The 115,831-nt window shown below is 31.8% G+C and overlaps 9 protein-coding genes and 1 pseudogene across 21 annotated transcripts; 7 read left to right on the forward strand and 3 right to left on the reverse strand.

Moving 5' to 3' along the window:
- Positions 1-3,381: 3,381 nt before the first annotated feature.
- LOC109798722 (P-loop containing nucleoside triphosphate hydrolases superfamily protein) lies at positions 3,382-7,932 on the reverse strand. Of its 3 annotated transcripts, none has more exons than XM_020359094.2 (6): positions 7,746-7,932; positions 6,923-7,169; positions 6,543-6,820; positions 5,532-5,696; positions 5,311-5,451; positions 3,382-3,812 (listed from the first exon to the last, which is right to left on the reverse strand). In XM_020359094.2, exons 2-6 carry the CDS (start codon positions 7,155-7,157, stop codon positions 3,612-3,614), a joined length of 1,020 nt encoding a protein of 339 aa, XP_020214683.1. In that variant the 5' UTR covers positions 7,158-7,169; positions 7,746-7,932; the 3' UTR covers positions 3,382-3,611. The 3 variants fall into 3 exon arrangements, with proteins under 3 accessions (XP_020214683.1, XP_020214684.1, XP_082918305.1); XM_020359095.3 differs by having other exon boundaries at positions 7,836-7,859; XM_083062179.1 differs by lacking the exon at positions 7,746-7,932 and adding an exon at positions 7,415-7,500.
- Positions 7,933-14,970: 7,038 nt separating this feature from the next.
- Positions 14,971-37,047, forward strand: FANCM (DEAD/DEAH box RNA helicase family protein). 3 transcript variants are annotated; one of them, XM_020358594.3, is made up of 23 exons: positions 14,971-15,184; positions 15,264-15,498; positions 15,570-15,713; positions 15,858-15,940; positions 16,015-16,129; positions 16,263-16,354; positions 16,480-16,534; positions 16,621-16,742; positions 16,821-16,934; positions 18,392-18,585; positions 19,513-19,643; positions 28,131-28,191; positions 28,292-28,362; positions 28,649-28,698; positions 28,763-28,928; positions 33,331-33,458; positions 33,543-33,878; positions 33,983-34,046; positions 34,326-34,721; positions 34,819-35,274; positions 35,443-35,494; positions 35,686-35,826; positions 36,050-37,047. In XM_020358594.3, the coding sequence occupies exons 1-23, from the start codon at positions 15,134-15,136 to the stop codon at positions 36,651-36,653; spliced, it is 3,861 nt and encodes a 1,286-aa protein (XP_020214183.1). In that variant the 5' UTR covers positions 14,971-15,133; the 3' UTR covers positions 36,654-37,047. The 3 variants fall into 3 exon arrangements, with proteins under 3 accessions (XP_020214183.1, XP_020214185.1, XP_020214184.1); XM_020358596.3 differs by having other exon boundaries at positions 14,972-15,184; positions 34,326-34,706; XM_020358595.3 differs by having other exon boundaries at positions 14,972-15,172.
- Positions 37,048-38,436: 1,389 nt separating this feature from the next.
- On the forward strand, positions 38,437-52,861 carry LOC145950908 (DEAD-box ATP-dependent RNA helicase FANCM). Of its 7 annotated transcripts, none has more exons than XM_083062811.1 (14): positions 38,437-39,650; positions 39,758-40,053; positions 43,945-44,005; positions 44,106-44,176; positions 44,463-44,512; positions 44,577-44,742; positions 49,145-49,272; positions 49,357-49,692; positions 49,797-49,860; positions 50,140-50,535; positions 50,633-51,088; positions 51,257-51,308; positions 51,500-51,640; positions 51,864-52,861. In XM_083062811.1, exons 2-14 carry the CDS (start codon positions 39,981-39,983, stop codon positions 52,465-52,467), a joined length of 2,598 nt encoding a protein of 865 aa, XP_082918937.1. In that variant the 5' UTR covers positions 38,437-39,650; positions 39,758-39,980; the 3' UTR covers positions 52,468-52,861. The 7 variants fall into 7 exon arrangements, with proteins under 7 accessions (XP_082918937.1, XP_082918938.1, XP_082918943.1 ...); XM_083062812.1 differs by having other exon boundaries at positions 39,817-40,053; XM_083062817.1 differs by lacking the exons at positions 38,437-39,650; positions 39,758-40,053 and adding an exon at positions 43,136-43,258.
- A 1,393-nt stretch (positions 52,862-54,254) lies between these two features.
- On the forward strand, positions 54,255-64,833 carry RANBPM (SPla/RYanodine receptor (SPRY) domain-containing protein). Its single transcript, XM_020358704.3, has 10 exons — positions 54,255-54,829; positions 54,898-55,044; positions 55,130-55,216; positions 55,350-55,395; positions 57,393-57,469; positions 60,561-60,723; positions 62,919-62,987; positions 63,186-63,245; positions 63,477-63,563; positions 64,250-64,833. Exons 1-10 carry the CDS (start codon positions 54,459-54,461, stop codon positions 64,523-64,525), a joined length of 1,383 nt encoding a protein of 460 aa, XP_020214293.1. The 5' UTR covers positions 54,255-54,458; the 3' UTR covers positions 64,526-64,833.
- A 2,788-nt stretch (positions 64,834-67,621) lies between these two features.
- Positions 67,622-68,014, forward strand: LOC145950731 (uncharacterized). Its single transcript, XM_083062418.1, has one exon. It carries the CDS (start codon positions 67,622-67,624, stop codon positions 68,012-68,014), a length of 393 nt encoding a protein of 130 aa, XP_082918544.1.
- A 2,429-nt stretch (positions 68,015-70,443) lies between these two features.
- On the reverse strand, positions 70,444-70,998 carry LOC145950732 (pentatricopeptide repeat-containing protein At3g09040, mitochondrial pseudogene; annotated as a pseudogene).
- A 2,052-nt stretch (positions 70,999-73,050) lies between these two features.
- On the reverse strand, positions 73,051-88,827 carry ATSAC1 (Phosphoinositide phosphatase family protein). 3 transcript variants are annotated; one of them, XM_020358705.3, is made up of 17 exons: positions 88,607-88,825; positions 88,328-88,532; positions 88,059-88,224; positions 87,752-87,977; positions 86,150-86,226; positions 83,589-83,621; positions 82,089-82,276; positions 81,880-81,977; positions 80,338-80,471; positions 80,092-80,223; positions 77,819-78,200; positions 77,576-77,697; positions 77,276-77,386; positions 76,862-77,074; positions 75,529-75,708; positions 74,772-74,883; positions 73,051-73,538 (listed from the first exon to the last, which is right to left on the reverse strand). In XM_020358705.3, exons 1-17 carry the CDS (start codon positions 88,745-88,747, stop codon positions 73,290-73,292), a joined length of 2,769 nt encoding a protein of 922 aa, XP_020214294.1. In that variant the 5' UTR covers positions 88,748-88,825; the 3' UTR covers positions 73,051-73,289. The 3 variants fall into 3 exon arrangements, with proteins under 3 accessions (XP_020214294.1, XP_020214296.1, XP_020214295.1); XM_020358707.3 differs by lacking the exon at positions 77,276-77,386 and having other exon boundaries at positions 88,607-88,827; XM_020358706.2 differs by lacking the exon at positions 83,589-83,621.
- Positions 88,828-88,959: 132 nt separating this feature from the next.
- Positions 88,960-90,876, forward strand: LOC109798432 (Tetratricopeptide repeat (TPR)-like superfamily protein). The gene is given in 2 exon segments (XM_020358708.3): positions 88,960-90,499; positions 90,502-90,876. Coding segments are annotated over 2 exon segments (1,413 nt in total). The 5' UTR covers positions 88,960-89,124; the 3' UTR covers positions 90,540-90,876.
- A 10,295-nt stretch (positions 90,877-101,171) lies between these two features.
- LOC109816920 (uncharacterized) lies at positions 101,172-102,300 on the forward strand. Its single transcript, XM_020382077.3, has 4 exons — positions 101,172-101,420; positions 101,521-101,580; positions 101,905-101,951; positions 102,064-102,300. The coding sequence occupies exons 1-4, from the start codon at positions 101,298-101,300 to the stop codon at positions 102,149-102,151; spliced, it is 318 nt and encodes a 105-aa protein (XP_020237666.2). The 5' UTR covers positions 101,172-101,297; the 3' UTR covers positions 102,152-102,300.
- A 4,482-nt stretch (positions 102,301-106,782) lies between these two features.
- On the forward strand, positions 106,783-110,646 carry LOC109798933 (E3 ubiquitin-protein ligase ORTHRUS 2). The gene is made up of 9 exons (XM_083062218.1): positions 106,783-107,347; positions 107,576-108,114; positions 108,180-108,305; positions 108,813-108,912; positions 109,005-109,066; positions 109,152-109,254; positions 109,423-109,573; positions 109,688-109,902; positions 110,047-110,646. The coding sequence occupies exons 1-9, from the start codon at positions 106,916-106,918 to the stop codon at positions 110,419-110,421; spliced, it is 2,103 nt and encodes a 700-aa protein (XP_082918344.1). The 5' UTR covers positions 106,783-106,915; the 3' UTR covers positions 110,422-110,646.
- The last annotated feature ends 5,185 nt before the right edge of the window (positions 110,647-115,831 follow it).

The following is a 115,831-nucleotide window of genomic DNA, read 5'->3' on the forward strand; positions in this document are numbered from 1 at the left end:
AAATTGGTTGGTTTTTCACTTCTATTTGATTTTCTTATTTTAAGTCTTTTTTTTTTTAATTTCTTCTTGACAGCATCCTTGTACTGTGATTAGGATAAAGACTGGAAGGCTAACAATGGAGCTTCAAAAAATAGCAATAAGGTAAAATAGCATCTGTTTAATAAAATTTGTGTTACCTTCATTCTCTCTCTGTCCTCTATGTCATACTCTTCTGATTCTTAGCATGTATGGGGCACTTGGATAAACAACATAGTTAAGCACTTATGCAATAAGATCTTATTTAACGAGAGATTATTCCTAAGTTTGATCATGAAGCTTGCTGAAATAAGCTATAAAAGAGCTTGCTCCGGGACAACAACTTGAAGATTCAGCAGGCCAGGAAGAAGACCAATTTCATTATAGGAAGTTACCTACTTCCTAGATTGCTTTCGGTACACAACAGATACTGTAAACACTTGAGAAATTGCAGTATTGTAAGTCTTTTATCTGTAAAACGAATAGATAATTAAAAGTAGATCTGTGCTAAGAGTTTTATTGTGGTTTTGCACAGTAGAGGTTGATATTATGCAAAAAAAAAAAAAAACAAAAAAAAAGGATGTGTAGCTTTCCAGGGTGAATACTACTATTGTACCGGAAACTTTTATCACAATAGTAGATTATTTCAACAACAACAATACTATTTTTTTATTTATATTCCTTTTAGGTTGACTAATTGTGACTAATTTTTGCCATTTCTAAGTTTGACACTTTTAAATATCGAATAATGCAGATTTTGATCATATATATCGAACAATGTCCTTCAGCCGGCCAACAAACCTCTCAAATATTGAATTTCTTTGAAAGAAAACATATTAACAATTTATTTAAAATAAGTTTATTTCTTAAAACCAATTTAAAACTAGTTTATTTCTTAAAACCGGTTCAAAAACTAGTTTAGTTATGAAACTGATTTTAAACCAATTATAAACTTGTTTATTAAGATAATTCAATCTTAAAATCATTTATTAAAGTGGTTCACATAATTTATAAATCAGTTCATTTTATTAAAATGGTATAATGCAATTCGGTGCGATTTTGTTAAAAAAACCAAACTATGCACACCCCTAAATGCCTCAGGTCACATCCATGTTTTGTCCTAATCCAATAAATAGTAGGGTTAATTCAACAAAAACATTTTATCTCTTGTAACCACATTTTTGGAGAAGTCAATTCAATTGCGAATGCTCCAGCCAAAAGTAGGTTGCCTTTTGAGAGAAGATTTGAAAATTTAGAATGTTCCTCCTGCTTTAATTCAAATCTTTTACTTGCAAACATGTTTGCTATTTCTTTCTTTAGAGGAATGTCATATGGGCCTTTAGCCTCTTTGATAAAATAAAAAGAAATAAAAAAATAAAAAAAATACCGTTAAATTTTATTAGTTCATGCTGACCGAATATTATGGCATGGCAATTATTTTTTTAATATGATAATTAATTACTTTTTGTTTTCATTTATTTTAAATATTTTTAATTAAATCCATGATTTTATTATGTTAATTACACCACAACTTAAAATTCATTTTATGTTTAGATTTAAATTAGTTCATAACTTCCTTGATATTTTATCAATTTATAAAGACTCTAAGAAAAAAAATGAAAAACATAAATTTTTATCAAGGTAATTTTAAATTTTAGTTTATGTAATAAATAACAAATGAATGTCTATTTTTATGCACTTAAATTTTAATAAATAAATATTTTAAACATACTAAATATACATAAATAGCTATTTAAAAATAATTTCATTTAAAATAACTATTCTAATTTATATAAAGAGAGGATATAATATTAAAAATCAGCTAATGTACATGATAAATATTTATTTTGTATAACTATGATTTATAATGAATAAATATTTTAAAATGTTAAAATTATACAATAATTAATACTTATAATAAATAAATATTTTTAAATATATGTTATATTTTAAATTTACAATAAATAATTTATACAGTAATATAGATTTATTTTTAATTATTAATAATATTTTAGAAAATATTAAAATTAACTTTTTTTAAAAAAAGATAGGCTAAATTATATTTTTAGTTCTCATTATTTATTTTTAAGATTTAATTTAGTTTCATTATTTTTAAAATGTTCAATTTAATCCTTAAATTTTTGAAAAATATTTAATATTATTGTTCCGTTCAAATTGACATTAATAATATTAATAAAATTAGATGAAAAGATAATATTGAACATATTTTAAAAATTAAATGACCAAATTAAACATTTTAAAAATAGTAAAATCAAATCCAACATTTTAAGACTAATATAACCAAATTGAATACAGATTTATATAATACATTTTCAGTCTAGATAAATTTAAATTTTATTTTATTTACTTAAACAAGATGGTAAAAGAGTTTATCCAATCTAATGTAAGTAAATAGGTAAAAGAAAATTCAAAATACAAAAATTTGTTACATAATTTTAATTCAATTTGTCTTTTTTATTGTTTGAATATTTAATTTGATCTCATTATTGTTAAATGATTTAATTTGGAAAAATAATTGATGCCCTTCTGATAATATTGAAAATTTAAAAAAAAAATAAAGAACTAAATTGAACTATTTAAAAATAACATAATCAAATTGATCTTGAAAATAAATAAATGGACCAAAGTATAATAACCAAAAAGATAAATTAAAACATATGATGTTGAGATAAATACGAAAAAGTAAAAGCGCTCTTATCAAAGAAAATCAACCAAGAACATAATCTGAATTGACTTTTAAAATTATGCTTAAAATTTAAATTAGTATTTTGCTTATGAACTTTTACTGATTAAATGTTTATTATATATAATTAAATTTTATAATAAATTATATATGCAAATAAATATTATATTTAAATATATAAATTATATTAAAAATTTGTATAAATAAATATTTTTAACACATTATATTTTCAATTTAAGACAAATGATTTATATTGTGGTATAAAAAAATTTAATTATTAATAATTTATTTTAAAGATATTAAATTTTAATTTATAAATACATAAGATAAATAAATAAAAATGAATTATATAAGAACTTAAAAGAATCCTTCCTCCTACCCTAATTAGTGGTGAGAAGTTGAAGTAATTTAAAGAAGGTTCTAGGTTCATTGTATAATAAAAAAAATAGTAAGTTTCCTAGTTTATAGCAGTTAAGAAATTAACCGAAATAACAATAAAATAAAAACAAAATAAAAAAATACAGCGTTTTATCCGATACTAGGAGTAAATATACTTATTGATGGCACACTACAATTTAACAGAAACCACTGAAATTTGCATTGAAATTATTATAATATGAAAACCAGATTAAAAATGATCTCCAATCTCATAATGCATGACGTGAACATAGAATAATAATAATTGCATAATAGTCATGTCACTTATAAAGGTATTAACCCGGCGTAGGCAACAGCTAGTTGATGTCAAGAACTCACGATCCAGGAGAAAAATAACATAAATAAACTTTTAAAGTTTGAAGTAGCTACTGCCAAAGAGTGGCACAGCTGGTTGATGTCACGATCCAAGAGAAAATTAACATAAATAAACTTCTAAAGTTTGAAGTAGCTACTCTCAAAGAATGGCACAACGAACCTCACCACGCTTGCGAAGTTCTTCATGCGCCTTCTCAAGATGTTCTCTGAGTTTTCGTATTTCATCATCTGATCTCATTTGAGCTAACATTGCATTCTCCTCGGCCTTAAGTCTTGCAGCTTGCTCTTCTGCCAATTGTTGCTCAAGCCTCGTAGTTGCCTCCCTCAACTTTGATTCAACCTAGAAAAACATATTATTCAAACAAAAATATTAGGGGTACTTGGTAATGCTCCACTTATTTATGTCAGTACTGTATCCAGTACTTCACCACATGTACTGGTGGGAGTCAGGACCTCAAGATTCTATAATCACTTATAGAAATAAATACACATTATTCATCAACAAGGTTTTCACATCGACAAGAATCGAACCCACATCCTCTTATGATATGAGTCTGTTCCTTACTAATTGGACCAACCTTTATCAACAAAACATAAGAATAATGACAATGGCAGGCAAAAAATCAAAAGAATCCTAGACCAATCAGTGTAACAGGACTTACCATACAAACATTCTAGGCCTCTCATATTTGTAAAATCTAATAAAAATCATTAACCATATCAGATTGACGTTGTCACTTTTTCTTGCTATACAAGATAGCAACAGCTTCCCCCTTCTACTCGAGTAGAAGTTGGAGATAAGCTACCATACTTTTAAAATTTGGTTGTTCAAATACATCTTTCCTTAGCACCTCCGGCCCTCTTTCCCCCTCCCAATCCAACAGAAAAGAAAAAGAGACACAACTTCAGCCCCTTTTTTTCTACTTGTCTTGCAGATGAGACTCATCACATTAAACCCGTAGAATACCAAAATTTTACCAACTAGAAATTCAAGCATCCCGATCCCTGAAAATACATCTATGCAGACCTTCTAAATTATTTCACATTATAGCATGTGTGTCCTTTTACCATCTCAAACCCAGGTCAATTTGTATATTGATATTTGATAGGCATTTGGAATAGGCATGACAAAAATTTAAAAAGAATAAAAAGATAAAGAAATGGTAGAAAGAATGGTGTTTGTGTTCAGAAGTGGAGTCCGAGTGGAAGAATTCTCCTACATGGGGTGTCCCCTTCTCCCAACTAAGAATGTCACAGCTTCAGTTATTTTCCCAAAAGATGTCTTCCTACTACAATTTCCCCTATTTAAAACCTCCTAATTACCACAGAAACCGCTTATAAATAATCCGTATTTTTATTCCTTCTGGGATACACCCTCCAAACTCATTATTGAGAGCTCACTCGTACCTAACATATATACATGTGGATCAAAACATCACATGAATAAAATACATGTCCCGTTCTATTCCTGTCACTGATAAGTACTCTGTCTTACGAAACAGAAAAATAAGATTGCCCCCCATTACTTAATTTATGATATCACACGAGATTTAAGCAATATTATCCTTAAGATTACGTCTTCATGTTAAAACACCAACAATTGTTTACCTGGATGAATGCAACCATTCAGTGAGTTTAAATACTAAATAAATGCTGATTTTAATTAACCCAAATTGCTTAATATGCACTACGCAGCAAAACATATGAAAAGCTGCCATGGAAAATTCAATTAAAATGAAAGAAAGAGCCACCATGTTTAACTACAAAAAAAAATCAAGTTAAATGACTTCAAGTTAGATAAAATGGTTACTATCAGAAAATATGGCCATAAAAAGTACCATCTCAGTAATTCGCTTCAATTGGTCATCATATGTTTGCTGCATTTGCTTTTTAAACTCCATTAATTCTCCTTCTGAATGTCCTTTTAATTTTAAAGAATCAACCTCTCTTTGTCGGTTATGCAGCTCCATTGCTCCCTTCTGCAGTCAAATGATTGAAATGATGAATTCACTGATATCATGTAATGTTTTCCAAGATTTGAAGTTTGCAAAACCTCCACCTTCAGTTCTGTAAATAACTCATCTGTATAAGGTCGTCCAACATTCCGTGATAGAACCATGTTTACAAAAGAGAGAAGTTCTTGAACTTGTCCAACACGCTTCCTTTCATCCTTAGTCTTGTTATCAAAAAGTACATAACGATTCTCACACAGAAAAAGAATTTCCTACAGTACAGTTAAGTTTAATATTTTAGTTGAAGATTAACAAAACTATGAATTTACCAAAAGAAGCATCAAATGATAGCCAAATGATTCAAATTAACAGTTAAAACCAGGGGAAATGCTGCATTAAGAGTTATTCCAAGTTCCAACATGTAAACAAGGCAAGTGAAGCATTCTAAAGAATTCTGCAACTCAGCTATCCTTATCTTTTTGTATAAGATGTACCAATTAGAAAGTTCAAAACAAATACAATAATAAGATATTTTCCCACAAAAGATAGTAAAAAAATATATGAGCTAGATGACACAGAAAAGTCAATTAACTAAGAAGATTGTGCCAATCTTTCTGCATATATAAGTTTTATACGTCCATATGAGGTCAGATGGGGATTTAGGCCTCTTTGTGATTTTCTAAGAAAAAAATTGTTCTAGTTAAAAAATATATTTAACTTTTTTATGATTAGATAGGTTTTAGGGAAAGAAAAAAAAAAGGTAAAAGCCTAAAATAAAACCAGTTCTATTAGTTTACTCAGAAGTTAAAAAAAAGAAGCTTGTGGAAAAAAAGAAAAAAAAAACTCTAAAAAAAGCTATGTCATAAAAGTGCATTTTATAAAGCTTATCCAAACAATGATTTGTGACACTAGAAAAAGAAGTTCCAAACTAACAATTTGTATATTTAAAATTTCCACAAACAGATAAATGACCAAATGAATTTACCACAGCTTTTGTGAACCCATCCTTCAACTAAACCAGAAAACTAACCCAGCAGCCTTACAGAAGGTTAAAAATGAAATGCATAGAAGAAAAGAAAAGAATAGTAGTTAATCTAGAATATAATGCTCATGGAAACCTTTAAAGGCTTTGGACATCCACGGCCTAAATAATCCTCAAGTGTCTCGTCATTGTCCTCCAATTCGTCTCCTCCAGTGAAGACCACAATCATGTAATCAACAATTTTGCTTCCAAATAATTTCTGCAAACTCCGTAGAGCACTTTCTTCCTCCTCAGTAAAGCGTGTTCTAACAGACAACACAACAAGGACAGCATGGATCCCATCCTTGGCCAAATCAATGCATTTGACAATTTCCTTTCCAACAAACTCAGATCCAGCAGAAAAATCAAATAATCCTGTAAAACTTTGTAGATTAAATGAATGTTACAAAAGAATTCCAAGAAACTATAAAATAGTTAAACAATCTCACAGTTCTTAATATGTTACCATGTCTTTACCTGGGGTGTCAATAACATTAATAATTTGTCCCTCATATAGTTCTGTTGTCTGCATTTCACATGAAGTGGTTACAGCATGGGAGCTAGCCTTTGACTTGAAGACCTTCCTTCCAAGAATAGTATTGCCTGTAGCACTCTTACCATTGCCAGTACGTCCAACTAAGACCACAGTCCGAACCTCATTAGACGAGGAAGTTAAATCCCAATCATCATCAATAGAACTTCCTCCCATCATAAATTCAGGTAACTGAAACAAACCAAGAACAGTGTTTGGCTCAAAAAGAACAGGGTGGAGGGGACTATAAGAATTTTAATGGGGTGTTGGGAAAGGGAAGGTCCTCCTGCTTGGTGTAAGAGAAGGCGAAGGAAGATCCCTTCGTTTAGTTGATAAAGGGAGGAGGGGAACTGTCTTATCCTAATAAATGTTAGAAAGGGATGAGAATTAAGATTTTAGAGAATTTATTCAGTACAGTCCAGAAAATTAGAAATTACCTTCTCTTCTCTTCAAGTCTTCCCATATAAAAAGAGGGACAAAAAATGGGAGGAAAAATTTAAAGTATTCTCCCCTCTTCCTTTCAATCAAACACATAAGAAAAATATGATGTTGGGTTTATATAGTTAGAAAGAACAAACACAAACAAACCCTTTCATTCCACCAAGTAGAACGACTAAGGGATACCAATTAAGATGCTTATAGTCTAGGTAAATTATGAAATATTGAATGTTAAAACAAAATTGAATTATAAAAACCATGCTCCACCACCAAAGAAAAAGAAAGATAACAAAATATCCAGAACACACAAGTAGAATTGGGTTTTCTAACCTGTAAGGAAAGCCTTTTCCGAGCAACGCAAACACAAGAAATAAAACCCCAAAAAGCACGAAAAAGATTAATCAAGCTCGAATACTTAACTACTATATACTATTGAACGATCTTATCTTAGCCGTCCGTCTTCTCAGCCGCACTCAATTCTTTTAGGAGTTTCTCTTTCCGTTAGTCATACTGATCTTTACACTGAGTCAAGTGTTCATTAACAGTGAGGTGAGTTTAATTTCTCTAATTACCAATACATGCCCGAAAGATTAATGTTTTTAAAATTACATGAATCATTTAATTAATAAATTATTAATTTATAATTTATTAATCAAATTGTAATTAAACCAAATTCTTATTAGTAATAATTTTTAAAAATTTTACATATAATAAAATAAAGGTTAAATTATATTTTTATCTTTTATCTTATTTATTAGATTTATTTTAGTTATTTATCTATTAAAATATTTATTTTGATCTTTTATCTTTTTTATTTGAAATAATTTAATCTTTTTCAAAATAATAATAATTTTTAATTTTGTAACTCAATTTTGAATCAGTTTTTAATTGATTTAAAACATGAAACTTGTAATAATATATTCAATTATATAAAACTATAAAATTTAATCGATTTCTGAATTTATAAGAGTTAATAACATAATAAAAATCATGTAAAAATATGTTTAATAAAAAATCAAAAAAAATAGTATGAAATTATACTTTTAAAAATTTGAATTGTCTTTTTGAATTGTTTTTATGCAATTTTCATCATCCTGTAATACTTTTTTATTTGAACCTCAGTTGCATTTAATATATTTCGTATAAGTGAATATAATGAGATGAATTTCAAGTTTTAAATCAATAAAAAAAATCTAAAATCATGTTTCAAAATTGAAAATAACCATCATTTCAAAAATATCAAATTAATCTAAATTTAAGAGACAAAATATCATAATAAACATTTTAAAAAATAAAAGATTAAAATAAATTTAACAAATAAGATAAATGATAAAAATATAATTTAACCTAAAATAAATTAATCATAAGTATGTACAAAATATTATAATATTTAAATATAATTTTTAAGTTAATAAAACTAATCTAATTTACTTGTCGATTTTTTTTTTAAGATAGAAAAAATTATAAAGATCATCAGGATTGAATATAAGTACCAATATTTCTAATTACCTCAATCATGTTAATTTACTTGTCGATTAATATTATAAAAACATATATTTTAAATCAACAAAAATATTGTTAATTTTTACTTAAGAAGTTGATGGAAAGTTATTAATTAGTCTAGAGGCAATATTATTATGAGTAAACTGACGTAAATCACTCATGCCTTACAAGGTGTTGAATTGATATGTTTTTTATATTATTATAATTTTAATTAATTTAAATTTTATATAGGTATATATTAGTGAATATATATATATATATATATATAATAAATTAAATGAAACAATAACAAATATTCATATAAATTTAACTATTTTTATATTCTTGTATGTTTTATATAATTAAAATATATATCTGGTATAAAATTGTTCATTTTCAAATTGTAAAATCATACAAATCATAATTTCTTTAATTATGTATTAGCATAATATATATATATATATATATATATATATATAAAAGTATTATTGATTAATTTGCATTATAATATGTATTAATATTTTAGTTTGTATAATCTATATATATTATAAAGATAATATATTTTGGTAACCATTATCTTATTCTCACTTTTTAGTGGATCATTATACCTTTTCAATATTAAAAAAAATTATATAATCTTTAAATAATTATCCGTAACTTGTAATATTTGTCTATATGTAACTATTAAAGGCACTTAGATATATGTAACTATTAAAGGCACTTAGACATAAAGTGATTCGATCCCTCTAATATATATACATGTTTATTAATATAATATAATTAAAATTTATAATAAATTATATAAAAAATAATATAGTTTAATATATAAATTATATTTAAAATAAGTATGTATAAATATTTTTAAATATGTAAACTATATTTTAAATTTATGATAAATATTTTATATTATTAAAAATATTTTTATTTATAGCTAATGTATTTTAAGCACTAATATTAAATTAATAAATAATTATGATAAATACAAATTGAATTACATAAGGTTAAAAAAACATTCTCGTGCAAGATAAAGGATCATATACTAGTATTTTAACTTGTGCAATGCACAAATTAAATATTTATTATATGTACAAAATTTTATAATAAATGAAATATACAAATAAATACTATATTTGAATATATAAATGATATTTAAAATTTGTATAAATAGATAATTTTAAATATATAAATTACATTAAAATTTATGATAAATAAAGTATATTGTAACATGATATTATTTTATTTATTAATAATATATTTTAAAATATTAAAATTTAATCATAAATAATTAGGATAAATAGAAAATGAATTAGATAAGAAATTAAAATAATTTATAAAAATTCTCTCATTGAAAAAAAATCCTTAAAAATGTTCAAAGGGTTTTTATTTAATATATAAGAGTTAATTAAAATTTATAATAAATTATATATATATATATATTGTTTGAATATTTAAAATTAGTACACGTAAGTATTGAATTTAATTATTGATAATTTATTTTAAATTATTAATGTTTAATTCATAAATGATTGTGATAAATAAAAATTGAATTAGATAAAAAGTTTAAAAAAAATTACAAATTCTTTCATCGAATAAAAACTCCTAAAAATACTCTTGTACAAAATAGAGATTTGTATTTAAGATATACGAGTTGATGGATTGATTCAGTTAGAATTTTTAAATCATGAAAATCACATTGATCATAATATTTTTAATATTTTTAGTTGCTATAATTAAGTATTTATATAAATTAAAAAAATAATAAAAATTTTAACCTTATTATTAATTGAATTATTTTCATCTCATATATATTAATCCAGTATTCATCTTGGACCATGTTGTTAAGATAGCAATATAGAACATCTTTTCAAACAAAGCATAAAAAAATGGAAACAATTTAGATAACATTTGATAAAAAAAGTTATACCAATCATTATTAAATAAAAAAATTGCATTATAGAGAAGAAAAAAAAGTATTGATAATGGCAGCAACAACGACGACAAATATGACAATGATGACAATAATAATGATGATGGGGATTACGATTCCAATGATGATAGAAATAATGATAATGATAGAGACAACTATATTAGTACTATAATAGTGTTAGTACGTGACAACTTTATTTATAATCTTTTAATTTAAATCATTTATTTCAATTTAGGAGTTGAAATTGAACGTTATCATTTTTGCATAAAAATGACATTATCATAATCACAATTAGAATATACTATTTCTTTAACTCATGCAATGCACAAGAATATGAATAATGATTTAAAAATTGGTAGTTTGGAATAAAATTTTAATATGTTTCTACAAAAAATTCAAAATTATAAAATTAATTCAAACAAATTTCTAACCGGAGAAAATATTATCAAAGATCCTTACAAAAATAATGCCCTACTATAAAATTGTGTGCTTTAATGCTTTATTGAGTGACTATATGATGTGTTGTTATCCATTATCTTATGTGGTTATTTTAGAACTTTGGGGGTTAAGAGATCCTTAAGAATCAAGTTGTTTAAGTTGAGGTCAAAGTTTATCAAGCTTAGAAAAATGTATATAAGGTTTTTAGAGAATTTGAACTACATAAATTCATTTATTTGAATTACAGAGAGAAGTTTTAGAGAGGTTAATTTTGGAGTCAAGGAAGAAAGTTTCTTCTTCTGACTTCGCCTAATGCGTCTAGAATCTTCTTTGAGGTGGAGATCGAGTAGTTGAGTTGGAGATTCAAGCTTAAGAGTTGTGAATCTTGGTGAGAAGTCGTCTACAACAGGATTTGAGATCTTCCCCGTCTTCTCTTCTTCTTTCTTTGTGAAGCAATTGAGGTAAGAAAAATTTATTGTTTAAGTCTTTGAGATGTTTTAAAGTTTTATTTGGAGTTGTTAAGTCCATTGGTGTCTCAGTTGTTAAGATTTGGAGTTGTTTTTAAGTCATGAAGTTGGGGTTTTTCAAGTGTAGGGAAACTTGTGATCCAAGGAAGTTGATATTGATGAGCTTTGTTGCTAGACATGACAATTAATGTTGAATACATGATATGTGGTTGTGTGTTGTTTAAATGTCTCTTAATGGTTTGCACGTTATGAATTATGCTTGTGGTTGTTGGATTTGATGAGAGAAGATTAATATCTCTAACGAGAATTTATGTTTTCGCTTAGCAATGATGAATGCTTGCTTAGTGTTCATCCATTGTTGGGGATCCTTTACCTATAATGGCATTCTCGCTTAGTGACGTGGTTGTCACCCAACAAGAAATGACTATGTGGTAGCCTGTTTTAAAGGTCGCCCAACGAGATATAACATGACCAACAAGAGGATCCACATGGGGTTCTTGTCACTTAGCAAGTTATGGTTACCCAATGGAAGAACCCACAAATTGTTTTGCTTGCTCAACGAGTTTTTGTCGCCCAACAATGAGCTCAAAAAGAGTTGGATCACCCAATTTGGAAAGTCATAGAGTTTTCTTGCTAAACGAGTGTAACTCACTCAACGATGAACTCTAAAGAGTTTTGGTCACTCAATAAGACTACTTGCCACCCAATAAGAGCTTTATTTTTGGATAAGTGTATACTTTGTTTATTTTGTTGATGTAAGTTGATAATGATTGAACCGAGTTCATAGTATTTTGATATATGATGATAAGTTATGTTGTTCAAGTTGAAAGTAACTTCTTGTATGATGTTGATGAAGTAGGATGTATGTTTTAAGTTGTGATAAACATATGATGTTTTTTTTTAAGTTTAAAGTTGCATGGAAACTATACAGAGAAAAATTATTTTTAAAAATTAAAATATCTCATTGTGTGAATTTAAATTTTGATGCTATACGAGTCCAAAAAATGAAAATCCTTTAGTGAGTAAGTGACATCTTGATTAGGAAGTTGATTTTTAATGTTATCTCCTCAAAGTTTTCATTTTAAACAATATAGTGAAGGGGGAACCGTTCTTTTCATAAGTGGCCAACGATTAAGGTATGAAGTTGAGGGCCAAAATCTCTAATTGAGTACTTAAAATGTGTAGGGTATTTGAAGCATAGTCAATGATTTTATTTCATATAGACGTAGTTATGCATGCTGATAGAGTCATATCCAAGTTGTTTAATTCCTAACAATAGTATTGGACTTTCATAGTATAAATAGCAAAAATTGATAAACTAATTTTGGTCACCATGTCAGTTGTTGTTTCTAGTTATTATATCAACCACTGTAGTTTGATATAGTTAAGTCACTTAGAATGCTCACTAAGTTGTAAGAGATCTTCATAAGTTGTTATGCGTGACGACAAATCAATTGTTCAATAGCTTAGTTGTTTTAAGTTGTTTCAGTTGTTGTTATGCTTTAAAGTTGCAAAGCTAATACGTTGTTAAGTTATATATGTTGCTTGAAGTTGTTACTTCTTATATTTGATGATATGATGTTTTCTTTTACAAGTCTACCCTTACTTTTCCATGTTATTGAACTACTATGATCATACTTATTATAAGAGCAAACATTATTAGGTTAGAGACCATGCTTTGTGGATGATCATACTAGAGATAACTTATATGTTTTGTTGAACTATTTTGATACATGTGTATAGAGATGCTTGACCAACAACACTAGGATTTTGTTTTCATTACTTTTTTATTATATGTAAATGTACAAAGTTTGTAGTAATCCCAAATGGATTTATGTTTTCAAGTCAAATTAGTAGTATTTGTTTTACGTGTTCTACACTTTATACACATATTTGTTACTTAGATATCCGTGTTCTACACTTTATACACATATTTGTTACTTAGATATCCATGTATTATTGTATAAGAAGATCATGGCTTCTTTATATTTTATGATAATAATATATTTTAATAAACATGAAAAAAATTCACCCTTATTTTTATAACAACAAATAGTTAGTAAGGATTTGTGTTTGATGTAATAGGGTGTTACAGTTATCAATTTACTTGAAAGATATAGTTAGTCACTTACATGAAATTGTTAGAATGAAATCAATAATTTTTTTTTATTATCTTAGAGGATATTTTTTTTGTCAATTCATCACAAGGTAAGATCATAAACAAGGTGTTTGTTTACATGTGGTGATATAGTCATACACAAGAGATTGTTACATATATTACTTAGTTGAAAGAATAATTGATTAAAGGAGATTAAACAAAACATATTTTCTCTAAGTTCTTTTTAACTTATGACATTCGAAAGAGTGCTAATATAATTATTGAAAAAGTTCACTTATGTGAGAACCTAATAGATATGTTAATAAAAGTCACTCACAAATACAATTTTTGAATAACTGGTGCACAAGATTGGTCTACACGAGAGATAAATATTCTACACTCTTTTTCCCTTCATCATGGTCATCTCACACTGAATTTTCTTGTCAATGTTTTTAATGAGGTAGTATATGATATTATATTAAAGAATGATGTACTAATTTTTTTTGCTGAATTTTTGTCCCACAAAATATTTGTTAATAAAATTTTAACGAGGCACATCTTCAAACAATAAACATCAAGAGAAGTGTTATGAATATTTAATGATGATTAACTATTATTACTATTTATATTTCAAATCAATATTATTAAATCATTTATAATCATTTATACTTATAAATAGACTATTTCATTATTTCTATATTACAATTTATAACTATGTTATTTTCATAACAAAATTGTTTTTTTTATTATCTAAAGTTATACTTTACTTATATGAACAAAAAAGTATATGACAATTTTTACAATTTGAGTATTTTATATAAATTTATTATTTAATTACATTATCAAATATTCGATTATTTATAATATTAATAGATGAGTTAATTATCTATATATTGTCTCTGTAAATTTTTTTTATACTGTCAATAAATTATATCTTTTAATTGTCTCATGTCACTGTTAAAAATAAATATATTTATAATGATATAACACAATTAAAAAATATAATTAGTTACCGGTATAAAATAATTTACACGGATATTTAGGTGATTGACATAGACTCCCTTTGAAAACTTTATCATCATTCGGCTAGCCCACGGCTTGGAACTTGGAAGCACATTTTCAATTAACATTTTGGCGGGAAATTTATTTATTTCTGTTTGGTGTGAGTGTGACTTCTCGAGAGGGATTTTCAAATAAATTAAATAATTTTATGTGCTCATGCAGTTATGCGCAGCGGCAGCGCACAATTATCTTCCTCTAGCATTTGCAGGTGAATCGGAATCGAAATCGCAATCTGAATTATCGGATGACATCAAAAAATCCTCATGAGATAATGGACGATGAGGTACGGAAGTGGGTAAATAGCTTCCTTGCAAACTCAAATTTAACTCCAACCGAGTCCTATTCTGTCGGCTGTTAATGTATGTACTTTTTAGGGATTTGATTGGGAAGCAGCTGCTAGAGAAATCGACGTCGTTTGCCAACTGACCAGTGTTACAAAGGAAAAAGGAAAGGGAAAAGTATATGAGAAAAGAAAGCAATCCACTCTCGATGAGTTCGTGTCTATTGGCAAGAAGGAAACCCCAATACCGCAGTTCGAAGACGATGACGGCGGCCCTACTTTCGTCCACCAGATTGATGCGGAGGCGGCCAAAACTTGGACATATCCCGGTACAGTTAATGTTCCTCCGCTTTGATATATCTCGTTCGTTCATTCTTACCAATCATTCGTTGCATTGCAGTTAATGTTCCTCTCCGTGACTATCAATTTGGTATTACCCAGTCCGCACTCTTTTCAAACACATTGGTGGCCCTGCCAACAGGACTTGGCAAAACACTCATCGCCGCGGTTGTTATGTATAACTACTTCAGATGGTTTCCTCAGGGTAATTTGTTGTGTTGTGTATCCACAAGTTTCACAGCTATACCTACGTTCCCTCCCAGTCTCACATCACTATCTCTCACTCTCACCTTCAATGCCGCGGACATTCTTAACTGAGAAAATCATCTGATGCTTTTTTTCACAACAGGCAAAATAGTCTTTGCTGCTCCTTCTCGGCCACTTGTCATGCAGCAGATTGAAGCATGCCACAATATTGTGGGAATACCTCAAGTAACAACTTTTCTTATTTCTTATTCACCTTTACCTTTTCTTTGACGAAAATATTGAGGTGAATTTAATTGCAGGAATGGACAGTTGATATGACTGGTCAGATAAGTCCTCCCAAAAGAGCCCAGTTTTGGAAAACAAAGCGAGTTTTCTTTGTCACTCCACAAGTGTTGGAGAAGGATATTCATTCTGGTGATTTTTTAATATCATTTTCATTCCATAATATTTCTCTGGATATTGATTTTAATGTGTCTTACCATGCCTAGCTTCATCTGATATTGCTCTCTTTATATTTTTTTTCTGTGCATGATTTAATTTATTTCAGGTACATGTTTAGTGAAGTACTTGGTATGTTTGGTGATTGATGAAGCTCACAGAGCAATGGGGAATTATGCATATTGTGAAGCAGTTCGTGAGGTTTGAATTTTTAGAGTTTTTTTTTATTTTTCTACTGGACTTTATTGTATGCTAATATTTCATCATTATTACGTATACAACATGTAACTCATTTATCCCTTTGAATTTTCCCCACTGGTTTCTAGTTAATGGCTGTACCAGTACAGCTGAGAATATTAGCATTAACTGCAACGCCGGGATGTATGTTTTCAATAATCCTTGTGTTCTTTTCAGTTTCTCTTCCCCCTTAAAAAATATTGTGTTCTAATTCCAAGTGTGATATTCAGCAAAGCAGCAGACAATCCAGGCTGTCATTGATAATCTGCATATCTCCAGACTTGAATATCGCAGCGAAACTGACCATGACGTTATCACATATGTTCACAACAGGAAGATAGAGTTGATACAGGTTGTTTATACATGCCTATTTGAAATCTATTGTTATATTTTCTACATTCTCCAGAGATCATTGTTGCAATATTACCAGGTTGCAATGGGCCCAGATGCTGTAGAAATAAACAATAAGTTTATGGAAGTAATACGCCCTATAGTAGCCAGGCTTACAAATGTTGGGGTCATTCAGAACAGAGATTACCGCACTGTAATGCTCTTAAACTTTTTTTTTTTTTTTAATTTTTTATTTCATCTTTTTCCAGTGTCAGAAAGCTCTACCTATTGTCCGCAAATATATGCATGACTTGTGAGTGATTTCTATTGATGTACATCAAAATATATATTTGAGCATGGATCTCGCTCTCCTTTTTCCTTCTTCATTTTACTTTCATCACCTATTGAGGGATCATATAAATTTGGCTTGTTATGTTCATCACTTCTTTCAAAATTGTATAGTATAGCTATAAATATAATCAGGTAATTGTTTGAAGCCTGAAACAATTTACAAGAGAAATTAATTCCTGAGATTCATTCAGTAAAAGAGTAACAATATTTTGCGATCATGGCTTATACTTCTGTGTGTTCTATTTTGTTCTTAAGATGCATTCAATTTGTAACACCCACTGTCTAATTAAGAAAGCCTTGTGTGTTACACCCTAGATGTTGTATAGTGGTATATACATAGAGTTGGTAAGTAAAAAAGAAAATGAGATCAATTGTGATGGTGATACAGATAAATTAAATTGACCGGTAGTATTGCTTCATAAATTCATAATTCTCTTGTAGGAATGCTCATAAGATGAGTCTAGAAAGAAATATAGGAAAAAGGAGGATGTGTCAGGATATTACATTTGCATGAATATGGATTCACATTATATAAGCAATAATAATTCTGTTGTAAGTTACTCACACCACCATCCCCAGGCATAGATAAACAATTGTTAATTTTATTAAATATAAGTGCTTTAGAAGAGAACCCAAAGAGGTCATTCTAAGTTAGGAAGTGCTTATGGAGTTTCAGACTGACTGAAGTATATCTTTGAGACTCAGCCGAGTTTTTTTCTTCTTCCCAGTCCAGGCCCCTCTTACTTTAGGCAGCAACTACAGATTGTAAACTAAATAGAAGTAGCTTCCATTGAAGAAAAAATGTGATAGAAGATAATCTATAAAGTGTAAACTGCTTTGCGGTTGTACACAATTACACATTAAGTATGTGAATGACATGGTGCATTTGGGTTTGAACATCATCATGTTATCTAATTGTTACAGATTCAAGAACATAATATGTTTCAAGGAGCTAGAGTAGTGATTAGAGGTCAATGAAATCCAAGATAGCCCGCTTTAAGTCAAGCAGAGTACTTTAGATTTATTAAATCTATATAAATGTTTAGATAGTAGTAGGCAGGCATTTTCCCCGCCTCTTTTTATAGTTGCATTGATAAGATTCTAGGGTCTTCTGTTAGTTGTTACCTATCTGTTTTGCATGAACTGCATTTTGAAACATGATGAATTTTTTTAGTTTTATTAGCTATTTATTTTTAAGATTTATTAATTTTTTCATTATTAACTGTCTTATCTTTTGGTCTATCCTACAATTTGCTTAAATTATTTTGGCTTGTTGACATAGATGAGTCATTAATTATCTCAATTATGAATGCTTGGCAGTTGAGCCCTTGTCAATTACTTGAAATAAGGGAAAAGTTTCGTCAGCGGCCTAAGCAAGATCTTTCTCATGTCAACTATGAAGATGTTGAAGGGTATTTTGGAGTTCTCATTACTCTTTATTACATCCATAAGCTACTCTCAAGTCACGGAATAAGGCCAGCATATGAGATGCTTGAGAGAAAATTGAAGCAAGGGTATACTTCCTATTTACAGTTTATATTAATGCGTAGTTAGTTAACAAATTAAAAAATATGTTTAGTTTTTCTGCATACATGTATATATTTTTTAGACCGTATCGGCAATATAAGAACATAAAGATAAAGACTAGTACACAGGTGGTAATGTCAGATACAATATAAGGAAGAGTATCTAAATTCTAAAATATCTTAAGCAAAGAGCAGAATATCTAAGGGCATTGTTTAATGATTGAGACTTTTTGGGAGTGTTGATTTGATCATTAAACATCTCTACTTCCTTGAACATGCATTACTGATTCCTCTCGCTATATGGTTCCCTTGTGGCTACGAATTTATGGTATTATAAAGTTAAACAAAATTAACAGTATTTGTGTGTTCACATTTAAAAGAATTCTATATCAACATCTTTGAAAAGTTAATCAACTAAACAAAAACATGCTAGTCAGTTGCCATTGCCAATAGTTGTGTCATAAAAGCTATTACTGGGTTAATTAATATTTAGGTGAAATTGAGATGATCCATGTTATGCATTTTTATGGTAAATTCTTTATATTTAGATCGCTAGTTTGTAATATTTCTAAGTATACATTGTTGAAGTAGATTTGGAAGACAGTGATCACTGGTAAACTGATACTTGTTTTCCTTTAGTTGAATTAAGGGCCAAAGTTTTATTGCTTGGAAAAGTCATCTAGCTTCATGATCTAGTTGATATGTAGGGAGGTCAGAGGTGGACTAAAAGGACTTTTAACAATTATATTTTTAGAGTTTAAAGAAACTTTTTTAACCATGTTATGCTTGTCTTTTGATTTATAATTTATTTTAGGACCTTGTAGGGATATTTTATTATGTTATGCACTGCTTTTTCTATGAATATATATATTTACAGTTTCAATAAAATGATTCTATAAGGATACCATCTTTCAGATATTTTGCAAAATTTATGAGTAAAAATGAAGTTATTCTGAAAGCAAGGCAGCTAATGCAGCAAAGTTTGTCTCACGGAGCATCAAGTCCAAAATTGACCAAAATGCTAGAAGTATTACTGGGGCATTTCAGTTAAGTATCATTCTGTTTGTCAAAGGTGTTAGTATTTGCTTCTAGATTCTAAAAGTAACGTAACGTAAATAATATTTTGAATTCTTGTGAGATATAATTGGTAAACGACTTTGGTCTTAGTTCTCAACATATTATACGCAAGAAAATCAAGTTGCAACTGAATACTAATTGTGCTCACAAGTTAATTTAAGTAGGGACTTTCTTGCTAATTTATCACCAATTTCATTTATGACTTTTTCATGCTTAATTTTCCAATAAGGGGCTAGTTTTTATGCGTTTGCAGGAGTTTAAACAGTTAGTTTAACAGCTCCAGTTTTATTGAAAAGATGCTTGTTAGACTTCTTTTAGATTGGTCTAGGGGGTGTTTGGAAGAGCTTCTACGGAGCTTATGATCTTTCTATTATCTCTTTTTAGCTTATTTCAATAAACTTCATGGAGAAGCTTATAAAAATAAGCTATTTTTAATTAACTTATTTCAGTAAGGTTCATAATCAAGTTTATGAATAAGTTCTCATGCAATAAGCTTATACTAAATAAATGCTTGATTAAGCTGTTTATTCAAATGTGTCCCTAGCATATTAGGGGGGCTTGGAATCTTTTGAAGTTCGTGAATTTTAAGTTGGAGTCTGGAATGATGATCAAGTTTTGCTTCTAGTGTGTTTTCAGTCTATTTGTTTCTCTAGGTGACCTTTTTCCTCAATTTTCCAATTTGTCACTGAAAGGGATTGGTCTATGAGAGGTTTGCATATTCACGTTGCCGTTCTTGTGTTGTTGAATGATTGTTAGTTGCATCATGTAAAAGTTTGTTTGAGTAAATTTCTTTATAAATACTTTTAGGGGAAGAAAATAAAAAAAAAGAATGAAATATATTTTTTAAAAAGTTAAAATTAGTTCATATATAAGTTAATTTGTAGAAGTTTGCTCATATTAATTTTTCTAAATAATATGTTTTAACTTATGTATAAGTTAATTTTATGTATAAACACTTCTAGGCAATGACATGTTCTCTGTTGGTGTGTTTTAGGAACACGGGGAGAGAATAGAGAGGAGAGATTTTGAATAACATTCACTTGTTTATTGTGTTGTATTATAATAATATAATGCGATGAAAAAGCCTAAAGTACTCACTCTCATTTATGCTTACAATTCTAACTGAATAAGGAAATAAATCATAAAATATTAGAAATTATGGGAACTAATCTTGAGAGATAATTTCAAAGTTCCACCAAAAAAAAAAAGAAGAGATATTGGCTAAGCTTGCAACTAACCAACCCTTTCAAAATATAATATGGGCTTCACAAAACGTGTTTCAGATGATGGGTATTCGGTAGTTAGATTCCTGTGACATATTGGCTAAGCGTACTGTATCTCTCTGTCACATGCTTGACCGATTATTTTCCGCAATGAAGGCTGGAAAATCGATAATAAGGCCTGCTATGATGGCTAGACTTTCATATGTTAACAATGAAGGATTATAGTGTTAACAAATATGCCCGCAATGAAGGTTGGGCACTCAAAGGGATGGTTGATCGGAAACTTCTGAACAAGACTGAGGTGTCTGTACAAACATTTAAAGATGAAACACGAATTTATCAATTTCAAGTAGGGATTGCAATGGTTAAGATTTGGGTAGGGTACTATAGTATTTATCCCCGATGTTTGAAAAAAAATACACGTACCTATCCCATACCTGTGCAAGCCCGTTCCCATGCATGTGCGGGTAATACATTAATTCTCGTCTCTATACCCGCTGAGTACTTATGTGTAAAAACTTGTTACAACTAAATTGAAAATTCACTCTTAAATTATTCAAAAATAACTTTAAATCATTCAAACATAATTCATAACATATAATCAAACAACATTAAAAACATAAAGTTCTAAAAATAAATTCTATTCATTTAAATATTATCATTAGTAGGAGTGGAAACAGGTTAGCTAGGCTAGATTTTGGCAGACTTGAGTCTAATATGTTTTATTTATTTGTTAAAGATCTTTTCAAGGTCAATTGACTTGTTTAAAAATTTGCTTAGCCTGAAAGTCTGTTTACATAACTTGTTTTACATAAGACCTATAAATAGACTATAGACCTAAATAGATCAACAAGTCTTGTTCATCAACTAAATTATTCATACTTATATATATATATATGTGTATATATATATATATATATAATGGCTGTTATGAGATTCAAACCTAGGACCTCTAGTATACTACTCCAACTACCCCCACTAGGTTAACTCAGTGGTTCTTTACTCATTCTTTGTATAGACTAATAATAATAATATTAAAAAATTAATAAGCTATTTTATTAAAAAAAAATGAGGTCTTCTATATAATTTTGAGTTTCCAAATTTACTAATGGAGACCATAGGTATCAAATATATATAGAGAGAAATTTTAGATATTTTCAATCACTAGTTAAAATGACCATTGCCCTATAACTAAAAAATATAAAATGCAAGACAATACAAATCTATAAATGTGAAAAGGTTAGTAAATGCTTGCAACATTAGCCTTACAAGTTACAATCGTATAATAGTGAGACTTGAAATTCTAAATTAATTTTTTTTATTAAAAACTTATTATTACTAAGTATATATATTAAATATAAATACTATAATTGCAGAAATATGGATTATATTTCTCTACAAAATACTTGATACGATAGGGGGAATAAATAAGAAAAGGAAAATAAATATGTATATTAACCTAGCCTAAAAATCAGGAGAATAATTATCCCTATAAATGCTATGGCTAAATAATAATAGAAACTAGGAATCATACAGGTTCTAATCACAATTAATTCTAGTAAGTTGTACATAATCAGAACCAGTCTCTGATTGATTTGTTCTATTTTCAACACTCCCCCCTGGGTGGTAGATGTCTATCGTATCCAAATTGGATCTGATGCTTTCATATGTGCTCTTTGGCAGATTCTTAGTTAGAACGTCTGCTATTTGTCTACATGATGGTACATGATCCACATTTATCATTTTGGGATCAATTTTTTTCTTAATGAAGTGCCGATCAATCTCCATATGTTTTGTCCTTCCATGGTGGATTAGGTTCTTTTCAATACTTATGGTAGCTTTGTTGTCACACAAAATCCTCATTGTATAATTTATAGCAACTCTAATTTCTTTCAGTATCTGTTTAGGCCAAATCCCTTCACAAATGCCTTGTGCCATGGCTCTGAATTGAGCTTCTGCACTACTTCTTGACACTTCGGGTTGTTTCTTGCTTCTCCAAGTTACCAAATTTTCCCAAACAGAGGAACAATAGCCTGCAATAGATTTTTTGTTTGAGGTACATCTTGCCCAATTTGAATCTGTGTACACTTCAATACCTCTATTTGCATTTTTCTTGAAGTAGAGTCCCCTACCTGGTGTATCCTTAAGGTATTGAAGGATTCGATTCACAATTTTCATATGGGCTTTAGCAGGATTAGACATGTAGCGTCTGGCCAAACTTACAGCAAATCCAATGTCAGGCCTAGTGTGAGTTAAGTAGATTAACCTTCCAACTAGGCTTTGGTATCTATCTTTGTTAGCTGATGGACTTTTTTCCTCGGAATTGCTTCTTTTCATTGGTTCAATGGTTGTATTAGTCACCTTGCATCCAAGCATCCCAGTTTCTTGAAGGAGGTCCAAAGTATACTTCCTTTGAGACATATAAATGCCATTCTTTGTCCAAGCAACTTCCATCCCTATAAAATACTTGAGTTATCCCAAGTTTTTCACTTCAAATTCCTTAGCCAAGAGCTTCTTTAGGTGTATGATTTGATCATAATCATCTTCTGTGATAACAATATCATCAACTTAGACAATGAATAAAGCTATCTTCCCTTTCATGGAGTGTTCGACAAAGATAGTGTGATCTGATTGGCATTAACTGAAACCATCTTCGTTGACAACTCGAGTTAGTCGATCAAACCATGCTTTCAGAGATTTCTTGAGGCCATAGAGAGATTTTTGGAGCTTGCACACGTGTTTGTGGTATTGGATGATTCAAGTCTTGAAGGAATTTGCATGGAGACTTCCTCTTCTAACTCACAATTTAGAAAAGCATTCTTTATGTCTAATTGGTGCAGTGGTCAATCTAAGTTCGTAGCCAATGATACAATGACACAAATTGAATTTAGTTTGGTCGTTGGTGCAAATGTTTCTTTGTAGTCCACTCCAAATGATTAGGTAAATCCCTTGGCCACCAATTGAGCTTTGTACCGATTTATGCTACCATCAACATTTTGTTTTATGGAGAATATCCATTTACATTCAATGGGCCTCTTTCTTTCTAGGAGGGTAATGATCTCCCATGCACCATTTTTAACCGAGGCTTGAACCTTTTATATTATAGCTTTAGCCTACTCGGGTTGATGGAGGACCTCTTGAACATTCTTTGAAATGTGGATTCTGTCAAGGGATGCTACAAAAGTTTGGTGCTCTTGTGACAATTTCCCATAGGACACATACTTCTCAATAGGGTGTTCAGTGCAAGTTCTCACCCCTTTCCTTAAGGCAATGGGTATATCAATGTTATTAGCATGTTCAAGGTTAGGAGCAACATTACCTAGAGGAACTTCATTTTCTAGAGGTAAAATATTTGTGTTTACACCATGTTATAAAATGTTTCAAATATTTTTCCAACTTCTGACTTTTCTTTCGCTAGGAATACCCATGTAACACGGGTGTGATCATCAATGAATGTGACAAACCATCTATGTTGTGACTTGAGATGGACTCCATTTGTTGTTGTGTAATAAGAAAATGGTTTGGAGGGCTTGTAAGATTAAATTGGATAAAAGTTGCAGGTATGTTTGGATAGTAGGCAAATTACACATTGAAAATGCTTTGAGTTTTAATTGAATAATGAATGGAACACTTTTTCCTAGTACATAAAATTGGGGTGGCCTGATTAGTAGTGCCACAAAATTACAAAATTTTCACTACTTGGGCCAACTATTGCTCACGAATTTGCCTCCGGTCCTTTCTTTGACTCTTCAACTTAAACGAGGTAGAGTCCAACACACTCTCCAACATTGCTAATCGTCTTCTCGATTCCAAAATTCACATAGATTAGGAAAAATCTTAGTGACTCATTTCAAATCTCTTGTCAGTTTGCTAATGGATAACAAGTTACAATCAAATTTAGGTGCAAAAAGGATTGAATCCAATTTGATATTTTGTGAGATGATGTGTTTCTTAATTTCCATACTTTCTAGTATTTGATTACGTGTTTCTTTATTTAGTTAGGATTATAATTAGAAATAGGGATGAGTGCTTAGGTTTTATCATCACATTATCTTATTCTTATTATACAACAGAATACACAAGTAAATATTATTCAAAATCCCTCTTTTCTCCATTCCCACCTTGTATTGCTAAAATACCAAAATATCAGCATGGTATCAAAGTGGCACCATTCTCCATGACCTTCTATCACTATTCTACTATTGACTTCCCTAAAATGCAGATCTATTTTGGTTTACCCGATCTTTTTAGCCACACTTGAGGTTAGAGATGACAAAATATATTTGGATCTTATGGGTACCTGCTAAAGATACCTCCAATGGAGAGGATAAAATCCCACAAAAAAGGCGATGGAGATTGGGCAGGGATTTAGCCACAAAATTCAATGGGCACGGGTACAAAGTACCCATCCCGCTGCCCACACATTTATTTATTAATTAAATAAAATATCTTAGGGGGTGTATTGGTTTAGGATTTCAAAAGATTTTAAAAGATTTTTTTAAAGTAAAAAAGTCCGTTAGTATTTAATCAGGATTTTATGTCACTTAAAAACAATCTATTAATATTCAAAAATATAAGAATTTTAAAGGATTGTTATATTAGAGGGATTTTGAAGGACTTTTTAGTGATATCTATAAATACCAAATTCATAAAACAATCTCATCCAAATTCATCAGATTTTGGAGGATTGTTTGAAGTGACTTTTCAAGTGTTTTAAGAATTTTCAAGTGGGTTTTTCATTTTTTTTTTCTATGCTCATGTCTTCATTTTTTTCTCCCCTAATAATACTTAACTATTGCTCATATATAATATTGTACTACTGTTCCCATTCCATTTTCCTATTTGGTGAAACTCCAGTATGTAAATAATAGTGTCATTGATTTGCTCTATTTTCTCTCTGTTTTTTTTAATTGACTTGTTCTATTTTGTTCTATTTAGTTGAGTTTGTTCCTCAGATATATAACACAGAAAATTCTTGAAATTTCAATTTTTAAATATTAATTTTTTTTAACACGCGTCAAGAAAAAGGAAAGGTGAAAGTTGAAATTGATATCATGATCTCTACAATCAACTGTAGATCTTTAAGATGTTGTAATCAATTTAGATTTATTAAAACAAAAGAATATATATATATATATATATATATATAAAAGATGAATTTGAATTAGGTTTCTGTGAGTAGAATGAGTTGGGGGAAGAACCCTCTCAACACAAAAATTGTGATCTCTCTCCCTTCCTTGAATTTGTTACTGTTATCTCTCCTCCTTTTATGACTCGACAATTATTTTATTTCTTTTTTTACTATGAATTTTATTTTATTATTAATTTTTATATTGTGAATTTAGTATTTTTTATATTTAAAAAAAAAAATTAACATAAGACATTGCAGTATTTTAGAATTTAATACTAAAAATATTTCTTCGGGAGTGAATAATTGAAAGCAATTAAAATATTAAAAAAATTGTTTTGTACCTGTAACAAATCTCAGATATATTTTTTCTTCTCCTAGTTGATGTTTTTAAGTTTTTAAGATATTTTAAATGAATAAAAGTGCAGGAAAGACAAACTTTCACTCAAATACCAATATAAAATGTAGAGACATATTTAGCTATAAAAGAGTAGGATGGTTGCCCCACTATTTTTTTAATCATTTATAAATTTATAAATAAAATATTTTAAAACAAATTATAAACAATTTAAAATGTTGTTTAGAATAATTTTTAGCATGTACAACATTACATAACTTTTTTTATTTTATTTAAAGAATGTCGTTCTGATGAATTTCCAATTAGAGCGGTAGACAAACCTTGATCTTCAACATTACCGGTTAATGAAAATGATTGAAAGACTAGTATAGCTATGAATATGTGGGTGAATGTTATTTAGGAGGACATAATATTACGAAGAATTATTATTATTATTATTTTATCTAGACATTGTTGTTTTTTTTATTATTTTTGTCTTTGACTTTTTTTAAATTTGAATGTATGAAAAAAATCTTGAACTCTTATTGTATGTCAAAAATCCACGAAATCTTGGAAAGTTCACAAAATCTCGCAGAATCCATTAAAATCTTGACTTAAAAGTCTTGCAGAATCCATTAAAATCCTGATTTAAAGTTTTGCAAAATCTTGCAAAATTTTAAAAGTCAAGAAGATTCTGCAAAGTCTTTTAAAATCCGCAAGACTTTTTTCAACTAAAAAAATCCTTTAAAATCCTAATCCAACACACCCCCCTTATTTTATTAAAATAATAAAATAAGATTTTAAGTTAAGATTTATTTATTTCTGTTTCTTTTACATGGATGTTATATTGTTATGTGTCAACTGTCAAGTATTCTTGAAGTTCTAAACACGCACCACAGCATTATGTTCAACTACGATATTTTAACATTTTTATTCTACAATTCTCCTTCAGAGAAAAAAAAAAGTGAGAAGAATTCTTGTCGTCTTTCTTTTCTTTTTTCTCCCATTAAAGGAAGGTGTAAAATACATGTAAAAAAGGAAGTATATGAGTAATATGATTGCACATATGCTTTAGGTTCGAGGTAAACATTTGCCAGTGTTATTTGTTATGTATGAACTTTGGCTGTTTCTTGATGGTGTTTTAAATCCCGGAGGCAGTGAATGAAAGAAACTAATCTATTACCAAGGTACACTATCTACAGGGGCTTGGTAAGTTGGAGCAGGCTGCAAAAACTAGACGAGAAATGTTAGATCCATCAAAAATATTTTGACAGACTAAATAAAAATTTCCTCCCATCGGATAGTACCTGTCTTTGAGAGTTCTGAGAGATAGAATTCTTTTAACCAATTGTATCTAAACAAGCAAAGGCTTTTGTTAAAGGGGGTTGCATGTATGGAAATTCAAAAAGATCATAGGAGTAGGACTTCATTATTTTGACATATTTTGGTGCATATATTTAAACCATTATTTTTTAGTTTCTTCTTTTGCAGGGAAGATATGTTTTTTTGCTTTTGGATTTTCTTATTTTCCTTTTCTATAATGATTCTTCTTGAATTCTTGTATTATAAAATTTAATTTGATTTTGAATTCTGCTTTTGACCGAAAGGATTATTCCAAAACAGTTTGAAAGACTGAAATATTTTGGCACAAATCTTGTTGCTGAATCTGAGTTTGATTTTTTGCTTTTCTAATAAACTCCCATTACACTCTTTTATGGATGTGTTTTGTATACTGATCAGCGAATGACATCTTTGGATGTGGTTGCAGAAACCAATGATCCGCAAAACTCCAGGGTAATTATCTTCTCCAATTACAGAGAAAGTGTCAGGTAAAATTAATTTGAGTCATTTCATTATCTTGTTCTGCACAGTAATTGAGAACTTTTGGCCAAATTTGAAAATTTTCTTGTGTTAATTCAACACATTCAGGGATATAATGGATGCACTTGGAGATATTGGGGAATTAGTCAGAGCTACTGAGTTTATTGGTCAAAGTTCAGGTATTCATGATGATACTTTGTTTAGAATTGTTTGTGTGCTGAACGTAACATGTCTCGGTTATTCCCAAAAATACATCTTATTTGGTACAGCATGACCAATGGAATTGACATTTACGTAACCAGAATCACATATTTTGTTTCATTTAAAATATTGTTTAAGTCTTATCCTCCAACATGTATATTTTCTTCTTTTATTTCTTCCTTTTTTTCCTTTCTTTTTTTTTGGCATTCATCATTATTACTTATTCTGTTTGTAAAAGAAAATCTTCATTTAAATGATCTACAGGGAAAGCAATGAAAGGTCAGTCCCAAAAAGTTCAACAGGCTGTGCTGAAGGTATGTATTCTGTTTGGTATAAAGATTCATACTCCTTCCATATACTTACATGGTTCACCAACAGAAATTTCGGTCTGGCACCTATAATGTCATTGTTGCTACGTCAATTGGTGAAGAAGGTCTTGATATCATGGAAGTTGATCTTGTCATATCTTTTGATGCTAATATTTCACCACTTAGAATGATTCAGCGAATGGGGAGAACAGGGAGAAAGCATGATGGACGAGTTGATATCCTTTGATTATCAGTTTTATTTATTTCTTGGCTAGTGTTACTGTTGAGAAAGAAATGAACATTCCTGGTGTTCTCTATTACCAGTTTTGATGAAAAACGTCTTGGGAGTGTCTAAGTTATAGTTTTCTAGAAAGTTGTTAGTGCTTGTTTTAATATTCAGTGTTGAAAGAGAGAATTCTATTAATTTGTTTCTTACTAATTACATTTTTCTCTTACCCTGTCAAACAAAAATAAAGGAAATAAAGGAAATAAGGGAAGATTGTAAAATAATATCAAATCTCCTAAGATACTCCTATTTACAACACTCCCCCTCTAGTTGGTAAATGAATATCAATATTCCCAATTTTCCTATTAGTCTGAAATCGACTAGTAGGAAGTCCCTTTGTAAGTACATCTGCCACTTGGAGTCTTGTAGGGACATGAGTTGTAACAATAAGGTCAGTGTCTAACTTCTCTTTAATGAAGTGTTTGTCTATCTCAATATGCTTGGTCTTGTCATGTTGAACAATGCTAATGGCTGATTTGTTGTCACAAAACAACTTCATAGGTAACTCTATTTTAATACTAAGGTCATGAAGAATAATCTTCATCCATAGCCCTTAACATATGCCTTGTGCCAAGGCTTTGAATTCAGCTTTTGTACTAGATCAAGCAAGTATGTTCTATTTCTTACTCCTCCAAGTCCCCAAATTTCCCCCAAGAACATGCAGTATCTAGAGTTAGATCTCCTATTTGTGACTGACCTGCATAATCTGCATTAGTATAAATCTCCAAAGACATGATGTCTCCTCTTTTTGACGGTAATCCTTTCCTTGGACTTGACTTCAAGCACTAAAGGATCTTTCCAACTACCTACATATGCCTTTCACGGGGTTCATGCATGAACTGACTAACTCCACTCATAGTATCAACAATGTCTGGTCTGGTGTGTGATAGGTAAATTAGTTTTCATACCAATTTCTGATATTGATACTTATCCACTGTTAGACTTTCTTCACTTCCAATTTTGTGATTTTGTTCAATTGGAACTCCTAAGATCTTGGATCCCGAGTTTTCTGTTTCGTTAAGAAGATCAAGGACATTTTCTTTGAGAGATAAATATGACCTTCTTGGAATAAGCAACTTCAATTCCCAAGAAATTATTCATCTTCCCCAAGCTTTCCTCAAATTGTGTTGTCAACTTCTTCTTTAGGGTTAATTTTTCTTCTTCATCATCACCTGCAATGATCATGTCGTTTACTTAGACTAAAAGTATTGTGAGATTGCCATTAGCCACTAGGGAGTGTTTTATAAACTTCTTTTAAATCCCCATATAGGAAGATGTTTTATACATTAAACTATTGTAAGTCCTAGTAAAAATGAGTTGCAAGAGAAAGTATAACCCGTACTCTATTCATCTTTGCCATCAGCGCAAAGGTTTTCTCATGGTTTAACCCATAAGTTTGTGTGTACCCCTTTGCTATTGATCTTGCTTTATATCTGTTTACTGTCCCATTAGCTCTGTGCTTCACTATGAATATCCATCTGCATCCAACAACTTTCTTGTCTTTGGGTCTGTCTACTATCTCCTACGTTGAGTTCTTTTCCAATGCCTTCATTTCTTCTTTTATGGCTAGAATCCAATGCTCTTCTCTTATGGCTTTCTGGATTGAAGTTGGGATATCTATTGAATCAATGGCAACAATTAAACTCTGATGCTGAGCAAACAAATGGTCAATACAAATATATTGTGAAATAGGATATTTAACACAAGATACTTTTCCTTTCCTCAAAACAATAGGAATATCATCATTAACACTTTCTTCCTCCAAATTACCTTCAGGATCACTCTCCTCCGGGTCAAACGATTCCTCTTGATGTGGAACTAAGGTGCAAGGTTTTCAATCTTGAGAGTCTACATAATCTCATTTAGGTCCCATAAATTCAAATCGTAAACTCTTAAGAGTTTACTTAATATAAAAAATATGTTATAATGCTTATAAATAACATAATAACTCAATATTTCAACTCCATATTAGAGTAAAATAACAAATTATAATATTAAAATAGCAATGTTTAGTAGTAAATCATGCAAAATTTCAAACAAGACATAAGTTCTTAAAATAACAAATAAAAAACTAAGAAAAGACTAATTTTTGCTTTTAGCAACAGAGGGGGCGAGATTGCTCGAGATTGGGCAAGATTGCATGAGATTGTTTATAAACGAGTTTACATCCGAGTTGTACAGGTGGGACTGACTAGTCTCGTAAACTCGGTAGTCATTACGAGTTATCACTCGAGATTGACAACTATGCTAAGGTGGGTTTTTTCTTTCTTTATATTTTATGCCAAAGAAATTATCTTCCTCTTCTTCTTCTTCTTCTTCATTTTGGACATCTTGTAGAGAGAAAAATGGTAATAACTCTAAGCAAGACTCATCTTCATTTCTCCCCCAGAAGTCGAAGGCAAACAAAGGACTTATTTTCATGGAATGTGACATCCAAGGAGACAAAGAATTTACGACTTTGAGGATGATAACATTTGTACCCCTTTTTATTTGATGGGTAACTAACAAAGACACATTTGATTGCCATCAAATCCAATTTACCTTGATGAGGACAATGCGAATGGAAAAAAGCAACATAGCCAAAAACATGAAGGGATAAACTTGACATCAAAGGAGAAGAAGGAACTAATGATTGTAACAATTCAATAAGGCTTATACCATTAAGGACTTGAGTGGGTATTTTGTTTATAAGATAGGTGGAAGTTCAAATAGTTTCTCTCTAGAAAGTGTTAGGAACAAACATTTGAAAGAGTAAGGCTCTAGCAACTTCTAGGAAATGACGATTTTTTCTTTCTGCAATCCTATTTTGTTGAGGAGTATTAACATAGGTAAGTTCATGTACAATACCATTATCAGTGATAAATTTAGGCAAATCATGATTCAAATATTTAGTACCATTATCAAATCTTAATCTTTTTATGGACTTAACAAATGGATTTTTAACAAGATGGAAGAAATTGACAATTATTTAACCAATACCAGATTTATTTGTCATAAGATATGTCCATGTTACCCGTGTACAGTCATCAATATATGTCACAAACCATTTAGCACTAGAGATTGATTCCACAACGGGCCCCACACATCAGAGTGTATTAAATCAAAAGGGATAAAACTTTTATTACCACTAATTGGAAAAGAGGAACGATGGTGTTTAGACATCTGACAAACATCACAATTATATGAATCAACATAAACTTTTGTAAACAACTGCAAAAACAAAGATTTAATAAGACTAAAAGGAGGATGTCCAAGCCTCTTATGTTGAAGCCATATTTGAGAGGTGGCTCAAGTATCAATCTTCGCATGGTGGCTTGAGGTTGACTCCATGTTCTTGTCACCATTCCATTTTTGCTCTAGGAAGTATAATCCACCTTGTTCTTTATCAATTAAAATCGTCTTCCTCATGACCAGGTCCTAAAAGGAACAATGAGAATGAAAAAATGTTACTGAACAATTCAAGTTTGTGGTGAGCTTTTGTATATTAGCCAATTTCGAGACATGTAAGACATTATGTAAGGAAATAGAGGGCTCAAGTTGAATGCTGTTAGAACCAATAATGGGCATGGTATTTCCATTAGCAATTGTAATAAATTGTTTGACGTTTATTTTGGAATATGATGCAAAGAGTGAAGGAAAGAGGGCCATGTGATTTGTTGCTCTAGAATCAAGATTCCAAACTCCCTGAGAAACGAAGCCAAAAGTATTGAAAATACTCTTACCCTTCATGGACAGTGTGCATGAGTTGAAGGGCTTACTTAGATTCAATCATCATTCTTAGACGATCAATCTCTGCCTTACGTCCTGTAATATCCCGTTCCAATTGAAACGAATGGAAATTTGCATCACCCATGGATGAACTAAAAAAATAAACAATAGGAGAGAGACAAAGAACTCAAATCTGCATTAAGCAGGAAGGATCTAGGCCCTCTTTTCTGGCTCACTGTTGACTCCAACAGCAGTGGCACCAACGCTGGTGGTGGAGAGGGAGCAACAACTTTGATTTTTCTGATTTTAGGGCAGCAGAAGTGGGGCTCCCAAGATCAGGAACTCTGATACCAAGTTGAAAGAAATAATTCTATTAATTTGTTTCTTGCTAATTACATTTTTCTTTTACCCTATTATAGATATACATTTGTCCTTATAACAGGTAACTATGAAAATCAAACAAAAATAAAGGAAATAAGGAAAGATAATAAAATGTTATCAAATCTCTTAAGATGCTCCTATTTACAACACATTTCTGGCATTCTTCATTATGATTTTGATGAAAAATGTCTTGGGAGTGTCTAAGTGATAGTTTTCAAGAAAGTTGTTAGTGATTGTTTTAATGGCTCCTTAATAATCATTACTAGTTTTAGCTTGTGAAGGGGCAGAGTTGAAGGGCTACTTGCGAAAACAGGCAAAGAGCAAAACTATAAGTAAACACATGCGAAATGGAGGCGTAAATAGCTTCACCTTTCATCCTAGTCCGAGGATGGTCAGAAATCATCAGATAACTTCTTTTGTTTTTTATTTATGCTTTCTATCCTAATCCTCTAAATCTTATTAATTACTTTTGTAGATTCCCCATGTCCTTAAACCAGAAGTTCAATATGTAGAGTTGTCCATTGAAAAATTTATTCCTCGTCAACAGAATTTGAAAGACGATGAATTCCACACTTCTCCATCAAAGGACAAACTCACTGTTGCTGAAATTGATTTTCTTGAAACATATTTTGTCCCTACTGGGGAAAACAATTGCAGAATGTCTCTTATTGCCTTTCCCCATTTTCAGACCTTTCCTTCTAGAGTGCATAAAGTGAAGCATTCCCCTGGAACATTGATGCTTATAGACATCATGCAGCGTTTGCAAGGACTAGTATCATTTCCGGAAGATGACAAAACTTCTTCACTCCAGGTTCTACTTCCTCTCTTAGATTAGTACTACACTATGAAAATGATCATATAATATGATTCACCTTCTCCTTTTTGGTAAAATGATATATCCGTTGAGTGATTCAGGAAGCTCTGTGTTTGGGACCAAGTAAGCCAGTCGCCACTACCAAACTTGATGAAGATAAAAAAGGTAATATCTTCTGTTTAATTTTCTCCCCTGAATTTTAATGCCAAACAACAAGCACTCCCATTGTCAACATTGCCACAGAAAAGAGTTGTTGCTTCATTATAGTTTTTCCCCTTTCAAAATTATTTACTTCTTGATGCGTATTCATAATTAACATCCTTTCTATGAAGCTACACATTTTCAACTTCTGTTGTGAAGCTAAAAAAGGTAATATCTAATAACATATAAATATTGTGAATACACTAGCTAACGGCGAGTCCTTTTTGTTCCTGTCCTCTTCAGACAATGAATCATGCTCTAGGCATACAATGAGAAGTAATGTAATCTCTGTTAATTGTCTGGAGCTGGATTGCTGTCATTCTGGGATTCAAAGCAAAGACTTCATCGATATAACTCCACAAGATGGTACTTTCAGTGACTTGAGTAAGGATCAAGAGGAAACATGTGAGGGCGATGAGACAATTCCTGAGACTCCAATTGCTAAGAGAAGCGTGTCCAATAAAGGAGATAATGCTGGTCAAATGGTAAATCTTGTGGAGATTGAGATTTCTTCGTTGGTTGCAGATGCTTGCATTAATGGCATGAAAGATGAAGAACTCAGTCCACGTTTAACTAATTTTATTAGAAGTGGTGTTGTTCCAGAGTCTCCCGTTGATGAAAGAGGTCGGTGTCTTCAAGGTGATAAAGTGACTGTGTACAATATTTTGAGTGATCACTTTTTTAATTGTGTGAATACAGTTACATAATTTGTTCGGAAATAAATTTAATTTTTCAGGGAAATCAAGATTCAATTCTGTCATACACGAGTGTATGTTACCTGTTCATCTCCACCAAGAACAGGATGTTAGTTCTTTAAGCCCTTGGGAAACTGAAAAGGTCCTCATTGATAGAGGCACCAATAAGAATGCCTGTACTTCTCCTGTTGTTAATGAAACTCAAACCTCTTTACTTGAGCTCAAGAATCGTGCAATTAGAAGAGGTCTAGTCTTCCTTTCTCAAACTGAGGAAGGCCATGTACATAACACTGACCCAAGCTTCAGTGATGAAGCACTTCCAGATTGTGGTGAAATGTCTGAAAGCATTAAACCTGCACGCAAATTTAAAAGGTTGCGGAAAGCTGAAGATACTGAAAGTAATATAAATCATAAAAACAATAAAATTTTTGCTTCAACAGCAAACTTTCTCAAATCATCTTCTGCCTCAAATCCTGCACGATATAAGCATGGCCAAGGTGATTTTAGTTTGTTTACTGCTTCTTTTGTTCCTTGCTCTATTGAAGCATTTTAGATCATATTTTGTTTCTTTAAAACAACTTAGAAATATATTTAACAAAATTCTATTCTATAATGATTTATTTGAGAAAACTTAAGGCTGTGGTGCTTCATTTTTCACTTTTTAGGTGAAAGGAAATCAACACACAATGTGAGAGACTTCATTGAGGAGGAAGCTGAGTAAGCTTTTTCTAAAGACTTGCTGAATGTTGCATTCTCTTCCTTTGTTTTAGCATTTTTTGACATGCAATATTTAGTATCATAGCATATCTTTCATTGCTGATTAAAAAGATATAATGATATAAATAATCCATATATCACGGAACATTTTGTGAAAATATCCAATCTCATGAGCTGTTCAATATTGTCAGGGTATCTTTAGATTCCTTTGTATCTAATGATGAAGATGACGAGGATGGCAATTCATTTGACAGTTTCATAGATGACAGGACCAACCCTACGGCAGCTAGTCAGCTTGAAGCTAGCAGATTGGACATGATGGCAATTTACAGGTGTTATATATATATATATATATATATATATGTTAGTTGTAACGTGTAGAGCTGCATTCTTGTCATTAGTTACATATTTAACTAAATGTGAGAACATCAGTGTCGTTAACTTGTTATCGAGTCTTTTGCAATTATATGCGCATTTACAAAATCACATTGAATTAACTCTAAACTATAAAGTGTTATTAACTTCTTGTTATAATTAGAATTAGCTCTGCTGCAGGCGTTCTTTGCTCAGTCAAACACCGAGTAATGGAGGGCTTGGTTTTTCTGCCACCTTCACTCCTGACTCTGTGACTATGGCAGCCAGTATTAGTGAAAGTGAGGATTCTTCTGGGAAGACAGTGAATCATCTCCATACAGAGCCAACCAAACAGTCAGTTAATCCGACATCAGAATCTGTTAGTATCGAGCAGATAACCTCAGAAGCAGTGCCTTCAACTTGTTCTCCTACGGGAACTGGGACAGAGATAAGAAGTCGCAAACGAAGACTGTCATTTTACCATTCTGGACACTTCCCAAATATGAACCTTGACCGAGAATTTGCACTTCAATCAAAAAAAGAAACAGTGGATGCCGATGTAATTGTAACTACAGATGTTCTATATGATGATCAATTTTATAATGACCTTGATCTTGATGAGTTGGAGGCTCAAGCAACTTCACTTCTAAAACGGAAATTAGATTTGTCAATTCAGAAGCAAGATACTGTCCCTCAATCTCACACACCCAACCTTGATATTTTTCGGTCTCCGTCATTTGACCTTGGGATAGAAAGGCATGACATAAGCACTGATGCTGCACGGCACTTGCATTCTGGAAATTGATTAATCAATGTTGCATAAGCAGGATACCAGAAATCTTAGACTCCATATTTATACAGTGGTATTTTATTGTATAGTTAAACTAGTAGCTTGGTGGACCTTGCAGCCAAACTAGTTTGGTTCAGCAGATGACTCTGTTCGGAAGTGGTATTTTATTGAATACTGGCTGCTGCCTCTTCCTCGCCAGCGCCACATGGAAGGCAGCAGGAGCAAAATATCTTTTTTTTTTTGGAATGGAAGACTGGCATACCGTCTCCTATTTTTTTTGGGTTGATGCTTTCGGCCTGTATCTTCAAGTTGACGATGTAGCCCATTGCATCTAATTTTTTTAATAGTTTTTAAGTTTGGTACTATGACACCTCCAATCCTATATAAATAAATGCAACAATTCAATCTAGATCTTGTTAAATTATCTAGAGAAAATTTTTTTTAAAAAATTAATAGACACAAAAAGTAATAAATACAAAATATTAAATAAATACTTTATTAGATATCCCTTATTAAATATGTAAATGTGCGTGCAATGATCGATGGCAGGAATTGTAGAAGGGACTTTTATGGGAACAAAAACACAGTATGGAACAGCGTCAAGTAATAATAATATGGGATGGGTGAGTGCTAACATGGAAGACGTCATGACTCAGCTTTAAGCTAATATATTTTTTTAAAGAAAATAAAAATATAATGTTATCCATTACAAAAGATTTATTTCTTTAAAGTGAAGGTAATAAACAATTGCTCAATTATAATTTTATATTATATTGTATATTTATTTTAATTTATGTTAAAATTAAAAAATAATTAAAATATTTATATTTTAATATATTTTAAAATGTATATATTATGTTAGTTTTGATCTATTAGAATGAAACATCAAATTATTTTGAAGTAGTATAAAATTTTACATATATGATTTAAGAATAAAGAATTTTCAATAAGTTTAAAAAAAATTACATATAGTATTATGGATGTAAATGAGTATGAATAACTCCACAAATTCAAATTGATTCAATGAATTAAGTCAAATTTTTTTAGTGATTGAGTTAATTCAATCCAATCTCATCAAAATTAGGTATTGTATAGATTGAATAACAAATTTTGTGTTTTTTGATTGTTATCCAACTTGATTTGATCATATAATATAATAATAATAATAATAATAATAATAATAAATTAGTGTGATTATTTATTTATGATAATACTCTCTATCCCTCTTGTTTAATAATAATTATTGTATTTTTAGACGGATAATACTTTAACAACACAAACATTTATTTTAAATTTTATTTTGTATTAACATTGTTTGAGGTGGATAACAATGTAATATATTAATAAATTTATTTTTAAATTTAATTTATATCATTATTTACTTTATCAATTGATAATATTATATTTATAAGATATTAAATGATTTATATCTATTATAAATTATTTAAATTTTTATAAAAAAATATTAATTATATTAACACAATTGATCTAACTTAATCTAACTTGTTTGTAGTCAAGTTGAGCTGAGTTCAATTTTGAAAGAAATACACAATTCTGTCCCAATTCAGTTGAATTTTGATTGGATTCAGATTCATCTAAACCTGACCCAACCTAATTTAATCTAAGGATTATATTTTAACCATCTCATCTCTCATAATAAATTCCCTCTCAGTTGATATGCTTTCTATATATATTTATATATATATATATATATATATATATATATATATATATATATATATATATATATATATATATATTATAAAAGTATATATAAAAGTCGGTGGGTGAGTGCGAAGAAATGGTTTTAGTGCCGGTGCTAGACCTTACCTTAATTAATTAATTAGAATTTAGAAAGAAATAAATAGGAGAGGGTGATGGTTTTGATCTGAAATTCTGAATAGATAGCGATTACGGTGGTGTGCGATTGAAGAAAAGAAAAGTATATTGTGAGGGTGTTGGAAATTGAAAGAAAAAGAAGGTGGTAGGGTTTGTATTGTGAATTGTAATATAGCGATGAGTGAGAGTAACGGGAACAGCAAGAGGAGAAATGTGGAAGATCAAGATCTGGGACTGTACTTCTTGGAGGCGTGTAGGGATAGGGAAATGAAAGAGGGAGTGATGGAGGAAGAGGAAGAGGCACCGAGGGAGCTGAACACGATTAACAGCTCTGGTGGTTTCGTGGTGGTGTCAACTGACAAGCTGTCAGTCAAGTATACGAGCGTGAACCTTCACGGCCATGACGTGGGTGTGATTCAGGCCAACAAGCCTGCTCCTACGAAGCGCCTCATTTACTATTTCGAGATTCACGTCAAGGATGCGGGCGTTAAGGGCCAGATTGCCATTGGCTTCACCTCTGAGACCTTTGTTAGCTGATGGACTTTTTTCCTCGGAATTGCTTCTTTTCATTGGTTCAATGGTTGTATTAGTCACCTTGCATCCAAGCATCCCAGTTTCTTGAAGGAGGTCCAAAGTATACTTCCTTTGAGACATATAAATGCCATTCTTTGTCCAAGCAACTTCCATCCCTATAAAATACTTGAGTTATCCCAAGTTTTTCACTTCAAATTCCTTAGCCAAGAGCTTCTTTAGGTGTATGATTTGATCATAATCATCTTCTGTGATAACAATATCATCAACTTAGACAATGAATAAAGCTATCTTCCCTTTCATGGAGTGTTCGACAAAGATAGTGTGATCTGATTGGCATTAACTGAAACCATCTTCGTTGACAACTCGAGTTAGTCGATCAAACCATGCTTTCAGAGATTTCTTGAGGCCATAGAGAGATTTTTGGAGCTTGCACACGTGTTTGTGGTATTGGATGATTCAAGTCTTGAAGGAATTTGCATGGAGACTTCCTCTTCTAACTCACAATTTAGAAAAGCATTCTTTATGTCTAATTGGTGCAGTGGTCAATCTAAGTTCGTAGCCAATGATACAATGACACAAATTGAATTTAGTTTGGTCGTTGGTGCAAATGTTTCTTTGTAGTCCACTCCAAATGATTAGGTAAATCCCTTGGCCACCAATTGAGCTTTGTACCGATTTATGCTACCATCAACATTTTGTTTTATGGAGAATATCCATTTACATTCAATGGGCCTCTTTCTTTCTAGGAGGGTAATGATCTCCCATGCACCATTTTTAACCGAGGCTTGAACCTTTTATATTATAGCTTTAGCCTACTCGGGTTGATGGAGGACCTCTTGAACATTCTTTGAAATGTGGATTCTGTCAAGGGATGCTACAAAAGTTTGGTGCTCTTGTGACAATTTCCCATAGGACACATACTTCTCAATAGGGTGTTCAGTGCAAGTTCTCACCCCTTTCCTTAAGGCAATGGGTATATCAATGTTATTAGCATGTTCAAGGTTAGGAGCAACATTACCTAGAGGAACTTCATTTTCTAGAGGTAAAATATTTGTGTTTACACCATGTTATAAAATGTTTCAAATATTTTTCCAACTTCTGACTTTTCTTTCGCTAGGAATACCCATGTAACACGGGTGTGATCATCAATGAATGTGACAAACCATCTATGTTGTGACTTGAGATGGACTCCATTTGTTGTTGTGTAATAAGAAAATGGTTTGGAGGGCTTGTAAGATTAAATTGGATAAAAGTTGCAGGTATGTTTGGATAGTAGGCAAATTACACATTGAAAATGCTTTGAGTTTTAATTGAATAATGAATGGAACACTTTTTCCTAGTACATAAAATTGGGGTGGCCTGATTAGTAGTGCCACAAAATTACAAAATTTTCACTACTTGGGCCAACTATTGCTCACGAATTTGCCTCCGGTCCTTTCTTTGACTCTTCAACTTAAACGAGGTAGAGTCCAACACACTCTCCAACATTGCTAATCGTCTTCTCGATTCCAAAATTCACATAGATTAGGAAAAATCTTAGTGACTCATTTCAAATCTCTTGTCAGTTTGCTAATGGATAACAAGTTACAATCAAATTTAGGTGCAAAAAGGATTGAATCCAATTTGATATTTTGTGAGATGATGTGTTTCTTAATTTCCATACTTTCTAGTATTTGATTACGTGTTTCTTTATTTAGTTAGGATTATAATTAGAAATAGGGATGAGTGCTTAGGTTTTATCATCACATTATCTTATTCTTATTATACAACAGAATACACAAGTAAATATTATTCAAAATCCCTCTTTTCTCCATTCCCACCTTGTATTGCTAAAATACCAAAATATCAGCATGGTATCAAAGTGGCACCATTCTCCATGACCTTCTATCACTATTCTACTATTGACTTCCCTAAAATGCAGATCTATTTTGGTTTACCCGATCTTTTTAGCCACACTTGAGGTTAGAGATGACAAAATATATTTGGATCTTATGGGTACCTGCTAAAGATACCTCCAATGGAGAGGATAAAATCCCACAAAAAAGGCGATGGAGATTGGGCAGGGATTTAGCCACAAAATTCAATGGGCACGGGTACAATAGTACCCATCCCGCTGCCCACACATTTATTTATTAATTAAATAAAATATCTTAGGGGGTGTATTGGTTTAGGATTTCAAAAGATTTTAAAAGATTTTTTTAAAGTAAAAAAGTCCGTTAGTATTTAATCAGGATTTTATGTCACTTAAAAACAATCTATTAATATTCAAAAATATAAGAATTTTAAAGGATTGTTATATTAGAGGGATTTTGAAGGACTTTTTAGTGATATCTATAAATACCAAATTCATAAAACAATCTCATCCAAATTCATCAGATTTTGGAGGATTGTTTGAAGTGACTTTTCAAGTGTTTTAAGAATTTTCAAGTGGGTTTTTCATTTTTTTTTTCTATGCTCATGTCTTCATTTTTTTCTCCCCTAATAATACTTAACTATTGCTCATATATAATATTGTACTACTGTTCCCATTCCATTTTCCTATTTGGTGAAACTCCAGTATGTAAATAATAGTGTCATTGATTTGCTCTATTTTCTCTCTGTTTTTTTTAATTGACTTGTTCTATTTTGTTCTATTTAGTTGAGTTTGTTCCTCAGATATATAACACAGAAAATTCTTGAAATTTCAATTTTTAAATATTAATTTTTTTTAACACGCGTCAAGAAAAAGGAAAGGTGAAAGTTGAAATTGATATCATGATCTCTACAATCAACTGTAGATCTTTAAGATGTTGTAATCAATTTAGATTTATTAAAACAAAAGAATATATATATATATATATATATATATAAAAGATGAATTTGAATTAGGTTTCTGTGAGTAGAATGAGTTGGGGGAAGAACCCTCTCAACACAAAAATTGTGATCTCTCTCCCTTCCTTGAATTTGTTACTGTTATCTCTCCTCCTTTTATGACTCGACAATTATTTTATTTCTTTTTTTACTATGAATTTTATTTTATTATTAATTTTTATATTGTGAATTTAGTATTTTTTATATTTAAAAAAAAAAATTAACATAAGACATTGCAGTATTTTAGAATTTAATACTAAAAATATTTCTTCGGGAGTGAATAATTGAAAGCAATTAAAATATTAAAAAAATTGTTTTGTACCTGTAACAAATCTCAGATATATTTTTTCTTCTCCTAGTTGATGTTTTTAAGTTTTTAAGATATTTTAAATGAATAAAAGTGCAGGAAAGACAAACTTTCACTCAAATACCAATATAAAATGTAGAGACATATTTAGCTATAAAAGAGTAGGATGGTTGCCCCACTATTTTTTTAATCATTTATAAATTTATAAATAAAATATTTTAAAACAAATTATAAACAATTTAAAATGTTGTTTAGAATAATTTTTAGCATGTACAACATTACATAACTTTTTTTATTTTATTTAAAGAATGTCGTTCTGATGAATTTCCAATTAGAGCGGTAGACAAACCTTGATCTTCAACATTACCGGTTAATGAAAATGATTGAAAGACTAGTATAGCTATGAATATGTGGGTGAATGTTATTTAGGAGGACATAATATTACGAAGAATTATTATTATTATTATTTTATCTAGACATTGTTGTTTTTTTTATTATTTTTGTCTTTGACTTTTTTTAAATTTGAATGTATGAAAAAAATCTTGAACTCTTATTGTATGTCAAAAATCCACGAAATCTTGGAAAGTTCACAAAATCTCGCAGAATCCATTAAAATCTTGACTTAAAAGTCTTGCAGAATCCATTAAAATCCTGATTTAAAGTTTTGCAAAATCTTGCAAAATTTTAAAAGTCAAGAAGATTCTGCAAAGTCTTTTAAAATCCGCAAGACTTTTTTCAACTAAAAAAATCCTTTAAAATCCTAATCCAACACACCCCCCTTATTTTATTAAAATAATAAAATAAGATTTTAAGTTAAGATTTATTTATTTCTGTTTCTTTTACATGGATGTTATATTGTTATGTGTCAACTGTCAAGTATTCTTGAAGTTCTAAACACGCACCACAGCATTATGTTCAACTACGATATTTTAACATTTTTATTCTACAATTCTCCTTCAGAGAAAAAAAAAAGTGAGAAGAATTCTTGTCGTCTTTCTTTTCTTTTTTCTCCCATTAAAGGAAGGTGTAAAATACATGTAAAAAAGGAAGTATATGAGTAATATGATTGCACATATGCTTTAGGTTCGAGGTAAACATTTGCCAGTGTTATTTGTTATGTATGAACTTTGGCTGTTTCTTGATGGTGTTTTAAATCCCGGAGGCAGTGAATGAAAGAAACTAATCTATTACCAAGGTACACTATCTACAGGGGCTTGGTAAGTTGGAGCAGGCTGCAAAAACTAGACGAGAAATGTTAGATCCATCAAAAATATTTTGACAGACTAAATAAAAATTTCCTCCCATCGGATAGTACCTGTCTTTGAGAGTTCTGAGAGATAGAATTCTTTTAACCAATTGTATCTAAACAAGCAAAGGCTTTTGTTAAAGGGGGTTGCATGTATGGAAATTCAAAAAGATCATAGGAGTAGGACTTCATTATTTTGACATATTTTGGTGCATATATTTAAACCATTATTTTTTAGTTTCTTCTTTTGCAGGGAAGATATGTTTTTTTGCTTTTGGATTTTCTTATTTTCCTTTTCTATAATGATTCTTCTTGAATTCTTGTATTATAAAATTTAATTTGATTTTGAATTCTGCTTTTGACCGAAAGGATTATTCCAAAACAGTTTGAAAGACTGAAATATTTTGGCACAAATCTTGTTGCTGAATCTGAGTTTGATTTTTTGCTTTTCTAATAAACTCCCATTACACTCTTTTATGGATGTGTTTTGTATACTGATCAGCGAATGACATCTTTGGATGTGGTTGCAGAAACCAATGATCCGCAAAACTCCAGGGTAATTATCTTCTCCAATTACAGAGAAAGTGTCAGGTAAAATTAATTTGAGTCATTTCATTATCTTGTTCTGCACAGTAATTGAGAACTTTTGGCCAAATTTGAAAATTTTCTTGTGTTAATTCAACACATTCAGGGATATAATGGATGCACTTGGAGATATTGGGGAATTAGTCAGAGCTACTGAGTTTATTGGTCAAAGTTCAGGTATTCATGATGATACTTTGTTTAGAATTGTTTGTGTGCTGAACGTAACATGTCTCGGTTATTCCCAAAAATACATCTTATTTGGTACAGCATGACCAATGGAATTGACATTTACGTAACCAGAATCACATATTTTGTTTCATTTAAAATATTGTTTAAGTCTTATCCTCCAACATGTATATTTTCTTCTTTTATTTCTTCCTTTTTTTCCTTTCTTTTTTTTTGGCATTCATCATTATTACTTATTCTGTTTGTAAAAGAAAATCTTCATTTAAATGATCTACAGGGAAAGCAATGAAAGGTCAGTCCCAAAAAGTTCAACAGGCTGTGCTGAAGGTATGTATTCTGTTTGGTATAAAGATTCATACTCCTTCCATATACTTACATGGTTCACCAACAGAAATTTCGGTCTGGCACCTATAATGTCATTGTTGCTACGTCAATTGGTGAAGAAGGTCTTGATATCATGGAAGTTGATCTTGTCATATCTTTTGATGCTAATATTTCACCACTTAGAATGATTCAGCGAATGGGGAGAACAGGGAGAAAGCATGATGGACGAGTTGATATCCTTTGATTATCAGTTTTATTTATTTCTTGGCTAGTGTTACTGTTGAGAAAGAAATGAACATTCCTGGTGTTCTCTATTACCAGTTTTGATGAAAAACGTCTTGGGAGTGTCTAAGTTATAGTTTTCTAGAAAGTTGTTAGTGCTTGTTTTAATATTCAGTGTTGAAAGAGAGAATTCTATTAATTTGTTTCTTACTAATTACATTTTTCTCTTACCCTGTCAAACAAAAATAAAGGAAATAAAGGAAATAAGGGAAGATTGTAAAATAATATCAAATCTCCTAAGATACTCCTATTTACAACACTCCCCCTCTAGTTGGTAAATGAATATCAATATTCCCAATTTTCCTATTAGTCTGAAATCGACTAGTAGGAAGTCCCTTTGTAAGTACATCTGCCACTTGGAGTCTTGTAGGGACATGAGTTGTAACAATAAGGTCAGTGTCTAACTTCTCTTTAATGAAGTGTTTGTCTATCTCAATATGCTTGGTCTTGTCATGTTGAACAATGCTAATGGCTGATTTGTTGTCACAAAACAACTTCATAGGTAACTCTATTTTAATACTAAGGTCATGAAGAATAATCTTCATCCATAGCCCTTAACATATGCCTTGTGCCAAGGCTTTGAATTCAGCTTTTGTACTAGATCAAGCAAGTATGTTCTATTTCTTACTCCTCCAAGTCCCCAAATTTCCCCCAAGAACATGCAGTATCTAGAGTTAGATCTCCTATTTGTGACTGACCTGCATAATCTGCATTAGTATAAATCTCCAAAGACATGATGTCTCCTCTTTTTGACGGTAATCCTTTCCTTGGACTTGACTTCAAGCACTAAAGGATCTTTCCAACTACCTACATATGCCTTTCACGGGGTTCATGCATGAACTGACTAACTCCACTCATAGTATCAACAATGTCTGGTCTGGTGTGTGATAGGTAAATTAGTTTTCATACCAATTTCTGATATTGATACTTATCCACTGTTAGACTTTCTTCACTTCCAATTTTGTGATTTTGTTCAATTGGAACTCCTAAGATCTTGGATCCCGAGTTTTCTGTTTCGTTAAGAAGATCAAGGACATTTTCTTTGAGAGATAAATATGACCTTCTTGGAATAAGCAACTTCAATTCCCAAGAAATTATTCATCTTCCCCAAGCTTTCCTCAAATTGTGTTGTCAACTTCTTCTTTAGGGTTAATTTTTCTTCTTCATCATCACCTGCAATGATCATGTCGTTTACTTAGACTAAAAGTATTGTGAGATTGCCATTAGCCACTAGGGAGTGTTTTATAAACTTCTTTTAAATCCCCATATAGGAAGATGTTTTATACATTAAACTATTGTAAGTCCTAGTAAAAATGAGTTGCAAGAGAAAGTATAACCCGTACTCTATTCATCTTTGCCATCAGCGCAAAGGTTTTCTCATGGTTTAACCCATAAGTTTGTGTGTACCCCTTTGCTATTGATCTTGCTTTATATCTGTTTACTGTCCCATTAGCTCTGTGCTTCACTATGAATATCCATCTGCATCCAACAACTTTCTTGTCTTTGGGTCTGTCTACTATCTCCTACGTTGAGTTCTTTTCCAATGCCTTCATTTCTTCTTTTATGGCTAGAATCCAATGCTCTTCTCTTATGGCTTTCTGGATTGAAGTTGGGATATCTATTGAATCAATGGCAACAATTAAACTCTGATGCTGAGCAAACAAATGGTCAATACAAATATATTGTGAAATAGGATATTTAACACAAGATACTTTTCCTTTCCTCAAAACAATAGGAATATCATCATTAACACTTTCTTCCTCCAAATTACCTTCAGGATCACTCTCCTCCGGGTCAAACGATTCCTCTTGATGTGGAACTAAGGTGCAAGGTTTTCAATCTTGAGAGTCTACATAATCTCATTTAGGTCCCATAAATTCAAATCGTAAACTCTTAAGAGTTTACTTAATATAAAAAATATGTTATAATGCTTATAAATAACATAATAACTCAATATTTCAACTCCATATTAGAGTAAAATAACAAATTATAATATTAAAATAGCAATGTTTAGTAGTAAATCATGCAAAATTTCAAACAAGACATAAGTTCTTAAAATAACAAATAAAAAACTAAGAAAAGACTAATTTTTGCTTTTAGCAACAGAGGGGGCGAGATTGCTCGAGATTGGGCAAGATTGCATGAGATTGTTTATAAACGAGTTTACATCCGAGTTGTACAGGTGGGACTGACTAGTCTCGTAAACTCGGTAGTCATTACGAGTTATCACTCGAGATTGACAACTATGCTAAGGTGGGTTTTTTCTTTCTTTATATTTTATGCCAAAGAAATTATCTTCCTCTTCTTCTTCTTCTTCTTCATTTTGGACATCTTGTAGAGAGAAAAATGGTAATAACTCTAAGCAAGACTCATCTTCATTTCTCCCCCAGAAGTCGAAGGCAAACAAAGGACTTATTTTCATGGAATGTGACATCCAAGGAGACAAAGAATTTACGACTTTGAGGATGATAACATTTGTACCCCTTTTTATTTGATGGGTAACTAACAAAGACACATTTGATTGCCATCAAATCCAATTTACCTTGATGAGGACAATGCGAATGGAAAAAAGCAACATAGCCAAAAACATGAAGGGATAAACTTGACATCAAAGGAGAAGAAGGAACTAATGATTGTAACAATTCAATAAGGCTTATACCATTAAGGACTTGAGTGGGTATTTTGTTTATAAGATAGGTGGAAGTTCAAATAGTTTCTCTCTAGAAAGTGTTAGGAACAAACATTTGAAAGAGTAAGGCTCTAGCAACTTCTAGGAAATGACGATTTTTTCTTTCTGCAATCCTATTTTGTTGAGGAGTATTAACATAGGTAAGTTCATGTACAATACCATTATCAGTGATAAATTTAGGCAAATCATGATTCAAATATTTAGTACCATTATCAAATCTTAATCTTTTTATGGACTTAACAAATGGATTTTTAACAAGATGGAAGAAATTGACAATTATTTAACCAATACCAGATTTATTTGTCATAAGATATGTCCATGTTACCCGTGTACAGTCATCAATATATGTCACAAACCATTTAGCACTAGAGATTGATTCCACAACGGGCCCCACACATCAGAGTGTATTAAATCAAAAGGGATAAAACTTTTATTACCACTAATTGGAAAAGAGGAACGATGGTGTTTAGACATCTGACAAACATCACAATTATATGAATCAACATAAACTTTTGTAAACAACTGCAAAAACAAAGATTTAATAAGACTAAAAGGAGGATGTCCAAGCCTCTTATGTTGAAGCCATATTTGAGAGGTGGCTCAAGTATCAATCTTCGCATGGTGGCTTGAGGTTGACTCCATGTTCTTGTCACCATTCCATTTTTGCTCTAGGAAGTATAATCCACCTTGTTCTTTATCAATTAAAATCGTCTTCCTCATGACCAGGTCCTAAAAGGAACAATGAGAATGAAAAAATGTTACTGAACAATTCAAGTTTGTGGTGAGCTTTTGTATATTAGCCAATTTCGAGACATGTAAGACATTATGTAAGGAAATAGAGGGCTCAAGTTGAATGCTGTTAGAACCAATAATGGGCATGGTATTTCCATTAGCAATTGTAATAAATTGTTTGACGTTTATTTTGGAATATGATGCAAAGAGTGAAGGAAAGAGGGCCATGTGATTTGTTGCTCTAGAATCAAGATTCCAAACTCCCTGAGAAACGAAGCCAAAAGTATTGAAAATACTCTTACCCTTCATGGACAGTGTGCATGAGTTGAAGGGCTTACTTAGATTCAATCATCATTCTTAGACGATCAATCTCTGCCTTACGTCCTGTAATATCCCGTTCCAATTGAAACGAATGGAAATTTGCATCACCCATGGATGAACTAAAAAAATAAACAATAGGAGAGAGACAAAGAACTCAAATCTGCATTAAGCAGGAAGGATCTAGGCCCTCTTTTCTGGCTCACTGTTGACTCCAACAGCAGTGGCACCAACGCTGGTGGTGGAGAGGGAGCAACAACTTTGATTTTTCTGATTTTAGGGCAGCAGAAGTGGGGCTCCCAAGATCAGGAACTCTGATACCAAGTTGAAAGAAATAATTCTATTAATTTGTTTCTTGCTAATTACATTTTTCTTTTACCCTATTATAGATATACATTTGTCCTTATAACAGGTAACTATGAAAATCAAACAAAAATAAAGGAAATAAGGAAAGATAATAAAATGTTATCAAATCTCTTAAGATGCTCCTATTTACAACACATTTCTGGCATTCTTCATTATGATTTTGATGAAAAATGTCTTGGGAGTGTCTAAGTGATAGTTTTCAAGAAAGTTGTTAGTGATTGTTTTAATGGCTCCTTAATAATCATTACTAGTTTTAGCTTGTGAAGGGGCAGAGTTGAAGGGCTACTTGCGAAAACAGGCAAAGAGCAAAACTATAAGTAAACACATGCGAAATGGAGGCGTAAATAGCTTCACCTTTCATCCTAGTCCGAGGATGGTCAGAAATCATCAGATAACTTCTTTTGTTTTTTATTTATGCTTTCTATCCTAATCCTCTAAATCTTATTAATTACTTTTGTAGATTCCCCATGTCCTTAAACCAGAAGTTCAATATGTAGAGTTGTCCATTGAAAAATTTATTCCTCGTCAACAGAATTTGAAAGACGATGAATTCCACACTTCTCCATCAAAGGACAAACTCACTGTTGCTGAAATTGATTTTCTTGAAACATATTTTGTCCCTACTGGGGAAAACAATTGCAGAATGTCTCTTATTGCCTTTCCCCATTTTCAGACCTTTCCTTCTAGAGTGCATAAAGTGAAGCATTCCCCTGGAACATTGATGCTTATAGACATCATGCAGCGTTTGCAAGGACTAGTATCATTTCCGGAAGATGACAAAACTTCTTCACTCCAGGTTCTACTTCCTCTCTTAGATTAGTACTACACTATGAAAATGATCATATAATATGATTCACCTTCTCCTTTTTGGTAAAATGATATATCCGTTGAGTGATTCAGGAAGCTCTGTGTTTGGGACCAAGTAAGCCAGTCGCCACTACCAAACTTGATGAAGATAAAAAAGGTAATATCTTCTGTTTAATTTTCTCCCCTGAATTTTAATGCCAAACAACAAGCACTCCCATTGTCAACATTGCCACAGAAAAGAGTTGTTGCTTCATTATAGTTTTTCCCCTTTCAAAATTATTTACTTCTTGATGCGTATTCATAATTAACATCCTTTCTATGAAGCTACACATTTTCAACTTCTGTTGTGAAGCTAAAAAAGGTAATATCTAATAACATATAAATATTGTGAATACACTAGCTAACGGCGAGTCCTTTTTGTTCCTGTCCTCTTCAGACAATGAATCATGCTCTAGGCATACAATGAGAAGTAATGTAATCTCTGTTAATTGTCTGGAGCTGGATTGCTGTCATTCTGGGATTCAAAGCAAAGACTTCATCGATATAACTCCACAAGATGGTACTTTCAGTGACTTGAGTAAGGATCAAGAGGAAACATGTGAGGGCGATGAGACAATTCCTGAGACTCCAATTGCTAAGAGAAGCGTGTCCAATAAAGGAGATAATGCTGGTCAAATGGTAAATCTTGTGGAGATTGAGATTTCTTCGTTGGTTGCAGATGCTTGCATTAATGGCATGAAAGATGAAGAACTCAGTCCACGTTTAACTAATTTTATTAGAAGTGGTGTTGTTCCAGAGTCTCCCGTTGATGAAAGAGGTCGGTGTCTTCAAGGTGATAAAGTGACTGTGTACAATATTTTGAGTGATCACTTTTTTAATTGTGTGAATACAGTTACATAATTTGTTCGGAAATAAATTTAATTTTTCAGGGAAATCAAGATTCAATTCTGTCATACACGAGTGTATGTTACCTGTTCATCTCCACCAAGAACAGGATGTTAGTTCTTTAAGCCCTTGGGAAACTGAAAAGGTCCTCATTGATAGAGGCACCAATAAGAATGCCTGTACTTCTCCTGTTGTTAATGAAACTCAAACCTCTTTACTTGAGCTCAAGAATCGTGCAATTAGAAGAGGTCTAGTCTTCCTTTCTCAAACTGAGGAAGGCCATGTACATAACACTGACCCAAGCTTCAGTGATGAAGCACTTCCAGATTGTGGTGAAATGTCTGAAAGCATTAAACCTGCACGCAAATTTAAAAGGTTGCGGAAAGCTGAAGATACTGAAAGTAATATAAATCATAAAAACAATAAAATTTTTGCTTCAACAGCAAACTTTCTCAAATCATCTTCTGCCTCAAATCCTGCACGATATAAGCATGGCCAAGGTGATTTTAGTTTGTTTACTGCTTCTTTTGTTCCTTGCTCTATTGAAGCATTTTAGATCATATTTTGTTTCTTTAAAACAACTTAGAAATATATTTAACAAAATTCTATTCTATAATGATTTATTTGAGAAAACTTAAGGCTGTGGTGCTTCATTTTTCACTTTTTAGGTGAAAGGAAATCAACACACAATGTGAGAGACTTCATTGAGGAGGAAGCTGAGTAAGCTTTTTCTAAAGACTTGCTGAATGTTGCATTCTCTTCCTTTGTTTTAGCATTTTTTGACATGCAATATTTAGTATCATAGCATATCTTTCATTGCTGATTAAAAAGATATAATGATATAAATAATCCATATATCACGGAACATTTTGTGAAAATATCCAATCTCATGAGCTGTTCAATATTGTCAGGGTATCTTTAGATTCCTTTGTATCTAATGATGAAGATGACGAGGATGGCAATTCATTTGACAGTTTCATAGATGACAGGACCAACCCTACGGCAGCTAGTCAGCTTGAAGCTAGCAGATTGGACATGATGGCAATTTACAGGTGTTATATATATATATATATATATATATATGTTAGTTGTAACGTGTAGAGCTGCATTCTTGTCATTAGTTACATATTTAACTAAATGTGAGAACATCAGTGTCGTTAACTTGTTATCGAGTCTTTTGCAATTATATGCGCATTTACAAAATCACATTGAATTAACTCTAAACTATAAAGTGTTATTAACTTCTTGTTATAATTAGAATTAGCTCTGCTGCAGGCGTTCTTTGCTCAGTCAAACACCGAGTAATGGAGGGCTTGGTTTTTCTGCCACCTTCACTCCTGACTCTGTGACTATGGCAGCCAGTATTAGTGAAAGTGAGGATTCTTCTGGGAAGACAGTGAATCATCTCCATACAGAGCCAACCAAACAGTCAGTTAATCCGACATCAGAATCTGTTAGTATCGAGCAGATAACCTCAGAAGCAGTGCCTTCAACTTGTTCTCCTACGGGAACTGGGACAGAGATAAGAAGTCGCAAACGAAGACTGTCATTTTACCATTCTGGACACTTCCCAAATATGAACCTTGACCGAGAATTTGCACTTCAATCAAAAAAAGAAACAGTGGATGCCGATGTAATTGTAACTACAGATGTTCTATATGATGATCAATTTTATAATGACCTTGATCTTGATGAGTTGGAGGCTCAAGCAACTTCACTTCTAAAACGGAAATTAGATTTGTCAATTCAGAAGCAAGATACTGTCCCTCAATCTCACACACCCAACCTTGATATTTTTCGGTCTCCGTCATTTGACCTTGGGATAGAAAGGCATGACATAAGCACTGATGCTGCACGGCACTTGCATTCTGGAAATTGATTAATCAATGTTGCATAAGCAGGATACCAGAAATCTTAGACTCCATATTTATACAGTGGTATTTTATTGTATAGTTAAACTAGTAGCTTGGTGGACCTTGCAGCCAAACTAGTTTGGTTCAGCAGATGACTCTGTTCGGAAGTGGTATTTTATTGAATACTGGCTGCTGCCTCTTCCTCGCCAGCGCCACATGGAAGGCAGCAGGAGCAAAATATCTTTTTTTTTTTGGAATGGAAGACTGGCATACCGTCTCCTATTTTTTTTGGGTTGATGCTTTCGGCCTGTATCTTCAAGTTGACGATGTAGCCCATTGCATCTAATTTTTTTAATAGTTTTTAAGTTTGGTACTATGACACCTCCAATCCTATATAAATAAATGCAACAATTCAATCTAGATCTTGTTAAATTATCTAGAGAAAATTTTTTTTAAAAAATTAATAGACACAAAAAGTAATAAATACAAAATATTAAATAAATACTTTATTAGATATCCCTTATTAAATATGTAAATGTGCGTGCAATGATCGATGGCAGGAATTGTAGAAGGGACTTTTATGGGAACAAAAACACAGTATGGAACAGCGTCAAGTAATAATAATATGGGATGGGTGAGTGCTAACATGGAAGACGTCATGACTCAGCTTTAAGCTAATATATTTTTTTAAAGAAAATAAAAATATAATGTTATCCATTACAAAAGATTTATTTCTTTAAAGTGAAGGTAATAAACAATTGCTCAATTATAATTTTATATTATATTGTATATTTATTTTAATTTATGTTAAAATTAAAAAATAATTAAAATATTTATATTTTAATATATTTTAAAATGTATATATTATGTTAGTTTTGATCTATTAGAATGAAACATCAAATTATTTTGAAGTAGTATAAAATTTTACATATATGATTTAAGAATAAAGAATTTTCAATAAGTTTAAAAAAAATTACATATAGTATTATGGATGTAAATGAGTATGAATAACTCCACAAATTCAAATTGATTCAATGAATTAAGTCAAATTTTTTTAGTGATTGAGTTAATTCAATCCAATCTCATCAAAATTAGGTATTGTATAGATTGAATAACAAATTTTGTGTTTTTTGATTGTTATCCAACTTGATTTGATCATATAATATAATAATAATAATAATAATAATAATAATAAATTAGTGTGATTATTTATTTATGATAATACTCTCTATCCCTCTTGTTTAATAATAATTATTGTATTTTTAGACGGATAATACTTTAACAACACAAACATTTATTTTAAATTTTATTTTGTATTAACATTGTTTGAGGTGGATAACAATGTAATATATTAATAAATTTATTTTTAAATTTAATTTATATCATTATTTACTTTATCAATTGATAATATTATATTTATAAGATATTAAATGATTTATATCTATTATAAATTATTTAAATTTTTATAAAAAAATATTAATTATATTAACACAATTGATCTAACTTAATCTAACTTGTTTGTAGTCAAGTTGAGCTGAGTTCAATTTTGAAAGAAATACACAATTCTGTCCCAATTCAGTTGAATTTTGATTGGATTCAGATTCATCTAAACCTGACCCAACCTAATTTAATCTAAGGATTATATTTTAACTATCTCATCTCTCATAATAAATTCCCTCTCAGTTGATATGCTTTCTATATATATTTATATATATATATATATATATATATATATATATATATATATATATATATATATATTATAAAAGTATATATAAAAGTCGGTGGGTGAGTGCGAAGAAATGGTTTTAGTGCCGGTGCTAGACCTTACCTTAATTAATTAATTAGAATTTAGAAAGAAATAAATAGGAGAGGGTGATGGTTTTGATCTGAAATTCTGAATAGATAGCGATTACGGTGGTGTGCGATTGAAGAAAAGAAAAGTATATTGTGAGGGTGTTGGAAATTGAAAGAAAAAGAAGGTGGTAGGGTTTGTATTGTGAATTGTAATATAGCGATGAGTGAGAGTAACGGGAACAGCAAGAGGAGAAATGTGGAAGATCAAGATCTGGGACTGTACTTCTTGGAGGCGTGTAGGGATAGGGAAATGAAAGAGGGAGTGATGGAGGAAGAGGAAGAGGCACCGAGGGAGCTGAACACGATTAACAGCTCTGGTGGTTTCGTGGTGGTGTCAACTGACAAGCTGTCAGTCAAGTATACGAGCGTGAACCTTCACGGCCATGACGTGGGTGTGATTCAGGCCAACAAGCCTGCTCCTACGAAGCGCCTCATTTACTATTTCGAGATTCACGTCAAGGATGCGGGCGTTAAGGGCCAGATTGCCATTGGCTTCACCTCTGAGACCTTCAAGATGCGAAGACAGCCAGGGTGAGTGTATCACTCGGTGCCTTTTTTGATTCTTCTCTTGGAACCCTAACCCTATTAATTCCTCTCAGGTGGGAGGCCAATAGCTGCGGCTACCACGGCGATGATGGTCTGCTTTATCGTGGACATGGCAAGGGGGAGGCCTTTGGCCCAACCTTTACATCTGGTGATGTAGTTGGTGCCGGAATTAACTATGCCGCCCATGAATTCTTTTTCACGTAATCTTCACCGCTTACTCCTCCTCATCTACTTTCTTCTTTCAATACTATTAACATACCATTTCTCTGCTTCTTTCCATCCCAGGAAAAATGGCCAAGTCGTTGGCTCTGTTTACAAAGACATGAAGGGCCCCCTTTTTCCAACCATTGCTGTTCATAGCCAAAATGAAGAGTACTGCCACTACTCTCTTTACATCTTTTCATTTTATTGCCAGCACTACTTGCGAACTCTTTACTTTCAAATAGAAAATAGCAGCTTCTTTTCATCATTACTTAGGTGTTTAATTTTTCAATAACTCTAACAGGGTACATGTCAACTTTGGGCAGAAACCATTCACTTTTGACCTAAAGGTAAGACATGTATTATGAGATTATGATGGCGCATTTTAAACTGCTTGTTCTCAAGGTTAGTATTGTGTGGATTAGTGTAATCGAAATTGCATAATTGTGATACATTTAGAATCTATTTGGATAAACTTCTCCATTATTATTTATAGGAGAAGAAAATAGATAAGGAAAATGAAACACTAAGATTAGTTTATGCATGTTAAAAATAAGTTTTTGGAGATAATGAGAGTTTCTACAAATTAGCTTATGCATAAGCTAATGTTAGCTTACACATAAGCTAATGTTAGCTAATGGAGAAGTTTATTTATTTTTCCTTTATATTTTTTCCTCCCGTGAATGTTTTTGGAGGAGTTTATCTAAATAGAATCTTATGCGATTCTGCATCTCCTATACATAACTTTGGATTCATTTTGGTGCTGATCATTGTCTGATTTACAAGAATTGCCATAATTTGAATCCCAATTTCGTAGTAATTCACTATCATCTACTTTTTCTGCTCCTACGTTTATGTCGATGATGTTGCCTGTTTTTTCTTTTTTCCATTGTTGTTGTCTTTTTCCTCAGCATTGATAATGAATGGAGAGAATGGGAACACTGATACTGCAAGAGTGCAAGTTAACCTAGTTCTGGCAGGCAAGGGTTTGGGCCAGACAGTTTTTTTGGTGTGGGGAACTATCCCCACCAACACATTGAACACACAACAAATCCAGTATGTTTATCATTAGAGTATACTTTAAGCCTCCCTAACACTTAAAAATATATAATTCTATGAATTGAAACCTGATTTGGACAACCATGTTGGTAACAAGTGTTGATGGAGGGTATAAAGGCAGGACTAATGATAAATGTTTGTGGCAATGGCCGTGGTGGCTAAGGTTTCAGTGTGGTTTCATTGTGCCAGTTTGTTTTGCAGTTTGTGTTTTCAGGTGAAAAATGAAATTCTTCCGTCCATACCATGGTTTTGATATTTGTGCCAAAAGAAATCTGTGCTATTCTTCATGCATGGAATCTTGGTTGGACAGATATACAATAAACATACTCTTTGGTGATGTCTCTATTATAAGCAAAAAAAACTGATTTTATGCATATCAAGGAAATTAATTATTTGTATTAATTTTACCAATCTTATAATATTCTTCCTAAATTGTTCTTGTTAGAAATGTCAAAAGAAGTAATACAGCTGAAAGGTCATGCAGTAAAGAAGAGATATTTTATGAAAAATATCATTAAATAAGACAAATAGTTGAAAGTTGCTTATATTTAAAAACAAATTTTTTTTTTTTTTTGCTTATAATAGTGAATAGAGGGAGTAAATTATATGGAGGAGACCTAATTAATACTTGGGAAGCTTAGATGTTCTAAATTTTTTAATTCTGTATATTGTTTCCCCATAAGCTATACTATGTTAGCTGACATGAATTTAAAATATAATATTAATTCAATTTCAATATATCTATATTTATATTGTTGAAACATCTATATGTAAATATATTTATATTTATATTTGTATTTATATTATTCAGACATGGATGTTTATAATGTTTCATTGTGTGAAAAGCTATGTTTTATGCTATTTTTAATAATTGATTGTGAATATTAATGTTCACAATATTTTTCGATTTCATATGATTCACAATTTGGTGGGATAAATTAGTATAGGTGTGTTGTCTCAGGCTCTCACCCTGTGTTCTCGGGCTGCTACTATGAATTTTTTTTTTCCTTTCCTTTTAAAATATAATATCCTTTAAAGTGAAAAACTGTATGCCAGTCTAAACATAAGCGGTTCTTTAGTAGCATAATAAGTTCTAGAGTAAGCACTTTGAGGAGAAATAAATGATATTTTGATAACTTTATCATACATCTTATTCATCTAAAATGGTACTTGGATGAAATGGTGAATTAAAATATTTAAATTTGATATACTACATTCACAAATATCAATGTCATGCTATATAGTTTTCTTTATCCATGTTTTTCTTAAACATATCTTATTTGATCAGGAATTTGAAGCACAAGAAAGAATGAAGCAGCAACTGAAAATAGAGGAAATTTCTGTGCCACCAAATGTCAGTTATGGGTGAGGAAAATTACCTTATAAATAACTTTTATATTAAACTCCGTTTTCCATTACATTTTTATTTAAGTTGAGTATGTTCTTTATTTTCTATTGTTTTTAACTAGGGACTTCGTTGGGACTGTATTTATAGTTAGTAATCAGGATCAGGGTAAGATTACAGAACTAAGGACAAATTCCCTAAGAATTTGTGTGCATATGGATTTAAGTGCAGATTTCTATCACATTGCCCACAAATTTATCTGTTACAAATGATTGTTTGGGTGCTCTATTCATCTAATAAGATTAAGTGACGAGATTATAAATTTAATGGGGGAGCATCTGAAGGTGTACTAAGTGGTTCTTAGAGGTTTAGTGCTGGAAGCTGTAACCATGGAAGTTTAAAGTTTGATATGAGAAAATAATTTAATAGTTCAAGCTCGCTTAGTGTAGTTGTCCAAATGAGAATCTAATATTGGTTGGTGAAAATGCAGTATGAGTTTGCATTTAAAGTAGATGCCAATAAACCAGTTTCTCTTTTAATTTCTATTTCTCCTTAGGAAAAAAATTGATTATTAAGATATTTTATTTAGACTTGTATAAAATATTATGATTTTATACAATATATAGAACTGTGTCATGTTAAAGAACTTTGAGGTTTAGTAGTGCTTTTCGAAGTGGATTTGTGTTTCTCATTTCAAATTTATTTTGTAGTGTTGTCTTCTGTTGAAAAGGGGAAAATTCTTGGTGATTATTGTGTTTTCAGCTGTTTAATTTAATCTCCTAGCGGTTTAAGCTATGTTTTCCTGCCTTCAACATTATCTATTTTTTTTATGTCAAATAAAATTTTCTGATTGCTTGAGGTTGAAGCGGTCTTTGGCATATTTTTCCCCAATTCCCTTTATGCAGATATAAATATTTGCAATAAAATAAATATGCTAGCTATGTAGAACATATGTTGTAGTATATCGTCCAAGAGTCTCTAGGGTGCAAGTTTTTTCTTATAGTGTTTGTAATATAACTAGTATTTAAATAGTAGCCATGGATGGCGGAAACATGGGTTCATGATACCCTAAAGCACAAAATACAGGCATCTAGGTCGCTTCTATTTTTCACAACTTTTTCTATCCTCTTCCATCTCAACTGTGATCCCCATCTTGAGTGACCCATTTTCTGGCTCACAATCTCTTATTTATTTATTTCAATTGATTCTGCTCTTTTTATTTGTTTTTTTTTAATTTTATTTTAGGCTCCATTTGGCGTGGTTGTAATTTGTAATTTTCCAATTTATAGTATTCAGACTTCAAATTAAAAACAAAATTTGTTTGGATAAATAGGAGTTGAAATGGTTTTTAAATGAATTTTAAAACCATTTTAACTTAACAAGAAAAGTATTTTCTAGTTCTAGTTGTTGTATCATCCCTTTTAATATTTTCCTCCACCCTTCTCTACTTCCTTCATACTGTTTTCTTATCTTGTTTAGTCTTCTCCTCTACTCGTTCAGTCTTGCTAGAAGAGGGTCTGCCTTGACCCAAACCGTTTGATGAAGTGTAGGATTTGAGCTTTAAATTTTGAGCATGAATTAATGAGCCTTTTAAACCTGATTTGAACATGGCCTTGTATGGGCTTAGCTTGTTAAAAACCTGCAAAAATTGGATTTTTCACTAGGCTTGTGCCTTATTTTAGAAGTTTGACTTGATCTTGGGCATTTTGGCTCAACATGCTATATATCCTGTATTCCACATCAAGTTTGTGACTGACCCAACCTGGAGTCACCCAATGAATTATTCAACTTGGCTTTAAATTTTGAAAATTATACTTGGGTCTTCTCAGCCTGATCTGATCATGACCCAATTTGAGCTTTAGCGTGCAAAACCCCTTAAAAATCGATCTTCCAACTTGAACCTCATTTTAGAAGCTTGAGTTGAATTTGAGCTTTTTAGATCAATTTGCTCAATTTGCATCAGGCTGGGTAGCCTGTCACCTCTAGTCTTTACCTCTCCACCCCTTGCTTCTCCCCCTTTGTTTTTGCCATCACCTGCAACCCTTTTGCTACTTCTCTACTGGAAACACCGCCATCAGTGGTTTCTCTACTTGCACTGACCCAATGGCTCTGTTGTCTCCACTGGCCACCAATAAGTACTGTTTCAGATGCAAATGGAATATATATATATATATATATATATTTTTTTTTTTTAATGTTTTGCTTTTATCACAGCCTCATTGAATAGCTTCACATCTTTGTGAACTTTTTAAAGGAAAATTATTAGATTGACAAGTTTTTTAAATTAGAAACTGAAACTACAAACTAGAAATTGAAAACCAATTGTAGCTTTTAAAATAAACAAAACCATCTCAAACAGAGCCTTAGTTGCACTTTTTTGGGGGCTTTGTTTCCATTCTGTTCTCCCGTTTTTTCTATTGAACTTGTGATAATTATGATGTCTCTAAAATTTATGAATTATGATATTTTCAGTTTATCGTTTTTGAAATGTTTTGCTTTATTTAGCTTCTTCAGTTTCTTTGCTGTGTAACATGTTCATTATAGACGACGCATTGTTTTGCCATAGGCTGCAATACTATCTGGCTTGCCACCATGAACCACCGCATGGTGAGTTTTATTTCAAAAAATTAGCTGCTAGAATATCAAACTGGACTTTAGGGTATGTTAATTGTTATATGGGTAATCGGTTATGAACTTTTATGGTTAGGGTAATTGAAAGAAAATAGGGAATATATCATATGTTTTAGAAGTTTTATGAGTTTTATCTTTATTCTTCAGTTGCAAACAGTATCTAAGAGTTTTGGCCAGAGAAGGGAGGAGAAGAAAACAGTGGGGTAGCAGAATACCAGAGATTGAATAGTTCTATATATGAACTATGGTTTACATGATTGTATTGAGAGTAATTTAACTGACAAGCATAACCCTAGCCATGTGACATTCATGGGAATCAATGTTAATCTGTTTAGCTGACAAGCATAACCATAGGAAGGTTGAAATAATCTTTTTAACCCTATCCGAGTGACATTCATGGTTTTCATGGGAACCAATATTAATAAGTAAATAATATCTAATCGATATTTCTCAACTTTGATATCCTTTTTTCGTTAACAGAATTGTTCGCTCCTACCTGCTACACTATGGCTACGAAGATACATTAAATTCATTTGATGTGGCTAGTAAAAGTACTGTTCCTCCTATATACATAGCCCAAGAAAGTGGAAGTGATGATCAGGAAATAACATATGCTTTAAACCACAGAAAGACTCTACGGCAGGTATATTATTCATGGAACAAAAAAATAACTAATTTATATTATATATTCAATTTTTAAACCGTTTTAAATACTAATGACAAAAGTTAAATTCAATATTTTCATATTTTATTGTTCATTATCTGTCACTTTCATACTTAAAAAACTTATGCTGTTCGCATACTCTGGCTACAATTGTTGCAAGTAATAATTGTTACTGGCACCTGCCATGTAGCCGTGATGCCACCCGACTCCTCCATTAGAATTCCAATTCAATTTAGAGTTGTGATTTATATCTCAAATATTTATTCCCAAACATACAAATTAAGATTCTTAATTCCATTTGTCAAATTTGGAATTGAAATTAGAATTCCAAGTTCCAACCTGTAATTCCAATTCTATTATACAAATGGATCCTAATAATTGCAAAAATGTTACCACTTTCTTCCTGTTTCCTGCCTTCAAAATTTTGTGAAAGGAATGATGTAAATAATAATGTTATCTTGTTATATACACATGCATGGACACATGATGAGCCCATGTGCAAACATGATTGGTTGCAGAAGGGGACTTTTTTCTCCTTACTGTTTTATATAATACTGTAATTAGTTTGCTTTTTTTCCTGTCAATTTCATTCAGTCATAAAACAGAAATTGACAATGTTTTGGATGAGGGGATTTAAGAGGGTAATTCATTTTTTCTTTAATGAATTTCAAATGCTTTGGAGTAAAATGTTTTGTTTGGTAGGAGAATTCATAAAGAATTTGAAATTCAAGTATTTGTGAAATTCTTCGAGATAGTGGGTTGCAAATTCTTCAAAAAAAAAGTAAGAATTTGAAATTCTTTATATTTTTCTTTCTTGTCTCACTTTGTTTTTTATTTGTTATCTCACTTATATATCTTGTATCTTTCTATATTCTCTCTCTTGTATCTTCCTTCTTGTCTCTCTGTCTTGCCTCATTCCTACTTTCTATCCCCTTTTCACTTCTCTCTTCTCTCTCTCTCTCTCAAATTTTAATCTCTTCTCTTTCTTCTTTCTCTCTCTCCCTTCTCTCCCTTCTCTCCCTTCTCTCTCCCACCTCCCTTTCTCTCTCCTCTTTTTTTTTTTTTTTTTTTTTTTTTTTTTTTTCTCTCCATCTTTTCCTCTTCCATTTCTCTCATCCACTGTTGTCTTTTCACCCCTTTCTTCTCTCTTTAATTATTAAATATTCAAAATTATTTTTAAAATTTTTAAATAGTCTAATATTAAAATTTTAAATTCTTAAATATTTAAAAATTGGCTAATATTTATTTTTATAAGTATAATCGAGATTTCAAAAAAAGAGTATATATATATATATTTAAAATCAATTTTGCCTAAGGTGGAAGTCAAATTTCCTTTTTCAAATTAAGAATTTAAAATTTAATAAATTTGAATTGATTTATCCAAACAAAGTATTGAATGAATGATGGAAATTGAAATCAAAATAACTCAAATTCCCTAAATTTTTAAAATACTTCATCCAAACACAACCTCAATCATTTGGAGGCATGCTTGACATTTGAATGTAGATGTAGTTATACCTGTGTTGCTTCTCTGAAAAAATCTTCTATTAAATTTGGGAGATATATGCGCTTCAGTCTTGTTTAGTTTTTCATTTTGTTTTCAGAGGGAACTGGGAGGGAACTGGGAAGATGATATTAGATTTTGTAGCAGCGAGAATATTTTCCGCTCTTTTTTCACTATTTTGTTTATAACACTGAAAAAAAAAAAAAACAGATGAAAGCGATATGATTTTGTAACTGCTAATGAAAACATATACTAAAAAAGAAAACAAACCAAACCCCGTCATAAATTCAAGGCATTCTTTGTGTCTACATGTCTTCTGTTCTGCTGGAGAATGTTCTGCAATTTTCAGTTGATATATTTTTATTGTCAATATTTCCTTGGGGATCTTATTTATCATTTTTAAGGGAGTCAAACCTCCAATATTTTTTAAACGAATTAATAGATATTATTATATGAAAGATTAAAATTCTAATCTCTTTTAAAGGAGCATCTTTACTTGGTTAGAATTTAGAACCTTTTTTGAGAGTGTCCATACCCTGTTAAACTTACGCATTCCTAAAAATTGTAGTTTTGCTTTCGTTTTTTTGTTATTGTTGGTATGATATCCTGGCTGTTTATACTTGCTGATTTTCAAACTTAATTTGACTTGCGTCTTTTGTTTTCAATGAAGCTAATTAGGAACGGGGACATTGATGTTGCATTTGGTAAATTGCGTGAATGGTATCCACAGATTGTTGAGGTGGGCTCTCTCAGATTATTATGCTTGTCTCAGCTGTGTATATCTTGTTCTGATGCAAAGCTAATTCCAATTGAACTGATTAAAAATGCAATCATGTTTGCTGTGGTGTGTTTTATGGTTTGAATCATAATATTATGGAGGTTATGTTTGTGATATGATTCCTCTAATCACTTTCTGAATTAATTCTGGTTACTGTAGGACAATACGTCAGCTACATGTTTTCTGCTTCATTGCCAAAAATTTATCGAATTAGTTCGGGTATGTTTCTTTACTTTTTCTTGTTTTCATTTGACAGTAGTCATAAATGTGGATTTAGGTTGTTATTCCATTTCTGGGAATCCAAACTCAATTGACATTATTTCTCTTTTGCTGTTCAAAATGTCAAATATGTCGTTTCAATGTTCTAGCTTTGATTCAAAACCCCCAGGTAACATACTGAAAATGAACAATTTATTAATATTTGTTTGGGTTTCTGTATGCCATATGTAGGTTGGAGCACTTGAGGAGGCTGTCAAATATGGAAGAATAGAATTGACATGTTTTTTTGGGTTGCCTGTCTTTGAGGATTTAGTTCAGGTGATTTTTTCTTACCAATAATTAATTTATTACTGCTCCTCTAATTTTATACCGTATCCCTTGGGTTTTTTTTTTATAGTCGTTTTTTCATTGTCACTTTTTTAAAATCAATAACTTATTAAATTTTTTTTTTCATTTTTATCCTTAATAATTAATGTATGTTTTACTGAACAATGTGTTTATACATTTTTAATGTGTCTATTTCTTCTCCAATCACTAAAGGATATAACATGAAAATAAGTAATAAATATTTTGAAAAACTAAAAAAAATTTGTACATAACCTTAAACGTCAATAAAAAAAAACAGAGGGAGTACCTACTACACGTAATTCAAAAGATAATTTTTTTCACTAATGAAGTATGACTTGGGTTGTTATTTTAGACAATAAATGTTGAGTAGGTCTCATTAATAGATTATTTCACTGTAAATGAATGGAGGGTATAAAACTTGTGAGCCTATGCTTCTTATAATTAGGACAAAAAAAGACCACTCATTTATTTCTTATATAAAGGATTAAAGGTATTACTAGATTAGCACGAGTAATCTCATCTCTATTATTTGCTTTTAAGCGCAAGAGTGAAATAATCATCGTCTTTTGTGTGTATATCATCTGTTTACTGTTGGTCTACAATTGTCGTATGCTTGAACTGATATTTAAATTGCCTTTGGATTGTTCATTCTGTAGGACTGTGTTGCTTTGCTGGCATATGAACAGCCTCTGGAATCCTCCGTAGGTTATCTTCTGAAAGACTCGCAGCGTGAAGTTGTAGCTGACACAGTAAATGCCATGATATTGTCCACAAATCCGAATACGAAAGAATCTAAACATTGCTTGCACTCCTATCTTGAGAGGTTACTTAGACAGCTCACTGCTTGCTGCTTAGAGAGACGATCGTTGAATGGAGAGCAGGGAGAAGCTTTCCAACTTCATAGAGTGCTTAGCAGTAGTAAAAGAGGCTAGTGCTAGGTAATATATCTATTGATCTTCTCATATTACTGTTCATATGTCTATTGATCTTACGCCGTTGTTCATATTGCCCCGGGATTTGTAACAATGCCAAGTGATCAAATTGATCTTAGGGTCTCATATACGTGTCCCCCATCCATTTACTAGATGCATGCGTATTCATTTCTTTGGCAAGAAAAAGGGGAGGGGGTGTCTCTATGCATTCAATCTTGTAACCTCATCATCATTAAACAATGAAAAGGAAAAATGAATCCAGCAATGATTTCAAGTTGAAAAAATTGTTGACATATAAATTTTAACGAGTTCGGATGCATGGATAAATGTGTATATCATTGTAGTGCAAATGACTTGCGCTGTTTTTTCCTCCTAAATTTGTTTATTGTGAATTTGTGATTCAATGAAATCTAAGAAATAACAGTTACACGCACTGTATGTGTTGATTATGAACTGTTCATAAGAATCAGAACCAAGTTGCAGGGGAGCTAGGTTATTTTGATGCGGTAATGGGAAACTTCATCAAACTTGTACAATCAATTCTTTTAACTGTCAATTAATTTAATCTACTTTCAAAACTTGGCAGTACTCTACTATTACGAATTTTCAATTTTACAATTTTCCATTGCGATGGAGGAATCTTGTAATGTAGTGTCTTATATTTAATTCTGTTGCATGAGATATACATTGTTATAATTGGTTAACTAGCTAGTGGTAATATATTATGGTTTTTCAAAGAAAATTACATAGGTGATGCAACGTATGGCAAAAATAATGGTAAAAAGATCAATAGTGATGTCAGGAACTGTCCAATCACTAGGGTTTAATAATCCTTCCACCAAGGTGGTCAACCATGTTTGGAACAAATTGTTTCACTTGATAAAATATCTCCGATTGGAGTTATTTATAAACAAGCCATCTACTTTAAATGGGTTATTGTGTCATATCATTTATAAGTAATTTATATTATATTTTTATAATTTTTTTTAATAAAAATTGTTTATAAATATCTCTATTTTTTTTACAATTTATATTACATTTTTTTATTTAATAAGTAATAGAAGATTTTTTTTTTCAATTTTCATGTCACATTCATCAACTCTAATGAAGATTTTTAGTAAGCTACATTACTTACTCACAAGTAACAATCTAAATACCTGCCGTTGGAATTGCTCTTAGTGAGGAGCTGATGGAATTTCATTTTTCATTTTCACTGTAACCAAACTATCTATGTAGACAACGTAACCAAACTATCTATGTAGTAGTAATAAAAGTCATGGCACGATATTCAACTTCCGTTGAAAAGTGAGAGAATATCTTGTTTCTTAATCTTCTAAGAGATAAAAGAGTCTCCTAAAAAAATATAAAATTTTTGTTGTAGATTTATGATCAATAGGGTCACCAGCCTAGTCAACATCAGAGTAAGCACATAACTCCAGGGAGAAATATGAGAAAAATAGAAAATTTTGAATTTGAATGCCTTGGATATATCTAAGAATGTGAAGAAGAGTTTCCCAATGCATTTTAGTAAGAGAGCTAACAAACTTTTGACAACATGGACACCATCAACAATATCAAGTCTAGTAACGATGAAGTACACCAAGCTGCCAACCAATGTATGATACAAAGTGGGATCAAGTAAATGTACACCAGAAGACATTAAGCTCACCAGGAGGCTCAAGAGGAGTGTCTTAGCGTCCCATGTTAATTTTAGTCATGCAAATCCACTGTGCTATAGTGAAGAAGAGTGTCTTTTATGCAGTAGTAAATTCTTAGGGACCTCTTTTATGCTGGCATTCTTTTCACATGGCTAACTACTAACTTCATCACACTATCAATTACTTAAAACTATAAATTACTTAAAAAAAAAAAAACTTAACTACTATTAAACATCACAACTGTATATTATCTAGTTCATTTGATCTTAGCTACTTGAGAACAAGTTAGTCATATTATGATGATCAATAACCACATGACACTATTGACCACTTATGAGTTGAAGTTAATCACTATTAGACATTAAAATATTTGCATAACATTATTAACCATTTAAAGATAATTGTATATATAATCATATGTTCATTTATTCTTAAAAACTTATGAGGCAATGAGCTTCACTCATAATTTTGTAATTTCAATCAATTTTAACCAATAATAAAAAGTCTATAGTTGACACTCCTCTAGTTAAAATTTATTAAAAATTATAAATTATTAATTAAAACTCATGAAATAAGAAGTGGAGACCCACAAATTTTTTTATGTTTGTTAAATTTAACTAATATTCTAGAGTTGTAGGAAGTATATTTTTAAAATTTGTCAAATACATATATTTAGCACAAACCCGCATGTATTCTCTAGGGAAAAAAATCATGGTTAAAAATCATAAGAAACATATTAAAAATAAAACAAAGGAAAGTTATAAGTATATCTGTTGAGAATTTGAATCAACATCTATTATTTGAGTTTATTTCAGATTAATGGAGTATTATTAGAATTTTTACGGTTATGAATTTTAATTATAAGAATTATAAGTGCTGTTACATTTTTATGAGTATTTACATTTGTCATTTAGTTTTATGTTTATGAGCAGAATTTGTATCAGCTTTCAATTGTGTATTTAAAAGGTTGCAAGTATGAATAAAAATATATGAGTTTCAACCTTCTAATTTTTTTTGAATTCCAACAAGTGGTATCAAGAGCTTGCTTCTTACGGGCTGTGAGGAAAATTTTATTGAGCGCTAAACACATTGAGGTTGAATGTAAACACTAAATTGAGTGATTTATTGTTTAAACAATTTTTGGTGTGAGGATGTCTATTTCTATCAAATCACTCCAATTCCAATGTTTAATGGTAAAAATTATCATATTTGGGCCGTCAAGATGAAATTTGTTTTAAGATCTCAAAGTTTATGGAATGTTGTAATTTCTGAGGTTGATCCACCACCATTAAGAGAAAATTTAACCATTACACAAATTAAAGCTTATGAGGAGGAGAAGCTGAAGAAAGATAAAGCCATCACTTGTTTACATGTAGGACTTGCAGATCATATTTTTATTAAAATCATGGACTTAGAAACACCTAAACAGGTGTGAGACATGATTCAAGATGAATTTGAAGGCAATAGCAGAGTCAAATCTGTTAGACTTCTCACATTGAAGAGAGAATTTGAATTGATGAAGATGAAGGATAATGAATTTGTCAAAGATTATTCTGGCAGATTAATGGATGTTGTGAACCAAATGCGACTTCTTGATGAAACATCATTTACAGATCAAAAGGTTGTCGAGAAAAGCATGGTTTCAGTGCCTGAAAGATTTGAAGCTAAGATTTCTGCAATTGAAGAGTTTAGTGATTTGCAAACCCTCACAATTATTGAATTGACTAGCAAGCTTCACGCACAAGAGCAAATAGTATCCATTAGAAGTGATGAAGCTATTGAAGGTGCCTTTCGAGCAAAACACAATGGAAGGAATTTTGGAAAGTCATGAACTTTCAATAAGAACAAAGGAAAAGATGAAGGTTCTTCGAGAAAAGGAAATTTTTTGTCTTGTTTTCATTGCCAAAGAACCAACCATTCTGAAGAAGATTGTTGATTTAAAGATAAATCACTTTTTCACTATAATTTTTGCAATAAAAATGGTCACAGTGAAAAGTATTGCAGATTAAAGAAAAACCAGCCTGAACAACAACTAGAAAAACAGACAAATGTGATTGAAGAAAAAAATGATGATGAAGATGAGTATTTATTTATGGCATCTCAAGAATTCAATTCACATGAATTGAATATTTGGCTCATTGACAGTGGTTGCACTAGTCACATGACTTAAATATTTATCATTTTTTACCTCCATTGACAAATCAATTGAGTCAAAAGTCAAGATGGGAAATGGTGAAATTGTACAAGCAAATGGAAAAGGAACAATTTCTATTGTAACCAAGAAAGGTATGTTAATTGTTAAAGATGTTCTCTACTTTCCAAAATTGGATCAAAATGTTCTTAGTGTTCTACAAATGTTAAGGAATGGTTATGGAGTCTCTTTTAAAGAGAATTATTGTTTTATCATGGATGAACATGGTTTAGAGATTGCAAAGATTGAGATGACCAAAAACGATTTTTATTTAAAATTTGATTTGATTGAAAATCATGATTTTATTGGTAAAATTGATGAGAGTAATGTTTGACATGGAAAATTTGGTCACACTTTTATGCAAGATGTATTTGATATGACAAATTCCAACAAATGGTATTCAAAAACAGGAGGAGGAGTTAAATTGAATGACAGAAGATCAATTGGCAGACATCTTCACAAAGACACTTCCAAAAGAAAAGTTTGAGAACTTGAGAGGAAAACTTGGAGTTAATAGTTACTGATACAAGGAAGAGTATTGAGAATATGAATCAGCATCTATTATTTGAGTTTATTTCAGATTAATGGAGCATTATTAAAATTTCTACAATTATGAATTTTAATTATAGGAATTATAGGTGTTGTCATGGTTGTCAATCTCTAGTGACAACTCGTAAACTCGTACGAGTTTACGAGTTTACAAGAGCATACATGTACAACTCGGAGGTAAACTCGTTTTTTAGTGAACTCGGAGCAATCTCGGTGAACTCGGTAAACTCGTGTAAACTCGCGAGACTACCTCCAATATTAAGAGATCACCATTTTTTTTTTCAATCCTCTGTGCGCCTCACCTCCTCTGTGTGACTCCTCCGCGCGCCTCACCTCCTTCGTACGACACCTTCGCGCATCTTCTCTCCTCTCCACGCGACACCTCCGCGAGTCTCCTCTCCCCTCCGCGCGACTCCACCTTGAGCGCAACACCTGGTCCGCGCGACTCCACTGCGAGCGGAACACCTGGTCTGCGCGAGTTGAGCGAAGACAAGAGATCAGACATGTCGATCCTCGATTCTAGAACCTTCTTCAGCTTCCGTGACAGACCTGGTGCTAGACCCGCCACCGTCGTTCCCATTCTCTTCTCTTCTTCTTCTCCGATCTCTATTTAGATGTTTGATCTAACTAGCTTCTAACTTCTTCGATTCTTGCAATTTTGTTCGTTAAACCCGGTTCGGGATGCACACCGGTCGTGTCTCGTGGGATCAGGTTTGATGGGCTAGTTTTGTATATTGGCCCCGAATTTAAGTGGGCTCATCAATGCTGTTTACACGGCCCATAATTTTTGCACTTTCACCCCTATTTTTTTCATACAGAAATATCCTTAATTTAAAAAAGTTTTCAACGTGTATTTATATTTATATTAATTACTAATATATCACATAGACAATTGACATAACATATTAATAATTGATGTAACACATTAATTATTATGTTATTTTTATTTATTTATTTATTTATTTATTATTGAGTAATCTCTTACGAGTTTACGGAGCCTCCACGAGATTACGTAAACTCTCGAGATTGACAACCTTGGGTGTTGTTACACTTTTATGAGTATTTACATTTGTCATTTAATTTTATGTTTATGAGCAGAATTTGTATCAGCTTTAATTGTGTATTTAATAGGTTGCAAGTATGAATAAAAATATATGAGTTTCAGTCTTCTAATTTTTTCTGAATTCCAACAATATCCATCTTTCCCCTCTTTTCATTTCCCCCCTCCCTTATAAGATATATATGCAATGTTTTTTGTGTTAGGAAACAAATCTGAGTTGATCACATGAGTTCTGATCATATTGATTAGCTAAATTTGGCCAACCCAGGAAATTCCATCGTCCTGGAATCTGTTGTCTTTAGTTAGTGTTGTCAGATGCTTTAAAGCTTGTGAAATTTCATCATAAATAGGATTTGATATATCACCCGCAACAAATAAGTTTGTCTTTTGCCCCACTACAATCCAGCTACAGTTCAACATCTTTTGGGTGTCTTTTTTTTTTTATTTATCATTTTTCTCCTCAAAGATCTTGCTTCATCCCATCCCATTGTCCTAATGCAACAAACATATTAGAAAGCAATTCATAAAGAGAAGACTTTTGCGATTCTAACTTAATAAGTTTCCTAGTAACCCTTTGTTCCCTTTTTTCATCCCCATGTATTCTGCAAGCACCCAATAAATTGGCCCAAATTATAACATTGGGTTCAACTCCTATTTTGTCAATGAACTCTTCAGCTTCTTTAAGAAAACCCCACCTACCAAGAAGATCAATCACACAAACATAGTGATCTACTCTAGGCTCAATGCCATAATAGTTTACCATGATGTCTAAAATTTGACGACCCTCATAAACCCACCCTACATGGCTACAAGCGGTAAGCATTCCAAGGAATGTGACATCATCTGGGTTAATGCACGATTGAGTCATCTTATCAAAGTCTTTCAAGGCATTTTCTGCATAACCATTTTTGGCAAATCCAACTATCATTGAATTCCAATAAATCACATCCTTTTTAATAGCCAATTCTTCAAAAACATGAGCAGCACTTTTTACATCCTCGCATTTTGCATACATGTATATTAGGGAATTGTTGGTTAACTCATCTAAGTAAAAACCAATATGAAAAACTAGAGAAGGTATCTCTCTACCATCATGCATTGAGGATAAGAGAGCACAAGCACGAACAACAGTAACAAACGTTGCTTGGTCAGGTTAGATGTTGTCAAGCATTTCTCGATACAAGTTTAAGGCCACATCACTACACTTATTTTGAGTATGTCCTGAAATTAAAGCGATCCACATTACAGTGCTTTCAAGGTTATAAAACTCTGAGAAAAGAATGTTTGCATCTGCAAGCCTTTGTGAATGCCTAACAAAGAGGTCCCTAAGTATTCTCTACCACATAAAAGACCCTTATTCACTATAGCACAATGGATCTGCATCCCTAAAATTACCATGGGAGATCCCCTACAAACATCTATGAGGCTTGCAAATGTAATCTCAGATTAATATGTATGAATCATTTTGTTTATTTTGAAGACATTTTTTGTGTTATAATACGGAGATTTTCTCGTTCCTTTCTTCAAATATTTGAATAAATTAAGAACTACATTACAATATATTGAAAATTATTTTCACACATTTTAAGTAGATTAAGAAATGAAATCAAGAAAAATTATATTACAAATTTATCAATTAATTTAGTTAATTTTTGACAATATATTAATTTAATTAATGTTAAAAATATATTTACTTCAAGGAAAAAAATTAATTTAATTTTTTTAAAAATTCATTAGATGCCCAAACCAAAGCAACACAATCAACATCAGATTAGTTCAGTTTAAGTTAAGCAAGAAAAAAATTATTATATCCAAACCAATTCAAATCAATTAAGTTTATTTGATTTAGATTAGATTTTTATCCAAATCCGAATCACCTGACCTATAAACACCCCTAAATTGGATTCATTTATCTTGTTTGTTTTATTCGAATAAACATGTTATTTATTTGAATGCAATCAAAGAAAAATATTATTGGAATTATTATTTATTGTTACTTACTCAAATAAAACAACTTCCTAAAGGTTATTTTATTAAATAAGCATGTTGTTTATTTGAATAAACAACTATTTTGGTATATTTATTTGATTGTATTCAAATAACATGCATATTATTCAAATGCAATAAATAAATGTTTTGTTTATTCAAATAAATAATAAATAAAAATTTTAAAAAAATTACTCATAATATAGAAGGATAAAATTATAGTTTTTTAATTATTTTTTTTTCTTTTCATCGATTCAAACTAAACTTTATAATATTATTTCTCTTTTATTTCTTACTTATTTCTCTCAAACTAATTAACTTTAGTTTCACCTTATTTCTATCTATCTACTTATGTCTCTTTCTTCTATTATTTTTTTATTATCATATTTCTTATTTATTTCTCTCCTCACAATCAAACATTTAGTCAATTATGATAGCCAAGAGTGCTCAAATTAATTGAAACAACTCAATTAAAACCAAGCCAAAAAAAAGGAAAAGGAAAAGAAAAGAAAATATTAATTAATTTGCAAATATTTAGATCTAAATTTGAAAATCGATCAAGCTCAAACAAAAATGAAATTAACTGAATTTCTATATAAAAAATTATATTTTTATTTATAAGCATGTATAAATGAAATATATCATATAGGTATATTTGATTTCCTCGAGTTAATGACATTCCTTCAAATTGTAAAACAATAGAAATACTATTTTAATCATTTTTGTCATACATCTTAGAAACAACATAATTTATATAATTATTAATATTAAAAAAATCAAGTAAACAAAAATAAATAAATAAATAAATAAAAATGAAACAAATCTAATATATGCTTCCTTTAGATTTTTTGGTATAAAAAAAATTCAACATTCGTTTAGTGGCGTAATATTTTAATTTTGATCTCTAAAAAAATATTTTTTAATCCTTGCAATTTTAAATCTTTTGGCTTTAATCCATACTATCAATGCCAAAACATTTACCCTTCAAAGACTGGCTGATCATTAGAACCAATGTCTATACCATGGATCAAAACTTAAATAGAATAAAATTGAAAGAAAAAATAACTAAATAGAGTGAAAATTATAGGAAACAAAACCTAAACCTGTGAAACTATAAGACCAAAAATTACACTTCTAGTTTGGGAACTAATTAGGACAAACTATAGAGAACAAAATGTACTTAAATTAAATATACAAAAAAAAAAAATCTAAAGCCCGACGATTGATATGAATATTGACAATGACTTTTGTATACGAATCAACGAGTTAAAATTGTACAGAAATATATGTTCAAATTATACATGCCAAAACAATGACCCATCATAACCTAGGTACTTTTTCTTCCCCAGTTAACCATCTCGTCAGCCAGCTGGGATCATCAGCAAAGAATTTACAAGACATGGGAATGATCCCGAGGTCAGAACCGACTTGGTCATACTCCTTTAGAGCTGCTTCCATTTCGGCTGCAACAGTAGCATCATTAACAATTTCATATGAACTTGTGCTTAAAGCACCTGCGTAGTGTTGCTCCCTCTCGGGGTCATTTTGGAAAAGTTCCAAGGCAGGTCCCTGCATATGCCAAGGACGATGTGGGTAAAAACTACATTTTGGCAGCAATACATGCACAAGAATAACACAGGACACCCTAGATGTTCTTTTATCTGCTCCATTTCATATATATTTGTTTTACTTTATATATTTCTTGCATATTGGGTTACACAACTAGAACTTGACGAGAGTCAGACCTTGGATGCCACCGGTCCACAACACCAAGAAGATCCATCACAACTCTGTTTTTCGGGAGGTTGGGGGGTGGGATTATATAAATTTATTTTCAATACCAAACTAAAAAGGGAATTCTTAAAAGAACATTCATGTGACTGTACAGTATACAATAACTTCACTAAATAGGTTGGTCAGTAACAATTTTTTTTTTTGCCCCAAAAAAGATGAAGACAACTAATGCGCCCACAACTGGGCCTCCAGTTAATGTCTACAAGAGAAAGAAGAAAAGGAATGCGGCGTAATTGGGAATAGGAATTGTTTTTGTGGGGCAGTGGAGGCTTCTAACAGAAAGGACAGTTGTCATAAGAGCATTGTAAGCAACAGAGACAGAGTCGGCCAAACCATAAGGCAAATAAAATCGTTGTTTTGAGTTCCCTTCAAAAAAGAATTTTTTTACATTAATATTTATATGATTTTTCAAGACTTATAACTCAAAAGTTACTTTTTATATTGTTAAAAAGTCACTCTAAAAGGTATATCTCTAAAAGATACACAAATATAATTATTTTGAAAGACTCATGTCTAAAACATTTTTATTTTTTTATTAAAAGATATTATTAATTAAAAAAAAAAAACCTACTTTAAAATTTCTTTTAAGCCTATCAATATGTTGAGCTGGTCCTAATAAGCAAAGATGTATGGAATCATGCAAAGGAGCGTGGGTGTGAAGGGGAGGGGGGTTAAAAGGTGTGTCATTATATTTTGTCATTCTGGGTGACGTTTGCCATTGGGCAGAGTGGTCTCTCTTATCAGAATATTTCTTTCTTTTACAGTTTCCACAATTTTATGCTCATATCCATTGTAATCAAAGCTCAGTTCTCCGAGTTCTCTATATTATTTCAATACAAGTTTCAGTCCCTATTAGAAACCTAACATACCAATCAAGTTAAAGTTAAGTAGAGGTCTGTACCTCTATTACATCGCTTTGTTTGACAAAAGCAATGGTTAGCTCTTCATACAACAAGTCAAGATTCAAAGAAGTGTAAGCATGATCACTATTCACGTTAAAGTACATACCTGGCATAACTCGGCGTAATGTTTATATATCTCACTGCTTTCATCTTGATCACCAAGGAGACTACCTCCATACCAACCGTTGGCCTCGTTTGTTGAGGTCATTGTAAGGTACCTACAAAATTAAGAGTATAAAATGAGAATCATCTGTAAACAGAACAAACTAAAGGCATCAAATGAGAACAAAGAATGTGGGACTGTCTACAATGGTAATATGCCTCCAAACGGACAACACAGAATTCTCAACCAATGAATAATAGTTAGTAGGAATAAATTGATACTTTTGTTTTCAGTTACTTTTTGAGTATAGTAGATCCAAGACATGCACTTAACTTTTAAAGAAATTTCCTTCATGAATCATAATTTAAACCAACAAAGCGTTAGCCTACCCCACTTGGGTAGGTGAGATCTGCTACATGGATCACACGACATCGTTCTACTAAGATGGTTATTGCTGATTACAGAAAATTAACCAAGTTTAGAATTATATGTGGTCATAAAATAGTAACAGCTCAAATTCTCTACTTTACATATCAAATTCAAATGCACTAAGGTTGGTCTGTTAATCAGCATAGCTCAATTCTGTCTAAAGATTCAACAAATCACAATGCCCCATGTAAAAATATAAATGGGTTAGTGGTGACCAAGAGTGCAAATGTTTGCCAATAGGAAAATGACCAAATGGGATACTGAACATCAAAGGGTAAAATGGAAGGTCCATCAAAGTTTTGCAAGGATGATGCCCTTTTTAGATACATACCTTTGGAAAACGTCCTCTTCATTCATATCATTGCCCGAGGATAGCCAATTCAAGTCACAAAAGCCATTAGCATGAGATCCTTCAACATCAGTTTCACGAGAAGCAACTTTTGAAGCAGAGGAACCCTCTTCATACTTTCTCTGGCCGAAAAGCCAATTTGGGCTTTTGAGCTGTATCTCACTGCGAATCAACAGACAATAAGTGACTGAACAAAATCATCTCAAATTACCAAGAGCACAGAATAGCTTTTGCTTCTCTCACTAGTCAGACACTCTGCCCACTATTTCCCATCCAAATGAGAATTTAAATGATTAGGGAAGAAGGGGACCAACACATCAACCAAGTTTAAGCAAGTAAGGTTAGAAATGAATTGGATCGAGTTGATACCAAGCTCAACTCGACTCGAAGCTTGACTTGCATTTGATATGATTTTTGTTTACAATTTAAACTCAACTCAATTCAAGCTCATGAACAGTTTAAGTTCAGCTCGTTAGCTCGATTCAATTTAAAAATATATTTTACATATTTTTATTTATTGCATATAAAAATTAAATTAATAAGAAATTAATTATACAAGTTTAATAATATATATATATATATATATAAGCTAAATTACAAATTTTGCTCACAGAATTTTTGTGCAAATCTTGCCCTTAGAAAAACAATCACAATTAAGACAATTTTGTGACAACTCCTTTAAAATGCCACAATTTTCTTCATGGAGGCATAATTCGTGATATTTTGTATATAAGGGGGCGAATTTGCAAAATTGTGAAACTTTAAAGCAAAAAAGTGCAACTAAGTATAAGACTGGTTCAAACAATTTTGGAAGCAACGAATTTACATTGACCTAAAAATGGAGTTTCTAACAGGTAAAAGAGATTCTCTTCTACCATACTAACAATGGTACTGATTAATGGCTTGTCTGTATGAGATGTTGTTCAACGTAAGAGTTGAGCAAAAGGAATAATAAACTTCTGTAAATGCTACTGAAAATTGTGAAAAGTGCATTGAGAATCCAACTTTTTCCCTATTTGTGTCAGTTAAAATCTTAACCAGTGTTGGTTAAAATCTTAACCAAACACACTGTAAGCTTCTCAAAATTACAAAAATGTAATAGGCAAGCGGAAAGCAATCAAAGAAAAACCGTCAGTGAAGCAAGTGTTAAGAAGCAAAGCTACAGGAACATGGTTTTATAATGGAATGGCAGGAAAAATTCTAGTATTTACATATGCACATAAAAAATAATGAGAAAAATGGCAGCAATGTATTAAAGGAGAATAACACTGAGAAGTAAAATCATTAAACAGAAATTCATAGCAAGAGAAATTACGCTGCATCAGGTGCTACACCACTGTTTCCAGAACCCCCACCTGGTCTTTGATCAGGTTCACAGCATAGTCTTACATTTTTAATTGTACTACAGGTTTTTTCAATTAATTTGTCAAATGATGTCAACTTTATGCGTGAGAAGTCTTCTCTGCAAGCTGGTATAGGGGTGAATACTGTTCCACCTCTTCCAGAAGGCTTGAGATTTGGTTCAGAACTGCAATATTCAGAAAGAAATGGAAGATTGATAGGTAAAATAAACAATAAATATATGTACACAAAGAGAGAGAGAGAGAGAGAGACAGAGAGAGAGAGACAGAGAGAGAGAGAAAACCAATGCCAACTGTAATATACATAGAAGCAGGTCAGTGATGGATTTTAAATTTTAATACCAGTCTTATTAACTAGGAGGACTCACCACCTCTCAGGAATTAGATCATCCCCAATCCCAGAAACATGGAGATAATAATCTGAATCCAACTCCCAGAGAGCAGGTTTCCCTTCCTGTGGTTGGAAGTAACCTAAAAATCTGGCAATAAAACAACGATTTAAATATTTAAAAATTACTTATTATTTATTCAGGACTGGAGCAATTAAGGGAGAGTATTTGAACATTAGAAACCTAAAATATATTAAATCTTACTAAAAATGAACTGTAAATTCCATCTAGGAAAGGACAATAAAACTATTAAGATAAAATAGGTGGAAGGAATAATACAAGTTTATTGCATCTTGTTTTTCACCATCTGTGTAAGCATTGCTATAGTATCGTTTTATGGATTTTAAAAACTCTCTTGATTGTGTTGTTGCTTTCCACTTTCCCTGCCTCTCTGGAAATACCTGTTGTTCACCAAAATATATATACATATATCACAATAACACCAGAAAAGACACAAATAAGCAGAATAGATATTTTTCCAGCAGATTAGATAAATTTAGAATCCCATTAAATATGTCATACAGTATTGTGAGCTGCAGAACCACCATACTGCTGGGCAAGAGCATCTCCCATACTTTGATACATGTCCATTAGAGCTGCAGCAATACTACTATAAGGATCCACTTTTGGCATGTCAGTCAAACCCATTGCATGGAGCTGGCGCCCTAAAGCTTGAAGACCATATGCATACTGGGCAACATTTGTACGGTCCAAGCAGTCAATGCAGTTGGTACGGAGAACTCCACTTTGAAAATGTGGTGCATCACTACTAAAATTATCTTTTGTATTCTGATGGTTCATGTCAGTCTCTCTGTCTCGATTAACCACAGAATTTAGCATTTCATTACTGTTCCCAATCCTCAGATCTCCAGAACTAGCTCTCAGATCTCTTAGTGAAGTATCCCTATAAAAATACATAACAAGTTGAAAATATAAATAGAACTTCCTTTCACTAAAGCAACATTTTGCACTTTTACAACTATAAACTAAAACTGCAAGAAATGTTCAGTAAAGTTAAGAATCACCCAGAAATAACACTGGAATCAACAAACAACAATCACAGCTTATCTGACTAGGTGTGACCAGCTGCTAGTCTATATTGATCAAAATTGATGTCATTCTCCTCCATAATAATAATAATAATAATAATAATAATAAATATAATAATAACAATAATAACAATAATAATAATAATAAACCGTTCAGAGTTAGGCCTTTTCAATGCATTATCATCACGTTGTCATAGGTCTTCCTCTAATCTTTTTTATTAAATTAACTTCTATTTGATTTGCCATGAACCATCTTAAAAGCTTAAATTAAATTGTTAGGCTAAGACACAAAAATGATTGTCACATCTTTACCACACCCCTCAAACAAAAAGCTTTTTGGACTCGAAGAGTGCACAATGTACAGAGCCTGTCTTGAAATTCAATTTTTTTTACTTCAAGAATAAGGGTGAGAGGGATATAACTCTTGATCATAGAGACTCTAATACCATTTCATGCACTAACTATCCCAAAATCTCAAGTTAGGTGAAGACACAAATGATTTTATATTACATCTCTAATATTCTCCATTTTGCTCATTGGAGCCTTTATTGGTATTGTTACCACCACAAATGCTGTTACCTTACCACCATTACCACCATCAAAATAAAATATTCAATGAATTATTTGTGCATTTAATTTTAAAGTTATGGCAACAATATAATGTGTTTTTCTAAAATATAAATCATACATCTAATCAAAATATAGACTTAAATGTAGGATTACAATTTTATTTTATAATATTTGTGCAATCCAAATATAACACCAGAATCAAATTACAGTTTTAAACTACAATTTTTTACCAAATGGAGCCTAGGCTTAAGAGCCCTTAGAGCAGAGATAACATGGATATTTGACTACTGGTATGATGTTATTATTTTTTGGGTAGCATCGATACTAAGACCTAGCTTTCCATTGTTGTCAGCAATCATCATTATTCATTACAGACCAAGTCAAGTTTTCCCAAAATAATCTAAAACTGAAGAAAAACAAACAAAAAGACAAATACATCACCCAAAGCAATCTTCTGGTTCAAATTCCAAAAATAGAAAATACAGGAAAGCATTAGAAGTATAAGATAAGATTAAAAAAAAATTAAACAAAAAGATATGAACTTATTCATTTATGAATTTAATGGAGACTTCTAGTTCTATATCCCTTAACTGTGGAAAGAGCATATATAACAGAGAGGGCTCTACAGCAGCAGGTGGTCAAAGTCAACCTCATAACAGAAGTTATGAGGGGGGAAAACGTCACATACTGATAGAATCTACTGGTATTGAAAGAGAAAATTGAAGGAATGAACAGAGCAAAAAATGTCTGCAAGTATATTATTGGTCCCCTTCCTGAACCACACTATCATCCAATCGATTCAGTACACTAGGCAAATTCGAGAATGCCCGCTCTCCCAAATTACAATATTATTCCACACCCCCTCTCCCCTTACGTTCTCCTATTTATACAATATCCCCGTCCCTACAGCCTGTTATCAGTTAGTTATTAAAAATAACTAACTGCCTCCCTTTCCCCTCCTCACATATACCCGTTTAACCACGGGTCTCCTATCACATACCCCTGCATTTTTCAAATCGTTGCTTTTTTGCATACAAAGGGCATGGTTAGATAAACACTGGTTATTAAAGAAGTATATTTTTCAAGTTAAGAGTTATGATTCAACTATAACTAGCATTAAAAATAAGAAAAAGACTGTATTGAATGTTAAGTAACAATTTCAATGATGGACCATACCTCCCTGTACTCGTTCGATTGCTCTTGTTGGCCCTCTTTATGATACTGGGTTTACCACTGTAGTAAAAACCAGTTAAATCAAGCGCTTCACTTGCTACAGCTCCTAAAACTGCCAAAACATTGGCAGACTTGCTTTGAAAATGGCATAGAAGAATAGAGAATAATCAGATTTAAATTGAAATGCAGGAAAAGGAAAATGAAGAGACTGCTACTGTGAGACAAAAAGATAAAGCATAATATGCTTACCTCTTTGCAAACTTGTGAAAGTCCCATTGAATAAATGTAAGATGGTTCTCGACTGGTAGAATTTGGTTTAGATACCCAACAGCGCTTGCAAATTCACGCCTAAGCATCATTTCTCGAGGTCGTTTCTCAACTGTCTGCATTTCATCATTTAAGTGAGCTACAAGTATAAATTATGTTCTTTTTATAAAAGAAGCAACTCATTAATGCAAAGAGAAAAAAAATTAGAAAGAGTTGGGAGGATGATGAATACTCCTTCAGGAAAGAGCAAAATGCAAAACAACATAGGAAAAAAAACAATCTGATAAACTAGGGGCCAATAGGATTTCAGTTCTCTATTACTAAAGGAAGTATGCTAAAAATTGTAATATTAGGGGCTGATGATAGTACTCTGCAACAAAACATCTCTATAATAAATTTCAACAAATTTGATAGACCATATGACAAAGATACAATGCACAAACATGAAACACCACCTACATTAGATCCAGATTTACCATCACCTCTTGGCATATGGTCTGGCTGTAGAGAAAGAATACAGAATGGAGATGTAGCAGAGACCATGCCAACATAGGCACTTGATAATTTTTGTACCCACTGCTCAAGTCTGATCAAAAGGAGAAAACAAGCCCCCAAATAAACTCAAGAAAGTCCAATGAATAGAATGCTCCCGGTGGTGTTGAAAACCGGCCAATGGACAGGATGATGTATGGCTCTTGCATGCTAGATGAAGGAAATTCAAAAGGTGGAGTGTGGCAGCTTTTTCAGTGATCAGACTTTAGGTTCTGGCTAAAAATGTTCTGGGGATGTGACAGATGAACCAAGTCCAAGGAGACATGGACTTGGAATTGAGATTTTAACCTAAACAGAGGCTGCCCTAATGTGTGCAGCAGAGGTGGGATTAACCCACTCAGATAACAATTTGAGATTTTACATTGGAATATTTGTATGAGTATTGAGACAGTTTGGGAGTGAAATAAGCACTAATCAGAGAAATATTTATACACATGCAGATTACATAGATAATAATTACAAAAAATTTACGAGAAAAAATCATGGGCTAATAATTTTCAAAAATTTACCTACATTACAAACTTACAATGCATCTAAGCTACTTGGTAAGTGGGATAATAATGAAATTATGTAGTTTTCAATAAAATAATTTATTGAAAGGAGCAGAATACAAGAGTAGGATCAAGGGTCCTCCTAGAAGAAAACAAAGGAAAAAGGCAAATTATAAGCATTAGCATGAAGAAACAAAAAAATAATTCTATCCTAAAGAGGTTTCACAGCTAAAGACTGTTGGAAAAGAATTCTACCATGCTTGGCTGTGTATTAATCATTTCTTTTACATCATTGGTTGTTTCCATTTATAATTAGATGTTATGAAGGAGGAAAAGGTGCTAGATTGAAATTTAGATTTCCAATGGGAAGTCATATAGACAGAAGCAAGTTCCCTTGCTAAAGAAAAAAGGAATGAAATCAAATAACATACAAATTGATATTTGTTATTTCAGCACCAACAATTTTTATTTGAGTAATTACCTTAATCAAATTAAGAACAATAATTGGATTGCCATATCTCTTAGCAAGGTCTTCAAAATGCAATTTTGTTGCTTGGTATGTTGGATCATACCTCTGCACTGGAAGTCGAAACAGGGGGGGGGAGGTCAAAAGAGGGCTAGATGTATTAGATGTATTATAACAGCATAAAATTTAACAATGAACAGGATAAATATTAATTATTTTCATACAAATTATGTCAGGCTTAGGGCTAAATCTTGATGCTTCTTGTGACCAGAAAAGTGGTATTGATCCACGCATTTGCACAACTGAACTCATTTTGCCCTTGCAAGAGCCAGCTTCTTCATCAAGGACAATCTGCTCTGTCTCAACATCATTAGCAACCCTCCCCCGATCATTCACTCCCCTTTTCAAGTAACTGCAGAAACAAATCATGACAAAGAAAATTAATCTAACCATTAATATTATAGCCAGTCAGATAGACAGAGTGTAAAATCAAATACCATTGCAAAATACAGATAATTCATGATATCGAAGAATATTTCATGTTTAATGACTGCTATATATTCCAATTCAACCAGCATAAATATGATAACAAATATGACTGCTAAATATGAAGAAAACAAACATCAACAAGCAAATGTTCAACCAATAGTGTACAATGGACTACTATCTGCTCTAGATGATAGGCCACAAAAGCAAAAACTTTTGTCCAGAAACCAGTGTAAAATGTAAAATCAACTATCCTACAGAACATAACACTTGAGAAATGAGAACAATTAAAATATGATAACAAATTATATTTTAGGAGCAACTTATTTAATATAGAGTAGAAGTCTCCCCTGCCATAATAGTAATGATAAGCTCTATAAAAATTGAAAAACAATCCAGTGCCACATAACTCATCACATTAGAGATTCTTTGCAAAGCATATAAGCACGCCAACAAATATGATACTAAATACTAATCATTACATTAAATGACATCAAACAATGCAAAGCCTACACCTTTTTTACAAAGTGCAAATAACTGAAATTTGGTAAACAAGTTGGAAACAATGGGCTACCAAGAAAAAATACAAAACTAAAGAATGAAACCTACATGTACTAAAAGAAGGAAAATGTGAAACACAAAAATAATAGTTTACCTAATTATTTCAAAAAAGCACATTTACCCAGCAAGGAACATATTGAGATAATTTTTTTTTAGAGAAATGAACTCATTTCTTTTCCAGACCAATTCAACATTACATAGGATAAATAAAGAGCAATATGCATGTTCCTTTAAAACAAGCAGTTATGATCAACAGATCAAGGTAATGGAAAGGAGCATGAGACTAATCAAAAGAGGAAGGAAGAGAACAGTCGTGTAATATGTATCATGAGAGAGGAGTGAAAAGGAGAAAAATAAAACATACACGAGTTCAGGCAATGACTGAGTTGGCATCAGATAAAGGCAGTCTCAAACACAATATTTTAGAGTAACTAGGAATGCGGAACATAAAGGAAAAACAGGGACATTTAAATGAGAGAGGGACAGAGATAAGAAACAAGAGCAAAGAATCATGAAAGAAAAAAAAATACTAAGAGAATTCTCTCAGGAAGAAAGAGAGACAGAGATCATAATGTGGCTAATGTGAATGAGGAGCAAAGCAAATCTTCCCAAACTCTCCAATAAAGGATAACCTTATAGAGGAGGTATCCATTGCAAAGAGCAAATAAGAGGCTAACCTGGTTTTTAGCTCCTCCTCCTTCAATCCTTCCCTGGACAAATCACAGCAAATAATTTCCTATGGGGGTAAAACTTACTGTATAAAGTCTTTATACTAACCAAAAAGTTGAGTTTGAAAGACACAAATTTAATTTGTCACTCAGAACATGACATATGCAGAGAAGAATGTTTATACAAATTGTACATAGAAGTAGCACACGCGTGCAATGAATTTGAGGATGTAGATGCTCTGACATCGAGGCTAAAAGCCCATAAAAAGTACAACCTACCACAAACTGCCTTCATGTGATGAGATATAATTGATTAAACTCCACATACATATAAAATGATATACAAGAAATTTTCATCTCTATGGCATGATAAAATCAATTAATGTAATCCATGGAGAATCTATTATACACAAGCAGATTTATTTTTACAGTCTTTGCATAAATCCTTTAATGGTCCTCATAGCAAGACCCCTTGATCCCTATTTTTACAGCTTTTCCTCAAACTGATTGTCCTCCATATATGCATGTGATGGTCCAATTTCCAGGTTTTAACACTTTAGAAGTCAAACTTCTTTTAAAACTTTCATGTTTTTAGAAATCTAACTAGAAATTTTTTATTCTATTCATTTTTTGCAATCATTTGGATAGAAGAGCATAAACACCAGACTGAATTATACAGTTTTCTCATCCGCTAGTTGCTTTTGGATTCGATTAACAACTTTTGTCATATTCAGACTGAATTATACAGTTTTCTATTCTATTCATTTTTTGCAATCATTTTTTATTCCCTACAAGTCATTTTTTGTTTTGGATTCTATTAACCACTTTTGTCATATTCAGACTGAATTATACAGTTTTCTCATCCACTAGTTGCTTTATGCATTTGAAACTGCAACAATCATCAAATTGGGCAGTGTCTTCTGTCATGATGCAGGCTGATTGGATCAGACCAAGCAGACAAGAATAGTTAAATACACAATCAATAAGCATTGTGTTACAAGTAAACGCACATTATTCTAAGTTCAAGCCTAACAATATCTAACTGTAGTTAAAGAATGTTGAGCACAGACAAGATACCATGTGATGATTTCAAGTTGCAGGGGAGGGATGGATCCACTACAATTTCCAGCCAAACCTTGTCTAACTTGGCCTAAGTTAAGTGACTTCATAATGTTGTAAGCAGTGGTTCCAGGAAGCCACCTTTTCTTACTCATTGTAAAAAAATTTACTAGGGGACATGTCAACTTGAAGGGAGGACAGATCAGTTATTTCCAGTGAAGCCCAGAAAAAAACCAAAACACCAAAGGCTGTTGCACTGTTCCATGAATGTTTATATTCTATTTTATGATGATTTGGTATAAATGTTTCGGCAAAAGTTATATAGCAATGACTTATGAACAGTTTCTGCAATTTTTCAATGGATTTGGCTGGACTAGAATGCCAGTAATTCTTGTTGTATTTTTCCCGTTTTTGAACATTTCTTTATCCACCATATCATATATTCTCACTAATAAAAATTTCTTTATCTGTAGAAAAACTCCCAAATTTTAGAATTCCTCTGTACATTGGGACAACATTCCGACTGTTAAGAAACCTGTGATGTTTTGGGATACCATGAGTAATAAACTTCCAAAATCTGTCAACTTCAATGCTGATGAGGTTTCCAACAAATTTGGGTAATCCTTGGTAGCTTGAATGTTGAGAAGAAATTGTAAAATATGGATATCCCAATCCATTTGTAATTGGTGTGACAATTATATTAAAAAAATACGATCATCATTTTGACACAAGGCAACTTTATTGACAGCTGAGTATGACAAATTGAGCTAGATACAAGTGTTGTACTTGTATTTATCTTTAACTGTTGTATCATCGATGTAGTTCACTCCATCTTGTGGGACAAAGTTTGGTTATTGTTGATGCTGAATTAGGTAACTCATTTACATACGAGGGAATTTCTAAAAAAGAAAATTATCAATCCGAACAATCAATAAACACATTATAGGATTAAAAATATATTGGCTTGCACTCCATCAATTTGCACCCCAAATTTAGGATAGGACTAAGACTTGTACGGATACCTTACACCAGTACAATCTTGAAACATTAGAATATCCTCCCCTATCTAACAAAACACTTCAATAGCAGTTTATAGTATGGTTTGACATGGTCTCTAATGTTATTTTTTCCCTTTTGAGGTACAACCATCATCCATTCTATCAAGTCAACCTCAACCTCTATTATTTGCAGTTGACTAGTCATTCGAATCCCATACAAAGTTGCTTCGGTAATAAGATGAAAAATTGGAAATATTTTTAGTGTACCGGATAGTTCCATTAACCTTCAATCACAGAGAGTGAGAAAGAGGAGCGATCTTAAGTTAGCTATCATATATTTAAAAAAGAACATGGCTACAATTACAAATTTCCACTTCCAAGGATGAAATTGAAATATAATAATGAAAACTTAGAGAATACTTATGTAATTTAAATCATCACAATGATTTCGTGACATCTGAATCAATTGTATAATGAGTGAAATGTGAATGAAATAACAAAATAAAAACAGACCGTGTTCCTGCAAAATGTCTTGATCGTCTAGAAATCAAGGAAACACTGAAGTCCCTCCCAAAAATTGATAGACGAATCTGCCATTTTAAAATCCTAAATTAGTTATACAATGATAAATACTGTGGATAGTTAAACTAATTGACAGGACAACAAAATCACGTGATAAAAATGTGGGAAAAAGCAACGAAGCATATCTGTATGTCTATGTATCTAAATCTAAGTATGCATATAAAGAAACTAAATAATCATGTGGACCAATTATATTTCCAAAAGACAACAAATTAAATGAAATACTAAAATAGCTCTTTTGAGGCATAGCAGACCATTTCAATCAAAAGACACAATTGAATGACCTAAATTTCCCGATAGTTGCTGCATTATTGATTATTTCCCTTTCCTTCTTGCTTTGCACATTTTGAAGCATATATTATAACACTATAGCAGTACTTTCCCTATTTTATCTTTAATGGAATTCATATGTGAATCTAAAAATAAAATGGGACTTACAGGAAAACACCTTAATGAAAGCTAAAGACCAAATCCTGTTATTGACTGTATGAAGGGACAAACGTAATCAAGAAAGCCAGGGGTCTGTTTGGTTCCAACTTTTTTGTCTGTGTATTTTAAAAAATGACTTCAGAAGAATGGTTTGCAAATCAACATTCCTTAAAAATATGTTAGGGTGAATTATTTCATAAATAAGTTTTAAAGCAACAAAACATGTTTGCTTGACAAGTTTTATGATGATTCTCGGTTCTTCCAATTATCATCAACCACATGCCCGTCTCATCAACCAACAACATTTCTATTTTCAGCCCTCACTGTAATCCCAGCACTTGTCAGTAATTATTGAATTAAGGTAAATAATACAGGATCCTTAAATTCCGTCAAATTGATCCATACAGAAACAAGCTTTTACCAGGCCATTATTATATGATTAAGCAGTAACCCAAGCCACTGAATGCAGAAACGATTCAATGGTGGTGTGGTAAGGTATAGACTTAAAGAGATTGATGAATGAACAAACCTGAAAATAAAAATAGAAGAATTGCTGGCAAGGACTACAATTAATCTACCTACCTCATCCAAGTGATCAAACCAAGACAGGGAGAATGAAGCAATTTTCCACTGGCAATTTACCAAACTAGCATTGATTAAACTTCTTAATTACAATATGCCACTGGTCGTGAGCAGGAAAAATTTGAAGACAAATAAACCGTTCTTGGTTTGCAATTGTAAAAGGTGCATCTTGTTCACTTGTTATTTTTTTAAAAACTATACCCATGAAACATCAAATGTAAACACCTTATTCTTCAAGAAATATTATTTTTTGTTTTGTTTAAAGTCCTGTTGCAAACAGATTCCAAACATGCACCAAGAGGTCCCTGCTCCAAAGCTTGTCTCTCATTAAGATAAATAAGCTGATATTTTTTGTTATTTGAGTATTGATTATTGAACCCAACCACATGTTAATTCCATCCCAAGTTCCAACAATAGTAAAGTTCAGAAAATATTCATCTTGCTCTGATAAGAGTGTGTAAGCTTACATTTGACAAATAACAACTATCACCAATGACAGACGGCACAAAGGAAGTAACATACCTGCCTAAAATGACCATGAACTAAAGCTATGGTCCAAATGGTGTTATTGCATCTTGATCTGATTGTTTGCGTCAAATACGCATTCCAAACAAATATATTATCATATGACATCCCTCCTCCGTCTTGACAGGGCGAGACATTCTTTTGCAAACTTTGCATTATAGGGTAAGTGTAACTAAAGAAAAAATCCTTGGTCAAATCGACACTAGACAAAAGCTTTTTGTACCTGTAGTAAGAAGAGGTAATATTAATTGGTTTTGAAGTTGTTAGATGTGGCGTGGAAGTGGTGAGGTCAGGTCCGAATTACCTGAGCTCAGTCTTAGAGTGAGCTAAATCAGATTGAATAGAAACATGTGGAACGGTTATCAATTGGCTCTCCTTGATGCTATAGATTGCGTGGCCACAGATAGAACCAATTTGTCTGCGCTTAGTAACGAGAATCAAATAGTAGGACTCGAGAAACTTGATGCAACCTGGAAAAAAAAAAAAAAAAAAAAAAAAAGCAATGGAAGATATTATATATTATATCATGAATATGAATGCGTAATTGATGATATGATAGAGATAGTAACTAACCGGCAATTCCGAAAACTTTAGCGACGAAAGTGAGGCCACCAGTGGCCCTGTTACCTTCAGCAATCCGCTGAAGCAAGCTCTTGATTTCCTGGGGCGAATACAGCACAGGGTCTTGGCTGATATTCAGATCGGACGGCTCTGATCGATCGATTTTCAACACCCGGAAGAACCTCTTGTTTCGATCACTCCCTATCAGGTAAAACCTCTGCAATTCCATATGCTTACAATTATAATTAATTTTGGTAAAATACTTCATCAATTAATTAATTAATTAATTACCGCTCTGGTTTCGTAGAGTCTGAACTTCTCAAGGGCGTAAGAGTCGGGATCCAGTTCAGGATCATTGGAAGGGTGAACTTTGGCCGACGCAGACACAGACACAGACGTTGATCCCATATTCTTATTCCCCGATTTCGCCATTTCCTCTTTCTAAATCCAATCTTCGCATTCTCCACTATCCCATGCTTTCTTCTTCCAACTTTAAATACTCTTCCGCTACTACTGGCTGGGATTATCCCAAATAATAATATTTTTATATTTTTAATAAAATAACATTGTTAAAAAGGAAAATACCCGTTAGCCACTTAACACGGCACTGACCTGTGGAGCCGAGCCGAGCCGAGCCAGATTCGCTCTTATGCTATGCTAGTGGCGACCGGCAATACCCCTCTCTCTCTCTCTCTCTCTGCCAAACAAAATCATTGACCTCAAGTCCTCAACCCCCGTCACGCAGCGCCTATACCCTCTCCGCCTCCGTCTTCTCCTTCCTCGATCCTCATCCATTCCATCTTAACCCAATGTCACACTTTGTAAATTTTCGGCTTTTCTCACTTTTCCACACAGTCAAAACCCTTCCTTTCTCCACCCACCAAACGGGCACGGTTGATACCCTCTGCACCCATCTCCACCAAAGCAATGGCAGTTTTGAGAATTCATTGTCTAAGGTTAAGCCAAAACTCAACTCTCAATGTGTCATCCAAGTCCTCAACTCATGCCATCCCAAACAACCTCAATTGGGTGTCAGGTTTTTCGTTTGGGCTGGATTTCAATCGGGCTACAGGCACAGTGCTTACATGTACACGAAAGCTTGCAACTTGCTTGGGATTCGTCACAATCCCCACATTATTCGTGATGTCGTTCGCTCTTATGAGGCTGAAGGATGTTTAGTCACTGTCAACATGTTTAGGGAGGTGCTGAAGCTGTGTAAAGAAGCTCAGCTTGCTGATGTGGCTTTGTGGGTGTTGAGGAAGATGCAATACAGTTTCAACCTCCATGCTGACACTGTGATGTATAATGTGGTTATAAGGTTATGTTGCAAGAAGGGTGACATTCAAATGGCCGAGAAGTTAACGAGAGAGATGAGTTTTAATGGTCTTTGTCCTGATCTTATTACCTATATGGCAATAGTTGAGGGATTATGCCATGCAGGTCGATCTGAGGATGCTTACTCTGTGCTTAAGGTTATGAGAGTACATGGATGTTCGCCCAATTTGGTGATCTTATCGGCCATTTTAGACGGCATGTGTAGGTCTGGATCCATGGATAGGGCATTGGAGTTGCTGGATGAAATGGAGAAAGGTGGGGATTGTACTCCAAATGTTGTTACTTATACATCTGTGATTCAAAGTTTCTGTAAGAGAGGCCAGTGGACGGAAGCACTTGATATTCTAGATAGAATGAGAGCTTTAGGGTGCAATGCAAATCATGTCACTGTTTTTACTTTTGTTGAAAGCCTTTGTGCTGAGGGTCGTGTGGAAGAAGCTTATGAGTTGATGGATAAATTTGCGGTGGAACATGGTGTTTCGTATGGTGATTGCTACAGTTCACTTGTGATTTCTTTGATAAGGATTAAAAAGCTGGAGGAAGCAGAGAAGCTCTTCAAGGAAATGCTTGCTGGTGATGTCAAACTGGATACTTTGGCATCTAGCCTTTTGCTAAAGGAGCTCTCTGTGAAGGACAGGGTATTGGATGGATTCTACTTGCTTGAAGCAATTGAGAATAAGGGATGCTTGTCTTCCATTGACTCTGATATTTATTCTATTCTTTTAATTGGACTTTGTCAAAGAAGCCACCTGACGGAGGCCACAAAGCTGACCAAGATAATGCTCAAGAGGTCGGTTCTGCTACAACCTCCATACAAAGATGATGTAATCGATATCCTGTTAAAATCTGGACAAAAAGATCTTGTGAACCAGTTGATTGGCACACATAAGGGACTTTGATGATTAAATGTTTTTTGAAAGAGGTCACATCCATTGTTTAGCTGCTGCATCTGTTCATACGTTTGCATTGCATAACAGTAACAGTAAGGATTGGTTCTGTGATGTAGGCTGATACGTGGTTCATTTCTTCCCCTTGTAGGTGACTAGGTATTTGAGAACAATATGCTTGCCTGTATCTGTTTTGCTAAACGCATTATTCTCTAGATTCTGTTTAATAGTGATAAATTGTTAAACCCATTTTCCTTATACGAATTAATGGAACTTCTGTTCTTTGATGTACAAATGATAATGAGTCAAGAATAAAATGGCTGAAATATTTTTGTCCTATTTTGTCATGTATTTGAATACGATTGTTGCCATGATGCGGGCCTACTGACATACTGTTTCATGATTTGGTTTTCTTAGAAATGCGGAACATATAGGAAAAACAGGGACATTTAAATGAGAGAGGGACAGAGGTGAGAAACAAGAGTGAAGAATCATGAAATGAAATAAAAGAAACTAAGAGAGTTCTCTCAGGAAGAAATAGATCATTATGTGTCTAACAAGAATGAGGAACAAAGCAAGTCTTCCCAAACTCTCCAATAAAGGATAACCTTATAGAGGTATCCATGGCAAAGAGCAAATAAGAGGCTAACCTGGATTGTTGCTCCTCCTCCTTCAATCCTTCCCTGGACAAATCACAGCAAATAATTGCCTACGGGTGTAAAACTTACTGTAAAAACTGTCTATGCTATCCAAGAAGTTGAGTTTCAAAGACACAAATTTAATTCGTCCCTTGGAACATGATATATGCGGAGAAGAATGTTTATACAAATTGCATATTGAAGTAGCACATGCTTGTAATGAAATTGAGAATATACATGCTCATAGACATCAAGGCTAAAAGTCCATAAGTACAACCTATGTGTGATTTAGTTGATTAAATCAAATCATATTTATCAAGCACATACCTACCTTCATGTGCAGAGATTTAGTTGATTAAACTCCTTATACCAGCATATTTATGATTTTGGAAGAATCAAATTCTTATAAATTGACTCACAGGGAATTTCGAGCTTTATTGCATGATAAAATCAATTAATGTAATCCATGGAGAATCTATTATACACAAGCAAATTCATTTTTATTGTCTTTGCATAAATCCTTTAATAGTCCACACTGCAAGACCCCATGATCCCCTTTTACATCCTTAATATACATCAGCTTTTCCTCAACTTGATTGTCCTTCATCTGTGTATGGCGGTCCAATTTCCAGCTTTTGACACTTTGGAAGTCAAACGTCTTTTAAAACTTTCATATTTTAGAAATTAAAATGAAATCAAGAAATTCTTGATTCTATTCATTTGGATAGAAGATCATAAACAGCAGAAAACATAGATTTGCTACAGTTTGGAATTGTTTCCCTACAAGTCAGTTTTTGTTTTGAAAAGAAGCACCTCAAAGATCAATAATTTCTTATTTATACAAGTTGAACAACTTTTGTTATATTTTTAGATTGAATTATACAGTATTTTCATTAACTAGTTGCTTTATGTATTTGAAACTATAACAACCATCAAACTGAACAGTGCTTCTGTCGTGATGCAGACTGATTGGCATTAAACCTGACAAGAATAATTAAATACACAATCAATAAGCACTATGTTACAAGTAAACGTGCGTTGTTGTAAGTTCAAGCCTAATAGTATATAATTTTAAGCTTGAAGTGTAGTCAAAGATTGTTGAGCACAGACAAGAAAAACAAGTCATGATTTCCAGTGGCAGGGGAGAGATGGCCAAACCTTATCAAAGATGGGTCATGTTCACTTGACCCCATAATGTTGTAAGCAGTGGCTCGCTCCGCGAAGCCACCTTTTCTTTCTTATTGTAAAAATTTCAACTTGCAAGGGAGCACAGATGAGTAATTTGAAGTGAAGCTCAAAAAAAAAAAAAAATACCAAAGGCTTTCACATTGGTCCCTGAATGTTTAAAAAAAAAAATACCAAAGGCTTTCACACTGGTCCCTGAATGTTTATATTCTATTTTATGATGATTTGGTTTAATTGTTTTGGCAAAAGTTATATAGCAAGGAACGGTTTATGCAATCTTTGATGCATTTGGCTGTACAACACGCCATGATCTTTTGCTTGAACAGTTCCGTGTGCATATATCATCCAAGTGCTGAATTGAAATAGAAATAGAAATTCAACTTTGTCAGTATAAGATTATTGTTGCATACCACAGCCACAGTCGAAATCTTCCTCCAAATCTGTATATCTTGGTCTAATTTTCTTCCGAACCTAGTTAGACGTGCAAAATCTTATATTGGAAAGAAAACATGCTGCACTGGACCGTTTAACTTAAACCGATGGAAATTTTGGTAATGATAATCACAGTGACCAAAGCATGCACTCTCCTTTCAAGTTTTAAGGGATGTGAATTTCAGTTTCCACGTGATTTCAATGATTAAATAGGAATATCATGTAGCATTTTTTTAAAATATATACTAAGGCCGAAATAAAAAATAGTGAGTCAATATATCTTTTTTAATACGTTATACCTTCAAAATTAAAAAAAAAAATAAAAAATAAAAAAGTGTTCCTTTTTTAAACATTATTTTGGTTCATATATTTTTTCTAATTTTGATTCTTATAATTTTTTCATTCAATTTTAGTTTCTACTATTATTTGATGTGTCAAATCTCCGCCAAAATTGACGGACAAGACCTAATGATAAAATGTAAATTTAAAAAAAGATTAGTTTCTCAAATTTAAGATAAATATTTTTTTTCTCTCAAATTAAAAATTAATTTTTTTAGTCCCTATAATTTAAAAAAAAACTATTTTGGTCTTTATACTTTACTTTTTTAGAAAATTTGTCGAATATTACCACATAAAATCTATCTACTAGTGTCTTTGTTAGTGTCAAACCTAATCAAGTTTTTTTTTCTTTGTGCCTATCTTTCTACTTGTGAGAAAATTGGTAGCAGCAATAGTGTTCAACCTGTTAGAGGGGTTAGATTGGACTTGGGGAGGATTTTTAGAAGGAGTGGTTGATAGGTTTCCGGTAGCTAGGTCCCCAGATCCTCAAGGGCCAGATTTTTGGGCAATAGTAGCCCTCAAACTCTTCCCGTCAAAGTTACACCTTTAAGTCATGAATTCTAAAACAAGAAAAACACAAGAAACAAGGAAACCAATATCTGCACATATGCATGACTTTGAACAAAAATACTCATGCTCCATCATTTCTTAAGCATTCAACAACATGGAGATTTTCAAAATCTCCTTTGTTTTTAAAGGGAGAGACGACTACTTAATTATTTCTAAATTAAAATGTTCTCTAGAACTCATCATCTGTAGGAGCTAGACGTTGTACTTTCACGACACACGAGTCCAATAGAAGGGGAACTTCGCAGATGAATTCTCTTTATCCTTGGGATCCAAATCCATGAAGGAAAGAGCCCCCTTTACAATGAGTACAATCTTGAAGAATTTGTCCTTAAAGGTCTTGAAAGAGGTGGTGCAGGGTTCAACCAAAAACCCATGAGCATGGCTAATCCAAGATAGCCATCCACACACATTGTCAAGTTGAATCTCATAAAAATGCAAAAATATTGGTGGAGTGGGTTCTATGTCCGGGGTTTTGCAAACAAACCAAAATGTTTGCAAAAGAGCCCAACTAGTCTAGTGAAGCTAGGTTGGGGGCACATTCAAAACTAACAACACAACGACAGTGAAGTCGTCAAATGGAAAGTGGGCATGGCGATAGCAAAATAAGTAGTTGTACTTGTAGAGGAAGCATGTCTCGTTGTTATCACCCTCTTGACACACCCTTTCCCATTCCAAGGGTCTTTGGCCTCTATTAAATCACTTTTCCCATACTATACAATGTTGGTATTTTTAAGAAAGCAAAAGAGTAATGCCCTATCCACATACTTAGAGGAATACTCTAAAACTTTATTTAAGACCCAATCTGAGTAGTCCTCCATATCCATAATGGACTCAGCATCCAGTTTGGGCAACACCATTAAATCCAAGTTTTCCTCAAGAGAAACTACATTACCTATACCAATCAATAAGCTCTCAGCCTGAATGACTCTGCTCATCAAGACTCATAAATGCATGCATGTAGCGCCAGTCACACATCTCATCACATATCACGTGATATGTTACCGAAGCAACACACTTGGAGTAGTCTAGGAGTACATGCAGGCTCAATCGTGCACTCTCAACTAGAAGGATGTATTGTTAAGGTCTCGTCGGGATAACGAAGTCGCGTAAGATACGTCTCATGCACACAAACAGGCAGAACTGAGCCTTCTAAACCGCATTATCCCCTAGAACTCCTCCGATATGTTTCACACTTGGAGGGTCTTCCCTAACGGTGTACTCCATATCGTACCCCATCACATAAATGCATATGATACATGTCACATTCACAATGTCAAGGAATCTCCACTTTACTTGTCATATCATATCATGTCTCATGTCACTTGTTCACTTGTTCACATTATCACATTTCTTATATTCATATTCATAAGGTCACACACATAGGGATTCTCTTCATCATAATATTCATAAGAACACATAATTCACATCAAATTAGTGCAAGACAGATCACATCCAATTTGTACCTCCAAACACACAAGAAAACATGTAGACATCAGCAAGGGTCATGCCCAGTGCGTCCCAACTTGTTCCTAGCGAATTAAATGTCGCACCAAAAGCGGGGCAACACGCCTGGTGCGCCCTGGGCGCGCTCGGCAAACTTAACTTTCTTGAGCCCGACTCAATTTCCTGACTCAATTTCCTGAGCCTAACTCATTTTTCTTGGGAACCTATTAACTTGTGCCCGGCACAAAGAACCATGCCCGACGCCCTCAGGGCAAACTTACGCTTTGCAATCACGCGATTTACACATTAAAACACATATTCATGCAATTTAATTGGTACAATTACTTCAAATAACTTCTAGAATACTAATTCATACCCAATTTCACATTAAACACTTCAATTCTTGTCAATTGATCATATCCTTAATTGTTTCTCATAGGATTTCCCACAAGAACCTACAAAACACTCTAAATAATATCAAAACTTATTTATTTTCGAAATTAATTACATATTCATGCACAACATACAACAAGGAACACATCAGAAATATCAAATACCAAAACAGAAAACATTTAGAATTTTCTTGTTCTTATAAGCATACATCAAGCAAGGGATTGGGGGTCAATACTGCTACCCAACAATTATTTCTACACCCACAAGCGAGGTTTCTTACTTTCTCTTACCTTGATGAGTAGAAGTCGAAGCACGTGAAAAATCTGATTGCTCCTCTTCTCTGAGTTCTCCTTGTTATTTAGAAAGCGTAAAATGAGGGAAAGAGGTCAAAAGTAATGAAGCATATGTAACTTCCCTCAACTCTTAATAACTCCTTTCTTAAAAATAATAGTAAAATAATACTATTTAATAATTTACCAAAACATCCTTTTTTCCCTTTTCATAAAATAATTAATACAATATATAATTAAACATATTCCTTTCCTTAAATCAAATAACATAAACATACATGTTAATAAAGTACCTTTTATAAAAACCTCCTGCTTCACTAATAAAAATAATTACAAAATCATGTCTCGTGCATAAAATATAACTTATATAATCAATTAAATAATGTTAAAACTCTAAAATAAATAAGTCAAATATCAAAATAATTTCTAAAATATTATTATTATAAAGTATGAAATCTAGGATGTTACAAAGGTGCTAGGGGTAGAAATAGTGGGGTAAGAAGATGGTTCAGAAGATTCAAATAATGAATTGAAGGATGAACTTGAAGAAATAATTTCTTCCATCCCGCCTAGAAAAAAAAATACTTTACACTACTGCTTGAACTAATAAAAAGAAAGAAAAGAAGGGAGACGTACCTGATAGGTACTTAATTCTTGATTGCTAAAGAGGAGGCAGAATGATGAGAAGTGTTTGGAATGTTTGGAAGGCAGTGGTTGTAGGCATCCTAGAGAGAACTAAGGGGTTTTATTTATAGACATGAAGAGTTGCGAGAGATGAAGCGTCACACCCTTATGAACCATTAGATCTCCCCAAGATCAACGAATGAGGCGAGGCGTCCCTTCACATTTTTGTGTCCCTTTGAGCTCAAGTCTCCTTAAGGTTTTACAATTGTAACGCTGTTAGTAGACTGGAACGGGGCGTTCCAAAGTTGGAATGGGTCGTTCCAAACTACTAGAAGAAGGGTGATTTAGTAGCTCAGAATGGGCCGTTCCCAAACTGGAACGGGCCGTTCCAGACTACTAAATAGGCCTGTAAATTGTAATTGAGAATGGCATTTCAAACCCTAGAACGGGCCATTCTGGTTGGAGTACGGGCCGTTTTGGTTGGAGTACGGGCCGTTCTGGATGGAGAACGGGCCATTCTGGATGAGTTCCAGAACGGGCCGTTCTGCATGTGCTTTTTGCACACGATGAAAGGGAGCAGAACGGGCCGTTCCGGATTCGGAACAGGTCGTTCTGGCCACTCCTGAACCTCTATAAATAGGCGTTGAGGGGGGGAAGAAAAGGAGAACTTAGAGAGAAGTTTTAGAAAGAAGTTTTAGAAAGAAGGACTTTGGGCCAGGAAGCTTATTTTTGGAGGATGGAGGTTCCCGGGTTGAGCTTTGAAAGGAAATTTTACTTCTTCTCAGCCCTTGGCAATGCTGAGCCAATCTTCAGGTTAGGCAAGCTTCATGCATTGTTTTCTTTAAAAATGGTTAAGTTGTTGGCTTAAGTTGTTCATATGTTGTGTGTTGATAATATGTGATATGTTGTTAAAGTTGCTATACGTTGTGAAACTAAGTTGTTTTTATGTTGTTTATTGTTGAATTATTAATAAGTTGAGATGTATAAGTTGAAGTAGTTTATTGATGTAAAAGTCGTGTAAAGTTGTATAAGTTGCCTATTGTTGTAAAGTTGTAAAAGTTGTTTAAAGTTGTATGAGTTGCCTATTGTTGTAAGATGCTTATTGTTGTATTGCTGTAAGGTACCTATTATTGTAAGATGCCTATTGTTGTATTGTTGTAAGTTGCTTATAGTTGTTAAGATGTTTATTGCTGTAAAGATGTTAAGATGTCTATTGTTGTAAAGTTGCTATGATGCCTATAGTTGTAAAGTTGTCAAGTTGTTTATTGTCGTAAGGTTGTAAAGCTACCTATTGTTGTAAAGTTGGAAAGTTAGGGACATATGGTGAAGATATATGTCCTATGTTGAGATACATAGTACTAAGGTGATAAGTTAAAAGTTGTTTTAAAGTTGAATCCCTTAGTACTGTGTGGGCGACATGGAAGTAGTCGATCCATGTCATGGTTGAATGACCAATTTGAGTAAGGTATCTAGTTAGAGATGTAGTCTTTGACTAGGTACCGGAGGGTGCATGGTACTTGGAGGACAGTGGATGGGCTAACTCCATATGTGGATTGGTGATGCTACCCAAGGTCGTGGTAGGCTCATAACCAAACCCTTCTGTCTTGACAGTAGTACTAGACCTCCGAGTCTAAGTGGCACACCTGAGCAATCAACTATTGTTGTCTATACCTGGTTCTCTTTGGAGTTCCTAACGTTGTTCTATACCTGACCTGGTTGAGATAGGTCAAACGCTGGATTCGGTAGGGTTTATGCCTCCTAGACTGTTCAACCTCAGTTGTTGGAGATCTCCTAGTTGTATATGCGTGACGACGCATTAGTTGATGTTGCATGTGTTGTTTCAAGTTGTATATAATGTTGTATGAATGAGTTGATAATTGAGTTATTGTGATAAATACTATGTGATTGTGTTGTGATGAGTTGTTGATCATTAGGACAAGAGGAGAAGTTTTTTAAGTTGTTCATCCCATTGTGCGGATTGAGATAGTTGTGGTACTCTGAGAGCCCAATTTGTTTAAAAACCCTCTTTGGAAATTTGTTCCTTGGAGTGAATGATGTGTTGTTCTCCTCTAGGACTTGGTTGGTCCCGTGTGTGGGCAAAGTCGAGGCACACGTGTATGAAGCGACCACGATATAGGGGCCAGGCCGAGTTATACCGATTACAAGCGGCCAATTTGAATAAAGTGTGATGTGTTGAAAATATTGTTGTTATTAGATGATATTGTGTATCTATTGTTGTAAGGTGTTATGTTGCTTTATGTTGCAAGTTGAAAGTAGAATTCTATTGTTGTTTATTATATGTTGATGCTATTTTTTTTTATGTTTATTGTTGTGAGCTTACCCTAGCGTGTTTTCCCTATGTGGTTGGGACTGCGATGACCATACCTTGGTATGCGAGCAGATTGGGATAGGTGTTCTGCTGGACTGGGTGAGCTTCGAGACTCCGGAGGAGGGCTAACGTTGTAGTTAGTTGATTGGTAGCTTTTAACTACCTAGTTTTTGTTTAGGGTGTTATTTCCCTACTTTCAGTTGTGTGTGTATATATATATATATATATATATATATATATATATATATATATATATATATATATATATATATATTGAGACTTTTTAGTTGTGTATTCTCATTATATATATAATTGTTTAGTGGTGATATTTTATTTTTATACTTGTTTTTGGACGCTATAAACAGTGTGAGACCTGGCGGGTCGTTACAACAATAATTAACAATGTCATCATTACACCTTTAAAACAACCTTGACATTATGTATTATGAAATGACGCCGTATCAAAACTACAAGCTAAAGAGTAGGAAATAAAATTTCTTCCCATCAAAAGGATGATCCATATGGAAACAAACTCTTCTCCCTAAAAGTCGAAGACATAGGGGCTAATGTACTGGATAGGTCTGGATCACCTTGCCAAAGATATCTCAGTTGTCACCACGACCTTAGAAGGCTAGTACCTCGATTAATTACAGTTATATGTATGAACACTAATCAGCAAGCCTAGCCACTGTAACTCCTAAACCAAGTAGTCCTTGGCATGTCGAAAACCTTGCCTCCACGATTAAGTCTGGCAAAAAGTAACATTCAACTGTTACATTACAATTAAAAATCTTAAATGTTCAATAATATTTTATGAACTAATGGTAACATTTTCTCTCCTATTTATATGTTTGGATTTTACTTTTATAAGGTATGCTTATTCTTGAAATTACACAGATGCACTATGAACATTTGTTAACTTTAATATCAAAGTCTTATTTATAAGTACACCCACTAATTCAAAAACCAAATATAGTAGACTTTAAAGAAGATGTGTACTTTTTCCCACAAGTACACAACCCAAAGGACACAAGCTATGTCAAGGGAAAGAGAAAAAGAAATTCCATTCTCCTGTAAACTTAACTGATCTTGTTTACAAATGACAATCAATGTATAGTTGTGATTGACATCGAATATCAATCTAAGATTATTCAAAATCTTATGAAGGAAGATCATGTCATAATTCAACCCAAATTCCCAAACTGAAATTAATTATACTTTTGATCAAATGGTGGTGGTGGAGGTTGAATTGAAAGCGATGTAGTCGTGTTCATCCTACAATCCAAAAGAAGATAAATAAAAATATAAGTCACTCATCTTAAACTTTATTTCTCTTATAAATATATATATATATATATATTTTTATATAAATAAATATTTTAAAATTTAATTTTATTCTAATCAATCTTATACTTAATCTTATTTATAAATAGATACTATAAATTTGAATTTTGTTCTAATTATTTCTTAAATTTTACTTCTTTTATAAATAAACACCTTCAACTTTAAATTTACTTTACTTAATATTTACTATTTAACATTTTTACAAATAATTTTTTTATCAATTTATAGTTTTTTTTTGTAACTATGTTATTAGTGCAAAGTATTTATTAGTTTTGTTGATGATTAGTCTTTATCAAAAAATCTAGTTGGCTACCCTTAGTCATGATGTCTCTCTTTCCAATCACATTTTTTTAGTATGTAAAACTCGAATTTAAGATTTTGTTTAAATAGATTGAATTCAATATCACTCAAATTAACAATTTATTGATAATTTATAATTAAATTATTTATATTAAATGTTAATTATTCATTAACTTTTCTTCTTCTTTTATTACACTTATTTTATAAATATAATAAAAATGAGAATTTAAAAAGAAAAAATAAGAATAATAAAAACAATAAAAAAAGTTTTTATTTAATTTTATAATTCTAAATTCTATGACTTAACATGTAAAAACGTGTTTATATAAAAATAAAAGTAATAAATGAGCGTGACTTAAAATAAATAAATGATCGATATTTTAAATGATCAATATTTTCTAAGTAATTTAATTCTCATATATTATAAAAGATGACTATTTATAGTACATGATAAATTTTAAAATTAATTAATATGAAATTTTAATCAAATTGCTTATTTGAATAAATGATGAAATTTAAGATTAATTATAACACAATTAAATTTATATTACTTATGTTTTAATATAAAGAAATTTTAAAGATAACTAAGATAAAATTAAAATTTGTAGTGTTTATTTATAAAAGAAATAAAATTTAAGAAAAATTAATATTTTTTCAATAAATAAATTGTTGAATAGATAGAAACAAATCAATAATGTCTCAATCTTTTTAATTTTATGTAATGAATCTTAAAGAGTTTTAAAAAAAATATTTTTAAAAGTCCAGGTGGATAAATATCGTACAGGTGTTTAGATTTGATTTTGTTAAAAAAAGAAGAGAATTTTAATCCACTTGTTATTTATATCCACTTTCCACTTGTTGCAAGAAGAAGAAATGCACTATATCTGTGTTTGCTGGAAGGGTTTGGCGGCTCCACCGATTCAGCCAATCATACACCAAAGACACGGCACGGTGACTACTTTTGCCTCAAAATCCGGAAGAATTTCACTTAACTCGGTCTGTTCCGGAGCTCATGAAACTATAGGCCATATGTTGTTTTCAATTTTGTAATTTTGAATTGTAAGTGTGCTTGCACTAAATAACATGCATTCTGCAGTTATTAAAAAATTGTAAAACTTGCCTAGGAAAAGGGGCCGTTGAATGTCGGGGATGTAAGGTATTGTTCTTTCACACGTGTAATTAATTTAATCAAATTTTGTTTTCTATTCTTATTTTCATTTTTTAGATTTTAGATAATATTTAAGTAATAATATACATACAATATTATTTTTATATTTAATTTTTTATTATTTTATTTATTATAAAGAGTTGTTATTAATGATAGAAAGATAGGTTAAAGACATTATTAATAATACAAAAATAATATTTTATAAATTATTATACAATTTTTATAATATATATATATATATATAATATTATTCTTAAGTTTAGATTTTCTATTAATAATACGCTCTATTAACTAATTATAGCAAATTGGCAGGGAACGGGAAAGAATAAGAAGAACGGAAACATGTTTGAACGGTGGAAGTAAGTTGTTGGATCTTATCTGCTCTCTTGTGTATATAGAATTGTCTGTGTTTCCATGTCATATATAATATAGATTTATCTCCTTAACTAATTATATCATGTTCTGGTTTAGATGTTTTGATTGTCAAGGATTTGGGCTAAAGAGTTGTCCCAGCTGCGGAAAGGGTGGGTTAACACCTGAACAAAGAGGGGAAAGATAAGACTTCAATGACATGCACCTTTCTACTTATTAATATCAATACATTGTCTTATCCCATGAGGACTTGTCAATCATTTGAGACTTGTAAGCAAAACTTTAATTTAATGTTAATCTTTATTGTGTGAAATATTAATATAGAATTATAATTTTGATTAAAAATTTATATCAAGAGTATCTTAGTTATTACACTTAAATTTTGTCTTATTTTTAAAACTGGATAATTGAGTTGATAAAAATATTTATTGATAGTTTAATAATTGAATCATATTCTAAACATGATAAAATTAGTGTGTTTATGCATACAAGGACAAAATTATATGATGTAAAATGTTAAACTAATAAACTTACATGTAATATTGATTTATGGATGTTTAATTTTATCCGCTCAACCTTTTGCATTAAAAATTTTCATAAAATATATTTAATGCATAAAATTACATATAATTTAAAGACCTATTCATACATCATTATATAATTTTATTTTAATGTATAATATTATTTAAATATTACTTTCGAATTTGATGCAATTTTAAAGGAATTATTTGAAATAGAACAAACTAAGTGTTATTTAAATTATTTATCTAACAAGTCAATCTTATCTACTTAATTAAAATAAATATTTTTATGGGTAAATGACACACAAGATTGTTATTAATATCAATCCCTTTCATTTAAACTTATCAAAGTTGTAAAGATTTTACCTGTTAAAGAAATAGTAACATTCTTTTCTTGATTTCAGTTTTCAAAGACTATAGACCTAAAAATATATTTATACCATATATAAGTTTATTTAATAATATTATTTTTAAAATAAATAAATTATTTTATATCACTTGTTTCAATCTAATGCAGTTAATCAAATATTAAATACATGTATTACTCTTATTGGTTAACCAATGCTATGAATATAATATAAGCATGAGAATAACATGTGCTGCTATTTTTATAAACTTTTTCAATTTAGTTTCCTAGTTTATGAAATAAAAATAAAAGGATATGCATTTTTGACGACGTATGCCGTTGTATTTGATCCTTAAAAGTATAAAAGTAAAACAAAAAATTATAAAATTTCACTCATCAGATTAGTCTAAAACTATAAAGAAAAATGTAAGACTTAAATAATATTATTACATATATTTAAAAATTAAAATAATTTTAAATAAATAAATTTAGGAACTTAGATAAAATAATTATAATTTTCAAATATTTATTTAAAAATATTATTTTAAAAAATAAAACATGAATGACTTGCACTTTTTAATATTTGAATGGTATTTTATTCAAAAATAAAACATTTAAAATTTATTTTAATACTTAATTTTATATAGGAAAGATCTAATAAAAATATCACCTTTCTTACTTTGGTTTGTAAAATATTACTTCCTTTTCATAATAAGTGTGTGTTAGAAGAAAAAATAAATTTAAGATAAGTGTTATATAATCTTTTAATGGCCTATTTTTTAGTTTTGTTCCTAATAATATTATTTAAAAAGTAATCATTGTTTTACATCGTTTTTAAAAAAGAAACTTAATCATAAAATTAGTTTTATAAAATTATTATTATTTTTATCGGTATAAAATAACATAAGAGAATACTTATTATACTATATAAAAAATAATTAATTATATACAACTTCTATAAAAATTGACTTTATATATATTAAATGCAAATATGTATATTCTAAGGATTTTTAAGGACTAATATTTGAGAGTGTTTTTAAAAATTATCTTAATTTATTATTTAATTTAAATTTTTATTTATTATTTTGTATATTAAAGTAATTAAACACAAATAATTAACATATTTATATATTAATTAAATTTTAATAATTTTAAATAAATTATTAATAATTAAAAATAATTTTGTGTTATAATATAAACTATTAGTGTATTACAATTGTACGATTTAAATCTCAAAAAAATTTAATAATTATAAATAACATTATATATATATTATATATATATAATATTTTAAAATTATATAATTATTGACCTATTTAAGTTGTATTTATTATAATTTTAATTCATATATCAAATAATACATATTTATTATTACTAATATAAAAAATTATGAGAGATTTGAAGGAATCAATAAATGTCTTCCAAAGTTTACAATGAACTTTATACGCAGTATTTTATATACTTGACAAAGATTACAAAGATTTTTATTTATACTTTTAAAAATTATCATAAGATAATAATTGTAGTAGTCTTATTCATAATTTGTTTCAACAGAAAGTATTTATAATCATATTCTTTTTCTTTATTTACTGTTATAAGTAAATAAAATAAAATTGATTTTAGGTATATTAAAAAGGGAGAGACAAATAGAGGGGGAAAGAGAAATAAAAAATGAGAGAGAAAGGAAGAGAGGGGGAGGGAGAGTGAGAGAAAGAGAGAAAGAGAAATATAAGGAGAGAGATTTTTTGTTTTAAAAAAAATATAATGGCTTTTTATGTTTATAAAACTTTTTTCTCAAATTCAAGAAAGTTAGAATTTTACCTTCCTCAAAAAAATATTTTTGTAAAAAAAATGACATAAAAATGATTTCGAGAAATTGAATTTTTGAGATTTTTTTCTTTAACCAGCTATTAAACATGAAAAATTAAAGATAAAAACATTTTGTGTGCCTAACATCTCCTTAATATTTTGTTTACAAATTAAAAGTAAAATTAAAAATTAAAATTAAAAGCATATTTAATGCAGAAGAAATTAATGAAGAGAGGTGAGGTATGCTTGATTTTAGTAAAAGGGCAAAAGTGGTAATAAGAAAAGGATATTGTGGTGAATTATAAAGATTTTTTTCTGAAATATAATTTTTTTTTACAAAATTAAACCCTTCCCATTTATTTACTAAAGTAGAGTGACGTTGATGGTGGTTCCAGTAACCTAAAATATCTGTCGAAATTTGGTTCCTGAAAAGCCAAATTTTGAACAGGGTTTTTATTTTATTTATTTTTTTTAAATATAATTTTTTTATAAAATAATAATTTAATTTTCTTTTAAAATATAATTAGTTTATATATATATATATATTGTTAGAAGTTTTTAGTATTAATCTTAAAATTAAAAAAATATAGTTTCCATATATATATATATATATATATATATATATATATATATCTTTTTTGTTCTCTCTTTTAAAATTGTGATGTAAGTTCAATAAATAGAAACTTTTGAGATGAGAAGAATCATCCGACCTGTAGAGAGGTCATTGCCTTAAATGAGAGAAGAGGTCATATGAAAGAAAGTTTATAAGTTTCGCCATAAAACTTGTGAAGAAAAGGTTTCCAAGTTTCACCCATAAAACTTGTGAGGAAGGGATTTCTAAATTTCACCCATAAAACTTGTGATGAAGGGGTTTTCAAGTTTAACCCACAAAACTTGAAGGGAGGATTTTCAAGATATATGTAACACATTTTAAAATAAATAATGAACATCCTTGTGAATGTAAGTATGAGGGGCTGAACCACATTAAATAAAGTTGTATAATTTTTTCCTATTTCTTTTATGGTGTTATTTTAATATGTTTCTCATCATCATTATTGTACGTAAAAGAAAAGAAGATTTTTTTGTTCCCAATAATTATTATATTTGTTTCAATTAATTTTTTTATTAATTTATTATTGTTAACCTCGTATATGTGTAGAGTATGTGACTAAATATGATATTATTCTTAAGTTAATAATATTTCATAGTCACTATAGTTTCACTTACTCTACATTTTAGTCCTCATAATTTAAAATAAATTTTTTTTTAGTTTGTATACTTATTTTTATTAATTTTTTAGTCCTTATAATTTAAGATATGTCTTTTTAATTTTTATATTCATATTTTTTTAATTATTTTTAATTTTTAGTGTAACATCGTTTCTTTTGTCTTTATATGATAGAAGTCTATCTCAATAATAAATATCACACGTAAGTAAGAATAAAAAAGAAGCATAAAATATCATGAACTTAATTTAGGATAACTTTAACAAAATAAATTCAACATTAAACATATAAAATTAAATTAATATCTATATTATGTCAACGCAAAATACGTAAATTTATATAAAAAAAAGGTAACAATGAAAATAAAAAAATAAAAAATTACAAATATAAAGATTAAAAAAATTTATCTTAAAATATAAAAATAAATAAAAAAATAAAAAAATAAAAATAAATGAAATTATAGTGATTAAAAAAGGGAGTATTCCCCTAAAAAAAAAAGGAGTATTTGAACCTTATCTTTAAGAGTTAATTATTTATACACTGTCCGTGTAAAAATTTTTTACACTAACAACCAATTATATCTTTTAAATGTGTCATATCACTATAAATACATTTATTTTTAACGGTGATATGACACAATTAAAAGATATAATTGATTATTAGTGTAAAAAATCTTTACATTAACAGTGTATAAGTGATTAACTATATCTTTAAAGCCTACAATTGGGATTCATAGTAATTAAGGATAAAATGAAAACAATTAATGTTTTAAAAATAAAAATAAAAATAAAAATAAAAAATATATTTAATGGTGAAGAGAGAGAAGGTATGATTGATTTTAGTAAAAGGGTATTGTGGTGATTTAGAAAAGGGAAGGGAGGAAGGCAATTGGTGCGTGAAGGGATGAAACTGTGTACAGCTGGATTACCATTCATGTTCTGTTCATATTCAATTCAAAACCACTCTCTCTCTTTTCATAACCCGCTCACTCACTCTCTCCTCCGCTATATAAACGAAACGACACCATCAGATTCAGACACTGCTTGGCAATGAGTTCACAGGCGCAGCTTCCGTGTGACAGCGAAGGCGTGTGTATGGTCTGCAAGGCCGTGCCTGGGGAGGAGGAGAGGCTCCTATGCGTCACGTGCGATACTCCTTGGCATGTGCCTTGCCTGTCTGCCGCTCCACCCACCCTCGCAGCCACGGTTGGGTGGTCGTGTCCCGATTGTTCTATTCTGGACTCTGAGGTTCCGCCGGCTCCGGCTCCCGTCCGCAACGAGCTCGTGGCTGCAATGTTGGCGGTTGAGAAGGACGCGTCTCTCACCCAAGACCAGAAAGCCAGAAAACGCCAAGAACTCATGACTGGGGAGGCTCCCGTAGAAGACGAGGCGGAGAAACCGAATAAAGTGTCCGTATCTGATATTCTCACTCGATCTCTCAACTGCTCCATCTGTATCCAGTTACCCGAGAGGCCTGTCACGGTTTGTGTCACCATTTTTCTCCTTTTTATTTATTTATTTATTTATTTATTTATTTATTGCAATTTCTAACGCCAATCACTTTCATTCATGTCATTGACTACCGATTTTGTTGCTCAAAATACGGCCTCAAGTGGACCCACCATTACCTCTCCTCAGTCCTCTCTTTAACATTTGAATAAATAAATATAAACAATATTAATATTTCATTGTTAAATTAAACCGACGCAGACTCCGTGTGGGCACAGCTTCTGTTTGAAGTGCTTTGAGAAATGGGTCCGACAAGGGAAGAGGAGCTGTGCCAAGTGCCGGCAGGCTATCCCGGTGAAGATGGCAAGCCAGCCCCGTATCAATTCTGCCCTCGTATTTGCAATACGCATGGCCAGGGCGGCATCGAACAACAATGGCGGCAGCGTAGGTGTGCGGAATGTTAACCATTTCCTGCACAATCAAGATAGACCTGATGAGCCGTTTACTACTGAACGTGCACAGAGGAATGGTCGTGCAAACGCGGCTAGTGGGAAAATATTCGTCACCGTGCCTACGGACCATTTTGGTCCTATCACCGCAGAGAATGACCCTGTGCGGAATCAGGGTCTGTTGGTTGGTGAAAGTTGGAGAGACAGACTCGAATGCAGGCAATGGGGTGCTCACTTCGTCCCTGTCGGTGGCATTGCTGGACAATCAGACCGCGGTGCCCAATCGGTTGTTCTTTCTGGTGGTTATGTGGACGACGAGGATCACGGAGAGTGGTTTCTCTACACCGGAAGGTAAAACGCTTTATCAATCCACTTTCTTTCTTTCTTTTGTTCACTCTCTTTGCGTTGCATTGCAGTGGTGGTAAGGATCTTAGCGGCAACAAACGCACCAACAAGAGTCACTCTTTTGACCAGAAGTTTGAGAAGTACAACCGTGCCCTTCAAGTTAGTTGCCTCCAGGGTTATCCAGTTCGAGTTGTCAGGTTAGCACCCTTTCTTTCACCTGCTTCATACTCTAATTCGTGCATTCACTCACCTCCTACGGACACAGGATATAATACTGCGATTGTAATTTATAACTTATCTAGAGTTACTACTGCACATGTAAATTGTTTGCTTCATTTGACCTATATGCTCATCAAACTGCTTGCTGCATTTGGCTTGTGATTCCTCTTAAAGCCATGTGCATAAGATTTATTCCTCATTTAACTTTTAAGCGACATAAATTTCATTAAATTGCTAATTCACATTTGCAAAATTGAGGTTTTAATTTTAAGTCTACAACTATTTATGATCTAACTGGTGGACCTGGCCAGTCACTGGTTCTTATCCATGGCTAATTTTGGTTGGAACTGTGTTAAATTTATTACAATATATATCATATATACGACTAGCTTGTTCTATTAAACATGAAAGCTTTCATTAAATCAATATATTTGTATATTTAATAATTCACCTGGTGTCATCTTTACACAATCTCTAATAAGCAGATCTCACAAAGAAAAGCGATCCTCATATGCCCCCGAGAATGGCGTGCGGTATGATGGAATTTATAGAATTGAAAAGTGCTGGCAGATAGCTGGATTGCAGGTAGATATGTGCAATATTATGATATAGTTTGTATGCCTATCTTCCTACTGCTCGAATTCATGCAACATATCTGATGGCATTTTCGTAACTAGGGTTTCAAAGTTTGCCGGTATCTATTTGTTAGATGTGACAATGAACCCGCCCCGTGGACAAGGTATGTATTCTTATATTATGTAGCAGATTTGGCACTAAAATGTCTTTTAGCATTCTATTAACAAAGTTATATTAAATGGATACAGCGATGATCATGGAGATAGGCCCAGACCCTTGCCCGTAATTCGTGAACTGAAAAAGGCTACAGTCATATTTGAAAGGACTGAGACTCCATCTTGGGATTTTGATGTGAGTGATTATTTAGGAGTTCTTCTTCCTTTTTCGAATACTTATATATGCATTTGATGCTAATTTCATTTCTTATCAGCATTGCGTACAAGATTCTATTGTCTAAAATATAAATCATAAAATACTAGATTTTTTTAGATATATTTAATGAGTAGACAACTTATTTAGGAGGAAGATTCTCTTTGGAAGTGGAAGAAACCACCACCTCCCAGCAGACAAAAGGTACGAAATGCCGAACCCGTAGAGGTAGCAAGGGAAAAGTCAAATAAAGATATAAGGAAATTCCAACTCAAGTCAATCAAGGAACAATTGCAGAGAGGTATATTAATACGTTTAACAACGGTTGACATTGGACCTTCCAATTAAATTATCAATAATCTCTTCGGTGATATCCATTAATACGTGCTTATTTACCATTTTCTTGTGCATGCAGGGTTCTCGTGCATGATATGTGGAGGGGTTATGGTTTCACCAGTGACAACACCGTGTGCTCATAACTTTTGTAAGTCTTGTTTGGAAGGTGCATTTGCTGGTCAGACTTTTGTGAGGGAGAGAAGTAGGGGTGGGAGAACCCTTCGGTCCCAAAAGAATGTGATGAAATGTCCTTCTTGCACTATTGACATTTCTGATTATCTTCAGAACATTCAGGTACATGTCATATCAGGGATCTAAGTTATGCTTTCCTTAAGTTGCAATCTAAATTAGCATTTCCTTAGGTCTCAGTGCTAAGAATACAACTTTTATCTATGGTTTATAAACTCGTTTGGTTTGGTGGTGGGTTTTGTATAACAGGTTGATGTAGATTTGAAGAGTGCGATTGAATCATTGAAAGCCAAGGTTGAAGAAATTGGAGAATCAGTGGAGTCAAGTGAGAATGCTGATGAGTTACAGGATGATGGCGCTGGCAAGGATGAAGATACTGACTCAGGGAACAAAAATTCTGAAGAGGATTTGAATGGTCTACATGAAGGATCTGATGTTGGTGAGCTTAAAGATGCCAACGAGGGGCCAGATCTAGCAGTGAAGTGCAATGCAAAGAGAAAGAAAGGGGATTGTGGAAAAGAATCGCCTGCTGATAAAATGATGGAAAAAAGAGGTAAAAAATACAGAAAGACTGAGGAAGCAGTGAATGAAGAAAATGATTCTCCATCAAGTCCTCTCCCATAAAGTCATGATAGACTCAGAACTTTTAACAACTGGACTTTCAGTTTGTCGGAATAAGACATGGTGGTCTCTTATGCTGATGGCTCAGTATTAGTCTTGAAATTGTTACAAGTGAAGGATTATTTTTCTTAATTTGTTGTTACCTTTTTGTCTTTTAATCATTTTATGGGAAATGGAACTATCAAAGACCTCTAAGCAATTCAAATCAAAGAAAGATCTTTCATAGTATCATGTATGTTGAGTTTTTATGCTGTTTCTCTTTAGAGATTATATATTATTAAGAGCATGATTAGTAATTAATCCCTATACTTAACGTTTGAGTTTCTAGGCAAATATTTGAAATTTGTGCAAATGTTAGCTGCAAGTCTACTATGATTCAACTTCAGTCTATAGACTTGTGCAGTTCGCTATATCATGTGGTATAAAGCCTCTGTCAATCATTAGAAAGGAGTTGTTGGGTGAGATTTTTTATCCCAAAATAGTACTTTTGGGTATGGGAATAATCAAGTTACTTTAAGATATATCAAGTGCCTTAAGTTCTTGGCACTCAAAGAATTATCGTCTTCCTGTTAGCTGGTTTCGTGGTGCTAAGGCAATTTGAACGGATATTTGTTACCCTTGTGACTTAGACCAATAAAGAATAAATGTGTTTTCATAATATACATCAGCCAAAAGACATGAAAATTTTACTAACTTTTTCATTTTAGGGTCTATTTAAATTTTAATCGCTGATTGATCCATTAATTTATAATCTGAAAGTTACAGAAGAGAATCACTATTACTTATTAACCCTAATCCCATGTTGGAAACGAGTTTCTATGGGAATAAGTTGAGGCAAATACCCAAGTGGCAAATCTTTCATTTTGTTGTTCGTGTAGTCAGCAGGAAAATTGCAGAATTTGGTGCTTTGAAGATAGCTATATAAGTGGAAATGAAATCAGGATGAACAATACTCCAGTTTTCAAAGTTCTGATACATGGAAAGAGGAGCATCATAAGCAGCCTTTTGCTTTCACATCTTTTCACGCGGTAAGGAAGATCTTGACACATGTACAACCTTCAATGGCCACATTTTTCAAATTAATGTAATGTTCACTTTGTCTTCTACAGGTTAGGGTGAATGGTGATATGCTGTTTCTTCCTACTAGCAGGTGCTATTACATGGTTTCTTCCACGGTGGCGCCGTGGGTTTTTGTTTATGGAGTAGTTAACTGGTTTTCAAGTTCTATCCCTCTTATGCTTTGTTTGGTAAAAGAAAAAAAAAAGGAAAGGAATGAAAGGGAAGAGAATGAAAATAGATTAGAGATAAAGTGAAAATTGAAGTTATTCGATAAGAGAGAAATATAAAAAATAAAAATAAAAATAAATTGAGATAATTTTTTAAGAGAATATTTTATTTTAAATAATAATTTTATTACTTATTATATAATTTATACGTAATTGAAAAAACACGTGTTTAAAAATGCAGAAATTGCAAGTGTTGAATTTAAGTCGATCCACGAGAAATATCTTCCGCGTTGAGAAAGTTTTTGTATATATATAACATAATTGATTTTGTGTCACGTATATGCATAAACATAATCGATTTTGTACACAACACAAATGATTTATGATTTATGTTATGTATTATATATTATATATATACATAACACATAATGTATTATATATACATAACACATAATCGATTGTGTTATATATAAATAAACATAATTAGTGAATCAACGAAAATGAGTCACTTTTTTTTATCCTTTACACAAATTTTCAGCTTTCTCGTGCAGAAGTTTTATGATGTGGGTTTGACTGAAATTTGAAGCTCTTCCATGCTTCCAAACATGCCTAAAACAGTGTTGTTTGGCGCTCTTCCCCCCCTTTTGCCCATGTTCTGTGCTACTACACGAGACTTAAAAAATGTGTTTGGAAGTGTGGAAGTTGCATGGAAGAATGTTCTTGAAATTTAGTGGATCCACCACAAAAAAATAATGTTCTTCCGGAGTTATTGTGCAAAAAAAACACAGCTCATTTTCATTTATTCATTGATTATGCATATATAACATCGTTGAACGAACAAAAATGAGCCATTTTTTTTAATAGTTTTTTTTCTGTGTAAATTCAATTTTCTTAGCAGAGAAGTTTTTTTTTTTTAGGTCTCATTGAAATTTTACGTCTTTTCACGCTATTTCCGCATATTCAAGCACGCATAAAAAAGTGTCATTTTGCGCTCTTCCCTTTCCCTCTGCTCACGCTCTATGCTATCAAACGAGACTAAAAAAAATGCGTGTTTAGAAGCGTGGTAATTGCGTGGAAGAGTATTGAATTTCAGTGGATCCACCAGAAAAAACTTTTGCATTGAGAAGGCTGGAAACTCATTTTTGTTCATTTACCGATTATGTTTTTTTATTTATGAACATTCAATCTAGTCGTTGAATTTTCAAAATTTACATTTAATATAAAGTTATTGAACGGTGTAACACTTAGTAAAAATTACACCGGTGTCGTTTGAACCCTCCTCGTATATATATATATATAGTTTGTATTTGATATAATTTTTTAACACAATTTCCCCTTTTCTCTTTACATTCAAATGTTTGATTTGTATAAAAGCTGATATTTATCGATTTAAATTGGACGTGAAAAATCATATACAAACACATTTAATCAATATACAAATAAGAACGAACCATTTATTATTATTTTTTGCATAATTTCTTCTGAGAAAATTCAATTTTCTTAGCAGACAATTTATTTTGTCATGGATCCCATTGAAATTTTATGTCTTTCAAAACTTAAAAAATGAGTGTTTAGTAGCGCAAAAAGTAGCGATGAAGATTTGAATTTAAATATTTTAAAATATTTGAATTTATTAAGGATAATTTTTTTTATATATATTATGAGTCATGATAAATTAGAATATTTGTATGTAAATTTTGAGAAATAAATTAAATAAAAAAATTATAAAATCTTCCTCTATTTCAACAAATAAGATTTTATTATGCTTTTTTTAAAGTTATTTTGATTTTTTACAAAATGATTTAAAATATTTGGACTAATATTTAGTGATAAAAAATAGTAAATTAATTATTTAAATTATTTGTCTATCAATAACACATCACTTAGTATGGATGAAAAAAAGTGAAAGTGAAAAAAAAAAAACACCTTAAATCATTTTTATTAATTTTAAAAACTTGTTGTACAAAAACATCTTAATTTAGAAGGATAGCATAGCAATTCCCTTTTAGTAGACCTATGGCACAAAACTTTCCCGTTGAGAGGGTTGAGTTTGAGCAAAAGTTATTATGAAAAAAAAGAAGAAATTATGTTTATATATATATATATAATAATTGATTATGTTTATTTATACTATTAATAAAGAGAATTATCTTATTTAATGTCTATAGTTTTTTAACAATTTTATCTTTATAATAATTTTTTATAAATTATAATTTTTTTTATTCTCTTTATAAATTTTACTTTACAACTATCTATATTTTTAATAATCATTCATTATTATATAATTTTCATTATTTATTATATTTTAAAAATAATTTATAGAAACATAAAATACTCTATATATATAACACAATCGATTACTTAAAGATTATATATAATAATAAAATTATCAATTTTAAATAAAATATTCTCTAAAAAATTAAATTTTTCTATTATCCTTCTATTTTTGTCCTACCAAATAAATTTAATTTTCACTTTATTTTGTTTCCTTACCTTCCTTTCTCTCTATTTTTTTCCCTCTTTATAAAACACAAAATTAATGGCTCTTTTGGATTCTCTGGCTGGAATATTATGGGGTGTATCCAGCATGATATGTTTATTATGCTAAATTTACTATGTGTGCTTAGAAGACATTCTTCAACGTTCTCAATTTTAAAGGGCAAGGAGGCATTAACACATGTTTTAAAAGATAATCCATTATAAACTTTCCTTGAATAGACATGTTACTACATTTATGTTTGTAATTCATTTTAAGAAAATTTTTCAGATCATTGAATTACGGTTCCTTTCTTTCCTTGACAGTTTGAATCCACATGAATCCGGTTAGTTTATGGTCTTATGCTGACTTTAGTTGTCATTATAAGTCTGAATGCTGAACATTTTATGAGAAGGAATTATTCTCAGGTGGGCATGCATACCTTGGCTGTTCTAACATTTGCATTAACTGCCTCACCTTGTAGTGTACACCTGTTCTTGCTCGCTACCCTTCTGGGATATGTTGCTGCATGCAAGGTACTTCCTATTAATAAGGACCAATAGTTACAGCTAATCAATTCAAAGACTCATAGGGGTCTAATATGTCAAATTACTTCTGTTACTAAAATTTTCAATATAATATAATGTCCGATAATTATGATTATAAGATTTTTAAAATTTAGGATGTGTAGCAGTGCTCCCATGACAAATTGCTGTGTGATACACTAAAGTAGAAGGGATGCTAAATTATATCATATGTACATCATTGCGTAATATATTGATTATCTTTTAGCTTCTCGGTTTGCATATTTAGCCATTCTTATGCGAACGAAGAATATCGACACAACTTGTTAAGTTTTTCCCTTTCTCTTGGCTGCTTCTTTTGCTGATCATTACAGGACGGTGCATATATATATATAATTTTTTATTTCACTTTTTTGGTTTTTATACAATAACTAAAAGTGTCTCCTTTTGAAACGATGTTTCATGGACAACAATACTATTTCTTGTTCAAATGTATATTGGCAGAGCTTGCTTTAATTTAAGATTACAATTTTCTTGTCCCACAACGGAGCAATGCTATGCATATGCTTTCTTAGATAGTCTGTTCCCGGGCAGAATGTCCATGTAGTAAATCTCGTGATTCTTAGCACGCCATGATCTTTTGCTTTAACATATATCATCCGAGTACTGAATTGAAATAGAAATTCAAGTATGCGAATAAATTCATAAACTCAATCTTAAATTCAACCTATAGAATATGTGTATATTTTATAAATTGATATTTAGAGTTTAGGATTTAGGGTTTAGGATCTAGGGCGCGCCAATGTACACTAAAAATAGGTATAGGACAGTGAAATTAAAGACTGCATGATAGCTAATAAGATATAGCAGAGGAAAAAAAATAAAGGATTTAGTAATAAATATCACTCAGCTTTATTGTGAATACTCCTACCTAAGGATACAAAAGAAGCAATCATCTGAAACCCTAAGGATACCTTGGTAGTTCTAGTCCTAGAAATTGTTTACAATCTTTTTATTTATTTATTAAATTATAAACTCAGTATATTCGAGAATCCTCATTGGAGTAAATTATGTGATACAGTTGGATAGTATAATATATCGTTATTTTTAGTTCTTATATAATTTTTCAAAGACAAATAAAAAATAATTTTACAAGGATCAACACTAAAAAAGAATGTGATATATTA

This window comes from Cajanus cajan, chromosome 8, assembly GCF_000230855.2.
Source record: "Cajanus cajan strain Asha chromosome 8, NIPB_CcT2T_4, whole genome shotgun sequence".
In the NCBI taxonomy this organism is placed as follows: domain Eukaryota; kingdom Viridiplantae; phylum Streptophyta; class Magnoliopsida; order Fabales; family Fabaceae; genus Cajanus; species Cajanus cajan.

Excerpts from the sequence above, each read along its gene's own strand:
- LOC145950908 (XM_083062811.1), top strand. The coding sequence starts at position 39,981 with ATGGGTATATCAATGTTATTAGCATGTTCAAGGTTAGGAGCAACATTA. Across the intron at positions 44,006-44,105 it reads AATTACAGAGAAAGTGTCAG|GGATATAATGGATGCACTTG; the intron begins GTAAAATTAATT and ends CAACACATTCAG. Across the intron at positions 49,861-50,139 it reads ACTTGATGAAGATAAAAAAG|ACAATGAATCATGCTCTAGG; the intron begins GTAATATCTTCT and ends TGTCCTCTTCAG.
- ATSAC1 (XM_020358705.3), bottom strand. The coding sequence starts at position 88,747 with ATGGCGAAATCGGGGAATAAGAATATGGGATCAACGTCTGTGTCTGTG. Across the intron at positions 81,978-82,088 it reads CCCTAAGCCTGACATAATTT|TGCAGAGGTATGATCCAACA; the intron begins GTATGAAAATAA and ends TTCGACTTCCAG. Across the intron at positions 78,201-80,091 it reads AATCGAACGAGTACAGGGAG|GGATACTTCACTAAGAGATC; the intron begins GTATGGTCCATC and ends GTATTTTTATAG.
- LOC109798933 (XM_083062218.1), top strand. The coding sequence starts at position 106,916 with ATGAGTTCACAGGCGCAGCTTCCGTGTGACAGCGAAGGCGTGTGTATG. Across the intron at positions 108,913-109,004 it reads GGCAGATAGCTGGATTGCAG|GGTTTCAAAGTTTGCCGGTA; the intron begins GTAGATATGTGC and ends TTTCGTAACTAG. Across the intron at positions 109,255-109,422 it reads CTCCATCTTGGGATTTTGAT|GAGGAAGATTCTCTTTGGAA; the intron begins GTGAGTGATTAT and ends CAACTTATTTAG.
- LOC145950731 (XM_083062418.1), top strand. The coding sequence starts at position 67,622 with ATGATTCAAGATGAATTTGAAGGCAATAGCAGAGTCAAATCTGTTAGA.
- LOC109816920 (XM_020382077.3), top strand. The coding sequence starts at position 101,298 with ATGCACTATATCTGTGTTTGCTGGAAGGGTTTGGCGGCTCCACCGATT. Across the intron at positions 101,421-101,520 it reads GAAGAATTTCACTTAACTCG|TTATTAAAAAATTGTAAAAC; the intron begins GTCTGTTCCGGA and ends TGCATTCTGCAG. Across the intron at positions 101,952-102,063 it reads AACATGTTTGAACGGTGGAA|ATGTTTTGATTGTCAAGGAT; the intron begins GTAAGTTGTTGG and ends GTTCTGGTTTAG.
- FANCM (XM_020358594.3), top strand. The coding sequence starts at position 15,134 with ATGACATCAAAAAATCCTCATGAGATAATGGACGATGAGGTACGGAAG. Across the intron at positions 33,879-33,982 it reads ACAAAACTTCTTCACTCCAG|GAAGCTCTGTGTTTGGGACC; the intron begins GTTCTACTTCCT and ends TGAGTGATTCAG. Across the intron at positions 35,827-36,049 it reads GACATGATGGCAATTTACAG|GCGTTCTTTGCTCAGTCAAA; the intron begins GTGTTATATATA and ends GCTCTGCTGCAG.
- RANBPM (XM_020358704.3), top strand. The coding sequence starts at position 54,459 with ATGAGTGAGAGTAACGGGAACAGCAAGAGGAGAAATGTGGAAGATCAA. Across the intron at positions 55,045-55,129 it reads GCCCATGAATTCTTTTTCAC|GAAAAATGGCCAAGTCGTTG; the intron begins GTAATCTTCACC and ends TTTCCATCCCAG. Across the intron at positions 62,988-63,185 it reads GGTATCCACAGATTGTTGAG|GACAATACGTCAGCTACATG; the intron begins GTGGGCTCTCTC and ends TGGTTACTGTAG.
- LOC109798722 (XM_020359094.2), bottom strand. The coding sequence starts at position 7,157 with ATGATGGGAGGAAGTTCTATTGATGATGATTGGGATTTAACTTCCTCG. Across the intron at positions 5,452-5,531 it reads AGTTATTTACAGAACTGAAG|AAGGGAGCAATGGAGCTGCA; the intron begins GTGGAGGTTTTG and ends ATTTGACTGCAG. Across the intron at positions 3,813-5,310 it reads TGAAGCGAATTACTGAGATG|GTTGAATCAAAGTTGAGGGA; the intron begins GTACTTTTTATG and ends ATGTTTTTCTAG.